Source organism: Motacilla alba, chromosome 2 (genome assembly GCF_015832195.1).
Source record: "Motacilla alba alba isolate MOTALB_02 chromosome 2, Motacilla_alba_V1.0_pri, whole genome shotgun sequence".
In the NCBI taxonomy this organism is placed as follows: Eukaryota; Metazoa; Chordata; class Aves; order Passeriformes; family Motacillidae; genus Motacilla; species Motacilla alba.
Window position 1 is genome coordinate 40,985,430 of NC_052017.1, and position 115,603 is coordinate 41,101,032.

General features: G+C 39.1%; 1 protein-coding gene across 2 annotated transcripts; it reads right to left on the reverse strand.

Moving 5' to 3' along the window:
- Positions 1 to 1,706: 1,706 nt before the first annotated feature.
- OSBPL10 (oxysterol binding protein like 10) lies at positions 1,707 to 115,157 on the reverse strand. Of its 2 annotated transcripts, none has more exons than XM_038129348.1 (12): positions 114,490 to 115,157; positions 83,773 to 83,954; positions 81,979 to 82,058; positions 71,388 to 71,579; positions 51,983 to 52,193; positions 42,784 to 42,944; positions 24,495 to 24,641; positions 17,467 to 17,950; positions 8,697 to 8,883; positions 7,114 to 7,296; positions 5,190 to 5,343; positions 1,707 to 4,469 (listed from the first exon to the last, which is right to left on the reverse strand). In XM_038129348.1, the coding sequence occupies exons 1-12, from the start codon at positions 115,140 to 115,142 to the stop codon at positions 4,425 to 4,427; spliced, it is 2,679 nt and encodes an 892-aa protein (XP_037985276.1). In that variant the 5' UTR covers positions 115,143 to 115,157; the 3' UTR covers positions 1,707 to 4,424. The 2 variants fall into 2 exon arrangements, with proteins under 2 accessions (XP_037985276.1, XP_037985277.1); XM_038129349.1 differs by lacking the exon at positions 114,490 to 115,157 and adding an exon at positions 84,885 to 85,114.
- Positions 115,158 to 115,603: the final 446 nt, after the last annotated feature.

Here is a 115,603-nt window from a genome sequence, read left to right on the forward strand (position 1 = left end):
AAGGGATCTAACCTTTGGAAGATCACCTGAAAGGCAGCAGGACAGAGGCTGCCAGTCAGTCTGTGGCTTGGCAGTAACTCAGCCTTGTTTTAAAAAAGGAAATACAAGATTGCCCTCCTCTCTTCAGGTACCTTTACATTTGGACAGACTGTCTTCAGCCTTAGGTAGCAGTGTTCCCTTTAACAGCAGAAACAAGTGAATCTAAGGCATGTGAAATAAAAATAGGCCAACTGCAGGGATCCCAGCCAACCTGGGCCTAAAGTTGCCTACTACTTACCTGAGCTTTATTTTTTTCCTAAATCTAACATGACTTCAAGGATTCTGTCAATGTTCTGCAGTTAAAATGAAATAAAAAGTTGGGAGTCATTGAGGCATCCACTTAGAAAAAGCAACTTTACAAAGAAGAACTAGCACTGTCCCAGCTTCCTTGGTTCCTCAGGAATCTGCACACCGGATCTTAGAATCAAACAGTTAAACTAACTCCTGCCTCTTTGGGAGAACTGCACAGCGCTTCTACCAGCAAAGACTATCAGCATCTTCCCTCTTCATCACACACACTTCCCAGACTAGTTTATTTCCTTAGATCCAGCCATCCTTTTTTACTTCTGTTGTTCCACTGTGTCAAATTTTGAAGCGTAATTGCCACAAAACAGTAAAAAAAACCAAAAAACACCAAAACAATTAGACCAAACACAGCAAAAGACACGTGAGCCAGGCTCAGGTCAGCAGTTGCTAAGGAACTAAAGCCACAAGTGTCTAGAACTCAATAATACTGCATAGGTTCTGTATCTCTTAATCATTACTGGTGGGAGCAGTGAGGCAGACAGTGCTGTTGGTAATCCCAGAAGAAATATTTTGACTTGCAGAAGTAATTTCATAACAAGGAGAAAAGTTGTTAATTAAATATCTTGATAGATTTACTCTTGAAAAAGCAGCTGAATGCTTTGACAGAGCCCCTGGTACATACCAGTCCCATCAGGAGTAAAAACTGAAAAAACAAGCGTATTTGGCTGTGACTAAAATGCCCTCACATCTTTAACCCAAGCGGATAAACTGCTCCAAGATGGGGCCTTGAAGCAATGCCACAGAAGGCAAGGACAGGGCTGGGTAATGTTTCCTGCTCTATTTACAGGCAGTGTTGTTTTCCGGTTTGCATAAAAACAAAGTGTTCCAGCAAGATTGTTTCCAGCGCTGTGGATGAATGTTTAAAGAATAGCAGAAGGGCATTACCTAACACTTGAAAAATGCTGACCACGATCTGTGTGATTCCTCTAAGAACATTTTTTTCTCCTTATGCAAGTGTCCAATGCTGCAATAATGTAGAGTTGAGTTTTAAGAGGTTCTAATCAAGAATCTCCGTTGATGATAAAGGTTAAATGAAATAGGACTTTCAGAAGCAAGGGTACACCTTTAGCCAGTTCCTTTTTACTTGCCAAAATGCAGCAGATGTTCTCCAGCCTTTCCTAAAGCTGTTGTTGCTGCCCAGCCCCATTTTCCCTGGGTAGAGCTATCCAATTTAAACAGAAAAACTTACCTTCAGAGTGGGAGAATAAGCAGGGTGGAAAAGCCTCACACCAAACCCGGATTAACCTAGCAAATCGCTTCCATGGGAACCGTGCTCGGGTGTCATACACAGCTCCTGGACAGTCAGTGACTGACACCACTGAACTAAGGCTTCCATGGAAAGAGAAAGGGCATCCCACTACTAAATGAAACAAATCTTTTATTCATGAGCATTCTCATTTTAAATTCACAAATTATGAAAGGAAGGCAAATCAGAAGAGACTGCCAGAGCATCTTTTAAATGATAAAGGTATAAATCTTCTTTCTGAACATTTCTAATTTAAGAAAGAAAAAGGTTGCATAGGCTTTCTACAGGTGTGCACAGAAAAAAAAAAAAAAATTGAAGTACATGGAAGTTTTTACATTACAATTCAGTGTACATCAGCTACTTGAAAAGGAAAGTATTTACTTGTAATTCCAAGACAGCTATTGGAACGACCTACGGAATAAGGCTTATGAATATTTACTTTTCAGTCCTGCAAAATATACTGAACACCTACTATCAGAAAAATAAAATGACACTTGTGAATCTTGTTCTGGAATCTCTCACTGATGGGATCTTTTCTGAAAGGACTTTTTACGTCCGTGTCTCCCAAGTTAATTTGGGAAAGAAGCAGTGATAATGGCATCAGGGGATTCTTCATAGCATCAGAACGGAACAAAACATTGGCCAGAGCACAAGTGGAATGTCCTCGGCATGCAGAAACAACCAACCATGCAGACAGAGAAAATCTTCAATAAATTACAAGCAGAAAATTATTCAAATTTCTCCTCAAAAGAACAGCTACAGCATCTCTGTAGCCTTGACAGTCACACCATCCCAGCTGAAAGAGGTCTACTCCTTCAGGGGCCCAGGCCTGCATGCCTGAGACACAGAGGTTTGCAATGGCTATTTAGTGAGTATGTGTCTTGTTCTTTGGTGTGTGAGAGAGTTCTGGGAGGATGTTCCATGTGTTTAACTCTGCTTTTTCCAGTGTTCTTTGTGATGATACTACAAACTGTAGGAATACTTTTAGGTACTTATCAGACTAATCTCTAGGACAAGAGTGGATCCATTATAAAGTGAATTCTTGCAGGTGATAAAGTACAAGTGTTCCTGATGATACTCAGTAGCAGTTCAGTGATTACTGCAACAGCATCGTTTTGGCTTTGTTACAGAAAACTGTTACATCAACTATTCCTAAAAAATAAGATTTTTTTTTTCCTCTTAAAAAAAAGTGTCAGTTACAAAACCAAGCTCGTACAATCCACTTTTTTTAAAAAATAGGATTTAAATCATTTAGAACATGAATCTTTCTAATGTGCAAAAGAAAAAAAAAAAGACAGAAAGACAGACAAGAGGACTAAATAGATTTAGGAGGAAAAGTAGCCACACCTTCATTAAATAGACACCTGAAGTGTTCAAATCCAAAGAACAACTACTGGAATGTTTCCTTGCGCACACACCTCCTCCGCTCAGCCTTCTAAGCTGCTCAAGAGATTTTAACATCTACCGAAAAAACAAAATGCAGGACGCACAAGGACAGATGTGAGCAGAGCTTTGACCTAGATATCTCTGTAATATAAGCATAAGTCAGTGTATGAACAAAGCAGACAAAAGGCACAAAATTACTCAGCTCTACAGACGGGCATCCATGCTAATGTGTGTTAGAAATACAGTGGTTCTGTTATGGGGCACTGTGGAATAAAGCCCTGAGCACATTTTACATGTGCCTTTTGCTGCCACCTCTCTCAAAAACATCTTCATTTCCAACAAACACAAACTAAAAAGCGACAAAGCCTTAACACACTTCTAGAATCCACTTTGTCAGTGTCACAGTGGGTACCTTACAAAGCAAGATCAAGCGACAGGATTTTTTAATTTTTCCTTTTAACACTAAAAAAAAAATTGTATCCCATTTCATTTGTTTCATTCGTGAATTTATCATCTCAGTGGAATAATTTACTAAATTGTTGCTTTTACATTGGGGAATCATTTATCTGGGAAGGCTAGTTATATCACCTCTACTCATCCAGATGTTTTATCAGAAGCCATCCCATTTAGTGGAACATGTAAGCCAGAAGTGTTGGCGTGCCAGCAGCCAGAGAACATTACACAGCAAGATCAAAGTTACCAGAGCAGCTGGCTCAGGGGTGGTGACCAGAGATCGACTGAACAGCTGGAGCATGAACAGACAAAGCAGTGAGGACATGACAGGTTAGTGTGAAGAACAACGTTCTGAAGGTATTGCTCTTTCTTAGAGGGTGGCGGAAATTCACACTCATCAGTGACAGGAAACACGCCCTGAGCTCAGCAACCCAGAGCGAGCACGGCCAGTGGATCATTCTTATGTCAAAGTGAGTTACTCGCTGACTGTTCAGACAGATCGACTGCCATTAAGAGACACGTCACGTTTTAAGTGCAAAACATTTTTGGCAAAAGTGAAAAATAGAAAAACCTTAACCAGTACTAATAAAAAAGTATTTTCTTAAATACTAGCACGGGGCCTGATCCTGCAAGCACACAACTCGGGGAAACCCGGCCGAGTGCAGCCAGGGTTCTGTGCCCTAACACTTGGAGGAAAAGGTCTTTGAGTCGCTATTGGTGTTGGTACTGTTTACATGTAGTGTAAATAACACACACAACACGTGCACACCGTGGGTACTTAGGGACGTGTGCCTGTGTGTCTGTGGATCTGCACACACAAAATGGCTCCTGAATAAACTCGAGCTCGTGGTTATTTTGAGATGCATCATTCACAGTACATAGCTTCCCGTGGGGATCTTCTGGGAACAGGACCTATCCAAGGACATCCTGAAGTTACATACTGTATCATTTTAATGCCTTTCAGGTAAAGTTACGAGGCAACTGCTCTCTCCTGTCAATGGGTCTTCCAGAGAGGATTCACGTACAGCCAACCGTCACCCTGTAAGAAAATTAGGCAGAGTTTACAAACAAGATCTATAAATGCCAGATCCGTGTATGTCCACACAAGAGCTAAAATAAGACTAAACAAGAAGCCAGCCCTGTCACCTGAAAATTCTGTGTTTAAAGAATTGACAAGCAATGTGGGCGGGAAGGAAAAAATTACGAGGGAAGAGATGCAGTGAGAAGAGATGCAAGAGATGCTGATTTTAATAGCAGCAAATGTAACAATTCCCTCAGTCAGTCTCATTTCCCCTCCACCTTTCCTCCAAGAAAGGGGAGAGATGAACTTGTTAAAATTCATTTTGTTTCACACAGATGAAACCCAAGACTGTGTTTAGGATGTCAGTGCTTACTTACACTGGATAAATCTCCCTAGATTGTGCTCATTTTAGTATGCTAAGATTATAGGGGAAGTGAGTATGCAGAATTTGAGAAGTAAGGGCAGGATTTTACAGAAAACACATCACTTCATTTGCCTAACATTAGGCACCAAAAATCTAGATCAAAATCAATCTAACTAACTGAAGTAAAGTGAACAAGTCCACAACAGACATGGAAAAGCCCACTGCTCTCGTTCGAGAGCCAGACTCTGTCAAAAAGAAAATTTAAGCAATCAGTCGTACATAATACCACCAGCCCATGACAAAATCCACTGACATTCACTCGTCCCCTGTGCAGGAACTTGCTAAAGATCTCTAAACCAAGAGACTCCGAGTACCTCTTTGGCAAAATATTTGGGTTTCCAGGGAGTTGTGAGCGCCGCTCGCTGCCTCTCCTCTGCTCGCTGTCTCTCTTCCAGGCGGTGCTTGTGCTCCGTGGCGGCATCGATGTTCCCCTCCTTCAGAGAGTTGGTGACGTGCTGCCACAGGCGCCTGCCCAGGGACAAGGAGCACAAGGGAGGGTAAGAGCAGCTCTGCCACAGCCCCCTGCTGCTGGACACCACACTGGTGGGCAGCAGGCGGAGGCCACAATATCCATGCCGGTTTTCCAAGTCCCACAGCTTGGGAACCATCAGTCTCCTAGGATATTCATCACATTTGTGGAGCAGATTTTCAGATTCACTCAGCTCCCAGTATTTTGCAGTGCAATTTTCTCAGCAGACTCTGTTTATGTTCTCTTCACCATCTGAGCTTTTTTTCTCAAAGCAGTGGATTTAATTCAGCCATTTCCAGTTCACATTCCTTACTGATGTTCCTCCACCCCCCAAATAACAGGCGTTTAATTCTGCATTTTTTTGCAGGTAAATTTTTGAGTTATAACGAACTGTCAGCCAAAACCCAAGAGTGCATTGAGACTGGTCCAACAAGGTCACTAGCAGAGGAACTGATTCTAGGGAGCCCCTCTAGGTCTGTGCTCTGTATTCCCAGTTAAAATATTTACCAGCACAGAGCTACACACTTCTCACACAGCTGACCACGCTCAGATACAGTGCCCTATATCAGCCTAGCAGAAGCTTGGCCAAGAAAAGCACTGAAAAAAATCCTCATCAAATGGTTTGGGTTGGAAGAGACCTTAAAGATCCTCTAGTTCCTCCCTCCCTGCCATGGGCAGGGACACCTCCCACTAGACCACTCTGCCCAGAGCCCCATCCAACCTGGCCTTGAACACTGCCAGGGATGGGGCATCCACACCTCCTGGGCAACCTGTTCCAGTACCTCACCACCCTTGCAGTAAAGAATTGCTTCCTAATATCTAATCCAAACTGCTGTCTGTCTGAAACCAACCATAGCTGTCACATATGTCCAGGGCTGTTTAAATGAGATTGTGTTCACAATGTGATAAACTGCAGATCCTGCAGAGCCACTGGATGGATGCAATTTGCTGACTAGTATCTAAAAAACACAATAAATACACTGAAAAGCTACTGGTTTCCTTATTTACTGCAATCTTTATGTTCCACACTACAGGGGAAAAATGAGTTGGTAGATAAGCAAGTGGTGTAGAAAGTAGACAAATTGTATGTGACTCCGCACAATGACTCAAGACACCTTTGTAAAATAAAAAGACATTTACAGATAATAAAATGCAGTTTAACTCATATTTTTAAATCCTTCAATAAAATGTTCCTAAATTCAATTAAAGTATTGGTTTTTCTGAAGATAAACATCAACAGTTATTGACAATGAATACAGAACAGGTTTTTTTCTAATGTACCTAGTCCGAGTCAGGCACATGATGTAGGTGCCAAGAGCCTCAAAACCACCTGTATGTGTGTCTTTACATCTCATACTGCCTCGCATGTTATATATGTTTATACAAATACATAAAACATGAAGTACCAGTTTCAATGATATGCAACATACAATCTATATACCAGTTGGAATTGCTTGCAACAAACTGACTGATTTGCCTACCATGTCGCAATCACTCCAAGAAGCAGGTGAAAACACTGCATTACCATTTTCCAGATGCTCATTAAAACAAATACAGGCCTTTCCCCCATCTATAAAATTTATGCACTCATCATTACAATGTAATTTATGCTCCAAGGAACCAATACACAGCCTCAGCTCTCTGTGCCCAGATTTCTGTGCTGTAGGAAGAAAGGAATTTTTGAACCTCAGAACGCAGAGCTGCAGCTGGCTTCCCTGCTTGGTTCCCACCCAAAGTTCAGGACAGCACTGCAAAGCTTCTGCCCTTACCTCGATTCCAGTGGCCCTTGGTTTGCTATGGGCCTGATCTTTTTCCTGATCACAGGCAGTTTGGTGGTGTCAATCACTTTGGTGTCTCCGTTGCTGTAAGTGAATTCCAGGGTGCCATTCCATTCTCCCTGTGCCTTGCACACAATGGTGTTCGTTGGATTGTGCTTCACTTCGGCTGTAACCCTGATTCAAGGGGGAAGGGAAAACAGACCACAGAAATAACTGGTACCATTTATTATCAGCACATGAAAGCACTACCTTGCTAAGGGTGCAAGCAGCTCCACAAATCAATTATTCAAGCAAAGTAGTGATGCTGCCTCCAAAAAAGAAAGACTCATCCCAGGAAAGCTCTTCTAACACAGCAACAGCTTTGGGATGACATACCAGCTAAGTACAGTAGTAACCCAACTTAAAATTCTGATACTCAGCCCAGACCAAATGGTTAGCTCAGCAGCCTGAAAAACAATCCCTGATATTCATGTGACATTTTCAATACATGATACTTTCACACCTGTACATAACGCTGTCAGAGACCCATGCCAAAAACTTTGGGTGTCTTTGTTTTCTTCTTTAGCTCTGCAAGTTCATGTCTCAGCTGCTGAGAGGAAATGATAAAAGCCACCTCAGCAGTCAAAGAACTGGTCTGAGAGTGAGCAAAATAGGTAGGACTGGAAAACTGAAATGCAGGGAGAAGTTTTGTGGATGCGTCCGTGAGCATGCACGCACGTGCTTTAGAAAGCTATGTAAAGTCATGTGTAAACTCAATTTTTTAATTACTAAAGTAATACAGCACAACTCACCCTGATGGCACCAATTATTGATCTACAACTTTTAAAGAAAAACCCTGTCAAAACAGCCCCATGTGGACATTTACCTGAACACAACATTGAAATGGTTGACACACATATGGAAGAATAGTTACACCATCTGAAATAAAACAGAGGTAACCATGCAAAGCACAGTCTCCTCTGGACACTGCAACAGTCCACAGCAGAACAAGAAAGGGATCTGATGTTAATAACTGGGACATCAACCTGAGCATGGAAGCTTGAGGCTGTCCTGCACAGTGCCTCTTTGCACCCTTACTAAAGAGGAACCAAAGAAGGTAAATAACATTTTCACCATCTGGAATTTCAGTGCAGAGCTGGGAGTCCCCAGTAGGGAGCTACCACTATGGACAGTGACACTTTTGCTTCTCTCCTCTTTTCGGGAGCTCCACCTGGAACACCAGTTCATCTACAAGACTCACACAGAAGCAGCAGCTGGGGTGGCAGAAATTTTGCCTTTTCCACATACCTTCTTCTGATCCTACACTTACAGCAACTTTTACAAGCAACAAAGCCTGAAGAGATACATTCACTTTATTTTAATGAGAGGAATACATCCAATTCAGTTAAACAACATAATATGTATTGCTACAATAAACTGCCCTAGAGCTTTATGTCATCTCCAGCACTAATCAGAAAAGAACTTCAGCTATCTGTCTATAAAGTATTGCAACAGAAGAACTGAACAGATGCCCCAGAGCCTTTCCCCTGAAATGCAGCAGCAGGTAAACAAGAGTAAGACAGTAATTGCTGTACCTGTGGACTTTCCCTCCATAGAAGGGCTTGGTGTGGAACGTGACCGTGGCAGAATAGCCCGTTCTGGCACAATTGATGTTGACTTTCCCTCCAAGCTCCACCCACGGGATGGTAAGGATTGAGCGAGCGTAGGCACTGGGCAGGGTGAAGACATACTCCTCTTCATGTTCCAGCAAGTGAAGGACACCTGTGCAGGAAGAGGAGAAAGCAAGGTGATAGAGAGTTCACTGATAAGACCTGATGGTCACTGACCAATTACCACCATCAAAATGCACATCCACAGAGAGCACGTGCAGCTCTCCTTGAAGGAGGGCACTGTCTGCTAAGAAACTCTGCTCTCTGGAACAAGTTTCCTCCAAAAAGCATTTTCAAAAGCATCCCACTCGACTGTACCCTGTGGTCCTGCATGCTACCAAACAACTTTTCAGAAAATCTGACTGGATTCCTTACTTCTTATTACTGTTAAAAGCTCAATAAACATAGAATGTCCACCTAAAAAGCCATACTGAAAATTCAGATGCTCTCTCAGTGTTGTATCATAATCTCCCTCCATAAAAAATATGGGCATGGCCAAAGAACTGTTCACTTCTCCATTCAGTTAGAAACTGCCATGTCCTCGACTAATTCCCTCTAGATGCTGTGAAAGGCTCTAAGTCTCTGGTACAACAAGAAAACATGGCACCTACAAATTTCCTATTAATTTTGCTCTTTAATTTCCAAATGGCTGGTTTCTCACACAGGCTTTGAAAAAATCTTGCATTATCAAAGAGGTGCCCAGCAGGGCCACTGCTCTACCAGCACCAAGTCCAGGCAGAGAAAATTACTGGCAATTCCATCTCTTTCTGTGAAGGTTCCTCCACCCTCAGCACTATGAGGCTGTAACTAAAAACAACACACAACAGCAGCAGTTTTTCAACATTACTTGGAAGTTGCACAAAGAAAGTTGCTTTCCTGATCAGACCTTTGCAATTTCCCCTGGGGCCAGGGATACAATTCTATCCCCATAAAAGCTGTAGTTTGGTCTTCAGGATAACAGGACATAAGACCAGGAAAAGAGCACCATAAACCTTGCACGCAGAATTAGATCATGCCAAATGTCTGCAGTGTATTTTTTACTACAGTTTTACAGTCTTTTGTGTCCCATTTACTAACTGCCTAAAGGCAAAAATGACAGCTTTGAAAATATTTTTTCACAACAGGGACTGAAAATAACCTATCACAGGAAGAACTCACAACCCAGAAATATTTGGAAAAAAAAAAAAGAAAGAAAGGAAAGTTATTTTGAAACAGTAATAGTATCTGTTTAGTAGCAAGATAAGCTTGAGCCCATGTGCCTTCTCCCTGGGGCAGGCAGGGGAAGAACACACTGTTAGTGGTATTGATTAATCTATCTGTTTAAGGGAATACTGACACTACTTTTTCAAAGTGATCTCACATTTAATGAAGAAAAAGCATTAAATAGAGCACAACACTACTGCTGCCAGTATGAAAATATGCCTTTAACACTGCATGGAAACACAAACTTCAATTAAAACACACTCAAAATTAAAAGCACAGAGCTCTAAGAGAGTCCTGATCTTGAATATTGGCTCCAGCTAACAAAACTAAATACAGGCACAGGAAACTCTGCAATTTGTCACTTCTGCCTTCTGAACTATTTCACAGGAAAACATTTGCAAACCAGACCAGCTTCATGCAGTTGTTCTCAGAACCTCTGCAACCTCAGCCTCTCAGCAGTGACACAGCTGGCATGTCCACTCCAGCAGGTCTGACACAAGGAGCTGGGAGGGCACAAACGCACAGAAAAGCCATGTCTTGAAAGGACCTTTAATCCTTTAGTCTTGGCAAGCTACAGGTTCCTCGTGTCACGTGCTGAGCCCTCAACAGCAGGGAAAGGCCAGGAGGACACAGCCAGGACACACAGACACGTTTTGCCTCAAGCTTCCCCGGCTTCACACCTGCACAGACACCCAAGCTGAACACACTGCAGGAAGGCTGAGCTACCCAACTCACCCTGGACATGCAGACAGGAATAACTTATACTCAAAAAACTACTCTGGTTATCAAACTCATTAAATGGATGCTATAATAGCATTAAGTTAACAAAGAACAATTGTAGAATCACAGAATGGCCTGGGTTGGAAGGGACCTTAAAGATCATTGAGTTTCAGCCCCCCTGCCATGGGCAGGGACACCTCCCACCAGACCAGGCTGCTCAGAGCCCCATCCAACCCGGCCTTGAACACTTCCAGGGATGAGGCCTCCACAATTTCTTTGGGGCAGCCTGTTCTAGTGTCTCAATACTCGCACAGAAAAGATTTTTTTTCCTAATATCTAACCTAAACCTACTTCCATTTTAAAGTCATTCCCCCTTTTCCTGTCATTACATGTCCTTGTAAAAAGTCTCCCTACCTCTCCCACTCTCTTCTGATCACCACTGTATGTGATGTTCCCCATGTGAGAGGAAACTGGTATGACAACACAATTTCCTTATGGGTCAGTATAGGTTTGCTTCTGTCCCCCTGATGGGATCAAGGGCTTTTTCTCCCTAGTCAGGTGGGAGGGGCTCTGAGCTGCAGTGCTGCCAAGCACATTTAAAGCAGAGAGCAAACAGCAGCAGTGACCTTCAATGTAAATATTTAACCACCACAGCAGGTTAGATATTAAAAACTGAACCCAGCTCTCTTGGCAGTATTTTTAGCACCCGGTCGCATATTTTCTGAATTCCTTGAACACCTGAATAAATACATTTTTTAACGAAGCTCTATCTCACTTGAAATATGACTCCAGCTCCAAAATTACAGTCTAAAAGAGATTAAAGGGCAGATCTGAAATACCCATGACTTGATAATACTTTTAGTATTAACCTGACTGTTTTCCATTCCATTGTTCACAGAGCCCACATGCAAAACCTCGTTTAAATGAAGCACCACAAACGCTGTGGCTGCACCACCACATCTGAACAGAGACCTGTGCTCTCTTAGGGGAGAAGAAGCTAAAAATTGCACTGAGATTCAACATTTGTAACAGGTACCACAACTTGAGGTAACTCCCCACCCTGCCAAGTGTCAATCTTGAGAAATTAAAAGCCAATTAACTGAAAGCTAACAGTTGCTTTGCAAGGTGTCCTTTTTACATCTGCTTATACTCATTTCATCACAACTGAACTTTAAAAACAACTGCTGGAAAATACGCAAGCTATTTTTCTTCCTTTGCTTCCCTGCTGTAAGGGATGATTCAAGGGACGATTTAGTTTGAAAATGGCTATAAGTAAATACACATGAAAAGCTGTAGAATATTCTCCCATTTTTAGTTTTTTCCTCTCATATCAAAGAGTTCTTTCAAAAACTTCCAATTCCTTAAAAAAAAAAAAAATTCTAAATTTATAGGCAACAATTACACAAGGAAGAATACACCAGACCAGTACTCTGGGAGGAACAGTGGATTTAGCAATCTGGTTTCTTAGGAAAAAAATGCTACAGAGAAGGGTGAATTGCAGGATATTGAAATTCCCCCTTGAAATGTCCTCAACACCCTTTACTCCTCCTTTTGACTACAGCAATGTATTCAGAGTCACACCCCTATCCATGACCCCTCAGCCTGCATTAAAGGAAGCGACGGGCCTGGCATATCACTCTCCCAGTTTGACTCTTACATGTCCCTCACTGATGCTGCAGCTTTGTCTATTGATTTCCCAGTAACACATATTGACAAAAAACCCCAGAGAAGGCTTTGGATCAATAAGCTGCAGAAGAGATGTGTGGGATTTAATGCTTCCCACTGCCTGCATGGAGATCAATCTGAACAACAAATGGCACGTGGGACACCAAGGGCCCGGGGCAGTTTCCCCATTTCAGCAGCTCTTTACCCTGTCTGTGTTTCTCATAACACACAAAGAGGAGCAAGTGATGTGTGGGGATGAGCCCCACATGGGTGTTGTGCATCACCAACTGCCCAGATCCCCACAGGAAAACAGGAAATGCCAGAACTGGGCTCTTTCTGTCTCAAACCTTCCAGGCAGCTGTGCTGAGCACTGCTCATTTTTTCAAAGGCTGGAACCATTTGCTAAATTAAGTAATGAGTGCCATGCTATATGAAAATGGTTCTAAAACACTGGGCTAAAAATATTAATGCAAAAATGAGTACTTAGGGAAATATTTAGGTAGCTCTAATTGCATGGAGCAATCAAGCTTTGGGACTGATAAATTTTAAGTCGCTCATTTCTCAGTACTAGAAATTATAGACCTGTACATCTATTAATACATACACATACATGTATTTGAACAGAAGGAAAAAAAAAAGAGAGCAAAAAACATCCATTGCTTTCTTTTAAATTTACCCTGGAAAGAGCACTGAACCTTGTACCCACCAATCAGATCTTTTCAAGTTGATTTTCAATTTAGAAAAAAAAATTTTTGGAAGCCATTACCTCACTACTTTTTAAAACATTTAAAATAGCAGAAGTGAAAACACCAGATGTAACTAGCCACTTGACAATACAGAGCAATCCATTTAAATGTGCTTTATGCTCTCTGCAAAATTAACCCATAAATCAAAGATGACACTTTCTGTTGGCTTTTGCTGCTCCAAACCAAAATCCAAGAGCAGAAAAGGAATGGGCACAGCTGACATTGAGGTGTGCTCACCACAGCACCTTTACCCCACAACCAGTATCCTTTTAAAGATTCTATGGACTACATAAAAACCATTAAATATTTATATTGACTTTCTCATCCTTTGCTAATTTAAATCTTAATGTGACCCTGTTCATTACAGCCTCATCTCCTCCCTCACTTTTTCATTAGTACATAATTAACACTAACCAGAATTAGGAACTGCACATGCAACCTAAGTTCTTTTATGCAAAATACCCTCTTTTCTATTCCAGGTGGCTTTCTCATGAGGAAACTCAGTGCTGACTACTCTGAAGAACGGGGGTTTTGTCATACAGCAAAGAAAAGTTGCAAGATTTCATTAGCAAGCCAGATTTAGACCACTCATAACCAGAGATGAAGAAAGGCTAGCATATAAAACAGCTCCCCACATGGATTTCCAGCAGTGCTCTCCCAATTGTTCCGCATCTCTGCAACTGATACTTACTTTGAATCAACAAACAAAAACCACAGACAGGAAAAAAATCTTAGTCACTTTGAGGTGCAACACACACAAAAAATCACACAACAGAGACACTGAGCTGTAGCCTTTGTGTGCCAAGACCATACCATCCTTAAAGCCCCTAATTCTTTAAATTCCTTTCTAAACCTTTGAACTTCCATGACATTCTATGTCAGCTTCTAATAAAAAGCCTAAAAAGCAATGTGCTCTTATACATCTAAGGACTTGCTATAAAAATATGACTCAAAGCCTCCACAGACACATTACCATTACCATATTCTTTACACACTACAGGTCCAAAAATTCGGTACTACTTTATTTCTGCAAATAGCCAACTGCAGTAGAAAAAGCTTCATTGAACTGTTGGAGGGACACACTGTGTTGTTCAGTAGAGAGCAAAGTTTCCAAACACACCACAGCTGCTTGTATTCAACATTAGGCTACAGTGAAGTTTCTGATCATCGCCACAGAATCACAGAATGGCCTGTGTTGGAAGGGACCTTAAATCATCTTGTTCCAAACCCTCTCCTATGGGCAGGGACACCTTCCACTAGACCAGGTTGCTCAGAGCCCCATCTAACCTGGCCTTGGAAACCTCCAAGGATGAGGCATCCACAACTTCTCTGGGCAACCTGGTCAAACAGAAGTGCTCTGATGCATATCTGACTAGAACAAGATGGTCACTCACTACCACTAAATTATCCAAAGCATTAATTACAGTTCTCTAACACTCTGTCTGGAAGGATGTTTTTCGCCTCTCACATATCAATTAGTACTGATTTAATCTGTAGTATAATGAACCTAATATTGAACCAACAGCAGAATTATTTAACCCCAGTCTCAAAATGGACACAGGTATGCTAGAGGCATCAAGGAAACTGTCTTTCAAGTAACATGATGCCACATCTAAAATCCTTTCTGGTCTTACAAAAGTGAAAGGCCCCCACATGTATGTAATTTAACTCCAGCAACAGGCAAAAAAAAAAAAAGGGGCTGAATGCTCAAAATGAGGGGAAATTCAAAAAAAAGGCGAAAAAAAGACAAAATCCCAACAATAGCACATGATTCGTTTGGTCATTCAATGCACAGTAGCAAAAACACCCCACAACAATCAAAACCCAGAGACTTTGATGATCCATGAGATGTTAATTTGTCTCTCATCAAAAGTAGGATCAGTAATACTTAATTCCCCAGAAACTCACTTTGTCTGCTTTTAAAAGATTAAAATAAGATTCTACAATCTTAGTAGCCAACCTTGGTGTGTGAAAGTTTCTCCAAGGAGCTAACTTTAGTTTCTACCCACCTTGAGTAGCTTCATGTGCCTTCTGACTATCAGCACCTTTCCACAGCCCAACTCACTAACTTTGCTAGACTAATTCACCCCATATGAAATGCTGCAACTCTAACATGTCCCTAAACACAAGGAAAAAATTTTCAAATTATATTTCACATGACAAAAATTATTAGGCCCTGCATTACTAGGCACATAAATATAGGCTTAGGTTTTCCACACTTTTAGTCCAAGAGCTCCTTTTTGTCGTTTCAGCAATCTATTCCCTGGTACTCACACTGACCTCAATCTACTACAGAATTTATACTTATGCAGCACATAAGAAAGAAGCATCTGCAGTAGATTCTAATTTTTGCACAGCTTGACAAATCCACACACCGACTTAATCAGGAAGACTTCCCTGGACCTAAAATAAATAAACAAAAAAAAAAATTAAAGAAAGTGCAGTTTCAAGTGAAGGAACTGCACTGCAAAGCTGGCATTTTAAACTGGGGCTGCCAGGCTTAGGCTTGCTGTTTTCAGGCAATAGAAAAGCCTCAGTGGTACAACTTCTTGCTGCCCATTGCCAGTCCTCAACACACAACAGAAATGCTTGGGCTGCACTGAAGTGTCTCCATCACTTCCCAGAAATGCTGTCACTGTGAATGTCCCTGCTCTTGCACTGCTTACATGAACAAAAAGATGAATAGTAACTATAAACTGGTGAACCCAGACTTCCTCCCAGCATGCACATCACAGAGACAGCAGCAAACCTTGAAATAAAAGAGTTTGCTACTGCAGATGTTCCCCAAAGCCCGCCTCCACTCCTGGGATGTCTCCAGGATCATGAAAAAAAGAAAGAGTACAGGGAAGAACTGATTCTTACAAGCACACATTAAACAATCCTTGGGGTGAGTAAGCGGTTAATTCTTAGACCCTTTCTCTCTCAAAACTGGGACACATCAGGACTTTGAAGTCTTAAATAATCCCCACAGTAGACACCCCCAATCCCAGGGAACTTGTGTGCGCTAGCAGCAAGAGAAAGAAATTTCCCTACTCCTACATAATCATAAGTGACTTTGTGTTTAATTTTATTTCCATTAAATAGTTCCCTTCACTGAGCAAAAGAGTACTAGAAATGAACATGTACCAGAAAAATGCAGAGCGTTAAGCCAGTGACTCAGGCTGGCAGTAGTACAGGCAGGGGACAGACAGACAGACCAATTTCCATTCCGACACTCCCTTCCCACCTTTCTTAACTCGTATTCAAAGCCAAATACCTAAGCCACAGGGAGAAGGAAACACACGAGCTAACATAGACTTTATCACAAGAGTATCAAAACCAGTAGTAAGGAGGTTTCATGCCTCTTCTATTAAAAAAAGGGAATATATTGCCATCAGGGAAGGAGCTACTGTAGTCCTTTCCACTGATCTTTAGTTTTAGATAGTGGAAATCACAGAATATACCCATATTTTTTCACCACAGTTATTTTGTTGCTATTACTAAGCAAAGCCAAACCACTGCATTTCCCACTCCACTTTTTTGCTGCTTTTAATACCATAGCATTTAACATAATGGTGGCAAAAAGAAGCAAGTTGTTCTCATCCTTCTGAGACTACAGTCCAAAAACTAGTTAAGGTACAACACTAAAATCCATACACAGCATCTTACCCTCAAACGGCCACAGAGAATAAATTGCTTAGAAACACACTTATCTCAATGCATTAACAGTCAGTGACAACACTGGTACAAGTGTGTGCATCAGTTCAGATCATCCATTAAGGATTTGTTATGACTCCCTGTGTTTCTGAACTCAAGCTGGGTTATCACACACATGCAGTCTGCATTATCACAACTCAGACTGCATGTGTATGATATAGAAAATCAGGATTCACACCTCTACTATGTGACTTTCTAGAAAGCTTATGAAAATACACTAACTTTGCAAACACTACAGAATCATGATTCTTTGCAGAAATTATGAAAAACTAAGGTTTATGCAAAAAACATGTTTATTCTCATTGCTTTGTTCCAATAGTGAACACCAAATCCCATATTACTTTAAAAGTGACCAAAAATGTTCTCACAGAATATGCTATAATTTGTCATTTGCTATAATAACTTAATTATTTCTCAAGTCTGGCCATATAAATAACAGAGTCTCATCAATATAAGCACAAATTTATATATGTAATGGGCATTTCACATTTTGTCTGGACAGCAAAAGGTTATATGAACCCTACAGTTTTAATTCCAAACTTCACAAAAGCAAACAGTCATAAGGTTCAAATAAAAGGTCAGAGCAAGTAGGAAAACATTTGGATTTCTGTTGACACCCAGAAATATTAGCTCAAAAAAAAGCAGAATAAAAGCACATTTCTTACCTTCACCTACCATAGAAACACCTATTGACATGCCCATGAACTTGCTTTTGGTCCATACGTGAGCGTTCACACACATTTTCTTCTCTTTGCACTCACAGTAAAAGCAAGATACTGGTGGATGATGAGACACTTGTTCAGCTACAAACCTCAGCTTGTAGCACGTGGACTGGTCCTGGCCAAGCTCCTTGGTTGAGTCCTTAGAAACCGTGGAGGCACCATTAGTTCTGAATGCTTTCACTTTATCTCTAGGCACATCCCACGAGCAGTGAAAGGTTTCACCAATTATAGGGTTATAGGGCTTCTTGGCAACTGCTCCCTTTCGGCCTTCGTGAAAAGCTGTTAGATAATACTCCACAAAGCAGATAATTCTTTCCTCGGGAGTGGCTCCAGCTGCAATTGACAAAAACAGGTCTGGATGGGCCATGAAATTTGCATACATCTCCAGCAGGGATCTTTTCTCCAAAATAAATGTTGGAAGCACTACCTGTATGCAAAGCAGACAAAGGCATATATGATTTCCCTGTGATCACACTACTGAGGGGAAAAGGGGAGAGGGAACAGTTAGGACAGCTGTAATTCTGACCCTGCCAAATTTTGGGATAGCATATTTCCCTCCCATGCCACAACAATTTAATTTTCTTTGCAGTATAAATAATGAGTGAAGGAAAAAGCAGTGGCCTTGATACCCATGCAGGCTGCTTCCTATTTCATAATGACTTTCAAGAGCAGCTCACACAACAGGGATGGGCTGTTCCACACACATGGAAATCCACCTTTTCCTCTCCTCTCAGTTAACAAACCAGCCATTGTTTTCTTTGTTTACAGGACACAAAAACATACTTTGATATAAACTAATGTACACCAAACGTCAACAAACGAAACTAATCATAACCCTCCAAAATGGGAGGGGCACACCCTCTCAAACCACCAGAAGATGAATATTTTATATGAACGTACTGATCTCCACCACTTAGAGGTTGGTGAATGTAAGGGGTACATCCATCCCTTCTGTCAAACATCTCTGTTCCATATTTCACTCCTGGGCCACTGACTACCCACTCTACATGGATTGGGTCTCTTCTAGCCTCTAACAAACCAACCCAAGGATATCCAACCACAACCAAATATCAAGTCTATTTCCCAGTATAAAACCATTCCAAGGAGCCTTCCAAGAGGCTGTAGGGAAGAAAGCACTCCCCATTTGCCCTAGAGTCTCATCATACGTCATACGTCCCCCCACAACTCCAAAGTCAAATCCCTTGCCATCCCTAAGATCTCCTGTCTCCATCAAGCCCATGGCACACCCCCTCTGTTTCAGATGGTACCATGTCACTGTGGTGGGCCCCTGCATGGCTTTACTTTATTTCAGACAAGTTGAAACAAAAACTGCACAAACCATTACATTCATATCATGGGAATAGAGAGGCTCCCATGGGTCCAGAAAAAAAAAAAAACAGAGGCTGAGCACTAGGCAGTCTGCCCTGGAGGGAGCCAGCCCCAAATGATTTGGATACAGTCTCAAGGGCCTTCTCTAGCAACACAGATGTTGCCAAGGTCACTCACTTCACAATAACACTTTGTTGGAAATTTCCAGTGAAACATCCTGGAGGGCACAGCAAGGCAAACAAGGGCTAAGGGACATAATTTATTTCTCTCCCTTCTTCCCCCCATGCTCCCCACTTTGTGCAGGTTTGTCACAGGGGAGCTCAATGGTTGCTCTCGCATGACCAAAAGGAACTTTTGGCACACACTAATTTATCTGCGAATCCAAGTGGCTCAATGACGCCAGATGCAAACCAACAGCTCTCCTCTATTACAGCAATTCTTCTGCTTTCCTCTTTAAATTTTCACTGCATTTTCACTTTAAATTTTTACTTTTTCCCTTTCCCAAAAGCAAGGGTTATTTACAGCAGGCAGGGAGCCACTGTTTGTCACAAACACATTTGCTTTCGCCCTGCTGGTCCAGCTTGCTATTCTAAATGGGACCAAAGCACAGATCAGCCTTTTTGGATCCCATGGATAATGAAATAGAAGCTTTCAAACTTTTATTAATCATTCAGCTCTTCTCAAAGAGAACTTGTAAACAGGAACAAGAATTCCAGTCACAGCAGCTCAAACAGAGTCTTTACAGCTACACAGCAAGTCACAGCACCTCCCTGCAAAAAGAGAGAACGGCTGTGTCTGGTAACTTATCTGCTTATTGGCTCTCTCCTTCTGTATTTTTTATTTACACACATACAATCCTTTATAGGCTAATAATTTTTACAAGTTTAGATATAAATCAAGCAGAGTTCCATCTATAATATTCCTCTGACTCTACTCTCTAAGCCTTGAGGACTCCACATGATTTCTGCTACCAACCTATTGAGGTCCTGAATGATGGAGGACCTTAATTTTACACTCTGTGTGGCAGACTGAGTGTTAAAGACAGCCTACAGTCCTGGTGGTGTGACAGTGGCAGGCTGAGGAGATTGCTTTTCAAAAGTGAAATCCAAAACTTTGAAGGCAAAGCAGAAAGCCAGTAGAGTTTGTTTGGGTTTTTTTATTATTATTATTTTTAGCTCTTTAAACAATTCCATCTTATTTGCAGCATCCTTATTCTGACCAGATATTCATTATCCAATATAATCTTTAAGAAAATGCAATTCAGCAGTTGAGATCCTCAATTCAGGATCTCATTTTAATATAAATTATACACTACAAGATCAGGTTACCAGAGGGGAAAGTGACAGCCAAACATACAAAAAATCTCCAGTAACTTCTGTCTAGAAATACTAGTAGTGCCTTTGTGAGTTCACTGCAGAGACTTGAAAGGGCAAACTCATTTGAATAAACAGCACTCTGCATATCACTGTGTCCAAGAGCCTCTCTCTAAAGACAGTGACCTTTATTAGCACAAACAGAGGAGACGAAAACTGCAGGCCATCCTTCAGATGATGCAGATTTTATGGTACAACACTAAGACTGCTGTGGTTTCATCTCATTGTCATGGTCATAGAGTCTTGGTACCTCCTCCCTTAAGTCCTAGATGTGTGCTTTGCTTAACACAGCTACACCAGCACTGCCACCAGATGAGATGTGATGAATCACTGGACTCTAACCATTGAGTTTCAAAAATCAATTTAAAATCTCAATAAGGCTTGAAGTCCAGCTTAAATGATCTCACTTTAAAAGCCCAACTAAGCTGGAAATTACATCCTTAATTGTGGCAGGAAAGAATCCACTGAATAACTGAATTGTTTCCACACAAGGAGGCAGAACTATGAAATAAAAATATTTGACTTTTAAAGCTTACACAACTGCAGTATTACAAAATATGCCTACAAAACATTGCCTTTTATAAAATAATCTCATAGCCTCAAAGTTTCAATATGCAACACCACCACACACTAGTGTAGCAGAAAAAAAAAAATCACACCAATCAATTTTTTTAATTGGCCCTATCTTGATTTCTGCAGAAATAAGAAAAATAGAAATAAACAAATTTGCAAGTGTACAGCATTCTTCTTGCCAGCACTGGGCTATTGTGCACTTGTGCTAGCACTCCAGCTTTTAAAGGAATGAGGTTTTCAACTCTTCTGCAGCCAGACAGAATGAAGTGTCCAGAAAAATACACTTAGGACCTATGTTCTTTATACTGGCTTTGGACAGGACTATGATTTTTTTTAATTGCATAAGAAGTCAAAACTGACTAATTTTTTCCTCTGAGAAAATGCCAGCATGACAACCACTTAGACAAAAGAAACACTCTACAATAAATACCAAGTTGATGAAGTCTGAAGCAAAAAAAATCACCTCACTGCATTCTAAAATGTTAGAACAATCTATTCTTACTCTCTCTCTCAGGCTTCAGATGAAAAGAAAGCAGTTTAAGAGGCATTCTTCTATTTTCATTGAGGTTAAAAAGAGAATACTGGTTGAAAACTTGATTATAACCTCCTAGGTTTGAATTCACTTAATTAGATCTGAATGCAACTGAGAAAAATGAGCAAAACATCTTAAGAATAGAGATGTTTATCCCCACTATTATTTACTGTGAGGAAAAACAGGGGTGTCAGCATCATTCCCTAATTTTTTCAGATATCCAGCCAAGGTACTTCATGCTGAGATATCCTTCTCTTAGAGGTGCAAAAGGTTTCTTTTCAGTGTCATCTGTGCCATTGTGGGAATAAGACAAGCTATTTTCATGCCACTTACATTTTAAAGTTGCAAGGTAAAAGAATATTGGCAAGCAAAGTAAAAACTTATGACATTGTGAACACACCACAACGTTAATTTACAACAGGTTGACATTCTGCAGAATTACTGGCAGCTCCTTTACAAAGAATGGCAACCTTTTATTTTTAGCACATATTAATTGTGTAAAGGAAGGTAAGGGAATGCAGGGGAGTGATCACCCATCTGTACAAGTTGTTAGCATTTACTGCAATCCATTAGATGCCATTTGCCAACAGAGCCTGTCAGTGGGTTTTGGCACTATTTTTCATTTTTTTAAAGTCTGAAGAACAAACAATTCAGAAACTTTTTTTTTTTTTTTCCCAGCAATTTTAGTTTTAAACGAGGCTGAAAGTCATATCCCAGTCTGAAGCACCAGTTGTGTACCACATTCTGCTGCTGTGGACTGCTCCCCACCCAACTCTCCAGCAGCTGTTCAAGCCTATTTGGCCACTGTGAAGTTCAGCCCGTTCTAGCAAATCCCCACACAGATCTGATATTTCACTGCAGGTGTTCTCCTTCACAGCAGTTTTTACTCCTTAACTCCTCACTAAAAGGCAAAGCAGTATGACACATTCCAGAAGTGATTCCAGAAGTGAAGCACCTCCACAACATTAAATGTAGCTGTCTTCACCGTGGGAAACTGCTGTCAGCACAGGCAAGGGCATGGCCAACATAAGGATAAGATGCTGTTTCCTGTGATATGGAATGCGAAGATAATGCTCATGCATCCAGAACCCAAAACCACCAAGGGCTCAGAAAAAGCTGTTTGTACATGTGAGTATCATGCAGCAGCCCACAGCTCTCAGAATGAACCAAAGACACAGCCCTAGGGAAGAAGGCGCAGGAAAATGGAAACATGTAAAAACATCCTCTGGTATTAGCAACTACTGTGCCACAACCACTTCCAGCAGAAGGTGATGAGCATCAAAGTGCTCTGAAATCTGACTTTCAGAAGAATAATGACAAATGGGAATAAGTGCAGCCAACAAACCCAGCTTCACTGTCACATGTCAGTGGCCCTAAGGGCCTCATGTCAGTAAGCAAAGTTGATAAAAAAAGCAGCCAGCTGTCCTGTATTTTTTTTTAATCCTCAAAATGGGCAGAAAAGTGATGTGCACATGTGGCATGTCTCATTAATACTTATCATATGTGTATTCATGCATCACACAGACTACAAACACATCTAACTCTGCCATATGCCTGTTCCTCTTCTCTTTGAACATTTATCACTATCTTTAAAAACTGTGCTCTAAGAACACTACGTAAGGAACAGGTTATCATATATGTATTTATTTGCCTTCATATTTTTCTTGTAAGTGTCTACTCTTCTCTTATTTACAGGAATTTCTCTTACTTACATTAACTGTATGTCTTTGGGTATTGCCTACTCTGCCATGACAAAAAAATGATGGTGAAAATCAGGAAAGAAAAATCTTGTCTTTGGCCAAAGACAAAATGTTTTGAAGATGCAAGGATCACAGATAAGAAATCTTAGCCTCATTTGAACATTATAGACTCAAGACAGCCTCAGAAAACCAACACAGAAAAGAGGAAGAGCTAAGAAAAAGTGAGAATGTAAGAAAACAAAACCAAAAATAAACTGTATATAACCCCAGACATACTAAAAAGTGACAGGTATAAATTATTCAAAATGAAATTATGAAACTTTTGTTTTATTTAGAATAAGACATTCATTTCTGTGCAGCTACTACCAACAGAACACAGGATTGCTCAGTCTTAATATTGTAATTATTCTAAAACACTGACAATTGTTCCAGAGGAAGCAGGAAAAACTATATTGAGAAAATTTTCTTTTGTAAAAAATTTATAGTTTTGGATTAACATGTTAAGAAAATAAAAGCAGATGAACTCTTCAGAATATCAAAACGCCCATGAGAATAATTTCCTCCAAAACTACTGCATGCGCCAGAGAAATTCTCTGGTCCTTCCAAACTTTGTATTACTTGTGGAGAGTGTCAGAATGAGCTCTTATTTGTGAAAAGTGGACAACAGGAGTTTTATTTGCAGGATTTTTTAAGTAGAAAACCCTTGTGCAAGGAAAGGATATTGCATATGTTTACAAAAATCTCCTTGATTATTTGTTAAGCCCCATGAGAAGGTTTTGCTGGAATACCATACTATTCAAAAAGAAGCACTCCTTGCTTTCTTAACATCCACCTCATTTCCAAAACTTCAAGGAGTTAAGGGAAAATTTCTTAGACACTGTGATTTCTTTGCTTGTATCAGTATGGATAAGCTTATGACAACACTGGTTCTAGGACCAGGAGAATGCACAGAAGGTTAAACTGGTCAGCTGCTCAACACTGACAAGAACTGATACGCTGAAGACTGTAATTTCTTTACCATCATGGGGTTTTTTTGAAGCTGACTTGCAATTAAATGGAATCCAATCCACAAAGCAGTTATGTGAACATGTATATCCTTCATCCATACAATTGCCATTATTGTTCCTCCAGCCCCCAGTGCACCCTGACATACTTGGGGGTTCCATACACAACATATGGTTACTCTGAAAGACTTGCAAAAAATAAGTAAGAGTTTTGGAGAATTTTTTTATTTCCCTCCCCCTCCATCTCCAAAATATCTGATGTGGTCACTTCATGTGAAAGCCTGCCTAGCAAGAGAGAGCACTCCACAGCTCTCTGGGACCACACTTTTATAAAGAGGAAAACTTTGCTGTCCACAGGGGCTAAACACACTCATAAGAACCGGCTGTGCACACAAACACACAGAAGGATGAGAAGAAAAAACAAGAGTGAACAAATAAAAAAGATAGAAAGTGTTCATACCCTGGTAAGGTCCATGCCAAGTTTGAGCTGAGAGATGAGATGGAGAATTACACTGCGTTGATCATCCATGACTCCTAAATCCTCCTCTTCATTATCTTCAGTATCTGTCATTTCATCTTCAACTAGGATCAACTCAGAAGCTGAATGCTGAAATGAAAAGAAGCGTCACCATCTGGACAAAAAAATTGAGAATGGGTATTTTCCCCCCACTATATATGTTTAAAAATGGAGCTGTGTTGATGGAACTGAAGATGGCCTCTCTCAAAGCCAAGAAAAGATACAAAATCAAATTAAATAAAAAATCCAGTGATGGGTTCATAAAGCATTTTGATCCTTTCCTCAGAATGAGAGTACTAAGTACAAGATGCTAATTTACACATTCTCTTCTCATATTTATACTGCAGTTATGTCAGAAAAAACTCACAGCATATTAAAGTAACAATTCATCTTTTCAGTAAATAGAAACGTGCAGTTGAAAATGAGTCTTCAAGTTTGTTTCATAAATCTCCCCAGCAAATATTCATGCCATACATAGATGCTGCATGACCCGATTTCACACGTTTTTTTCCTTTCTCTTTCCAATTTCAAAGTCAGATATTTAGGAAAGTCAAGATATTAACTAAAGAAGATAAAAAAACAACTATAATTAAAGAACACACCTCTGAAAAAAACCCCAAATACATTAGATGTTGGGAAGTGGAGCAGTGCCATAACTCTTTATAACTATTGCAACACTTCATCACCTCACAGCACAACGCCCGTGCTGCTGAGTTTCCAAAAATACAAGCTGAATATCAATAGACAGGCACCATGCCAGTCCCTCCAAGAGGAACTTTACAGCAAAAGGGATAATGACTTGTGATATTTTATTTTTCCTCAGGGTTTACAATGTATAACTAACAATAATCCAAACAGGTGGTAGTTACTTTGTTCAAGCCATTGAAACCACTCTGCAAGCCTTCCAGATATGTATTCAAGTAAGCTTTTTGTACTTCAAGGGGGGAAAAAAAACTGGGTTATGTAGATGAAAAATTACAGCCCAGCATGTCATTACTGCCCAAAGATTCCATGCTGTAAATGAGACAACACTTCCTGTAAAAGTTAGCATTCTTTCATGCTAAATTGCATTTCTGCAGGAACAGCTAGCTCATTACATAAAACAAGAAATTTTTCATCTCAGTGTGTAAGCCTACGCAACTGAAAAGTTTCGCTAAAACCAGCTAATATCCAGAATTAGGTTTCAAAGGAATATTTCTGAATGATCACATTAGAGACCCCTCAGGTGAACTGCAGCTTGTGTAAGGGGAGTTTCTTTGAAATTAAGTTACTATGAAGGTTTTCAAGATTTTAATAAAGTACTTTCTCTATTTTTTTTAATTACTTAAATGTTTAGGTAGCTATTCCTAAAATAACAGCTCTTTGGTGAAGCCCAATGACATCTGCAAGACACTTTACAGTCGCTTCATTTAGAAAGTAGAATATGTGGATTACATAAAACAGAATCTGGTGAGCTGTAACCTCAACAGCTTGGAGCTTTCCAAAAGGACAAAACCACACTTTCTTCTTCCCACTCCCTTGGAAAATAAAAGGAGAGAAGATAAGCCCTTTTCTCCCAAAATGCACAGCATTATTACCCAACCGATGCCTCACTGACAAGTTCAATTAACATAAAATCTGACAACCTCACACAAAATTATCAGTCGGGGAGGGATAAAGCACTGAAGCCTGGCAGAGTCGTACAGGCTATGATTTATTTGGAGGTAGCAGGGAAAAAGCAGTATCAGAACTTACAGGAGATGCTTCCACAGGAGGCTTCCCTTTGATCCAGCTTGACCTCATTGAGAGCACTGAGCTACCGAATAGGCTCTGCTGCTTCTGTTACTGCCATGAACCGAGCTTGCGGCAAACAAGCTCCAGCAGGAATTAACAGCGCTACAAAAAAAGCAAGGGAACCTCCCCTCCTCACTCCCACCCCCTCTTTTTTTTTCTCTTTCTTTTCTTTTTTTTTCTTTTTTTTTTTTTTTGCTATCTGAGGGGTTGGAGAGTGTGCACCGGATGGCAATCTGCTCCTTGCGTTTCAAGTCACATGGCATTGAGATCAGTGAGCTTAAATGCACACAGCTCCAACTGGGAAATGGTGCTGCTGTTCCCAGAGGATATCCTGATCGGCAGTTCTCCAGGAGGGAGGGGAAGGGGCACAAATTTGTGTGAGTGTGCACAAGCGGGAAACAGAAAGAGGACAGAAAGAGAACGTGCTAGCAGGTAATGTCCTCTTACATGAACATGTAACAGCTGTGTAGCCTTAAGTTGCTAACAGCACCAGAAAGCAAACAATTTACCCATTGCCAGTCTGCAGACTAAATTACATACTAAAAATTTTCTTTTCCTCCCAAAGATTGCACATTTACCCAGACCCAGAAAATCCTTCTTTCCTTCTGTCTTGACGAAATAGGTGTTAGGTTTTCCTTGCCTCCTAACTGTTAGTAAAAATATAGCAAGCAACTCAGAATATTCTGTGAAATTACCCCTCTCTGCTACCCTGCAAATCATCCACGGTCAGAGCAAGCCACCCTATGGACACTTGGGGTGCTCACTAAAGTAGCATTTACATTGTTGTAAATTAAAGCCTTTCTGCTCATCAGGGAGGATAAGCACAATGTAACATTAAGATCAATCGTGTTTAATGAGCACACTGTAAAGACTAAAATCTTAATTACCTTAGCTATCCCTATTCTAAGGACTTGTGCAAGGTCACCAAAAAAACCACAACTCTGCTATTACAGTCATCAACACACTAGTGACCTTCAGTGAATGACATGCAGACAACTGCTCTTTTCTCACTTTCCAAGGAAAATAATTTAAGGAAGCAGTTTACAATTTATGCTACAGGAACTGAAGAGCAGTCATCTTCAGAAAGCAATATCCTTTCTATATTTCCCTCTCTCCTCGTAGCTGTTCTACGTAACTATTAAATAGGTTTTTAGGAGCACATAAACTAACTTTAACTAACACATATTTCTTTAACACATTTTCTTAAACGTAAGCATGTAACAACCACACTATGTGAGTGGACACATGCAGTCACAAAATACAAAGCTAGTGCATCTTAAAAGTGTCATAAAAGTTCAAACATTCTTTAATTCTTTTTCTATCCATAAATATAGCATGCAGTTTAGTGGTATCCAATGCGTAAGCATTCAGCAGAATGCAAAGGATTATGTGGACTGATTATCCTTTAACGGCAGATTTTCTGAATTATCAGACACAGACTTTTTTTTTTTATCTCGTCCTGTAAAACGTAACTGCACGACTGACCTGGGAAAGCAGCGATCTGCTCCACCCCTGTGTGGTCAGAGCATAATGTAAAAGCTATTGAGCTGTGCACTGTCCAGCTGGGGAATGAACAGCACAGCCTGGCTTAGGTGCTGACCCTGAGAAATCCAATACTGAACCAGTTACAAACAACCACAAAAAAGGGGCTTATATGTAAAATCATGTAAATCAAAATCTGTTTCAAATACTGGGCTGAAGCACGAGCATTTTTCAGAAAAATCAGAAGAGGAAATAAAAGATAATTTCTAAAAATCCCAGGAAGAGATGCAATCCAAAGTTTAAATGCCAAAGACATGGAAATACACACCGGCAGAGAGCTATTTTAAACAGGTCACCTCATTAGAACCGAGATCGATTAATTTAGAGAGGTCATCTGCGGGGACACAAAATGGATGTTCTAGTCAGCAGTCTCCATCAGAAAACATGCTGATTCTTTTTTAACAGATGAAACCTGTAAGGGTAAGAAATTGTTTCTGAAGGAAACATTCTGCACTTGAAAAAAATGCTTTTAGGAAAAACATACAGACAAGCCTGGCACTGAATCACAGAGTCAAAAGCTATACTTCAGTGAAAGGGCAAATGTGCCTCTGTCCTTCTACAGCTTCTTCCACAAGTTAATTAACTGCTGTGCTGGAAATTAACCATTAGGTAATTAATACAGATATACAGCTCAGAGCTTCATTTTCCAACATACCTCACAAACCATACAATGCAACAATACATTCAAGAATGACCGGCGTCTCATCTTGGTTAGTTTTTTGAGGGGAAGAAAGGAACACACAGAATCAGAGTCTCATTTAGGTTAGAACAGACTTCTTGGTTTCTTCTTGTCCCTCGCCCTGCTCAAGCAGGTGCATGTAGAACCAGTTGCCCCGCTAAGTTTTGATTATCTCCAAGGATGGAGACTCCACAACTTCTCTGGGCAACCCATGGCAGTGCTCAATGCTCTCCACAGCAGAAGTGCATTTTCTGGTGTTCAGATTCACTTCCAAGTGCCCACTGCCTCTTGCTTTGTCACTGGGCACTATTGAGAAAAATCTGTCTCCCTGTTCTTCACTCCCATGAGGTATTTATGTACATTGATAAGAAATGCTTGAGCCTTCTCTTCTCCAGGCTGGACAGTCTCAGCTCCCTCAGACCCTCCTCAGGGGAACGATGCTCCAGATCCTTCCTCGTCTTTGGGGCTGTGCTGGACTTACCCCAGTAAGTCCATACCCCTCTTGCCCTGGGGAGCCCAGAACTGCACACAACACTGCAGATGTGGCCTCATCTCTGCCAAGCAGAGGGGAAGGATCTCGACCTGCTGGCAACTCTCTTCCTAATGCAGCCAAGGAAGCTGCTGGCCACAACAACATTTTGTTGGTTCATGGTCAGCTTGTTGTCCCCCAAGATCTCTGCAGAACTGATTTCCAATCAGATGGCCTCCAGCCTGTAGTAGTGTAAGAGTTTACTCTCAAATATCTCCAGATACAAGACCTGGCACTTCCCTGAGCTTATCTTTAAGAGACTCCTCTGTGTCCAGACTGCCAAGATATCTCCCTCTATGGCAGCACACAACCCCCGGCTCATCAGCCACTCCTCCCAGGTTTTTCATCACCGACAAACTTCTCAGGAGTGCACTCTGCATCATCATCCAGGTCATTAATGAAGATGTAGAACAGTGCTGGTCCCAGTATGGACCCCTGAGGACACCACTAGTGACTGGCCTCCAATTGGACCTTGTACCACTGATTACAACCCTCTGGGCTGAGTTGTTCTGTGAGGATGTTAGGGAAGACAGGGTCAAAAACCTTACCAACATTAAAGCAAACAACATCCACATCTCCCCATAAGCTAGTCACTACCATTGTGAGGGGTATCATGCTGGTTAAGCACAATTTTCCCTTTTTAAGTCCATTAAGACTACTTCTAATTGCCTTCTTGTCCTTTGTGTGTTTGGAGATACCATCCAGGGTTAGTTGTTCCACCACCTTCTCAGGGTCTGAGGAAAGGTTGCCAAACCTGCAGGTCCCCACATGTTACCAGAACACTGAGAGTTCATTCTTGTCCTTTTTAAAGAAAAAAAAATTAATGACATTCACTTCCCTCTAGTCTACACAAACCTCTCCCAAATTCCATAACCTGTTAGAGACCCTGGAGCTCTATAGGTGCAGCTTAAGTGCTGCCTAACCCGTTCCCCCTCCACCAAGGGTCAGTCTACCTCCAGACCTTCCTTCTGACATCAAAGTCTGCTACCAGTAAAGGCCAAGGTAAAGAAGGCATAGAGTAACTCAGCCTTATCTCCACCACGATAGCAAGCAGAGACTTATGTGTATATCCTGAGATATCAGGGACACACTGAGGACCTCATATTCTTCATATAATTACAAAAAAGCACTCTAAGAATCTTCATTCAGGCATGAAAACATTTTTATGTACTATAAAAAGGACTGTAGTCAGGAGCAAGAGGATGAACCTTAGGAATTTAAAACATCCAGATAAAAACATACCATTTTGTAATATTCCAAGGGAAGTATTCTTTAAGTCCTTCTATGTTCAAAAAAATGCAAAAGATTGTAAAAAAAAAACCCTATTTACAAAACATGTCTGCATCAAGAGAAAGACTAAGTTAGAAGAAATATTAAACAGAATTAACATTCTCAAACTAGACAAGGATTGTCGGATTTTCCACCTAGTCCTCTAATTATCTTTGGTCCCTATTAGTGCATATAAAAGTCAAAGGCCTCATTTTGGGGGGAAGGCAACCTATGCCTTCAATAACAGCATAGGTTTGCAAGCATCATTTACACTTCCATTTGTGTAACTCGAGAGCTTGCAAGCAGGTTTTCTGTGGGTGTAAGATTAAATATATCTCCATAAGGTCAGGGAGCTTTAGCACATTTACATTAATGCGAGAAATGGGCCCCGTAAGATTTTCACCAGTTTCAATACTAAAGTTAGAATTCTTTTTGTAAAGCACATACAGTAAGAACACCCCAAAGTAGCAGCATATAATGAGCTGTTAGCTTCTTGCAAAGCTTGTCACTGGATCAGAAGTGACATAACTGCACTAACTTGCATGTGCCACTTGTCTTCTTCCACTGGGCACCACACATTTAATTGCACTTACTGTAGCATGCACCTGGCAGAAAAACATGCAAGCTTGCTGTACCCATCCCTCATTAGCAGTGATCAAATGTAGCTTGTGCAGTAAGTTGAACTTATTAAAGTATTTTATATACAGACTAGCATATTGTCATGCTACCAGTTGTCGTGGGCTGTCCCTGGCTAGGAGCCAGATGCCCACCAAAAGCACTCTTTAACTCCCTTTCTCAGCTGAGCAGGAGAGAAAAAAATATAATGGAAGGTTCATGGATTGAGTTAAGGACAGGAAGAAATCATTCACCCATTACCTCATGGCTAACACAGACTTGACTTGGGGAAATTAGTTCAATTTATTACCAATCAAGTAAGAGTAGGGTAATGAGAAAATAAAAACAAATCTTGAACACCATCCTCCCACCACTTCTTCCTAGTTTTAACTTTACTACTTCCTGCCAACTTCCCCACAGTGGTGCAGGGGGACAGGGAATGGGAGTTGCAGCCAGTACTTCACACCTCGCCTGAGGGGAACTGTGATCCAGACTCTTCCCTTGCTCCAGCACAGACTCCCTCCCAAAAGGGACAGTCAGCCACAAACTTCACCATCGTGAGTCCTTCCCATGGGCTGCAGTTCTTCACAAACTGCACTTCCATGGGTCCCTCCCACAGGGTACAGTCCTTCAGGCACAGCCTGTTAGAGCCTGGGTCCCCCACAAGGCCACAAATCCTACCAGAAAACTGCTCTGGTAGGATTTGGCTTCTCCCTGAACAGATCCATAAATCCACATCCTACAAGGAATCTACTCCAGCATAAGCTTTCACAGGGTCCCTGCCCCAGCCAGCACAGGGTCCTCCAGGAGCTGTGGGTAGGTATCTGCTTCGCTGTGGTCCTCCATGGGCTGCAGAGGGAGAGCCTGACCCACCATGGTCTGCACCATGGGCTGCAGAAGAATGTTTGCTCTGGCAGCTGGACCATTTCATGTCCTTCCCCTCCTTCTTCACTGATCATGGTGTCTGCAGCTGCTTCTCTCACATCCTCACTCCTCTCTCTGCTGCTGCTCTGCAGGGTTCCCTTCTTTCTCCCTTTCAAAGTCAGTTATCCCAGAGGCACTACAGCCATCACTGATGGGCTCAGCCTCAGCCAGCAGCAGGTCCATCCTGGAGCCAGTGGGCATTGGAAAGAATGCACAAAGGAAGCTTCCAGCAGCTTCTCACAGAAACCACCCCTTTGGCCCTTCCACTATGAAAATCTTACCCCACAAACCCACTATAGGTTTTGAAAGGGGGAATCATTCCCATATAGAAAACTGAATTTAATAGAAACTAAATCTAAATCTTCAAACAAAACAAAGTCTGAAACACATTTACTACGTACTGTGAAGACTGATTCCTGAAATCATCCTTCTCCACTCACTTTTTCTCTAACTTCCAAATGCATTGTCATTTACAGATTATCAAAGCCTAATCTTAACTATAAGGTAGCAAACCTTTTTAATATCCAACAAACTCCTGATCTCTTTATATAAAATTTTCTACTCTTCAAGAACAGTTCAAATTAAAAAAATGAAAATACTATTCTCAATGTTTACCACCACACAATGTAAGCAGAGGAAGGTGAAAAATGGAGCTGGAAAAGTGGTGGTGAAGTCAGGTCATTGCTTGAGACCTGGCCTCCCTCCATCTTACTGTAGTCTCATTTATGCTTTGCTTCTGCTGGCATCTGTGACTGATCACTGCAAAGAATGAGTAGATCAAAGATAAGTTCTCAAACACACCAACATCCCATATGCCCACTGTAATGCTGGCACCTGGATTCCAAAGTTACAGTGACTTTCAAAGAGACTTAAGGCTGTTCAGTGTTCAGGTTTGATGTTTTCAAAGCCACATAATGAGCCCAGAAGCAAAGCAGATCTCAAACAGAGAATTTAGAGAGCAAAACTTATTACCTGTGCACACCTTCATTTCATCCCGAAAAAGGTTTCTTAAAGGTAACAAAATAGGCAGGTTCAGTTCAGCTGCATTTTTTAAAGTTTACTCAGAGTATTTCATAGAAGCTGTTTCCTTTAATGCAGAAAAAGTCTACCACCTCAAGGGGCAACCCACCCCCCTCAAACCCCAAATCACACACCCACAGTCACACTTCTAGCATCCTGTCATTAGAGTTTAGCTCTTAACAACGATGAACCAAAATTAAAGTTAACTTTCAAAATATTGAAGCAAGCAATAGAGGATGAGAATCAAATTAGAAGGATTTTACAATGAAAAAATGAATACACTATAACTTACTCACAACACCACCGTGGCAAGCAAAAATACCACTCTCTTTTTGTCATCTACATAGAGAACCAATCAGCAAGACAGTTACTTTCTCCTTCATATATCAAAGGAAAAATGGCATAATAGGCAGATTTTCTACTTACCCTAAGCTATGTATGCCAAGAAAAATAATCCAGGCATATCTATCTGAATAGTATCTGCTATTTACCAGTACCTATCTGGTAAGTAACTGCTGTATCTCAGTTTGTGTTCTGACAGTGTGGGGCCAAAGCATTTACGTAACCGTGGATGCATCATTCAGTACTAATAGGTCAAACCAGATTTTATTTGGTAGAAAAAGCTTACATCAGGAAAGAATGTCTACAGAGTCCCCAGAAATTAATTTCTTGCCAAATTTTTTATTAGTGTTTGGTATTTCAGGTCTCCAGAGAAAATAAAATTCTTCAAACTAGAACCAGCAATGATTAAAACATCTCTTTTTTGTGTGTATGGATAATTTGTATACATTTTATGGTTTGTTGCTTGGGGTTGTTTTTCATTGAATACGCTAAACACACTTGATGTTCAGAAAATCTCTCAGCTAGGGACAAGTGCAAGGATCAAAGTGTGGCAATCTGTCTATCACACAAGATTAATTGGATACAACATGTAATAGCAGAGACATCTACTGAACCAAGAAAAACCTATCCTTCTTCAGGAGACATACCCTCATTGCAAAGCAAGCAAGCAAAGCAGAAATGAATCTCGACACGAACACTGTACAGACAGGCTGACACACAGACAATGCAAGCAAAGAAAACTATCACAAAACCTCTACCTTAGGTGACAAATAGGTCTGCAATCTTTTTCCTTCTCAACAAAATCAATCTGCCAGGCATCTGCAGACAAGCACATTATCCAGATACTACCCACTTAGAGAACTGTACCAATGCCTTTTTGTTAATGCTTTGCAGGAGTCTCTCTGGGAACAGAAGACTTTCCAACATTAAAGAACAAGCTCAGAAAGCTTCCTTTTCCCACACTGCAGATGTGTTTTACTATGACCTCTGACTATATTTAGGGCTGAACATAATGTAGCAGTGATGAGGACCAAACAATAAGAGATTTCAGAAGAAAAAGGACTGGTTTTGTTTAAAGAATAGGAGCAAATGCATGTAGCGTGAAACAAAGAACATCTATGTTTACATTGCAGTATAGCCTGTGCAACCATTCAGAAACAAATACTCAAAGCTAACTCTGAAAGTGATTATGTTTAAAAATAAAGAATCTATCAGTAACTAAACATCCTGTTAAACAGAGTTCCTCATTTAGGTTACCTACAGCACTGTAATCCTGTTATACACCAAATAATGTTTATTGGACAACCTTTTCCCCACATGTTCATATTTTCTTCATAAGACAATACCTCTTGCAAAAATCTATTTTCATAAACCTAAGGTAGTCAGTTCTGAAAATAGGCTGAAAAGCAGCTAATTCCCAAGCACAGACTCCACAGGGAAATATTAAGTATCAGTACCAGTCCACACATGCTGGTGAGCACCTTTGATGAAATGAGGGCTACTGAAGTACAGAACTGTTTAATCTGAATCCTAAAATACAAGAGGACTTTGCAATATTGCATAAATTCAGTAAGAACTGGGAATAAACATATTTCATCACTGCTATCATCAGAAAGAAATAGTAACATGAGACTATGAAACAAAATGCACTAAGAGAAAAGCCCCACGGACTTGTCCTAAATTAAAGCAAAAAAAAACCTTGAAGGCTGGCATAAATCACAACTGTAAGATAGAGAGTATCACATCATAAACAGTTTTAACAAAACCTATACCTAATGCAATGTAGATATTAGTAAAGAACAATTTCCTCAAACGTTTCTGTTTTATTTTGCAAATTAATTTTTTTAGAAGCAAATGGCAACAAATGGAGTATCTAAAACTATCCAAACTATGTGTACAAGTCTACAAACCACAGAGTGCAGCAGGACAGATTCTAGTCAGTGCCAGGCAGCACTTCAAACACCACAAGGGGTCTGAAAGTCACATGGTTATAACTTTTGAGGTGCTGAAGACAAAAGACTGCACTGAGCTGCAGGTTGGTGCAGGAGAGTAGCATGGGGGGAAAGGCTGGCAGAAAGCTACACTTTAGACACTTCCCTGTACCACAAGGCATCCTCTCTAGAACGTGATCCTTGGGAAGAAACCTGAAGTAGTAAGTTCTTCAGGCCTCCTATTCTCATGAAGAAGGGGAGGACAAACACCTTTTGGTAAGGGCCCCAGCAGGGAGGTCCCTTTTAGCAGCCCACCAGGCAGTACAGCACATTGAGTATGATGCCTTTCCTTATCAAACAAGCCTTTGCTCCCATTGACAAAATCCCTAGAGAATTGCAAGATTTTCTTCAGAGAGGCTGTGGAACCCCCACTGTGGGAGGTGTTCAGGATTGGACAAGCTGACCTGATTAGCACTGCTCCCACAGTGTTGAGCTGCAGGACCTCTGGAGGTCTCTTTCAAGCCAGAGTACTCTGTGATTCCATTATGATTCTGCCTGCCATGCCCAGTAACTGAAAAGTTAGGAAGTAACACAGCTGAAGTCATTTAGCCAGCTGTAATTCTCTTTTATGTCGCTTTGTATGCTGGCTAAGCAAATTTACTGCAGGAAAATACTGCCACATTAGTCAATAATACACCACTCACATATGCAAAGAGGGCACAAAAAGATGGACAACTACAAATTTAACCTTTACCATCATCTGGTCCTGCAATACCAATCTATATGTAAATCCAGTTCTCACAGTGCTATTTCTTGTACGCACTATCAAGTCAGCATATTTGTAAAAGGACAGAAATGGTAAAGACATGTTAATCCAAGCAGTATTAACAGTCTTGCACCAAGACAACACATTTATTAAACCACCCTGACTCTTCCTGCAATTTCGTTGCTCATCCACCATACACATTCGCATTTTTGATAAACACACACAACTCAAAAAACCCCAAAAAAAATCCTTAAGTCTTAAAAAAGAAAACTGAATCATTATAAATCCTAGCAGGAGAACATTCAATGTGTATGTGAAACAAATTAGGCCTACAAGATTGTCTTCTTTTATATGTCTAATTTCTTGAGGCCAGTGGCCTCTAGAAGCTTGAAAAGCTCCTAAGAATTGTTCTCAGTCTGATGAATCAATCACTTGGTCCATCTCAAAATGAAAACTATTAATGTAGAAGAGCTCTGCCTTTTTCACCTGCTCCTTCCAACTCCTCCTCTGGGACAAATTTTAGAATTCAATTCTGTTATCACAGCTGGGATTTATTTCCACATTCTGGGCTTTTCAAATAAAGAACCACTACAGTTCATCACCACAAGCTGAAAACCCCAGGTTTTTTTCTAGCAAGACCAGACAGAACAGCTGAAGCCAGTCCAGATGATTCATTAAGCAAGATAAAGCAATGCCAACCTGAGACAAACTCTCCCTGTAAGAGAGTTGAGCTCAGCTTAGTACAGTCTAGTTAAGGAACTGACAGTCTTAATGAGATGGGTTAGATTTCTAACGGGCAGTATCACCAAGCCTACATATATACACATACTAAGAAATAAAACTGATAGCACAAAGCAAATTAACTGGCACATAACAAATCGGCACACAATCCTGAAATAAAATTAACATTGACTTTGGAGTTCCTTTAGCAAGGGGCACAGGTTTTATATTGAATACAGTATGCAATTGATCCACTTAAAGGTAATTTTTAAGCCTTACTGCAAGGGAACCCAAGTTATTTATACTCCAATGATTAGATTTCACCGACTTTTCACTAGTAATTATGGAATGCCACATGAATCAGAACCTCATGTTTATTCAAATTAGAAGAAGATTTGGAATGAGGGTTTTTTTTACACAGAGTATTACTCTCAATTATATGGATAGCAGCTGGAACACATGCATTTTGGAGGTGGAAATGATTCAATAATATGCAGTGGGTTTGGCTGGTGATAAAATTTGTATTAATTATTTGCATAAACAGTTTTACTGGAGGACTGCTTGCTGACACAGTAGCTATTCCAGAAAGCTAGCAAAAAAAAATCAAAACTGGCTAGATTATCTTAGTCATTGTCAGTGCTGCTGTAGCAGGCTTAGTCTAATTGTACTTTTAGTCTAATTGTACATTTAATCCTTAAATATACATTCCCTTGATTATCCTTAAATATACCTTCAATTGATTACCTCAGATTTCATTTTTTAGATGGTCTGCATAGTGAATGGATTAACTGGTACTATCTTTGCCTAGAGATTAATTTAGCTAAATCATTACAGCCCATTCACTGTGCTCTTCAGCCTGAAAAGCACTTAATCATGCAGAGGACAAAAAGCAGAGCACACTGAGAAACCCTGTAATGTCTGTACTAACAGTGAAAAGGAACCATCTGTAATACTGCAAACATTATTTTCCCCTCCTGATCTGTTGTTCTTCCATTACTGCACTTGTGGCTAGCACTGTATGTTCATGGCTAAGCTCATCTCCCAACATCAATTATACACATTTCTGTCAAGTACAAAAAGGAATTAGGAAACACTAGAAAAAAATTATACCAAGAAACAATCCACAGACCTGGGCACATCTGCTGACACACAGATAAATAAAGGTAATATTTTAATTAGAAATAATTTCTTTTATCCAGCTGAGTGTCAAAAATTGCATGAGCATTTTTTAAAATTATTTCTTAGCATCTCTAATACATTCTGTAATAGCTATAAAGTCTAAAGTCATGTTAGGATATACACTTACATACAGATAAAAAACAAATTACAGCTTGAAAGAAACTATCACCTGAAGAAATGGGAAAAAAATACATCAACTTATGACATTAAACAACTCAGTAACTCTTCCAAATAGAACAGTTCCCTGTTACAGTTGAAAACACCAAGGTTCAGATCATCCAGGGGACCAAAATATCTTTAATAACCTGGACTTGACTGCCCTTGCAATCACTATCACAATTAAAACCTGCTTTAGCAGTTAGATAATCAGAGCTAAAGGCTCAATCCTACAGAGCTCAAACTTCAATCCCATTAAAAAGACACTTCCATTTGAAGCAGGCGTACAGCTGCTCATGCTCACAGGCAAGGGAAAGTTAGAGACACAAAAGCAGAAAGACAGCACAGATACCAGATCCACAGGATGGGAAGAATCAGCTGGCATGGCATTTTAAAGCGTAAAAATCACAAGAAGAGAACTATATTGCAGATCTAGCTATAGAACAATTTTTAAAATAATTCTTAACAGAACTATTAGATCCAAAGAAAATTATTCCTTCCCTTGCAGACCCCACAAAAAAACCTCAGCCTGCTACTATTTGTATTTAGCTGTCAGGGGAAGCATTTGGCCTGCAGTCACTCTTTGTCAGCTCAGAGGAGGAATTCTGACACCCAAAATGACAATTAGTTGAACTGCAATAGTAGATCACCCATGAAAGTCATTCATACTTTTATTCTACTTTGGCACAGAGTTTATTACAACTGAATTTACAATTAGATTCAAACCAATTTATTTCAGTATTTCTTGAAAAGAATTTCAAAATTATTAAATCTTAAATGAAGAAAGCAGGGTCCCATCTATAGCAGACTGGACAGAGACCAAGTTCACACCAAGAAGAGTGAAGAAGAGTGTACCTCTGGCACATTTCACACCAGATTGCTTCTGTTCTGCTTTAAGGAAAAACCCTAAAAAATTACCTTGAAATTATAACAGAACTTACGCCAAAAAGTCCTTCACTAGGGGATGCACAGGAGCATTTTACACCAGCTATCATTAGATTGAGGATAGTTCTGTGCAGCTCAACCCTTATCCCTTCCATCTGATGTTTCAGGTGGACAGGGAAAAAAAAAGCTAACTAAAATTTAGAGTCTTATAAAACATTAAAAACAATATGGCAAATAATAGACAAAATTGCTTGATCTGGGAATTCACTCTCAGAGGCTATTTCTTTCAGTAAAGGTAATAGACTTTAACTTCATACTGTCCTATATCACAACTCTAAAAGAATAATAGGCAAGGAACACACAAGAATATAATCTCTGTCACAAAATCTTACATTTTCTGAACTAGTTTAAGCAGTATCTCAAATGATACCCCTGCATTTGGAAGCAGGAAACACCCTAAATAAACCAAAGCAAGTAAACACCAACATAATATCTAAAGAGGATAATCTTTAGCTTCTACCTTATTTCACCAGAGAAGAAACTCTGCATTCCTGAAATCCTGACAGTACAACAGACCAAAAAGAGAAGTTTTACTTTAATTACCTATGGTGTCAAAACTCAGCTCCAGAACTTTTTACATTCCTCAAGAATACTTAAGTACTCAAAGACAATTGCACTAGATGAAACTTGTTGTTCCAGAGAATTGTGAAGATCCACACATTTCTTCATAAACATAGAAAAACCTGTCCCTGGTATTTTAATGATGCTGCTTGTTGCACAGCTGCACAGTGTCTGAATGCTTTGCTGAGAATTAGCACAGTTATCACTAAACACACTCAGCCACTTGGTCATGCTGCCAGGAAACTGCTGCCACAGGAAGGCAGCTGCATGGGAGAGATTCCTCAGCAGTCACCCACAACCCCCTCTGCCCCAACACATCATCTCTGTTCTCAAAATCCCTGCTGATCCACATTCCTAAAATTACCTTTGCCTTATAAATAACACTCCATAATATAAGCAGCTGAGTCTGCTGCTCCTCAAGGTTAGCCATTTAATGGCATTTTCTATTTCAGACTAGAGGTCAATTCACAATTTTTTGGTTGGTCCATCTACTATACTATACAGAGTTAGTCAAAAAGCTCTTTCCCATTCCTTTGGGGTATAGCTTCTGACTAAGAGATAGAGGTTATACCATGAAATTAAAGATTTTTTAAAAATCAAAACCTAGACCAGTCAAAGAAGAGAGTGGAATTAGTTTTGATAGCACTGATACAGGAACCAGCACTCTCATCTCATAACTTCTGCGAAAGCAAGGCTTATTTCTTCTGGCAGGTGTATTTGGAAAGCTGAGCCCCATTAATACCCCAGCAGCTTCCTCAAGAAACCAAGATTATCTAGTGCCTAGTTGGGTTTTCTTAAAGAGAAAATCATTAAGAGAAGTAAGCTTCATTTGAATTACACTTGTGGATTCCTCTTTTCTTCTAAAAGAAGCTATCAGATAAATAAATAAAAAAGAAATCAGGGCATTCAGTGTCAACAACATGTCAACTAATGGCATCTAGAAGCATTTTCTCATTCTCTGCTAATGTCACCACTGGTCCTAACAACAAAGTATCTGGACTACAAACAAGTGATGATTTTCATTTCCTTTATTTATTATTATACATTCTAAGTAATTAGCACAGTCAGTGCTTTTATACGTTTGAAATTAAAGTGCCTACACAGTGCCAAATCTAGACTCTTGCCTCGGACACACAAGGCCACCACATATTTAAAAATATGATAACATCCTGCACACAGAACTGTTAAACTGTGTCAAATCAAACATATTTGTAACTTTGGGCAAGTCACACATCATCTCCTGGGTGACTACCCGGCTAAAATAACATTCTTACCAGGGTAACGGCTAAGTTTCCCAGAAAAAAATTCATCAAAATGATCAAAACTGAAAAGTGTATCAGCTACATTTTAAAAAAACCTTCAAATTCAGAGCCAACAGTATCAATCTCAGCATCACACACACAGACTCTGTGTAAGAGAAAATGCAGGTTTCCAAAGAACTTCCAGGAGTGAATCCTGGTTTAAGCCACTTCCTCAGAGCAAAACCAAATTCCTGCTCATTAACCTGTACTACTACATAACAAAAATTGCATGCCTGATCCAGCTGCTTCTTGTTGCTCCACCAATCCACACTTCTACTTACTGTTTCTACCAAAAACACCATCTTGAGCTGACCTTTTCGTAACCTAAAAATCTTATTTTCTTTCTGCCCCCACCTCTCTTTCTTTTTTAATAGCTAATGCCTCAGGGCCTCCAAATGCAGGTTGCTGACTTCAGGAAGATTGCTCACAAAGCACTGAGGATTCTGCACTAGAAACAGTGCTACACTTCCTTGTTTCTATTCCCCTCTTCAAGGGTACTCCCTTCTCAATAAATCATGAGTTCCACAAGCAAAGCAATACCTCAAGCCACACACACAACTCAGTGTCTCTCATCAGCAAATGAACAGGGAGGGGATTGGACTCATAAAAAAATACTGTCATTTAAAACATGTTATGAATGGCTCAAGTCAACTGCAAAATGATAACTTAATGTGAGTAAAATCAGCTGCTGCTCTTTATGTTCTTGCTGTAAACTTCATGCTTCTACATCCCATTTGGCTTTGGTGATCAAGCGGATGATCAAGAATAAAAAAGAATACCAACAAAAACTAAAAAAAATCCTAATGAAACAGATTTCAGTGGTTCATGTAAGTAGTAACTCCCAAAATAATACTTTTAAATACCCTCTTGTCTTAAAAACACACTGTAAAAAGAACACTTGGCTTATCTGAAAAAAGAAATTACACAACTTCCTAAAAGTAATAAAAAGTAATTATTTAAACATTATGGTAAATGGACACTACGACTAACAGAATTCAAAATTCTTTTCTAAGGACAGAGGACCAAAGCAACATGTTAAAAAAACCTGGTTTCTCTGTGAATTATTTTGAACTATATTCAATTCAACATACAACAAAAGAACTGGAAAAACAGCTTTATTGATATCTCCAGCCATTACATATTCTGTTAAAGTGATGTAATTTAATTTAAGCCATTCCAATTGCCCAGAGCATTCACTAGTTTCTTCAGTTCATTCAAAATCTTTGTTCCGGTTCTCCAAGTCTCACGTGCTCCAGGTGCCCTATAATCTCTAGGGTCTCAGAGTGAAGTGTTTTCCTTGTGGGCAGGACTGGTTACTGAAGCAGACACCAGAAGCTGGAGAAGTTTGTCATCATGAGAGGTTTTCAGGGCATGAGATGTCTGATACGCAGCTGTGAGTCTCCTCAAAGAGTAGATGCTTCAGAGCTGCCCTTTACTAAGCAAATGCCACAAAAGCACAAATCAGCTGGTTGATGCAGGATGATGTGAACAAGTTCTGCCCATAATCACTTAACAGGAAAGGGATCAGGAAATAACATCATTTTTCAAATCAAAGAACAGTCAGCTATATTCAAGAGATGCCCAAGAGGAAACAGCAACACGGAAGAGCAAGTAGCAAGTACTATCTCCTGTCTATCTCAGAATAAAAAATAAATAAATAGCTTTTATTTGCATCAGAGGATAGAAATGTGTACTGACAATCTGTTGATTGCTTTTAAGATTAGGAAAGAAACTGTACACTTGCCAAAGTTTGCTGACCCAAGCACCTCAGAGAAGTAAAAGCACAGAACGAGATCATCAACATATTTTTTAAATTTCTGGTGTGCACTTTTGCATGAAACTTATCATTTTCACAAGTAACTTCAAACAAAGAGTACAATATAAAGACAAAATACAATAATTTATCAATGAAAGTATCCACCATCACACATGGTCTGCGTCTAACCAACAGAGGTCTCTACAGAGACCAAGAACGCTTACCTCAGTGTTTGGCTGTAGTGCCTGTGCATCCTGGGCTGCAGATGGTACTATGGTACTTGCCCATGTAATGTTGGCACTAGCAGATGATAAGGAGCTGAGGGCACCGTTTTTCAGTTCCTCTGTGGAGTGTGACTTGGGCCCAGGCCATCCCAGGATACCATCTGAAGCAGAAAATAGGTATCAGCTTACGAGAGAAAGATTACAGATTTCCTCCATTCACCTCGCCATTCTACGGATCTAAATGAGTTGTATCTCTTCTCTGCTTCCATGCACAGCTTTACTTTAGTAAAAAATGATCTTGTGCTTTCTGAACTAGCTTATGCAGTACCTCAAATGATATTCCTACCTTTGGAAGCAAGAAACCCTAAATAACCAAAGTAAGCATCTTACAGGCAAACTTATCTGTGATTTTTTTTAAGTCAATGAATGTCAGCCCTACCACCTGACTGTATAATTCTATCTGGCATACCTTGGAAATTAAGCAAGAATTCTCTACCCACTATTTTCATAGCTATGAAGTTATCCAAGTAAACCCTCCATTTTTTCTGCCTGAAATCAAAGTTTAAAGCCTAGCAGCTGCATTTTATTTCTGCCTGTACTACTAAAAATTTTTTCTAAAATGCTTTACTGGTACCAAGACCACAGTTTAAAAGAGGTCTCATTAGAAAGATACACATTAAATATGAATCAAACAAAACTTGGCATCAGAACAGCCCTTATTTCTGGGGGCACTTGATTTCCTGGATGAGTCTGTATTTAAGGATGCCATGACAGAAAGCACGATCAGCTAAGGCAAGCGCACAGTTGTTCCTCCCCAAGTGCTCTAAAACATAGTCTCAACAGTCAAATCAGTAGCCCTCAGCACAGGACTTAAAATTTCAGCTATTAATTACACACTGCTGTAAAACATAGTGATATGGATAAGAAAATCACAGCTCTTCACCCATTACCATAATTTATATATGAATATACAATTAGTGCCACAGGGAGGATCTCCTCTCGGCACTGACAAATTTTTAAGATGATGCAGAGCAACACAGAGTACATTAAAGAACATGCACTTTCTCCTCTCCATATGACCAGGGTTACCAGAGATTGCCTCCTAAGTGAAGTAAACGGTTAGATCTGGAGAGGCTACGCTGCATAATGTTACAGCAGCACTTCCATTATTAAAAAATGGGCCACAAATCCCACATCTGACTGAACTCTCACCAAATGCTAGAGATGAAACAGTTACAGAACATTCCTCTCATCAAAAATGGCACTAACCTATGAAGACATGGCAGGAGTTCAGATCCACTTTGCTTAGGGTGCTTTTGTGGCGCCATCTTTTGCTGAAGAAATCATGAGGAAAGCATAAGCAAGTAGTTTAAAAAAATTATTTTCAAAGATCTGAGTAACCAACAGGGGAAAAAATCCAGCTTTTTTCTTTTTTAAAATGTGTATTTCATACAATTACATAAAATTCCTCTTGCCAAAGGAAGAGTATTTCTGTGGCTCTGCTGTTAAATTATTTCTCACTCTTCATTATTTTGCAATAACAGATCTCGATCTAGTTTTCTGGTTCTCTCTGTCAAAGAAGATGAATAATGGATCACTGTTGCTATTTTCCTATTACAGAGACCCTAAAAAAAATTTATCTGACTTCTCTTTATGCCAATCTTAAAAAATATGTCATCCCATCATTTCCTTGGGCTATCCATTTTCTCTCTGCACAAACAATCTATTTGGCCTTCACTGTAAACAGTTATTTTTGATTTTTTTTTTAATCTAGTTTATGTAAATAAGCACAATAAAAAACTCCCACATGAAGAAGTACCTCACTTCAGGGGAAATTTTTAAGTGTGAACATTTACTTCATCATCACAAACATATTTTAAAAAGCACTACACTAGTTTTTCTCTTCAGTGCAAACACATTGTAAAAAGACCTTTGTATTTCCCTGCACATTTTAGAGTCTCTAATAGAAAGAGAAACTGTTAGAACTAGGCAAGCATGCTTTCTCTCCAGTATCAAGGGCAACGCTACCCTCACAAAACAACAAATCTTGTCAGCCTAATCAAATTTTAAACAGATCTTAAAAATACATTATGACCAAGCCAACACCAACAGGATGCCAAGAGTTACAGTCCAAATGATATTAAAGCACATTCATTTCCTCAACACTTTTGCATATAAGAAAAATTGTTTCGTTACACTGTGCGTCTGGTGTCTAGAATTTGAGTACTTTGCCAAAGAAAAATATGCAGGGAAACATATTAAGTCACACAGCACAGAAATCTAAACAAATAGAGAGTATCTCTCTGAATAAATTGAAAAAAAATCCAGCCTTTCAAAGTGCCGTCAGGGAACCTGTGATGATCTTTAATCCACAAATCATACTCTGAGATATCAGCATTCTCATATCATCTCAAGGGACTTGCCATATATCTAATACAGCAGCTCACATTTCAGGCAAAAGCAATCCCTGATAAGAGAACTCATCAGAAACTATCTTAAAATCAACTCAGACTAGAATTCAATCTCTATGTAGAAAGTGAAAGGCCACAACCATATGGCTCCTACTTTACTCATATTATCAGTTTTCCAAAACTTTTCAGGACAGTTTTTCAGGGTTTTCTTCAGTTTTTCAGTACACCCAAAATGTTCTCATTGGCACTAGTACAAATTACTCTTATCACAAAATAGTACAGGTATAGCTGTTGTCTGTGCCATATCTAATCCAGTTGTTTTACTGGAATTTACTCTCCACAGATTGAGCTGCCATCTGTAAATCATTTGATCCACTCTAATGGAGCTGCCACATCTTTGCCACTTCATGGGACTCAAACATTTCTATCACTAGTTCAATCCCTGTTCTTAAAAAGACTTTAAATATATATATAATATATATATAAAAATATATATAAATTAAACATAATATGAGAAAGTTTATCTTCTGAGTTGGATAAGAATAGGAAGAAATTGCTGTCATTGGTTTGTTTTTTTTAAGCCAGATTCTTTTCTCTCTTCTCAGTCATAGCCAAATACAGCTGACAGAAAGGTAAATTCTAATATATTTTGGTACATTTCAGAGCTCTAAAGGAATTCTCCAGCAAAGGCATTCACAAATTATATAAAAGTATTGACAGCTACATTACTACTTGCTTTAAGACTATGCAAAGCACTACACTAATTAAAACATAACATCTGTTTCTCCAGGAAAAAGTAGAAAGGACGTACCAAATACACAACTAGTAAAATCAGCCAAATCTCTTCTACCTGCACTGTGTCAGTTCTGTAATTCCAGGAGTGAAAACACACGTCTGATTCCTCTAAAACTTCAGAGCATATGTATATACAAAAGAGGAGTTCTTCTAGAACATATCCAAAAATTAGCTTCCTTCCCTCTTCCCCTCAACAGCAGCTTCCCCTGTGATGAATGCATAACAGGCAAGTACAGCAAAGCACATGAGAACACTTGTACCTAAGCAAAGCACAGCATCCAGACACAACCTATTTATCCTTTCCCTACAGCAATGCTGAAGTTCACAAACATCTATTTTAGAGGGCACAATAGGTTGTATCACACAAATGCCCTCAAGAGAAACATCTTTCCCTTCTACAGGTGCACACTGCAGGAGTGAGGGGAGTTCTCTCCAAAGAGAAGGTTTACAGAAGACTTTTCAGTTAAGCAATGTTGATAATTTTCTTTTGTTGGTTTTGATTTTCTGGGTACCTGATGTACCTTCAAACTCACTTTTGCATGATAATTGATGCATGAAACATGCTTAACACCTATCTCAATTCCGTAATAAAAGTTTCTAATTTGAAGTCCTCTGGTCTTGCCTGGGAGACTACAAAAAAACACCCCACATTTTTTCCCTGGCACAATTGTAAACCAACATCTATTGATAACACTTTCAGGACATATTTTAAATATACTCTACCAAATATCCCCTGCAGTGGTAGGCCTTGAGGAGAAACCAATATTAGACCTGGATTCATTCCCCTGCCAGGGACAGATGTGACAGCTTGGTCTGTCTGCTGAATCCCTACAGCACACTGAACCAGCAACAGCAAACGGCAGCTGCATCTCTGCTTTTCACATGAGACTGTATTTGCTAATGTTGTGTGGGGACTAGAAAATAATGTTATCTTCCAATGAAAGAACAACATGTAAGGAATAATGTATCAGCCTTGAGACAGAACAGGAAATTGTTCTGGTTATTCTTGACAGAAGCAAGGCTGGGGAGGGTACAATTAATGGAGAACTGACTGATCAAGCTGATTTTAGTACTGTACACCAGTAACAAAGAATTTGTACTCCTGGTTTTTTTCCTCACTCTTCCCTCTCCACATGCACTTAAGCACAAACAAGGACTTACCTGTCTACTCATTTTTCTCTCTTGTCATCAGCTGCAAGAGAATTCCTAGCGGTCATTTGTCAACAAATTGAAAGCATCTAGATTTTGTCCTTCCTACCCATTTATTTTCTTCAAAAAGGAGACAACAGAGAATAAAAAGCTCAAGTATATCCTGCCCCCAACTCCAGAATAATCTCTGATCCATTTGTTTCCATGGGACTCAAAATCAGCAGTGTTTGCACATTAAAGTGAACTGCAGAAAATCCATAGTAAGGATGAGTTTGGTTTTTGTTTTTAAAAAATCTTAAGAAAAATGAAACATTGTACAGTTTGGAAAAGCAGGCGAGGGAGAGATAGAAAAACATAGGAGGGAATTCCTATTGGGAAGATGCTTTATTCAGTAAATGAATGGCCAAAGTGAAATGCAGATTAAAAGAACGGATTGATCCGTGCAGGCTGCTACTACAGGAGAGGATTCTGTCTACCAAAATACCAGAATAAAAAAAAACCAAAACCAGATCTAAAACACAACACACCCTGGGCAGAGCTACATTAAAACAAACATTAAAGTTTGCTCCGTTCGCAGTCTGGGAGAGAAGAATGTTAACAGTTGCAATCAACAGGCTCTGGAGATACTCTTCTGCCAAAGGCTGTATACAGAGCTGGAAAAAATAACACTAGAACTTCTAAAGTTAGAAATGAAGACAAAAGTTTCTTCTCCACATTTTTATTTTCCAAGTCTGCATGCCAAATAAACTCAAGCCTGTCAGAAGGCACTTTTGATGTACCTAAGTGGTGACATTCCCGGCCAAAAAGAAAGGTCTTGACATTTTCCACCATCTTACAAAAAAAAAAAAAAATGTAATTCCCAAACACAAAGAAGCTTGTAAAGATGCAATCTCTCATCCTCAACTCACACTATACATAACCAACCCTTTCAGCTAATAATACCCTTCTCTGGCACATTTTTCAATGAAAGAAAAAAAATTACAAAAATGTAGCCAGTGATCAATGCACATACCTTTAATAGACAGCTAGAAATTATTTTGACATTAATTTTACTTAAAAGTAGAAACACAGACAGGATTTTACTTCACGGTTCTTGTTGATTTACTTCCAAAACAGACAATCACAAAAACCCTTCCACAAAGCTTCAGACTAGAAATTTATAAAATCATTGACTAGCCTTCAAGACAAGATTGAAGACTTCAGTTTAATCTTCATGTCTGCTTGTAAGCTTGAGGTCTAAGACTGACAATTCGTGAGAAACATGAAATGGAAAAATCATGTCATCCTTAAACTATTCCATTAGAAAAGATGCCATAAAAATATTTTAAGTCATGACCTACATAATTGTAGATTCTGGACAAGATTCCACTAAAGTGAATGCTGATTTCTTTCTACTCTAATTACTGGAAAACAAAGCAACAAAAATATTTATGTCAAAAGAAAGAAGACACTTTTTTCCCTTGTCTAAAACAATAAATGTCAGTGTATGTTTAAAATAGTGACTATTTCATCATAACCTTCATGAGAGCATTCCATAAGTACTAGGTCAGTGTCGGAACCCAGGATTCTCCTCTGGGTGTCCTGGATGGCCAGAGCCGCTGGCAGGGGGCTCTGAGACCCTGGCATGCAGCCAAAGACACTCTTGGGGTTTTGATCTTAGCCTGTGGAGCAAATTACTAGCTCTGTATGAAGAATTATAATCCACACACACACAAGTTTAGATAGCATAGTAGAGATAATCACGAAGTGAAAGGAAGGATTTTTGAGTGCTGTACAGGGGGGTTTTAAGCCTTGTACACAGGGGTCCAAGTTTTGTACATGGGGGTCAGGAGATCTAAGATGGAGGGACTTGGGTGTGCCCTGTCCTCTTTCTTTCTCCTTCCTAACCTCCATGTCTTTGGTGATGTTGGCACTCACAGATTGGTTTAGAGTAGAAAGTCACCATTCAATATAGACAGTAGGTATTGGGGGAAAAGCATAAACATGTAGTACGTAATATATGATATAAAAGATGGCACCAGCCCCCTGGGAGGGCAGTGTGCCTTTGTCTGAGCTGCTGAACGGGCCACAGCAGTTCAGGAGAAGAATCTTTTAGATAACCAACAATAAACTACCTTGAGAACAGACAACAGAAGACTACTGAGTCTTTCTTCGAAGGCACGGGTTGGAGGAGGGACTTTTCCATCTTTCGGGATCACCCCAATCCGGGGGTGAAACCCCACAGGTCAGAAACTCTCAGCCACTTTCAAATCCTTGCTTTAGAGGCAGTAAGACTGCAAGGTCTCCAGGGAAGTCAGCAAAACTTTCACAATTGGGTAGAAAGACCCCAAGGAAACAAGGAAAGGTACAGATTAAGTAGATAGGTATCTACTTTTAAGGCAGTTCTCTCTCTTTATGACATAATAGTGAAAGCTTTGGATGCTGAAGGAAAGCATACTCAGGGGTAGGTTCAAGTTACCTAAGCTAAGCAACTGAGTATTTCTCACACTCTACACAAGGAAGACTGTTGCCTGCCTGGACTGGATTGCTGTCATGAACTGTGGGCTAGAAGCAAGAAAATAAATTATCAAATTCCTATCTTGTCTCTGTCTACGCATTCTGCCCCAGAATGCCCACTAGCATCTTTACACCACACAGTAGGTCATGAGACAGCACTGGGATGGAAGCATTCAGCAATAAATTGCACAGGACCGTGACATCTCACAAGCAAGGTGTTTGAGAATTCCTACCACAGGAGCACATGGTTTTTAAACTAACAAGAATAATTTTCACCTGACAGCAACAGAAAAGGTCGTCTTCTATTGTACCTGCTGGGTATAAAATTAAAAGAATCCACCTGGAGGACACAATCAAAATGAACTAGATCATCTCTCAGAATTAGTTTGCCAGGGGATTACTTAAAGGCTTTATTCTGAATAGGTATGAGCTTATGCAGCTTTGATGACTCTGAAACTCTACCAACTCAGCACAAACATTAAGTCTATCAAAGTACGCCTGGAAAAGATTAAGTGTATAGGAAAATCAGTAATCAAGACTTGTAGGCCAGGTTCTTTCAGGCAACTGTGTTGCATAACAAGGCCTAGGGAAAAAAAAAATCATTTCGGTGAGGGAGAAGAGACTAAATATTTCAGCAGCTTTTAGTTCCCTCTTAGTTCTTTTTTTATTTTTTTACTTCCATACCAATGAATAAACCCACAGACACACTGAAGAATTAACTGCTTGCATTCAAGTTCTCACAGTTACACCAAAGATGCTGATGCAAAGCAGTGCTACAGAATTTTGATTCCTGAAAGGATTCTCATGCAAGTTTACAGTCTTAGGAAGAACAAATAAAAACAATTATTAAATTTCATCATTCAGTATTTCATAGTTGTGACTTTCCTCTAAAAAAAAAGGTGATTCCCTTTAAGCAATTACTAATGCTTTGCTTGCTTTTCTCTCTTCCTGTACATAGATCCTCAAAAAACATTATCAAGTCAAAGCAAAGACTGATTTAACAGACGATTATGTGGACACAAAGTCAAGGACACATACACCTCAAGGCATCTATCTCAGGATAGTTCACTTAGATCACATCAAGATGAAAAACAACCTTCAGGGACCTTGAAACTAGAAAGTAATTTTTCTTCAAGGGATGCTTTTCGGTTTCGAGCCATTCTTTTCTGAAATAAAGTTATATCAATTTAAGCACTTTAGCATTACTATTTAGGTAAGTGCAAAGGAGGTTTGCATTTTCTACAAGAAAATTGCAATTTTTTACAAATCATGTTTCTTTATGAAACTGAACAGTATCTGGATATGGGAAAATCAGCACGCACCATAGGACAGGAGTCAAAAGGTTTAATATTGTGTTTTCCAGGAACCACTTTAGTATCATTTTCCTGCTTCCCAAGTAACCCTTTCACATTTCTATTCTCCTAACAATGGGAATGCCTTAGAGGCTGTCCCACTGTGCCATCTCAGCAGCCTTGAGGGCATGTGCTGCCCTCCAGTGAACCTACTGCAAGTAAGGGCAGGATCACGGGGATTGTTTCGGAAGCACCCAAAGAAAACACAAAAAGCCACCCTGTATCCAGAAGGGATATCCTGCTGCTGCTGCTTTTATTACATCAACACTTGCTCTTGTTCTTAATACTTGGCAGTGCAGTTTATGCATGGGAAAATGCTAACCACCCTTCCAGAAAGCTCAAGGTTCAACTTCTAGCAGTATGGACAGATCCAGAACTGGGTGAACTGGAAAAACTGAGGTACACAGGGACTGAGAGGCTTATGCCTGCAGAGCTCACTGTAGTATCACACTGACATTTTAGGCTCATGAAACTTGCCACTTTTTTTTTTTTTTAAAGCATGGAGAACTCTTTTCAGACTCAAAGAAAACCACAGACCAAAATAAATCCACCTCAGCAGCATCCTTCCATGCAGAAAACTAGAAATATTATTTGCACTGTAGCACTGCATAGCATTATTTTATCAAACAAATCTGTATCGAGATGGAAATCTATTAAAAAAAAAAAGGAGGGGGAGCAAACCAAAACAACCAAGCTGGTTCCACACTGCCACTAAGAATGCAGGTTTATATATACCTCTTCCCCGTGCCCCATTTTTTTGTGTAGCTATCTTCAGGAGCAATTTCTCTAAGAAAATCTCTTTTCCTCCTCTCTTCTGACTGCAATACATTTTGCACCTCTTTTTTTAGGCAAAGAATTACAGTGCTTGAGGCAGCAGAAGCTCACAAACAGCTCATCCCAACTTGCCTCTCTGAGAATGGTTAATTTTTCCTGCTTCATATCTTAATAAAACATCCCAAGACACATGGAATAATACCCAAGGGAGCCTCTGCTCACCTGATGACAGTGTCCTGTTATGCTGTTGGCCCACTTGATGCATGCTTTGCTGTAGTAGACTCAGGCATTCTCCAAGGCAGCTCAGGGTGGCAGCAGAGGTAGCTTTTAAAAGTAGCAAGTCCTGATCCAAGGCAGTAAGAGGTCCAGAATTTGGGAGAGATTCAATGGCTTGTACAAGATTCTTCTGTTGTCCTTCAGCTTGGCTCATGATCTGTAAATGTCCAAAAACATCTGCTGTCATAGGAAATATCATTATGTAGCTGTTAAGTTCTTATGGATTGAAATAGTGACTAAATGTGAAGAACTACCACAAATGGATGTTAATGTTCTGATCCAAACATACCATATACTCACCTACAAAAACGAAGGGCTTGAGACTACCAAAGGCCTGTAAAAATGTCAAGACTATGTTAGAGAATAGTCTCTTAAAATAGTAGGTTCACAGTAGGTTTAATAGTGACTCATACTTTCTGAAAGTCTTTGTAAGGAAAAGTATGAAAATTCTACTTCCTTCTCCATTATTAATTTAGGCTTAGATTTTCTTGCCTTTGTATGTGATCTGAGACGCCCAAGAAAGTTACACTGTCCCTCCTCTTTTCCTACATAAAGTATCTCATCACAGTTTAAGAATAGGCATTACCCATTTCTCAAACTAAGGAGCTGTTTTTACAAAATGCAGTCATTTTTAAGCTTACAGACATTAGCATAGGAAGCAACTAAGAGCACTTATTTCATATCCAATATGAATACCAGCTGTCAGGCAGAAAGTTAACTTCTTTCGAGGCCTGGACCATCCAGATGAACATGAAAGGGGTGCTTGTATAGCAGGTAAAAACAGTATTTGAGCAGGCTGCTCTTTAAGCAAATTGGCAAGCTTTCAAAACCCTAAAGCCAAAAGAAAAATATGTTCCAAATTTCTCTCTCAATTTTTGAAGCCTGTAGGAAAACATATATGCATATGACAAGCCTCTTACACTTACCTTGCAAAAAACTTGCTGCAAAAATTTACATGTCTACACTTGAGATACCCAAAGTTTTCAGAAAAATGTATCTGAAGACATCATAATAAACAAAGATTCAAGCTCCATTTGTCCACACTACTGTACTGTAAAAATGTATTACAAACTTCATGACTTTTTTATTACCATTATTATATTTTCAAGTACTGTGTGTTCCTGCAGCCTTCCTACATTACTGTAAATTGACTGATTAAAAATATATGTTGAGTGCACTGAAAAGCTAGAAAGGAAACTGAACTCAGAGATGAAATAACCACTTTTGCAAAAAAAGACTAGAATTACACAAGATGATGATGTTGCAGTTCGTAAATTTAGCCAAATGCCTTGCTGAAGGTTAACATGACATTTTATTAATCAACATTTGAAACAGAGGCCAAAACTTCAGTAAAAGCCACAGACAATTTTAATTCCCTCTGGCAGAAAACAAGACCTGTCAGAAGGTGGCACAGACCTCTCCAATGTGCAGCTTTAGGGAACCACAGAATCAATCCCAGGCAATGCAAGTATTCCTCCTTTATGCAAAGAGCACAAGGAGGCAAATAGAAGAACAGCCAGGAGAAAAAAGATGACCATCTCCCTGGAAGACTAAACAATATAATTGTATGGAAAACTGCTTCTCTCCTTTTCCCATCCTGCATAAGAGTGTGAAATTGAAAATCTGACTTTCTCATACTTCAAAGTGACAGAAATGTTATATTTTCATTTCCAAGTTTCCTACTTTTTTTCTTTTTCTTTTTTTTTTTTTTTTTGGGGGGGGGCGGGGGAACAGCTTACAAATCCAAGATTTGCTTCCATAAAAAATAAAATAAAAAATAAAAGCAAAAGGAAAACTTTTAAAACTTCAAACATATTAATTTTCCCCTCCCCCTTGATAAAGGATTCTATTCTTTCACAGATAAGACAGGAGCATAAGATAAACTGATCAGGGAGTTTAGAAAACATTTGGAAAATTAACTGAATGTTTGCAGCTATCACCCAGCCCAGAAATTTACAGGCTTTTGTCAGCTGTATTCTTCCTAGATTAGGAGAAATTTCAATAAATCAAAGATTTTTTTTTCTATTTTTATCCAAAACAAGGCATTGGTCCAAGTCTTACTGTTTTCTAGCTGACCTAAGACACCTTTACAGCAACCTTTTGATTCAGCTTTTACTTGCTACCTAGTTTCATGTTATAGTTGTGATACCAGCAGCTGATCTACAGACCTGACACAGCAGAAGACATCTGGAAATGCAACTTCTGTGCAGGATTCAAAGCACAAGAACTTGCTGAACATTTACTGCTCAAACACTGATCAAAAATACACTGTTTAAGGTGCTGAATCCCCAGAACAAAGATGAAGAACCTCCCCCATTGTAAAGTGACAGATCAACTCAATGGCAAAAAGCATAAGGAAATTACCTATATTATTGAAACAACTGACCTTTTTTAATATGTTTGCCAATTTTTTTAAGACCTTAACAAAAGATTTCAGAAGAGCTGAAGTGTAGTTGCACTACAGAGAATAAATCAAGGAGGAGCCAATACAAAACCACCAAACCATACAAGATGAAACTCATTAAATACATTAACTCTTAACAGGACAGCCACTAAGTCATGCAGTTATAGCAATATCCTCTGTCTTACTGGTGGGTCTGTTTTTTGCTTTTTCCCAGGAGATGAGAGGTAAAATGCTTGACTTACTAGCACTCTAAGCTTGTTCCAAAATCACAATGAAAAAGCTTCGACTTTGACAAAGGTAAGTTTCTAACTTTCTTTTTCCAAAGTAAAATAACTTGCCTAATTTTGAATGACTTTGCTTGCACATGTGGTTATTTTAGCACCTTAAAATTCTCCAACCTTCCCATTTGCAAATACAGACAGCTCAAAGCAGTAGTTCTCTATTTGTAACAACAACAAAGGGTATTCGCCCCGTCTCCCCACCAAATATTAACCTATTTCTCTTTCCACTTTTTTTTGGATTTGCCAATTCCTCTTCACCTATATATTCTTCTCATAATATCACAAAACAACTGCACATCCTCAGAAAAGCACTGAAACTTCAAACATACAACTTTATGATAGATGTACAATAAAAAAACTGAAAGAACCACCAGGACTATATGTATTAAAAAGAATTACATGTGTGCAAATATCTAGCATTATTAGGTCTGCATTTACTTTACTGCAAAATGTTCAGTAAGATGAAACCTCATCCTAGGAAGACACCAGCTCAAACGCATGGTTTGCTTCTTTCTCCATCTTTTGATTCAGGAGAACAAGCAGATGACAAATGTTCCAAATTAACAGCTGCTCCTGAAGCGTGAAAGAGATTCAGACCTTTCAGCCTGTCAGAAACTCTCAGGTATTGCCTGTGTTCTTGTAGGGGATTGACTTTGGCTGGATACCCAGTGCCCACTGCTTCTCCTCCTTGGCTGAATAACAAAAGGTTTGGGGGATCGAGATGAGGACAGGGAGGTCACCCAATTACCATCACAAGCAAAACAGACTGGACTCAGGGATGTCAGTGTCATTAGTACCAATCAGAGTAAGGCAATGAGAAAATAAAACCAAATCTTACTTTTCTTCCGCTTTCCCTTCTTCTCAGGCTTAACTTTATTCCCAGTTTCACTACCTCCTTCCCCAGAGCAGCACAGGGGCACAGTTATGGGGGTTACAGCCTGATCATGACACATTGTCTCTGCCACTCCATGCTCCTTGCTCTCTTCTCCTGATCCGGCATGGCAAACAGTCCTGCACAAACTGCTCCAGCTCAGGTCTTTCACAGGGTCACAAGTCCTGTCAGCAAATGCTTCAGCCTGTGCTTCCCCCAGGGTCACAGCCTCTTTCAGGCATCCATCTCTTCTGCCAGGGTCCTACACAGGCTGCAGGTGGATCTCCGCTCACCATGGGCCTCCATGGGCTGTAGGACATCCTGCTCCACCATGGGCTTCACCACAGGCTCCAGGGAAATCCCTGCTCCAGTACCTGGAGCACCACCTTCCCCTCCTTTGTCACTGGCCTTGGTGTCTGCAGTTGCTTCTCTCACATTTTCTCACTCCTCTCTTGTCTGACAGCAGTTTTTTCCTCCTTCTTAAATCTGTTATCCCAGAGGCTCTACCACTGTGGCCGATGGGCTTGGCCAACTGCAGGTCCATCTTGGAGCCAGCTGGCCTTGGCTCTGTCAGACATGGGCAAGCTTCTGGCAGCTTCTCACAGAAGCCATGTCTGTAGCCCTTCTCATGCCAAAGCCTTGCCATGCAAGCCAACAAATTCTCCTGAGTAACACTACTCTCCAAGAAACCTGCCATCCAATGACCCTCTCATGAATGTCAGAATGCAACAGGAAACATCTGTGATGCTCTCCTCTCTAGGTTATGCCCTCCCTACCACTTGTTCCAAAACAAGACAATCCACAGCTTTTGTTGCTGCCTGCTTCCTCCTCTTCAGGGCTGATCTTAACATCCTGTGCGATCGCTTTCCCTACTTAACCCAGCCCCAGCAACTGCTACCTATTCCTTCACAGCTGGAACTGCACCTCCTGTTCTGAACACACAGCCAACCACAATGCGAGAGACCAAACACTTATGTGATGAGAATCCAAACAAGTGGTAAGTAGAAATGACCTATTCTCAGGGTTATTTCCACAGTATGTCGATGATAAGCAGAAAAAAGACATGGGATACCCTAGGTTTGAAAAGAAATTTATTTCAGACATAATAAGATGAAAAAACATTCTTTAATGTGGTAAATAAGCTAAAATTAGTTACTAAAAATTAAATTAGGAAGTAAAAATGAAAAACTGAAGTGTTATTTTCCATGTTAAAAAAAATACTGGAATTCAACATTTTGTTAAAATACTAGATGATACATTATTCTTTCCCATGCAGAAAAATCATCTTAAAAAGTCTGAATGCCATTTTTTACTTAAGGCTTCAATTTGTTTCTGAAACTAGAAAGAGAGAGATTCCAAATTATTAAGTATAATAATAAATAATCTCTATTCAAGATTTTTCCTCCCATTTGACACCAAAAAATAAACAGAAACTTCAAACAAAGAAAACTGAATAGCCACACCTAAATGTAAGAGCATATGATTCCTTTTGACATGATTTTATTTTAAATGCTTTTGTCATCCAGACTCCAAGACTAACAGGCATAAGTCTGTTTGTCTAGGACAGATGCTTATTACCAGACATCTTTCTTTCTAGAATTATTGATCCTACAGGATTTTGCCCAATTAACACAGTGCATTGCAACAACCTAAAGTAAACACCAGCTTTATGCCATCTGTAAAACTTCTCAATCCACAGCTGCCACAGGGGCACCTCCCAAGACAGTGACTTCAGGTTCCTCAAAGGAAGAATGACATCAGCCATATGACCTCAGAGGGCAAGCAGACACTCTCCCTTTGTCACAGGGGCCACGTGGAGCTGGCTATGAAAACAAGTAGCATCACCAATCCTGTCTTTCTACATAATGATTTAAATGCTTCAGGTCATTCTACCCTCCTTCTAGAATATAAAACATGTGAGAGATTCTTCTGACTGTGCCAGCCACAATCTGATACACATATGAGCAATTTCAATTTTAGTTTAAATTTAGTTTAATTGTTGTTTAAATAGTGTTGATAACATAATTGAATCCTTTACAGTCAGTATTAAGATGTGCCTACCCATGCATGAGGAAAAATCTAAAACACTCCAGAGAAAAAAGAAAACATTCTTTCAGCCCTGAAAAGCTACAGAAATTATGTATCAAGCTCATCTGTGACATGCTAGAAATCATTCATGAAAGAGACTGCTCCATCAGTTAATAACTCTTTTTCTCTACTACAGTAATCTCTGCACACCATCACCAGCAGCACGTGGTCTGACAACTTATCTGTAGGCAATTCCTCTGAAAGATTTAATGCAGTCATTTTTATTTTTAAATCCTTTCCATTATTGACTGCATGCGAGTTGAAAGCAGTTATGAAAAACATGGGAAAATAAACAATAAAATAAAAAGTGCCTATACAAAAAATAGAGCATCTGTAAAAATAAACAGTTGTGTGGAAAAATCTTTAGACACTTTAATAGTAATAGAAATGCAACATGCATCACTTCCTTAAAACTCCAAGTCAAGCTGTCCTTGTGAGAAGTTTATTGCTTTTAAACACTGGGAAATAGCGAGCTTGCTGCTGCACTCGTTTTTGGCAGGATTTGATTGGTTGGTGCTTCATTTGGGGTAGGTTTTTCTAATATGAAAACAGTCTCTCTCTCTCTCTCTCTCTGACACATACACACCTTCTAGAAATACTAGTTTTTTGCTTTTTAGAAAATAGTACCAGAAAAATAACTTTTCAGAAAACACCGGGAAAGGACAGGAGGTGAGACCAGCTTTTCAAACTACTCTAGAATTAAGTCACAAGTGATGAGTGAGGACATTTAACCATTGTTAAACAAGCAGATTTCACAGGAGTTTGAATTTTTTCTTTTATTTCATAGAAAACACCTTTTTTCTTAAAAGCAAATGAAGAACAGAAGAGTCCACTCACAAGAAACAAAAACCTTTGAAGTCACTGTAAATGTGATATATTGTGTTGCCACATGAACCTAACACAGTCATCAATTCTGACCTTGAGCAAGGACGCCTCCTGCAATCTTGACTTGTATTTCATCAACACCACAAACTGTCATGCAAAAATCAAAAGTTAAAACCACCAATATAAGTAGAATATATGTGTATATATATACACATACATATATCAAGAATACATCAAAATGCAAGATACTGATACCTGGAACTCCTATGTCACTAAAGCAATCACACCAGTCACTAACAGGACACACTAGCTACCAATTCAGCTCACATTCACAAATCCAACACTATTTCCATTAAACCTGCCCACTTTCCACTATTTATTCTGAAAAAGGAAAGAGCATCAACACACATGCAAGACTACTGTAAATACTGTTAATCATCAGCTCAGAAAGTATACCTCACCAATTGAGATGTCTGGCAAATGAAGGTAACTCATACAAATACAGTAAAACTGGGTTTGGTTTTTTTTCAAATTTAATGCTCTGTTGTTTTGAGTTAAGCATAACCACAGCAGAGGAAGTGAACTTTTGCCATGACTTAAATTACTGAGACGAGTTTTCAGACTACTCAAGGTTACTTGCTATGTCCATCTTACTACTTGACATAAGAAATTTTCTGACGAGGATTTACAGACTTCACTCCTGTCTTCAGTAGAGTCACATAACAGATCTTGCAATGGGATTCCATCTATAGCATGCAAGCCAGGAAGACAAAATCACAGCTTAATATGTAACGAAGATGAAATAACTAAGAATAGAGAGTGCTGCTGGAAGTACTCCAATAGCTAACAGAAATCTCTTATCAAGATAATTTTGCAATTCAGCTTTTAAAGCGCCTAGTGTAGAAACAGGTACAAGACCAGATTACCACCAGTCACTGTATATCTGTACACTTGGCTTGCAATAAAACCTGACCTTCAGACCAAAAAGAACCTCCTTCAACTGTAAACAGGAAAGAATTCTACCCTCAACTATTCAATCTGGAGTAAAACCAGAGCAGCCTTTGAAAACATTACTATGCTTATGGCAAAAAATATTTTAAGGAAGGATCCTAGAACCCCAAGTGAGATACTTTGAAAGCGCCTTGGAAAGAAAGATGGAACCAGATAATGACATGCGTATCAGCTGTCCTTTCCTGATTACCGCTTCCCTCCCATTACTGGGAATAAGCACAAAATTCTCCATTATCATCACCTCAGGGTAGCAGCCAGCTTGACCTCAATTATTTTAACAAAGCAAACAATGAACATTAAAATTGGAATGACTTATTATATAATAGTTATTAAGGCTCAGACACATACATCCTATCAACAAAGCTTCAAAGGAGCAAGCTAATTTTCATTTGGCATGTAATTTGCAGACAGAGACACAAAAAGTGACAGAACAAACAGAACTATACCTCTGACAATCAGGATGGAAGCTAATCACCAAAGCACATTTCTTCTTCTCTTCAGTCCCTGCCTCTGCTTTCACCATTCAATTTTTTCCCTCAAAGGAGAACGAAAACAAGCGTTCTCCACCCCCATTTGTTATTTTGTTATCTTTTCCCTAACCAGGAACCCACAATCTCTGTTACGGGAAAAACTGAAAAGTCTGTCGCTACATATCTTCATTGTCTCAGCTAACAAAACATTATTTCCTTTGGGGTTTTGTTTTGTTTTTTGTGCTCAGCCTTCTCACCACACACTCCACAGGGTGGTTCCTTGTGAGGAAAACCTTACAGAGCAAACATCAAATGTCATCAGGACTGAGTCTAAAAGCCAGGTCTACAACATCCAGAAAAACAGGGAGTGGAGGAGGCAGGTTGGCTCAATTGTTTCCTTTCCTCAGCTACTCTTATGAATCTGCTGCTGTCCCACTGGTTGCCATCAGCACCCCCAGGGGCTATGAGCTCTCCACAGACCTCAGCACAGAGGTTTAGTTTCCTTTACTCTCCAGAGAGAAGCTCTTATTTACCTACATCTGTTAGGAAAATTTTGAATTGGCTAGTTAATATTTTCATGTACTAAACGTGAAACTCTGTTCCTTTTTTTACACATTAGATTCCTATTTTGTATCTTCAAATTCTACAACCTGGACACTTACTGCATATCCTTACAATATAATATAATTCTATTTTGCACAGACAACATTCATTAATCATTTGATGAACCACAGACGCCTTCTCATTGGCCTACTATCCAGTAGCTTATTAATCACACCTGCAAGCTCCCTTGTTATTTGTTGCACAGCTACAATAATAAGACTTCATATTTTGTAGGTCTAAATACTATTGCTTTAGTCCATGAAATTACCAGATTTGAGGGAGAGAGGAAAAGGGGGACACAGGTCTTTTTTGCTGAATGGTCTGGAAGCCTTAAACATTCCATGCAGTGGCAGAGGAGGAAAATTAATCTACCCCCCCCCCCCCAAGAAATTCTCAGTTGGTTGCAGCTCAGGTATATGAGAGAAAGCTCCTCCCTTCCTCCCTCTAAAATAGGCAGAAGCTCAGCAAGAAAGGGAGCTGACCTAACCTAACTACCTGTTTTACAAAAGCATCATTCTGTTCAGAAGAATAAAAGGATATATTTAACAGATCTATCTCCAAACACCAAAAAGTATATGATATCTGTAATTGTCAGTGTTCTCTGGGACTTCATGAAGACACTTAATTTGCATGCAAGACAATCGCAAGGACAACCTGAGTGTTCTGAGTTTCTAAAGAAGTCCACTTCTTAAATCTGGGAAGCAGAGAGACACCAGAGAGAGCTTCACAACCCTTGCAACACAAATGATTAGTAAAGGATCAAAGCAGTTCTGGCAGGATCCCTGAGAATGCCTCCAGAAATCTCAGCAAAACAGCCCACCTATGTCAGGCCAAAACAAATCAAATGCCTCCCTTTGCTACCTCCTTACCAGACATGACAACCCCAGAGACAAGGTTAAATGCACGCTTTCTGTATTCAATCTGTCCTGCTCACCTGAGAAATGAGCTACTGAATGACTGAAAGGCAACTGGGGGCAGGGGTGAGGAAAAGAACTTGTGTCCATGCAGACAGACTAGGACAAAGAGTTCAGATTTTGCCAGAGAATATTTAAGTAGACAGGCAATCTTGGATTTTCTAAACTAGAGGATGTTCTTAGCCTTAATCAATACTTGATATATATTCAGCTTTCCATGAGTGGCTTCATTATATGGGGGAAGAATGGGAGGGGAGGGAAGCGATTCCTGTCACTCTCCCAAAATCTTTTAATTATTCTGAGAATACCTTCTTGCTGCCTAAATCTGAAGGAGAATGCTTCTCCCTCACAAAATTTTCCCTATGGAAGAAGAAGATTTCCAAACAAACCAAAATACTAAAACACTAGAGAAAAATAAGATTCCTCTGATAGTGTCAGCTGTCTTGGAGCTCCATGGAATCACTCCACAAGTCTTTAGGTGAGAAGTGAAGTCTTTTTAGAAAGAGCTGGCTGCCATAAGAAATACACAAGTGAAAGCATGTGATTCAGACAAATTGTATCAATGACCACTGCATTTTCCCACAAACCAGAGTAAGCTATTTTTCTGCAAAATGACTGATCAGCATCAACCTAGCACTGGTCACTTTGCCACTGGAGGGAGGTGTCAGGACATCAGGGCCTGTTGCAGGAGACATGACAGTTTTCCTCTTTTGCCTGTTGTGTGAATACTCCATGTATCTGTGCAACACATGACATTTTGTACAAAAACAACTAATAAGTGCTGGGTTCCCTCACCGTGATCCTTTCTCTTGAGCGTTTTCTACAAACCATATCCTATTAAAAGCCATCTATTGAGACTTTGCATTGACTGTCAAACACAACTCAATGGGAGCAGAGAGTTGGGATCTTGAGCAAAAATCACAGGGAAGAGAAAACGTAGCTCCCAAGGTTGTTTCTCCCACCTCAAGTTGCTTTCAGCAATCCAGAACCAAAAAATTTGAGAAGAAAAAGGAAGGAGTGCACAAATTCAAGTAAATGTTGGATGGCAGCTGGCTGCCATCTAGCCAAGCAGGAAGCACACTGTTCTATTTTAAACCACAGAACACAGCACTGAGAGCAGTTTATAAAAATAACTTTGTGGAAATTTATTCTTATGCAACTTTACTATAACAATTACCTTGCAAAGTATTATTTTTGGTCATTAAATGTTACTCATAGGCAGATGCTATTCTGTGGGCTCTTCTGAGTAGCAGTTTTCCTTACGCTTCAGAAGCACCATTTTGCTGAAGTTAACAGCTACAGCCCTTATCCGGAAATCATATTTTGCTTATCAGGAATTTAGGCTCATTTGTGAAATTCAAGCATTCCAAAGAGCTCCAAAAATGTTGCTGCTAGCCATTAGGTCAACATAAGCAATCACAGGAAAATTCTATCTGTTACTGCAATATAGGACACAAATGATAAAAGGTGGGGTTTGGACTTTGAGTGAAATTAGTCTTCAGAAGAGAAAAGGCCATGCTGAACATAAACTACACATTTCAACATGAGTAGCTTCAAGGATGCGCAGGTTTCTGTCAGAACATCTGGTGCTGGGAAAAAGAACTCCAAATCTTTAACAATTATTATTATATTCTTAAATGCTACTTTAAAGCATATGTCAGATGGGCAGATGTAGTTCAGGTTTGCTTGTTGGATGAGGGTTTGCTAGCCATTGTCCTACTGGCCATTTTTTAAAAGCATATAAGCAGCTGCCCTTGTAGCAGTTTCCAAAGCATTCAACACCGGCAAGACAAGCACTACAGTAAGAACATGCAGCAAAAGCTGTCAGAGATCAGATCTTTGTTAAATAACTGAAGAGTTACAGTGCTTATTATCCACATTTGTTGTAAACTTGTTTCTTGTGTTTCTTAGAGTAGCATTCAGTACTTTAGGTGTTACACAAGGAGTTGAAGATTACAGTAAGCCCTCAATAAATGTGTATAATAAGGTAAACTTAATGCTATGCTTAAAATATATGAGCCATTTCTATGGTTACTTTCTTCTTGAGGGCATTTATAGAAGTACTTTCTGTACTTAGTATTTGAAACTTCACTAGCCACCTAATATTACATTGTCATATAATACCACTGAGAACATTCAAAAATACCTTCTACCTAATTCAATAAAAATAGCATGTAAGTGTGGGTTAACAAAATGGTCCATGTATCTTGGAGGCAGTAATTTGCATTACAGAGTTGCAGAAGGTGCCCCTTGTCACCCTTGTTCAGGGTTTGCTGTGAAAATCACTGCTGCATCAGCCAACCACCCAGAAACCTGCACTGAAAACAAAACCATGAGATGTGATACCCTCATCCAAGAAAAAATTTATTGAATTAAGTATTCTTTAAAGCTTCATTTTCAAACTGAGAACTCTGATTTTAAACTACTGCAGTATTTGTGCTATAGTTGTGAAAGAAAACAACCCTGTGGTTTTCAAAAAATGCCCGTTACGTGTATGATACACTATACTGTTTTATATGTGCACATAAAATGGTTGAATTTTGTACAAAAAGCAGAATTAAGTGGCAGTTTTGAAGGCACACAGAAACTGGAGACTGAATTCCCTTCACATGTAACTTCTCTCAGGATCCCTAGGGAACCTACCATTTACTTGAAATGTAATTAAATGTTTTAACAACTGTAAAGAATAATCTTGGCTTCTCTGCAACTTCTTAAGAAAATTAATGCTGCAGCAATCTCTGAATGTAGTTATCATATGTACTGTATTATCCCTAATTTATAAATTGCCATTTATTAAATGACGGGAAATTATCATCTTTGCACATGCTCAATTACTGCTAAACTATAGGCGGAAAAAATTATGAAAAGAAGCCATGTTTGTATAACTCATATTTTTCAGGTTTGAAGGGGGGCTGGTAGAAGGAAATATCAAAAATAATGAGCCAGGTTCATTCTTGACATAACCCACATGGACAAACAGTGTCATTTTAGTAGAACATTTGCTCTATGATTCCCATAGCAACCTTAATTCTCCCTGCCTGGGTATCTGGAACCCAGGATGACTCAACCTTCACATGAATACAAAATCAAATGCACAGAACCAAGTGTAGTTTAGGAAGATGCTACTTATATGCACTCTTAGTGACCTCAAACATATTGCAAACACAAGGTAAAGGTTCAGAGAGCAGAGAAGTACTCAGGTCATGTTTATGTAATGGTAACAGCTAGTTTATAGTATTAGAATAATTTCCATCTCCTCATCCCCAAAGTGAGACAGTTAATGCTACTTACTGAATAATTTTTATAAGCACATGTACATTTACTACTCTGGGAGGTACTAGACTGACACTGTCAGAGATTTAAGCATCCCATTTACTCCCCTAGGAAACATGTTTCTATCGATCTTAGCAGGACTAACCTGAGATAGAGTAAGCAGATACAGGAGAAGAGACATCTATAGACAAGACAATTGGCTTCCAAAGAAACTGCCACAGAAGACACCAAATAACTGCATCTGTTCTACATGCTCCCAATTCTGCTTTTCTCTCTGAGAAGATGAAGGGCAGGCAATCACACACACATTGCTGTACAGCCAGAAGAACATTTCTGTGTGCTCACACTGGTATTTTCACATTGTTCACGTATAGCAGGTTTCTAGAACAGGGGCCAACACAAATTCAGAAGAAAGTGCAGAGGTAACACCTGCAGCTGCCCCTTTTAGACCCCATGTTAGGTTTCAAACTGATTTATACTGTCACAGATTTAATGCCTCTAAACAAATTATACTGGCTCCTGTTAAAATCCAGCTGGAAGCAACCCTTTTGGTATCAACGAGCCCAGCTGCAACTGAGCTATTAAATGTACCAGTAACACAAATTTGGATTACAACACTTCTCAGTTCAAAAAGTGTGTCTAAGAACAGTTAAGCAGTAGTTGCTGTAATATAACTTACACTACCGTGTTCTGTGCCAGATAAATATGAATTTACTGAATTAGGGCTCAAGGCCTCATTCACTTTGTATTGACTTCAATGGACACAAAACTGACACAAAGGTTTTCTGCTGTCTTTTCTTCTGCTTCACTTGTCTTCAAGCCATTGCTTTCTGAGAAGTAGCTGGTTTTGGTTTGAGTTCTTTTCCAAGCACTTTTACATTACCTGTTTCAGAGTGGAGACATTCTCCTGTTTTTCCCACTCAGATAATTAAAGTGAAAATTTTCTGACAGTGAGTTTGTAGACAAATGGAAGTGTATTACATACAATCCATATAAAGTATAGATGCAGTGTTAGGAGGATGTAACCTCTTCAGTAATACATCTCATTTCCTGATTAGCATCCATCTATAGTTAAAGACTACTTATCTTGTATATGATGCACTTGATAGAAGATGATCAATAGGATGAGCCTTTACTAATTTCTTATGTATAGCAGGGGATTGGAGGAAGATATTTTAAATACAAGTCCAGGAAAAACTGGAGAGCTGTAACTAACAAAGGCTACTCCTCTGTGTTCTCTCCCTTCCTTTTCCAAAATTGCTACTCACTGTACCACCATATTATTTCCTAAAATGAACAGAATACAGGACACTTGGATTTCAAAACTGAAACAGTATAAACACTTTCTACAGTATCTATGAGAGATGAAATGCCCTGGTCAGTCCAACTGAGAAATCTGTCCAGAGTGTATTTACTACACTAGTTTTGAAACGCAAGAAGCCTCTAGTTGAAAGAATCAGCCACAAACTGCCACAAAGAAAACATCACAAAGTACTTTTTAAACTGAAACATATTTAGAAAGAAAAATGGACATGATTTTAGGTAACTAGTTTTATACCTGACTAGCAAAGGCCCAGCAACACAGACCTGAGCAGTGCTACTGTAGCTGCAGTCCACGGTTATCAGCTCTCCTCCAATAAAGCACTCACATTACTTGGCCAGAAAGATTGAAGTTAGCACAGTTTAGCAGCCCATCCTACCTCCATACCTTACGTGAACATGAGATCATTTCATCTCCTAAAAGCAAATATTGGATTTATTGTTCATGTACCTCTAAAGGTCATCTTTGTTAAAAAGCTAGCTCTCATCTTCCTGCACTCCAAAATCAAGGTGAGAACTGCCAGTGAAAGCAATGATCTAATATACAGCATTTCTCCCCACTTAACACAAAGTAATTTTACACAAAATTAGGCACATACTTTCAAAAACACTTAAATTGTTAAAAGGTTTTTTTAAATGGTCTTTAGAGACCATTTAAAGACAGACTTCACACTGTCTAAGCATGATGTCCTGTTCAAGGAACTGAATCCATTATTTTTTTCCCTGTGTGCCCTTATTGCACAACCCCACAGAGCCCCAACACCCAACACTATGCCAAAAATCTAGAGCTACAGCATTCTTTGTGCTAGGACTCTCATTATTCCTTACCCACCGACCTTTCCAAGTACATGCTTTCAGAGGAAAAAAAAAAGGAGAACAAAAAAACAAAAATTGAAATAAAAAGCAAAACTTGACTTTTTCAAAGCTGCAAAGTAAAATTTGTTATAGGTCAAAAACCATCAAGATTTCCCCCACTACCAGCTTAAGCATTTACTACAAAGCTTTAACATCAACACACAGCTTCGTGTAGTCTTCACATAAAGTTCTCCCCTGTGAAAGTCCCGCAAGTCTTAATGCTTCCCCAAGTGGTTTAAGTATCCCATCTCCTTTGTCACCTACAATGCTGCCTGTGCAGCGCTGTAATTCTGTGACACAACAAACACTTCTCCACACACAACAGCATCCTTTTTTGCTAACAGTAGCAAGTCACAGCTCCTAACTTTGTTATCCCAATATTACAGCAACCTGAAGACATTGATTTCTCACTTGAAAAATCTTCAAAAATGTTTTAGAATCATCTCTTTTTCCCAATAACCACATAAAATTGTTGCCTCACAAAATTGCTGTTAAACCTCACTCCATGAAGCCCTAGGTGCAAGTCCTAGATTTCCCCATCTAGTAAAGAAAGAAGCAAAGAACTATCACTTAGCTCCACAATTTCTGCAGGAATCAAACAGTAACTGTTTATATATGGAAAAGGATGTGCAAGAAGCAGCAGGACTGTCATCTTATCAAAAAGCAGTCCTTTCCAAGTTTTAGGACTGCCAACTGGCACACGGAAGAGATGTTACACTGGTAGAGGCCCTGTGAAATCTGGATCTCTCGGTACCAAATGTTCAGAAACCCATGCTGATGACTAGTCAGGATATCAGAAGTTGTAACAAACACATTTCAAAGTGATCAGAAAATCCTTCATTGGCTTTTTTAAATTGTGGGAAGAAATATTTATCTGGACTTCTTTTAGTTTTATTTCTCTAAATGTCTGCATATAATTAAAATCAATTACTACAAAATCTTCACACACGTGGTTGTTTAACAACAATTATAACACTGGCAGAAATTGTACAAGAGTCAGACACTCTCAGCCAAAATAAACACCTTTGACCATTCTGTCACTATTATTTAGTTCAGTGACAGCTAAAATTTAATATGAAGTGTGATGTGGCCACTAAGCTTAACCTTCCAGTTGATTTTAACCACCAACAGTAAAGAAATCTGAAAGCATAACTCTAATCATAAATTTCTAACAGGATAATAATATACACAGTTTTAAAAACAGAATTAAATTTGAAGACCACAGAGACTTAGTTTGTCATAAAATCACTTACTAAAAAATTAGCTCAAAGTAGCACTTTAATGCTAAGTTATGGTCCAAATAAAGAGGTAGGATCTCTAATAATTCTGCATGAAGTACAACATAATGCAGATCATTTCTCACAAGTTAATGCATGGTTAATTTTAGTTTTGATGTAACATTCCATAAATCAGTGTGGACTGCACCATTAACACCAAGTTAATGTAAGCAAAAATCTGATTTAAGATATATTAAACAGAATAAAAAAGTACATTATGATGAAAAGTAAAGCTCCTGAGCTCCTTTTCAATTCAACACTATACAAAAGTAGGGCAAGTATTAAAATATAAATTTTTAATAGCAGTCAAAAGCTCCATACTTATACTCAATTTTACTTACCAAAATTTGGAAAATTGGTGAAATTCCAATTTCACAGTGGAAATACTTATTTCATGTGTAATTTTGCAGACCTAGACAGTTGTATCTACTACATTTATTCAAATTTGCTTATCAGTTTGGTGCTAAATAGACCTCTTTGCTACAATTGGTTTCATGCTAAAATTCTCTAGCCTATTAAAAATCAAACTAAATCAACCAGAACAAACCACAGAAGGAAACATTGTTGTTTATTCTTACTGTTTTGTTTATTCTTATTATGAAGCAAAAAGAGGGGGGGAAGAACAATCAAGTATTACCAAACATCTTGCATTATATAAAATACAGGAGTATATTCTGCCCTACTTGCAACATGGAGGTACACCTCATTTTTTCCAGATAATATGACCGATCAAGAAAGTTCAGAATTGAGAAGCAACTTCGAGTTCAACGCTTTCTCGGGAACATTGTCCCAGCTATCAAACACCACATGTGCCAAGTGAAGGATGCCCCTTTTTGCAGCCACTACTGTTTTTCAAAGATCTCACACATAACAGGGTAGCACTACCATAGCATAACATTGTTGTGAAATTTAAAACACACATGCTTCCTCTCATTTTCCAGAAGCAGATCAACATTTTACATTGACTCAACTACTGTATTTATAAGGTGCAAAATTAGTTAATGCAGTCCTAGTCATAGAACAATTTTAAAAAACTTATTTGCATGTCAAAGCTTCAATGGCATCATTCAATCAGGGGAACACTAACATTGATCTATAATCCTTTTGCACTTTCTTCCCTTCATCCAGATCATACCAAACAAATGTCAGATAAAAAGCAAAGATTTGGGCATTGAGGAAAGGATTAACTCTCTCTCTCTCTCTCATTGTACTTTTAGTGCCTATTTTTCATTGTTTCAGATTAAAAAATGGGACTAGAACAGATTAGGGCGCACTTTTGTGAGGGGCTCTGGACGTATCTCTTCATTGATAAATTTCACAAAGGAGGGTGGATCTAACAGTCACTGCTTGACTCACACATGGAACAAAGATATTTCCCGAAAATACAGGTATCATATACCCAAGTCTATTTCGTTCACTCTGGAAAATGGGGAAGAAGGAAGTGCACAGAGCACACTGTTGAAATAAAATCTCCTTCCTTAATCTGGAAAAAACACACTTATCCTTTCACAAGATGGAAACAACATCAGTTAAGCAGCCACTTTTTACACAACTCTGGGAAAGAGGGCAGAAGTCCGATTTCTCCACTGTTATGCTGTTCTTTAGGAAGCAGCACACACACACAAAATATCCAACACATAAAAAGGTAAACTTCACACATCATCTTATGAAATTTGCTTATGCATCATTCATCTTAGTACCATTTTCTCTCCCTGAAAAGCACTCATTTCTTTCAGCCATTACTGTATCTTCAGTGTCTGAGGGGTTTTTTTCATTATTATTGCAGCCCTCTAAAAGGAACTGGTGCTGAAGCTGAGGTAGCATTTACATGAAGCAAAACCAAATAATTACCTTCCATCATTGCACACTGAAGTCCTGTAATAGTTACCTTTTTTGGAATCACATTGCAATGCACCGTAAACAACTGAGTCAGGAATTCACTGGCCTTTTCTGCAGGGATGATACCTGACCTCTTATTCATTGTTTCACTGTAGGTTAGTATTTATTTCTTCCAGGTGTATTCTTTGCAACTGATGGCTTTTTCTCTTCCCAGCTTATTATGATCAGCACATACACTAATACTCTCTTTCAAGTAGCTTTCAGCATTATTCAGCTTCATTTGACAAAATTGCAACCACTCCCACTGTTGATTTTTTTAATATGTTTAAGGTGCACTCTCAATTCAACCTATGAGAGCAAATACATTTAGCATGCTAGCAGCGACCTGGGGGAGATGACTGGTTGACAAAGACAGGATGTTTTTATAAAAAATAGACAGAAGTATGTTTTCTCTAATGTAAAGAAAATGTGGGTGATATTCAGACAGCCAGTTCCTCACGTCTAATGTTATCTAGAAGAAAAACAAGCATTACTCCTCAGGATGTACAATTTAAACCTTCATTCAGAGCACATCCCAAGAATTTATTCAAATTCTTAACATGAAAGACAAAGCAAAAAAGAGTAAGAAATGAAAGATGAAAGTGTGTTCTGTGAAAATCTGCCATACTATTTAAGCTTAAAACTCTGTACTATTTTTGTTGTCCAAAAGACAGATTAAAATCAGTATGAGTTAAATTTCTTAAACACTGGAACAAAAAGGCTTTAAAAAAACAAGCTTTCTTCTTTGGTTTTCACGTGCTTGATACAGATGAACCATTTTTCCTCTTTAAGGCCAGCAATATAAACTTGACACAAAGTTAAGACAACAGCAGCATAGCAACAAACTGCTGAGTGTGGGGAGCTACGCCTTCATTCACACATCAGACTTCATCAGACTTATTCAAGAAGGTTTTTTCCAGCTGTATTTAAACACTTCAGGGCCCACTTTCCAATCTGAAAGGTATTGCTGCATGCAGCTTCAAAGAGATTTTCCTCCAGTCCTGCAACACCACTGCAAAGCCTGGGAGCTGTTGCCTATCTACTTCACTTTCAAGCATGTGCACGCACCAATTTTAACATCAGCATAAAAAAATCTGTATACACCTGACCTGAAGCTGAACCAGAACTAAAGCCCACCTCTTGCTCAGCAAGGGGATCGAAACAAAGCAGTCATAAAGTAGGAAACAAAAAGAATCATTAACTTTTCAGACTCAATTGCTTATTCTGAAGCAAAATAAGCACTTCCAAGCTATGGCAAAACAGCAGATGTTTCTCTCTTACCTCTCGGACTTCATGGAGTTGACCAGATCGCTGGCTCTTCGCTCTTCGAGCAGCTGCAGGTGATTTGTGATGTGTGATGGTTACAACAGTTGGACCACTTTGATTCGTGTGTTTCTGGCCACTGGGAGATGCAGAATTAGCTGTCCCAGGTGGCAGCAGAGATGAGCTTCTACTTCGTGAGGATGAGATGCTCTAGAAGAAGCAATAGGATTGTGATATTAGCAACCTTTACACAAGCAAAAATTTACAATTCAGGCTACACATTTGTATTGTTCTACGTTTCTCACAAACCTAAATCTGGAGGTGACTGATATATTGCCTCTGAACCATAAGCATGGCTTAGGAGATATTCTTGGAAACATTAGAGCTATTGCCTTTGTTTCTTGGCATGCCTGAAATTGGTCTTTGCAAATATCTCCACAAATTCTTACATAATAATATGCTGCTTAGTTCTTACAATCCTACTTTTTAGGAAAGCTTAGGAAGGACTTTGCAGACAGAATAACAACAAATATTTTTCCTGAAACCATTGACCTACAATTCACCAAACTGGTGTGAACAGCAAAGAAGAAAAACATCCTAATGCTTTCATTTGATGAACTTCTGAAACAGTGTAGTATTGTTCTCAACATCAGAGGAGGTTCAATTTTGGCAAGGCCAATCCACACACTAATTAAATATTAACATTTGAAACAAAACTTGTCTTAAAGAAATCAATGCATTTTGGAGTAAGCTTGGGATCAACCCACTATATAAAAAAAAGGCAGAAATAAATCTCCAATGGTACCTGCAGTATGAATACTTTTAACATACAACCTACAAAATCAGGACACTTGGTTTTTATCTAACCATCTCTCAGTGTTGCTATCTCAGTTTGCTCTCCACAGACCTCAAACACAAGTTATCATGGAGGTCTATAGGACACCAATTCTCAGTCAAGCTCAAATAGGCACCAGATCACCATGGGACATCTTATATTAAAATGCAATATAAAAAAGTTTTTCCCTTCTACTTGAACTGTTGATTGCATCTGTAAAGTTAAAACTGAAACAGAGAAACTTTTACCTCATGAAACACAAACCAATTCAGAGAGTAACATTAAATAGCACTTCAAGACAGTGAAGAAAATACACAGCCCCATGACTAAAACACCTTTCCACCTCTCCTTCAAAACCTGCACGAATAACAAGGGCAACCTACAACATTGCTAAGACAGTCACCATCAACATCAGGTGCTTCTCTTGAGCCTGCTACACAAAAGCATTCCTATACAAAAATATTTCTTGGGTATAATCTCTCTTCCATGTCACTTTTTGCAATTCTACGGTAATCTTCAAACCAAGGTGAACAGGTTCCAACTAGCACTGCAATTGAAGTCAGGCCTCATGTTACCACCACACTGACTGTAAAGGACAAGGCAGATTATTTGGCACTGCCAAGGAGGAGGAGTGAAACAAGTAACACAATTCCTTTGCCACCGCCACACAAAACTAGACTTCAGACTTTTTGAAGGTTTAAAAAAATGGGTTATCACATTGCCAGTGTGCAAAGAGCTACTAATCTCATAGAAATAATTATTATTCCATTGGTCTGGATTTAACATTTACAAATGCATCCAAGAATGATGGTCTGACTGCTTTTGAAATGAATATATTCTTTGCTACCATGGCCAATAAGATTACAATAATAAGCATATTTTAAAAAATTATCTACCCTGGCTGATAAATCACAATTGCATTAAAACTGGATTTGACTCTGAGGCAAAAAAGCAGCACGAGGTGTAATTTGTCAGAAGGGCACAGAAGGTTGCCAGGTTTATAATTCGTCTTCCATTTGAAAGAGCTTAGACATAACTACAATTAAAGTAAGAGACAGAGTAAAAGGTATTTGGGAGAAAAAAGGGGATGAGGGAAACTGAATTTCCTTTTTCAAACATATATTCCACAGAAAAAGGGTGTTCTGAGTATATGAAGCATACTGAAGTATACTTTATATAACTGAAGTATACTTCACTAATGTTTGCTCTTCAAACTGACTAGTATCAGAATACCATCTAAACTAAATTTAGGGTGTAGAGGTAGAACAAGATAATCTTATTTTTTTAATTGAAAAATCAACTTCTCTTTTAGATTAATAACAGTTGATTTTGTTTTAGAATTAAATCTTTTGCGATTCACTGGCATTTTAGTATCATACAATCACAATAATAAAAATACATAGCTGCTACTTTCATATAGCTAAACAGATCCTAACATTTACTATGTTCTCATTTTCTTGAGGGAGAGCTATAGATCTGCACGTAAAAAAAGTTGACAAAAAATATATATGGAAAAATCCATGCACTGGATCAGACTGTGGGACCACAGTGCATTTAAGATGGCTTTTCCTAAGTTTTGCCAAGGTATGTAGCAGCTCACTGCAACTTCTGGTGAACTGTCATTTAGGGCATGGAGTTTGGGGATCGGTGGAGCAGGAGAGAAAAATCAGAAAACACAGCCCATCTCTAGTTTCAGTAGTGGGTGGTGCTCAAGAAGGCTGTCCTGCTATAGGGACTCTAGGTAAACCCAAATCTCTACATACACAAGCACACAGCCTGGCAAGGGCTGCCCATGGATCCACTGCCTGGTGTGCCTGACACTCAGCTCTGTTGTAGGGCAAGGCATGGAGCTTTGTGATCTCCAGAGAGAGACCACGTCTGCCACTGAGTCTCCTAGAGCCCTCTGCTTCCCCTTGCAGCACAGAAGAGTCACCAGTCCTACAGAGCTCATCCAGTCAAGGAGACTGGCAATGTGGAATTCACACATACATGGTCTGTGCAAAGTATCAGAGCTAAATAAATTGGTCCATGATCAGCTTCTACAGGTCTATAAGCAAGCTCTCCTCACCTCTTTGTTTTCTGCCCCTTTACATCCTTCATCCATCTAAAGCGATCCAACATTTGCAAACAACATGCCAGAAAAGTTCACCAGCCCACAACACAAATACTCCAGCACCTAAATTTGGCATTATTCTTTAGAGGGCATCTGTAACATAGAAACTTTAAATGAGCTCAGCACCAGGACCTCCAGCTGCCCAGGAAGCTGTCTCTAGGCAATGCTCCGTGACAAACACAAAAATATGCAACTTAAAACTTGCAAAATCAGTCACAGCCAGTATGCATGTGAACGTCTGCAGGAGGCAGTTTTTGGAACCACTCAAAACCTTTTCAAGTTTTGACTCCCCTCCTCCACTGTCACAGAGAACAGCAGCAGAGTACTGTGCCTGCTGCAACCAAGAAAATGGGGGAAGCATCCAATTTCTTCTGACAGCTTCTTCCTGTCACTGCCAGAAGAGGACTCTCCAGGAACTGCACACTCAGCCCCTCAGGCACTTTTGAATTTTACAGCACATTGTCAACACCTATGTCCCAGCCAAATACTTGACTCCTCTTTTGCAGAATTTCTTGAGATTCAACACTGGGAATGACAAGCATCCTTTTTGCATTGACACACAGCTGTGCAAAAATTCAAATTTAACATTTCGGTGAAAACGTGAAAATCTATGTGAAGTTTTCCACTGCTAAAAGCACTCTAATTATAAATCATACTACAACAGCCATTAAAGTCACTCTCACAGGAAATCAAAGCAATGACAGTAACTGATGGGCCTTTATGCCTAATCCCCTGCTCTTTCCCCAGCACTGCTCGTATGACTGATCTGCCCCTCTAATTTTTATCATATCTAATTTTCTTGGGTCTCGCTGCTTTCTGGCTTGCAACTAAATAAATAAAAAGAGAGCGAAAAGTCTGATGAAAGGAAAATGTAAGCTCTCCAACATTAGCAATGCACAGTGCCAATAATGAGTCAAGAAATCCACAGGCTGAAGCATCCCAGAAGGACTGCAAATTTTCTTTCCTGAGGCTACACCTTACCAATGCACCAACATTTCACCTGCTAACAAAATGAAACCAATAAAAGAATAATAAAGAAGCTAATAAAAGATTAATTTGTAACTTGCATTCATATGGGTTTTATGACCTAAAGCTAGTTAAAGTATGCTTAGCTAAACCAGATTTGGGTTAAGATTTTTATTTTAATAGCCTGTCCATCCCCAAGATAAAAAAGTAGTATAATGAATGCTTCCATTTGGATATCAAAAATCCTAACAATTAAAATAATGGAATTGCAGAACAGTAAGTTCGAACTATACTAATGTTTTCATGACTCATTCTCCCAGGAGATTGCCCTTCCTGCTCACAAAGAAGCTGAAGTGTTTTTCACCATTTACCAGAAGCAAACAATTTTGTTTATTTTTGAAAGTAAATGCAATTTTCCAGAGATCAATAAAATAATTTCTGAAGTGAATTGTCATATCTGCTTATGGTTGATAATCATCACTTTCACAAGCATTGTGCCACAGATGTTTTTCTCTGAATAATAATTACCAAAATGACACTCCTTTACTCCCCTGCACATATACAGCACAGAAAACCAATCCCTGCATGCAGCTTGAGAGTTATGGGAAGTCACACACTATCAGAAAGTAATTACAATTTTGAGACACCACCATTCAGTGTTTTAATTCCCATCTACTTCTTTCCCAATGCATCCTAAGTAAACAAACACTGATAAAAGATAAACCGAGACACAGTTCTGCTTCATTTACATTATAATCATTCACAAATATTAAAATGCAAATGACAGAATCTACATAACATCCAAACTTCAGCACTACATAGGGACCAGCTTATGATGTTTTGCACATTCCTGTCAAGCACCACTCTATAGTACTAACTTCTCTGATAGAATATCGTAGTGTTTCATCATCTTCAGTAAGGCAATATATGTCTTTTTTTATGCAAGAGACTATGATAATCATTCTATCATAAAATCTTTTCTTCATCAAGAATCATTTGAGCATGTTCAATCCTAAATTGATTTTCTTCCATTTCTGTAGAAAGATTTTAGAAGCAGTGAAGAACTCTCATCTTATGAAGCTTCCAAAGGGAGGAAAAATATGTCAAACACACAACTATCAACAGCCAAGCACCGCTTCCCTATCAGCCTTACTGCTGTAAGGATTTTAGTGCATGTTTTAATTAGAAGTGCCATTCTTTAGTTGACTTCCATAGGTCAGGGATGAGAAGAGGAAGCAGACAAGCATACCAACAGAGGGAACACTTGAAGCTCAAAAGGCAAAGTAATTTGACGCGCACAGAAGAACCAAAACAACACTAAAAAGGACTTGAAATTTTCACCAATTTAGCTTTATGAAAAGTTATCATGCACATGCTGAAAATACTCAGCCAGTGATCCACTTAAAAATGTAAAGGTATCTCTGTGGCCATTCATTACTAAAGCAAAAAGAAACCTGATAAAACCAAAGATCCATCAAAGTCATTGTTCCAGCTGTGGAGAATAATTACACCTCTGCCTCGTAACGATTTGATAGAAGTGTTAAGTCTGAGGCATTACTGCAGGTGCTATTTCACATTATAGCCAAACTGCTACTACAGTTGATACTTGACAGGGGCAGGTTTGGACATTTTTTTTTCCCCACCATTATTCCAGGGAGGTAAGCCAGCAGATAACCAGAGACAGAGGCACACAGTCCTCAGAGAGGTGGTCAGAGAGCTAAGCTCTTTTTAGTAGGATGCCATTTTTTCTTCTTTTGATGCCCAGGTTAATACAGAACTGGAAACATGACAAAACCCACACAAAAGGTGGCAGCAGAAGGAAGGGAATTGGATTGCAATTTACAGCTGCAAGAAATCAGCAAATGAGCTCAGCTTAAAGATAAATCCACACCATCCAATTTTAAGCAGCTAGCTCACTGTGCAGCTCAAAACCAAAAAAGCTAAAACAATGGAGAGTCTGTCTCCTTATTCTAACACAGACCTAAGCTAAAAGTTACCATCTGAGCACAGAAGTGACTTCAGACGATAAAGGTTGTGTTCCCTGTCACACTCCTGATACAGACACACTGAGATATACAAGGGTTATATGCAAATCCAGCAACCAGTCCCCACACTGGCATTAAGAGCTCGTTTAAAAACCTGTGTTTGTTTTCTGTAGCGCTTTTACAGCCACCATCATTAAACAGTCAAGAAAAAAGGAGGATGAAACAGAAGAACTAAAAAGCTTGTGACAATTTCTGGGTACAAAATTATTCTTGGAAGTTACCACAAAATTTACGCATAAGCCTACTCCTTCTTGAAAGCACTTTATATCACTGAATGCAAATTTGATTAATGTTTTAATTAAAGCTTGTATAAAATATTCACTTAGAATAGTCTAAAAGAACCAGCAATGCTATCCAGACATAGAAGATTTCTTCCAGTACAGTTGATTTGGCACTTATGGAGGTTGAACAATCTGTAATTAAGTGAAATGAGACTTGTATGGGAATACCAAGAACATTAAGACTATGTGACAGCATGGGAATTATTTGCCAGTGAACACTTTACTTTTACTGCTTTTTTCTTTTTTATCATTACCATGTAAAATTTAATTAAAACCAAGTCAGGGATTTAGCTTGTGTTACATTCACTCATTAACTGTACCACTCACCTTTGGATCATTCATTAGGACACAACTAAATTTAGTGTTTCGTATACAACCTTTTCTTTCTTTTTTCAATCCCTTCTCTATTTAATTTCCTACACCACTCCAATCCCCAGCTGAAGCTTTAAAAACAGTCATGACAGCAAGTCATTCAGTAGCATTTTGAAGCAGGCAGTAGCTGAGAAAAAGAATGGAAACTAATGCTGATCTAGATCCAGTGCAGCCAGAAGGAATGCTCTTCTCTGAGTATTTCACAAAAACAGTGACACAGCTTCAGCTTTGAAAAACATGCTCCAAATTATCATGTTTTTCTACAAATTCCCTTCCAATAATATCTATTCAAGATTTTTAAAATGTGTTCTCTCTCCAGTATGAATAACCTGTCTCTAAGTTACTTTGCTGATATTCTTGTGAACCCTCCCACTGCTTGCCTGGTTATCCCATTATTGGCTTTTTTCACATTTAAACTATATCCCACATGCATAACATAAAATACACCACTCACTGCATATTTTTCTCTTCACATTCCACCTCATTCAAGTGTATGACTCCTAAAGAACAGCTAGAAATTTCTGCATCTCAGTATTCCTATGAAAAAGGTGAATTTAGGCTGCAGAAGAAGTTGGGAGTAAACACTCAGACTCCAATTTTCCAGATGCTATTCCCAGCAGAAACAGAGCTTGGATTCTGTTCAAACTCCAGAAGCTCAGAACACATGAGTATCTGCCTGTTCATAACAGCATGATGAGAGACAGACAACTGACAGTTTCCACTTACAACAGAGTATAAAGCATACAGAGAGGGAGGAATAAAGAGATCCAACCTTGCAGACAGTAGAATAACAAACCACATCATGACAGTCCTATCAATGGTAGAGTTATTTTAACAAAACCCAAAAATACAGATTTTTGTGAAGTTCTTGATTATGCAAAAGTAAGTCAAACATATACCAATCTCTGTGTCATTACAGACCTTTCTATGTAAATCCAGACCCTAAGCTGAAACAGTAAGGTGGCTAAAAATAGCAGAAGGCTATTTTATGTAAATTTAAAACACTTTAAAGAGCATGTTTCCACTCCCATGCTAATAATCATTTAGTATAAAGTACCATCATCTACAAGAGAAAGAAAAAAAATAACATCACAATGAAATGAAACAGTTCTCGCTTATCTTATCTCCTACCAGGAAGTAAGAAACTTTGAGGAAAAGAAAAAAAAAGAAAATATAAAGAATATAAGTGCTGGATTGTTTTTTTTTCCCCTAGTTTCTGGAATTTCTGTGAAGAATTGCTACCTTGCAAATGATATCTGATCTCCAAAGTCTAATTATTGTAGGATTCAAGCGTTTGATCCTTTCCTTTTATAAAGAAAAGCAGAGAGAAATTTAAAATCTTACTTGTAGATGAAATTCAAGGTAGCACTATATGTAATGCTAAAGCCAGGTAAAATATTATTCTCAGTTAATACGCTAATACTGAGAAGATAGAAGACGGAAAAGGAAAAAAGCATATTAAAAACAAGAGATAAATCTTGTCACAAGGAAAGTTTCTAGGAATAGGTAAGCACAAAATTGCTTCAAGTACAGTCCACTTCTTGAATAAGAAGCAGAGTCATCAGTGGTGTCATCTGAAGCACATAAATTCTGAACATTTTATTTTCTGGACTGTTAAGTTTAAAAATACATAAGATAGATATTCTCTATTTGCTCTGTGGCTTACAAAAGCAGAGAATTAGCAGTGCTTCACTAACAAACATTTCAAGTGAAAAATGACCTAGCCTGATCTGTAACATAGAACTAAGAAGTATAGTTTTCTTCAGCATTTCTGCTTTATACTCAACAGATTCAAGCTAATTAAAACAGATCTATTCCAAAATACATCTATACTCCAATTTCCTATGCCAAGTTTCTGTAACTCACCAGTCTTAAAGAAAAATGCAAGAACCCTCTTCCTACTATCTGAAATACTCTTTCATTTAGTTCCTCTGCTACATATTTTCACCATCCCTCACTTAAGGAAATACTTTTCTTGCACAATGAGCATAGGAACAAGGAGGAAACCACAGCATTGTTGGTCACTATGCAAGAATACAATAGTCCAGTGAGATGCTCCCCATTCTGAAGCCTTCCTGTTTCCAAAAGTTGTGCCTTAGATCTTCTGTGGCAGAAACTGGCTTTGTGTTTACTAGCTTCCCACTCATTTAGTCAAGACTTTCTAATAAAATTCTGCTTTTCAAATGCTTTTCAAATCCCTAAACACTTCTGGCATCTAAAGCACCCCAACATATTCTCCACTTTCTATTCAAGTCCTTTTGATGCCTTTTTTTTTTTTTTTTTTTTTTTGTTGTTGTTGTTGTTGTTTTTTGTTGTTTTTTTTTTTTTTGGTTTTTTGTTTTGCCCATTGTCAACTCCTTTTCCTTGAGGCTCCCCATACCAATATTATTATTAACAGCTAAGCAAATACTTCCTATTCAGCCACTGCAGAGCACTTACTATATACTGATTTGCCCTTTCCATTCTCATCACCAGAAAAAAAAAAAGACTACAATGAAGTCAAATTCCATCACACAGAGTTCATCCTGTACAGAAGAATAACAAATATGATGAAAAGTACTTCATTATTCCCACTCCAATTTTTCATTTCAGAAATGGAACGGGACTGATAGAAGTATTCATTACAAGTATTTCACAGAGTTAGAGCAATCTAAGTATTAAGCCCTTCTTTTTCCTGATAATTTCTAAAATTTTGTTTGCTTTCTTCGGACTTCTACTAATTGCTGTTTACTTTCACTGTTGTAACACTAAGATTTTTCTCTTGACACACTAATTAATTCAGAACTAAATATGCAGATACTACTCCTGTAGAAGGAGCTCAAAATGAAAGATAGTCTGAACAGAAATTACTACTAAGTGTAACAGTTTTTACCTAAAGAGGAAATATGATCCCAACTTCAGTTCCACAAAGATCAGTTTCAACTAAATTACTGCTCTTCTAAATGACATTTTGCTATTAAAATAGAATAATTTATCACAAGCAGGAAAAGCATAAAAATAAAATCAGTATTAAGAAATATAATGAAAATTAATAGAGTGCAGAAGCATAAGAATCAGTATGCCATTGCACAAGTCTCCAATATCATATAGACTGAACAGCAGTTTTACCACCTCATCACAGTTAAATTATAGATGCTAAACATCTAAATGCATTTAAGAAGCGACCAGAAAACATACTGAGGAATAATTCCTTGCTGGCAATTGAGTATAAAACGTTGGCATCATTATCTGGCACAGGAACTGCAAATCAACAGCAACTGTAAGAGTACCCTGATCAAGTAGAGTTGCACCTTCCTGAGTAGTACTGGGCCACATCCATATAAAAACTATATTGAATTCCAATGTGTAAGAATGTTTAAAGTACTGAAATATTCCAGCTACTTAATTCTCCTTCAAAAAGGGTTTTTTGTACCACAATTCATACAATTTTTACTTGGAGGTTGGAAACAGCCTCAATCCATCATTTTGCTATCTTTCAAGTCTACACAGTTGGTATTTTTACCTGCCCAAAATATTTAGCTGTTTGAAGACAAAAATTGTGGACAATTAGCTCCAAAGAGAAGTAAATAACATACTCTTCATATGATGAGCTCTTTCCAATTTAGTAAAGAAGATGAAGACTGATTGCTGCTAACATCTATCTGAAGCTTCCTACAATAAAAGTCACTAAGTTGCATAGAATTAAATAAAACTGCATTAGTTAACTTTTAAATACTAATCAGGACATCATACAGTATTTATTAATAAATGGTTGATTCAGCCACTCAATTAACTATGCATTTCACTAATTTGTCATGAACAGGAAAATGTTTATTTATTAGGATCGCCCAAACTGACTTATCCTGCTCCAGTTGGTGACAAATGATAACTTGGTGCTTTTACTCAAAACCCTCTGAACACCAATCCACTAATTACAGCAGCCAATCATCCAGGCTATGCTGTTCTTCACCTACTCCACTTAAAATAGAATAGTTACTTCTCACTCTTAATTATTTACCTTAGAATCACTTTCTTTGTGATGTTTGGCACAGGATCGAAGCTGAGTTATCCAGTACTGTTTCTCCTTTGCATCAGCAGCTAGAACAGAAACAAGAAAATGCAGGCAATCACACATAAATCAATACTCTTTTGCACAAGAGGTGACAGAGCAGGGCAGAGGGGGGAAGATTAACTATTGATTAGGATTCAGTATAAATCCTAATTTATGCTACATAAATACACTTGAGTTTTTCAGTGCAACACATCTAAACCTGTACTTAAGAGGCCAGTTGGAAGAAATAAGCTTATCAGTCTTCTTCATAGTTATCTCCTCCACATGTTAGCAAAGGCAGAACTACCTACCTCAAGAAGACATTTTTGTTAAACATTTTTCATCCATTTTTGTCTTTGAGAAGGACAAGCGCCACACCATAGCATTTAAACCCAAAAAAGCTCTACACTTAGGTTGTCAATCAGCTACCAGACAAGCTACCGGTTCCCCAGATACTTAAGTGCTTCTCTTTTAATGGAGTTCAACTAAATCTCTCTCTAAACCCTTGTCATTCACATGCAACTGAAAGACATAGCAATTTCCCCCAAACATCTTTAAAAACCAGCTTTAAAAATTATTGAAGAGTTTGACTGCTCTCAGATAGCTTCTGTGTAATATAATAAGTCTGTTTAGGAGGGAGGCTTTTCTTTATTTCTTAAACTACCACTACAGGAATCCTCATTAAGAATGGCAATACAGAGTTGATAATTTCAGTAAATATTTCCTCTTATTTCCTCTGCTATTGAGTATCTTAATAGTTATTGACTCAGCATAAAAATTGTTTACTGATTTTAATCAAATTCACAGACATCATTAAACTAAAAGCAGCATATTGTAAGCATTTCATAATTTCAAGTGATTGGAAAAGCATAATGAAACAACAAATGCTCATGATTCCTAGCTGTGCTACTTTCAAAGCATTTTAACAGAAATTCTCCCTGGTTGTTTCTGAATTTAGTTCTATGTATGAAAGACCAACACACTACCACAGGAGAGTCCTGCATGCTCAGTCCTGCTGTACAACTGATAAACTGTGGTCAGAATAAAACTAAGAATACTTCTGTTACACTGCATAATGTATCTTGGTTTTTTAAATAACAGTTTATTTTTTATAAATTAGTTTGATTTGGAAGCATCATGATTGATCAACCACACTGAAAATACCTTAAGATCAGAACACTGCCTTTTTTTTTCTTTGTTTTTTGTAAATATTCCAAGGTACCTCCTATATACCCTGTATTGTTTGTCCTTTACTTGGGAACAAGGGAAGAGAAAATTTTATATCATAGGAGCATTCAATTACTCCAAGACCAGTAAGAACATATTATCTCGGCAGCCTCTCACTGGCATATTTTTCCCTTCTCTGACCCATCATCAGATTCATTACTGCACATTATCTGCAGGATGGTGGCAGGGAAGAACAGTACTAGAAAACAAATGTTACGCTGTGGACAGCAATGAAAGCACCTTTTTCTTCCTTTGAAGGCAAATAAGATACAGCATTCAACGAAAATGCCACAGTAACAGATTACAGAAGCCACCTTGAGGTACCTTCCAGTCCTGAAAGTCTATACATTTTAAAATCACATGTACTTAACTCTGGATTACTCCTCCATCATGTTTTTAATATACTACGTAATAACAGAGCTGTATAGCCACTACTTTCTGACAGCACAGGGAAATGAGACATGAGAGAAGAGATGCAGAAGTGGGAGTGGAAGAGAAGAACAATTCAGCAAGGCACCGTGAGCAGCACTGTACCTCTCAACTTGTACATCTCTCCATTAGCAGAGTAGACCACCATCATATGTGGCACTTCATCACTGGGCGATATTATAGCTCCAGCTAAAGACAAGGCTCCTCGTGGCTTTGGGCTCTGGTTTTTAGTTTGTTCATTCATGAAATACTGAAGAATCCCCGTCTCAAAGTCCAGCACAAAGTACCTGTTGAAAGGAATTACAAACATACAGTATTTCCACATAAGTTTTTCATGCATTTACCCAACAAAGGGCACACATTGATCTTAAATCAGTATCATAAATATACAAAGGAGGTTAAACTAATTTTTGTAATTACAATTTTAAAAGGTACTGTTATTAGGCTTGGTTTTTCAGGGGTAGATGATCTATTCCTTTATTTGTAACACAAGCCATTCACCATAAACCAACACCTAGGACTCAAAGATCATACAAACAAAAAATAAACTAACTGGGGTGCCCAAGCGCACTAAATGAAAGTGAAGGTATTTCAAAGTTGGTGTGTCAGCCTCAAGAGTTGGAAACATTTTTTTTTCCACAAATAAACCCATCTTTCACAACAGCACAGATCCTAAATTTCATTTCCCTCTGGAAATCTTCTATGCTATCACACAGAACAATTATTTAACACTAACCCTCGACCAAGAGGGGACAGCCAGCAACCTCCTGGCTCACATGAAGGTCACTCTACTACAGCCCTCAACAGACTAGAACAAAGATCACATAAATGCAGGTTACCCCCCTCAGCTGCTTCTTAAAAACCACCCCAAACAATCTGATTAATCCCACTAACATGAGCACTTGTAATACACACTATTTGTGACTGTTCCTTTAAGATAAGATTACCACAGGTCATATGAATTTGCCTACAATATTCCAGAAATTGTGGTTATTCAGACTTCTGTCACTTTGTCTATCCCAAATTTGCTCAAGTTACCACATTTTGTCTTGGCTCTTTCACAACATCCCCATATGCAGAACATCTCTAACTAAACTTCCCAATCACAGAACATTTCCAGGATTATCTTCGCAGCCTATTGGTGGTGGTCTGCTCTTCTCTTTATTCACGCTAAATAAGCCTGAACATGATGCAAGCAGTTGTTGCCTAAGACTTACAGAGTTTCAGACATTTTGCTTGGGACGCCTTCCTTTGCTGCAGCTATGCTTTAACTCTCTACTGCCACTGCCTTCACATCTGAGCAAAGATCAAATTCTCTTTCAATTGTTACAGATTAACAACCCTGTCCCAAAGAATTTTAAGCCAGTGCACCCTTTTGTAATAATGTAGCAGAACATGACTTCACCTTCCCTCTGCAGGTTATCTTCAACACAAAGAAGGACTAGAGGAATGGAAGCTAAATGACAATCACATTTGCAATAGTAGCATGAGAAATAAGGATGCTCCAAAAGGAAACTGCCAAAATTTCAGATTACCTTGCTGACTTGTATTGCACCAGTTCATAACTTTCCTGTCGTGTTTGACTTTTAAATGATTTTACAATACTACTCCTCCACTTACAAAGCATTGTTTCTCTTCAGGTTGCTTAGTAGGAGAAAACTATGCACTTAACTGCAGGGGAAACCAGCAGAATTGGAAAACATTGTTTTTAAAAGTCAGACTTGCATATTTCATAGTAAATTTTAATTTTGCTCATTCTCATTTTTCCAGATATTTTGGGAACATCTGTTACATACTCAAGAGAAAAAGCAGAGCACTAGACAGAAGTGATGCCACACCCCTGAGAAAATTACACAGTAGCTTGACCCTAGAGCTAATGCTTCTCCCCATCATCTCTGAGCTCAACAAACAAGTCTAGACTTTATATGCAGAGATATTCATTCCGAGCCTGTGCCATCCTCATTATAATTTCATTGTCCCTTTATTGTTCAGGTACAAATTATACAAATAATTTATTTCAGCCCTTGTTATTTGGCCATTTTTTAATTGATTACTACCTTGGAAATCACCATTGTGGTTACTAAAGTGCAGCTCTACAATTAACAAAAGGAGGAAAAACAGCTAGAGAAGAAAAAAAAAAGGAAAGAAAAAGAGAGGCAAGAAAAAGTCTCTCCTTCTCCTATTAAGACCAAAGGATTTGGAGAAAAAAGTTCCTCTGAGTCTATTAGAACAGAATCTATTAAGTTACATAAACACTACAAGCACCTCAGCTCAGAAACTTCTGCATGCTAGACCAGCAAAGCACTCCCAGAATGACTGTAAGCGCCACAAAAATGGGCTTTGCATTGGCTTAAAGCTACCCCAGGGAAGGAAACCAGCCATTCGAGTACAGAATAATACCTTTACCAGCATAATGACATCAGACAGCAGCAACTTCTGCAAATTCCCAAACGCAGAGACGGTATCCTTCCACATCCTTGTTACCTCTGCTACAGCAGTGGTGTTAACTGGATTTCTAGCCAACCACAACCTATTTTATGTACAGTCTCAGAAAAACAGAACAACATCACTGGCCTTGTACCTTAGGTTTTTTGTGATGTTGTCTTAAAAGCCTGTAAAAGCAAGCAATTTAGAAATCAAGCAGTAATTTTAAGAAAGAAAAAGATAACCAGTTTTCACAAGCCCTCACATCACCCTTAAGTATCCTGCCTTCTTTATTGTGCCAAAAGAATCAGGAACTTTTCACAAGCATTTTGGCCACGACACTGTTCACATCACACAGAATCAAGCATTTCCTTTCCAAAGATTATGGTTTGATGTGTAACTCCCCTCTTCACCTTTCACACAGTGGAATCACAGAAAGAGACAAGAATAAACTGCACAGACAACTACAGCCTCACATAGAAGCAGGGAGATAACACACTTTGAAAACTGCTAAAAGGATAGAAAAAGCCAGGAGAAGGAATAAGGAATTAAATGTCAAATCAAGCAGTGCAAGGCTTCATACAAAGGCGGTGGAGGAGGGAGGAATACAAAGAAATAGGAAAAACAGGAGCAGTTTCAAAAACATTTTCTCACATCACAGACCAAATGATGACCCAGTTCAGACCATCACAAAAACAGAGAAGAAATGAAGACCAGAGTCTTTCATTAACTGAGGATGGAAAAGCATTGCACATATAAAGCAGAAGAGAAGGGTACATGTCCCATTTTAGAAGCACTGTGCAGCTGAATCAAAAAGACAGAGATCTCTTTTAACTTCTAAAAGTCATTTGTTCTGCCTACCAGGGAAATAACAGCACTAACCTCTCTACAACTGATTCATCTTGCCACCTCATCCTTATTGCTCTACTGGCCTTGCTCACATTTACCCATGACATCATATTTCTGTAATTAAATCTCAGATACCAGTGATGAAAACAAACGTACTCTTTAGACAACAGTCAGGCAGAAGGTGGCAGAGCCCAGTTACGTCATACTTCTGACACAAAAAATTAGTGCTACAGAGAAACTGTGAAACAACTGTTACTGAAAGACACTTCCAAAAGACAGCTGGATTTTTCTGTTATTCCAAAACCAGAATAACTTTTTTTAAAATTAACAGTCTTTAAAAGAGGCCATCTAGAGGTAAGGTAGAAAATCACCACTTAAGCATATTTTAAGCAGGTTTAACTGCTTAAGCACAGTTCAAAATGGACATGCAAAATTACAGGCAAGAAAATGCAGGCTACTTCACAAATGAAGAGCCAATGGATTTCTCACTTCAGATTCAAATCCATTCAGAAACTAAAAAGTTCCTGATCCTCTGGCCCAGCTTCCCTTAAGCTCCTGAGATCCATCAGGATACTCCCCCTATGCCAATCAAACCGAATGCAGAGTCATTACCAACTGACATGAATTACAAGAGAAAACATTCACCACACTCTGCAAAGCTTAAGTCTGACACCACTAGAATTGCTACATTTTAAGTCACCCAGGAGTTTGTCAATATGGCCTGATGACAATTTCTTTCTCTTTTACTTCCCATATTTTAAAATTATTGCCCTCTCTGCATAAATCCTAAGTCTTATAAATTCTACAACTGCATTAATTAAACATTTGTGTTTCACCATGCCCTTCAGCCATTCACTCATTCATTTATAGCCATTTTAAAAAAATTTAAAATGTCAAGCAGAACAAGTATGATATGCCAGGAAGTGTAACATTGCCTTCTGAATTCTTAGAAGAGAAGGGTCAAACACTGTACTAATAAAGTATTTCAACTGGGTTTGCTTCCATTAATAAGAGCATTTATTAGAGTAATAATTTAACATGTTCATATAATTATGTAGTATTACAATAATTTATTATTAGTTCCCTATTCTAGAAGACTTGAGAAAAAGCAGCGACGATGCTTTAAAGAGTGATAAAATGCTAGTAGTATAGCAGGACATGAAAGACTAGAGCTTGTCAATAAAGAACAGCAACTTAACAGGTCTTCCATGAGAAAACCTGACATTTCACCAGTATAACAGATTTGAGGCAATAAAGAACTTTTTTTTTTTAATTTTAAAAGCCCCACATAATTATCAGAAGCATATGATATGAACATTTTCCACATAATTTACTCACCTCACTGGATTAAAGAATTTTAATTTTCCTATTTCAAGGCAAATTAATCACTTCCATATTCTCCAGTGGAAATGAATACTTTAGTAAGTAAATCATAAAAACCAAATCGCATTTCTATGTATTTCATCATTCAATTACACATCATAATATGGTGCACTGCTCCTTGAAGCTGTCACTTGGATGCAAACCTGCAACGCACCCAAAACTATGCTCCCAACAGAAAAAGCACCTCAAAAGAAGTTTCTCCTTTTCTTCCCTCATTCTGAACACTTCTCACAAACCAACTATCTGAATCCATGTTTTCACTACTTTGTAATCCAAATAAATTTTCAGTGTAGGTTTGCTAAATCTTTCCATTGTGTAATGCATTCCTAGCAATTTGAATATTCCTAACACCCTTCTTAACCACTTAAGTCAGTTTTCTGGACCAGATTTTGTACAACTTCCAGTTTGAATCCATTATGTGACAGAGGTTTTTTAGAGACATTTACAGCTGGACAACTACAGTCCCAGTCAAATCTTCAATTTCTGACATAATCTGGAACAATCTCAACTCTTTTGGAAAACAGCTTTGTATTAATCATGTCCTTGGGTTCACAGAGGTAGCCTATGCTGGACTCCATGCATCAGAGCTGGACTCTGTCTAATCCCAGGCTTTATGTTTAAAATTGGTATGGATGTCCAAATACTGCACACTAGCACAGACAAATCCTGCTGACTGAAGATGAAAATCTTCCAATTTTCCATAATTTCCAAAATTAAATTGTTTTCATTATATTATGACCTAACACAGTAAGTACTTCTGGAGGGAGAGGGATGCTGGGTTGTTTCTGCAGCAGGCTAATTTTGTTTCACCTTTTTGAAGATTTTTTTCCTCAGTTTCTTAACTCACTGATACATAGAGGAACTTTTCTTTCTAAAACACCACTTTAGGTCTTCTGCAGACATCTTTTCTCCTAAACCAATCTCACAATACATACTTTATGATCTGCTTTTTATTTTGCTTTAGCCATAAAAATGCAAATTGTTTCAATAAAATACATTTATTTGAAACAGGACAGTATTGACTCAGACTTAAAAGACCCTGACAGGCAGCATCACCTTCCCTACCACACTGGAAGAGTAACAATTCATGCATTTTCCCTTCTCAGACTGCTGAACTCATCATTCCAGACAATGTGGCAAATACTATCTGCTACTCCATACTTCAGCACGAAATTAACTCAAGAACAGAAACAGCTCACAACAGAAGAATTTCACTACCTTCTTCTTCAACCACTGTTCTCAACATTTCTGAGTTCACAAATATCTTTTCCTTTCACTCCATTCCAACCTCCCTCCCAGTCACTGCCAGCACATATCCTTCACTGATTCCATAACCCTCCAAAGGAAGATTTTCAAGAATAAGAAATCAAACTATTCTGCAATTTTCTTCCTTTTTTTTTTTTTTGGAAGTAGTTTAAAAATATATAAGAACTGTAGGGGAGAAAGTAAATTACTGTGTCAAACAAAAGCGAACTTTATGGCTCCAGTAACTGAATAACATGTCACACAGAAATGTTTCATTTTTAGGAAACTGTATCTTATTAGGACATCCTGAACACCACATTCATACAACTGCTTCTTTTTTTTTCCTCCTTTTTACCTTGATCCATAAAATTAATGGAATTATTCAAACCAATAAAGATAAAGCATACCAAGCACACATTCCACAGCCAAGGACTTTATTATTAAAAATTATCTCCAAAGTTGTCATTTAAAGACTGATGATACGGAGAACTTGCTTACATTTCAGTAGTTCTACCACCCTGTCTGCACTGAGGTTCCTCAATTTATCATTTTTTAACTTAAAAAAGTGTAAGAATCACAGTATTCATTAAAACCTTTACTGACTTTGAGCATCTCCGTACGAAAACTGAATTTTTAGAACAGTAATTTCTTGGCATTATTGGAATTCAGTCAAGATGAACTGCAATTTGATGGATACTTTTAGAGGTGTTCTGCATCTAAAATACAGTTAAGAAACAGAGGAAGTATTATCCACAGCTCACAGATGAACAGCTTGTTTTTGCTGATCAACCCCTTCATCATTTTAACATCTGCAGAATTCTCACACAAATAAAATATTAAAGAGAAATCTCCTTTCCTGTCTTGTCAAGTCCCAGCAAGCCCTCTTTATGAACCAGAATGTCACTTCTTTCTGAGTGAAGAAACAATTGCTGCTGACCAGCTCATCAACCTCTGCTTACAATGCCAATTATTTTCAACTGTCTGAACTTCCCTGCAGTGACGAATGGATATGTTGTCCAGATTTTACAGAAAAAAGAGACTACACTGAGGATAAACATTAAAAATTGCTTAGGGGTTGCTTTTTAGGAAAGAGGAAGGAAGAATAGGCCTAAAAATAACACATCCATTTGTACCCATCAGGCTTTGAATTCATAGAGAATTGTGGAGAAGTACATTCATTATACTAATCTCTGCTTCAGTACAACATGGCCATGCTGAGGGATTGCAACTGCAATTTTGGGACAAACATAAACAAAAGGTACACAGTTGAGTCTGATACCATTAACAGCACCTACTGCTCACAGCCCATCACACTGGCTGGCTACCAGTAATCCTTGCCACTTTCCTTTTCCTTATTCCGAATCCACCAATAAACAATTAAGCAGACTGAAATTTTCGTACTGCAGGTCAAGAGAAAAGGGATATAACTGGGGGAATAAACGGGCTGCTGTAATTTTAATTCTGGAAATGTTATTACCCAGCTTGATTCAGGTCACAGATTAAAAACAGAGCTTCCAGGCATGAAAATATGCTTTTCTCCACCAGAAAAACAATGAAGACCTAAAACAAAACAAGAACCAAGTATTTCCATGTCACTTGTATGATCTGCATGTAATGAAAGGATGGTAACCTTTAGAAAGACACAATTCTATGAGATTCTAAAACAAGATCAAGAAAACACACATGAGAAAATTAGTTGTACACACACCAAATTCATTCCCCATCTGAGGGGAAGGCAGTGCTCTGCATGACACAAAGCTCAGCAGCTAAATTGGTTCTCATTTAAGCCAAGCCCACAGGAGCTGTTTGCAATCATCTGGACACCAAAAGGAAGGAAGCTGTCTGGTCCATCTTCTCCCAGTCCCACCTTTCCACTTTATCCAGGAGCAAGGCTTTGCTCCTTTGAGAAAGTAAAATTACAGACGCCTACTTTGCAGCCTGTATGGACAATGCTTCTCTGCCCCAAGTCTAAGTGTAGTATTGTTCTGTCCCAACTAGCAATAGAAACCCTACCAATAAACAAGGCAGCTATCACAAATCAAGTGCTTCACTTTCTTCTGTATTCCCTACATCTAGCTAAATTGGGCTTTACATTCATATGTTTAGCTTTCACCTAGTCATCCTCAAAAGGATGCAAAGAAGTAGAATGTATGTAGATAGTCAAGGAATATTCTAGTTGCAAAGTACATTAAGAATACCCAGAGAAACAACTGTTAGAAGACCTTATTACCAAACTTGGTGAGAGTCAGTAAAACAAAAAACAAAAAGTAATTTGCTTTCGTTTTTGTAACAAATCACTAAGAAAATCCAAAAGCACAAAAAGCCCGCCAAACCTAAATACTGTGGGAAAGGGGGACACATACACTACAAATCAGGAAAAAAAAATAATCTGAGTTTCTTCCCCAAAATAAACAAAAATATGTATATGCAATGAGACACTCAATTATACCTAGCTTGCGAAAGAAGCTTTTACATACTAATATTTGTAAATCCCTCTACTCCCATTAGCAGTTATCAAAACTGCTGCTGAGCAAACAGCTGCATTACCACACAGCTCCAAACACCTTCCAAAATTACACCAGCTGTGGAAGGAATCTTATTGCCTATTCTTTTCTGTAACACAAAACCCCACCAATATTTGCAAGCGATACAGAAATATTCGACCTTCTGAAAAAACATGTCACTTTTTTGCTTGACACTTTCTGTAATAATGTTTCAAAAGATCTGACAGGTTTGGCAAGTACACTTCACATCAAAAATCGCCTGCTGCCTAGCATCCATTCATCTTTCATTAAATACCTATAAAAAATACAGAATTAAATAAACAGCTTAGAAGGTGGCCTGACATACCAAAAAACACAATTCTCCAACAAACTAAATTCCAAATCTGAAGGAAAGTAATCAAAAAGAAGGCAGCACTGAAGGCAGCCACTGGGAAGGCAGCTGCTTAGAGCACTAATGAGTCCAACAGTGACTGACACTACTATGTATTATTCTTTCAACATTCTCTTCTTTAAGTAGAGATATGCCCACAAACAGAGAACACACTTCCAAGATGGCAATATATGAAGACAAATCAATAATGAAGCAATATTTGACCAAGGGCAGTATTTTATGGAGATTTCTGTCTGCTACCTGTCACATCCTGGAGGAGACTTCAAGGATTGACTAGAGAAGATGTGACCTTTGCTTGGTCTTTCTGCTACTTGCTATTACAACATCCACAAACAAATCAAATATATTCATTTGACAGCCTGGTTCTCATGAAATATAATGAGAGACTTGCAGCAAATTCAACATAACGTCCCCATAACACACAGTCTCAGAGCCTGGAATTTCAGGTTTTGTATCAGCATTACCATGCAACAGAGTTTAAAGAAAACCACATCCCACCAAATTGGTGTGAGTCAGCCAGGTCCAAATCACAGTTCTATCTCAAAACACTATAATCTGTAATCCAAATTCTCTGCAATTTGCAGCTACTGAATTTTAGCAACCCCAAACACAAACACCCATGAAAAAGGCTGTTGAACAAAAAACCTATATTCAGTTGAAATATACCCACAACCCTCTCCTTCACCTCAGCAACTAGAGCTTGCCCTCTGAACTACTTTACTAGCAGGTCATAAAACATATGAAGGAAGCAGTAAACCCTCACAGAGTCACACACCCTGTGTCTAATACACACTATCTTCCACTGGCCACATCCTAAGCTTTATTATCACTTCCCTCTTATGACGTACCAGTGATGAATTGAACCCTTATTTGCAGAGGTAAAGTTGGTTTATGTTCCCCTGACTTGTACCTCCCAGCTTTTCTCCTCTCTTCTCCAACAACTACTGTTATTGAATATTATGTCCCATCTAGGAGAAGCACCTTCATATATCTGTAGATTTTTGGAGTTCTCTTCTGCTGCCAAGAATTACAGACTGTATACAGAAAAGCACTCAGCTATGAGAAAACCAGTATGACCCCAAGGTTTTATGCCAAACCCGATGTTAGGATTTCACCTGGAGATAAAATACTTTCAGGGACTGAAATATTTATGAAACAAACAACAAAGGCACAGGAAGTGACCCTGGACAACAGCACAAATGCTGACACTGAGAAGGAGACAAGGACTGGATGACAAACCAGGAGATGGCCTAACACCTTCAGGCATGAATATCAGGCAAACTATTCGGGTAATCAGACCACAAAACAGACAGCAAACACTGCAAATAGAAGTAGCTCAAATTACAAGACTACTCAAGCTTCAATTAGAGTAGCTGTAGAGTAGCTCAGCTACTTTCTAGTACTGCTTCTTGTTCAATTTAACAATGAGAATACAGAAATTAGGAGTATCATTCAAGTCGTGTCTTAAGCCAACTACAGAGACAAAAGGAGTCTGTTATCTCAGCCCAAACTATTTGGCCTCAGTGTCTCCACGCTAAAAGCCAGGGAAAATATCTATGTAGGTAAACTCTAAATGTTCCTCACAGGTGAATATAGTCCCATATTCAACAGTAACAGCCTGTAAAGCTAAGTCAGGAATCTTCAGGGAGTTGACCTGCACATAAATAAGAAGGAGTAAATGTCAATGTAAGCAAAATGGCCATTGGCATTCTTTCAAATTCATTTTTACTGCTTACTGGAAACCAAGGTTGCTTTAAGACACAATGCAAAAACCTCAGAGGAAAGACATGCAACTCTACTAAAAATTCTATTCTAACAACTGCACTATTTCATACATAGTAATTATTGAACTAAATAGCTAAATCATTGAACTATCTTCACTACTACTTCTCTCTTCCCTATTTTTTTATTTTTGAACATGAAAGATAAGGTTTAGATAGGATTCATTAACCGTTTTAATAAAAAGATGTCACCAACCTACAAGTTTTCAATAGAAACATGTTGTTGAAAATTAACCACAACAGTCACATGTCACGATTTATTGAGACAGAACATCAGTTTTACTACAACCACTCTGCTGCCAACAAGCAAGACACAATCTAGAGAGGAAATGAAGTGGAGGGATGAAGGAGCAGACAAGCGGAACAGTTTGGCAATGGCATGTGCCAAAAGGTTTTCATTAAATCTACCTAAAACTAAATAAACCGAAGACTAAAGAATCATTTGACACTGCAGTATAAAAAAGCACTTTAATAGCTAGACTTCCAACCACCATTCAGAGCAAAACACTCTTCTGCACCAGATTATATGTACATTAAGCTAATTACTAGGTTAGTGAAAATTGAGGGGTTTTGCTACTTCCCACCCATTTCAGAGATATTTAATTCTGTTCAAGTTACTGATATGAAATTCTAAAGAATGCGACAGTCTCCTGGAAACTAAAACCCTTTCAAAAACTATATTTAATCTTATTTACATTTTCTATAATCTCCATGGATGAAGACTTAGGAAATCAGCACAGACATCCTCTTATTATTGCTTCCATTCTATGTGAACAATTCCATTCCAAAACTACTTTACTGAAGAAAATACGTAGAGTAGATTTGGTATTTCTCAATATACAATCAGTTAACTAAAATGAAGGGTGAAAAAGAAGGTTAAATTTAAGATATGAGTCCAAATTATATCTCCAAACTGCAATCACTTAATTTAGGCCGAAACATGTTTACACCACAGTCCACAGCAATGGTGCAAAATAAACAGCAACTGTTCCCCCAAAATCTCAGTGAAGTGTTATATCACATAATTGGGCAAAGTGAAAAAGGCAGCCCTTAAAAAGCACAAGTGAAATCAGTTGAAAATTCTCTCCCTCCTGAAGGAAAAATTACTGGCTTGCTCTTTAAAAACCTAGTTGAGCTGAACCAGCCTCCCCTATTTGATGTCATGCAGAGCTCCTGCCCTGTCACCTTCCCTGCTCTGTCCCCATCACTGCCCAGCAGCAGCACACAGCAACACATCCCAGTACAGCACCAATCCAGGAATGAGAGCTGGATTCAGAATCAGCCAGGTCAGTCTTTGGGTAGAAGGGAAACTTTGCAGAATCATGCATACAGCAGAAAAAAAAAAAAAAAAAAAAAAAAAAAAAAAAAAAAAAAGGCAAAAAAACCAACAAAAATTTCCTCTGCAACTACAAACATCACACGGAAACCACTGCATTGTCAGTATTTTCAGCTGTAGGTCTGTGTGGATACTTGACCCCAGGCCCCAGGCCATAATTTGGTACAGGCTGACTAAGAAGCCACAGGTCTCATACCCTGTGGTGAATCTGTGAGCTGGAAAGCCCCTGGCTCAGGTATAAGTGAGTGAAGGTGCCTCAGGAAAAATATTTCTAAAGGTGTTTCAAAACCCAAAAATGCAAGGAATCAAAGTACAAGATAACAGCTAAAATGAAGACATCCATCTGGTTTACACTATTGCCAAGCAGCCAGCTACCCCACTGCATGAATATTCCTATCAGGATGGATCCAACTAGAGATCTTCCTGAACTGCAGCTGAACTGCCAGGTGACTCTTTCCTTGAGCAGGAATGCCTCTCAAGGTTTAAGATTCCTTATTTGACCAAGACATCCTTCCTTACACAAAGCAGAGAGATCCCTTACGTGTGACAGATTCTTGGAGACAGAATGGCAGCATGCTGAGTTAACTCTAATGAAACATTGCCAAGTCACATAGCTGCTTAATATTATTATAGATATTGTACATATAATTCCATTACAGATCATTTTTTGTCCAAGTCTGAGACTAAGATTGGATCCAGCTCCATGTATTCTCCATAAGGAAATAAGAAAGCAAGGGGGTTCCCTCTGAATGTTGTGACATAATGTGAGGGTCCTCCTTTCTCTTCTCATCTCTGGTCTAGCTGTGAATCATTTTAACTCGATTCTATTTCAACTTTCCTGTGTATATTTCTTCCATTCAGTAATTAATACTGTGAACCTTGCCATCAAGTTTATTGAACCTTGTCAAACCATTGCTAAACCTTTTTTAATTCCATCAAATTCATTTAACTCTGTCAATTTATTATTTTGCTTTAGTTAAACGTATTGCTGCTTCTCTCTTTTGAATGAGGTGCATATTCTACTCACCCAAAACAAGGTTACATGCATTTGTGATTGTACATAGCAGTCCTGACTTGACAGCACAGAGAAACTCACTTGTTGCCCCATTACCAACTTTCAACTACCCAAAATTCTTGGCAAGAAAGCTTTTACTCAATTACGTGCAACTACTTTCTCCCAGGCTGAAAACACAGCCTGCCCCACAATAACAACAACTTCACAAATAAGAATCTTAGATAGTCAGAAAAACCTGATAGTAAGAACAATTTGCACCACTCAGCACTAGCAGTCCTGCCAAAATAATTTCTGCTGTGCTCACATTTCAAAATTACAAAACTCCTTTTTTCAGAAGCCTCCTACATTACACTACACATGTTTCTGTCAAATCTCTTGTTGCATTTTACTGAATGACTGAGAAGAGTCATAGTGGCTGATCAGCTGGCAGGTTCTTTCAAATAAAATTTTATGCCATTCTTAATACAAAAGCAATCTTCTGCAAAGGTCAAACTCACTAGTAACTTTTTTAAAGCTTAACAATTTCTGCTGTCATTCCTATGGTTACAATCACGCTACTATTAAAAACAATTTGGGAATTTCTGATCTAATCCACACTCCCACACAAAAATAACTCCTTTGTCATAACTGAAACTATGAACTTTTGAGCTATGAACAGCTATGAAACAAAAGCTTCAAAAGGAAAGTTTAAATTCTTCCCTTTTGAAATAAAATAGTACATGGGTATTGAAGAAATTAGGCCACTAATGACAATATTGCAGCAAAATCAAATTATTTTAAACATGCCGACAATGTCTCTGCTTATCAATGGCATAAAGCAGAATGAACTGCCTGGAAAAGATAAACTTATGGAACAATGAACTAACTTAATGAGACAAATAAAACATCTCTTAGAGTCTGCATCTAGTTCAACTTCAGGAGTTTATAGTCTCTCAGGTCAGGCTTGTGCTCTCCCCTTTAGGTAAAGGTAAAAACCTTGCTTAAATATAGCAAAACTGCAGGCTTTTTTCCTCGTGATAGGAAGTAACATCAAGTTGTGAGATATTTATTAGACTTAAGTTTAATGGTTCTAGTAACAGCTGAAACCCCAGATCTTACTTTTAGTGCCTGAACATTTAGGCTACATTTCAAACTTTTTCATGAAACTCCACAATTATAATAATGAAATGCTACAGGGAGATTTGGAAGAAGGAAAGTTATTATAGCATAACCATTTCCTCAACTAGCAGACATAAGCAGTATGTTTTCCTTCAGTTACCAGAAGTCCACAGCTTTAAAAAACAGAAGTAAAATTACTCAACCACACTAAGTTCTCTTCAGTAAAGACCTAGAATTTATTTCAATGTCTTTCCTGCAAGTGTAGTTTAAAGACTTCTTCTAGCTTTTTTCCTTGTCCCTAATTATGATTAAAAAAATCAATGGAGTGCTAAGTACTTCTCTACTTCTCCACTTGTCTGTAGCCTTTTTTTAGTTTATCAAATGTTATCAACTGTTTGCAAACAGTCTTAATAGATGCTGCTCCTTAGCTGATAGTTTTTCTTACCTGACACCACAAACAGACAACATACAATTTATTTCCACTTCTTACTTCCCCAAAAAAATAATTACTCTTGCTCACTGTATCTGAGACATCCAGATTACAATCAGAAATGCTCAAGTGAAAAAACAGAGGGTAGGGAAAAGTCCAAAAAGAAATATCCCAACTGAAAATCTGAACTACAGAGAGATGTATTTTTTTTAACAGCCATTTCAAAACACTTACTATTTCTCAAAATAAAACACTGTAAAGCAGTAGTTTTCACTTTATGGAGCACAAACTGTTAAATCACTTTCCTAACAGAGATTTGACATTTGAAGGTCACCCCTGTTCTGCGGTGCACTTTGGTACCCAACTACCTGCCTTCATCACACTCCTCGGTACTCACACCAGTCCTGCCCTGCAGCATTTGACAAGGCACCCTTCTCTGCTTTTCATTTCATTTTGAACACTGAGAAGCAGACAGCATGATAAAAGAACAGTAAAACAAACAAACAAACAAACAAAAACCCACAAACAAACAAACACCAGAAAAAACACAAATTATTTGGAGGATAAACTTCTTTAACAGCAGACTAAAACACCAGCAACAATTTTAGGCATATTCTCAAACTCCTCTAAGAGTAAATCCCATGCTTACTGTTAGAACTGCAGTAGCCAGTTTGCCTACTATGCAGTCTCTGAAAGAATGAAAAAGCAGATAACAATGCACAAAGAGATTTTCAGGAAAAAAATCTATAGCAGAGATTTCAAGAAGCTGAACATTTTCCTGTGAAGGAAAAGACAAAAGGTAGTTTGATTTTGCCTTCAGCAGTATAAACATGACACAATTTAAGTGAACCTTTGAACCCACTGCTGGCACACGTGGACAGAAAGGAGGTGCAAGGGGACTGCATTAACCAACACACAAGTGTAAAATACTCCTTCAAACAGAAGAGATCCATCCAAGAATCCAAGTACCTAACAGAAGATAACACCACCAACAAACCAAAAATATAAGCACAAAACAAATGGAGGCAATAAATAAATAAAAAGCCAGAGCAGAAATAGTTTTCACGTTTCCACAACCAAGTTAATTTCATAATTCTATTAATTTTCTGTTAAGAAGCAGGCAATTCAGCATTCTAATAATTAAATCCAGTTGAGAGAATTATTCAATGAAAATTAAAATGCGACGTGAGAGCTCAGAGTAGGTATTTTCAGTCTCTCAGACATCTGTTCTTGATGTCCTGACACCAACACAAGTAAAAAATATCTGTGAGAAACTGCACTATATTTTTGCCTATACCAGCTGCTTTCTCTATTACTAGAGACAGTTCCACTAAGCTTTCTAGCTCCCTCAGCTGAGACACCTATTTCCGCCTCTTGTGCTCAATCTGTTCAAGTGCCACTTTTGAAAAATCAATTTTTAAGCTCAAGGGGAATAAAACCTACAAAAAGCATCATGTCATTAGCCTCCTCTCTGGAACCTAAGGTCACAGCTCATCTACCTCTAATTTTTAGCAACTGTAATATTTTCATATCTGATCTCCTTACTTTCAAATGTTTTCTTCTCCTCAGTCCATCTCCTACAGCACTACTCCCCCCTATACCTGCTATCACAGCATCAAAAAGCAAGATCAAATAAACGGGAAAGAGAGAGAACCTTAGAACATGGAAAGGAGGACAGACAGACTCATATCATTTATCTGATCCTGCAGAAAAGCTTAATATTGCACTGCCAACCTGTTCGTTCAGCTCAAGGAGCAAGACTACAGCTGGCAGCTGCTCAGCTCTTCTCCTCAAGGCTTTAATTCCTCCATTTAAAAACTAGCATAGAGAAAAGATAAGAACCTAAGTGACGAGCAGTTGTAAGCTGCTCCAGTGTGTTTAGACAGTCCAGCTATTTTCTGCAGCTCATTCCTCAACTCGGGGATTCCCACTAGAAACCCATGCCCAAGGAGCAGCCACCTCAGCCTCCCACCAGTTTTCACAGTCATCTGAAACCCTCTAAAAAAGGTCAAAGCACAGGGAGACACTTCCAATACTTCTCCCTCACAGACAGGAGCACAGTGTGCTACAGGAAACCCTGAGATACATTTGAATAATCTGCCAGCCTTTCGGTTCACAGCACAGCAAAATTACAGTATCTGTCACAGGATTTCCTTTGGCCAACAGCATTTAAAGCACTGAATGAAGCAAGCCATGCCATGCCTGCCATCTATCCTTTGGGCCCAGGGGCTGTGATTCAGCTCAGTACAGATGAAAGCTCTCACCAGTGAGCTCAGAGGCGCAGATGAACCCCAGGCCATGCAGTGCTGAGCGCAAGAAAGCAGCACTGACGGCAGCCAGCACAAACCACCATGGCAAACCGAGCGTGGGGAATGTGGGCATCACCTGCCCACACCCCCTAAGCAGCACGGGGATTGCCAGGACATAAAGGCTGAAAGAAAGCACTGCATTACCTGCAGAAGCAAACTAGCAGTTTGAACCCCTGACCCCCTGGCAAGGACAGAGCAGCTGAACATGGCTGTCACAACCCACAGGTTATCAACTGCTCACTGCAACCCATTCTCACATTTGTGAGCTCTGCTTTAAGATACTGGCTGTTCTCACAGCTTCTTATGACTATCAAGTCTAAATTAGTATCTTAATTAGAAAAGAAGGATAACTGTAGCAGTGCTTTTCCCAGTATAATTACATTTTCACTAGGGTTTTTACTATCAACGTGTAACAACTTGGGGGGAAAATTAGCAATCCTATTAGCAAGATATTTAATGACAGAAGAAAAACAAGGAATTAGAACTTTCTGGTGTTCCAGTCTCTGGCTGTGTTTTTCTCATCCAGGAGCAAAGAGACCCAGCTAGACAGAACTACTCCCAGATCAGGTGCCCCAGCTTTCACTTCTGGGGAAAATTATCAATTTTCCCCTAACCAGTGCAATTTGGGACTTGGGAGGAGAAAAGATAATTCTGAAATAAGCCTCAATAGCATGTTTGGATTAAAGCGGCCTCCCAGAGAGAAACAGAGAGAAAAGAAGGAATAGAAAAGAAAAATACGAACTACACATTTTATCAGCAGCCTCCAGATCCCTTGTACTATCTCCCTGATGATGACTTCACTTGGGATAGTAAAATGCATTCCATATTGGGTGTGGAACAATTGCAGATATACTGCATGATGCCTGGTAAGTATTAAATGCATACACAAACTTAACTGGACAGGACTTGCATCAGCATCCATTATAACTGTAGTTTTTACAAACAGAATATGGAATCACAAAAATGCCTTAGGATATTCAAAATAGCTTGAGGAAAAAAAAAAAAAAAAAGAGAAGAGGTACCAGCAACAGAACGGTAGACAGGAAAGTACAGCATGATTACATAGTTATTTTTTTTAATTGAATTTTACACAGTGATCTACAAAAGGAAGAAACTGTATTAATAAAGATTGCTGTACTATGTAAGATTATTTTTCTTTTTTTTTTTTCTCAGTACATGTTATGTTAAGGACTGGTAAGCATTTCATTGATGTTTTTAAAATGACAGAAAAGGTTTCAAATATATTCAAGACTACTCCTAGTTTGTTTTTAGATCCATTAGATTTCAAGTTGACATCTTTTCAACATTCAGAAGCTACTTTGTTGAAGTCAACTTTTTAAGAACAAGAACCTGTCAAAGAAAGATACTGACCGTACTGCATTACAATAATGCAACGCAATGAGGTTCAAAGCATAACCACATCCTATCCATGGATATTATTGCATAAATTTTCAATTAGCTGCCTTGAGTCAGCAGAGTTCTACTGAGGTTGTATCACAGTTCACCGACTTCTTTGCCAGACCTTCAGAGTTCATCCTTGTTTTGCAATGCCCTGTCCTCAGCAAGAATCATTGCCAGGAGATAGAAACTCCTCACTGTTACTTTCTAGACTGCAGCTAAAAACATCAAGGAATAAAAGACCTTAAGAAATAATAACCTTCCTGTAAACTGAAAAATTTATGTTTAGATTTGAAAATCATCTCGCAATCAATCAATGAGAGTCATTTTTAGACCTCACCATTACACCGAGAAAAGAAAGACAATATATATTTATAATCTAGCAATCATTTAACGAGGAAAGATGTGGTCACTTGGAGATCCAGCCTCTCTTACTCTAACCTCAGAAATGTTAAGCATCACATCTGATGTTTCAAACTTTGTGAAGTACCTGTGGTGTTTTCAGATGAAAGAGAAAAGCTTTAAAAAAAACACTTTCGGTTTTTTTAAAAAAACACTATCACCCCAAAATATGGTGTTAAAAGTTTAAACAATAGAACAGCTGAGCTATAAACCAGTTTTAGTAAGTGTTTTATTTTTATTGAGTAATGCACTGCAATACCCACAAAAACGTAAGCTCACAGGTGCAAGTTTTTTTTTCCTTTACCATTTCTAACAAAACAGAAAGTGAAATAGTTTGAAACACCTTTTATCAGAATCTAGGCCACCAGAGTTATAATGCCTATACAAAGCTTCTGTTTACAAGAATCTGGCTTTCTGATACCTGCCTCATATTAATTTAGCTATTTTTGGCTTGCAGACATATCTACATTATTCATGTAATTTATGTGGAAGATACTCATAGTAATAAAATCTGATTGCCACCAGGAAAAGGGAAACACAAATTTTAGAGGTCACTTCCAGGAGAAAAAGATACATACATGATGCCAGGAGACACTAGTCCTCAAGCCAATTCTTCACTCCTCCATTCCTCTCTGTACTTCTTATATAATTAATTGAGGGTATATTCTCTATAGCTGTTCTAGATACAAAGTATATATGATATATTCTAAGCAAATACATGAAATACCAGATACTTTCTAGCAGGAAAACTCCTTCTGAATATATCTATTTCAACAATAATTTTTGTGCAAGTGGATGGAATAAAACATCTGGTTTTAAATTTGTTCTGTGTTTTTTTACTACAATGGTTATAGGAGCTGTTATTTTCACTTTCAAATGCAGATATAATTTATCACCTAGAGTCTCAAACTTGAACCACATGAATGTTGGCATTTCTCCCAACAAATATTATTTCACTTGCAAAACCTGTTGAACGAGAAATATTCATTTCACTGCCATATACAAGGGGCTGAGAACTCACCTATGTTATATTAATGCCATTTTTGTGAACTGCATATACTTCTTATATATAGGGAGAGAACACATAGAAGGAAAAAAGAAGCAAAGGCAAGTTAAGGTCTTACTTTGGCAATTTATTAAGTCCTCAATTTTATGTCTTCCCTTCTGTTCATTCTTCCTAGCATTTGAAATGTTTCTTTTTATCCACAATGTAAAAAGTTCTCACTTGGGAAGAATGAACATATTCGATGCAGTATTTTCTTTACACATCATATGGGAGAAAATACAATATACAAAGTAAGAATCTTGATAACAAGATCAGCATGCTAGTTTCCTTCCAGCTCTTCTGCACCCAGCTTGTTCAAACAAAGCTTTCTTACATCATCTCAGAATAGCTGGAACTTTTCAACTTTCTATGCCAATACTTCACAATCCAATAGTGTTTTCCTTGCCTTTACTCTTAGGATTATTAATACATTGACTGAAATGAGAAGTTTAAGTTTCCATGTTTGGTCTTTATCCTGTCAGCTGATATGCAGCCATCTTTAACAAGTATCTTGTCAACATTGTCTCTTAGAAACATATACACAGAGTCCACAGAATCCATAAGAGGATGGTTTCATCAACATGTTGGGAGACATGCAGAACATTAGCCTTGATCCTTCTGAAGAAAGAGTATTTAGATTGGTGAAGACCTTTATAAATTAGTCTGCTGCCTTGTACACATATAAATATATTTCTAGAAATACTGTTCTACAAAAATCCAGATCATCAGTGTTCCGATCAAAGATGAAAAAGCAATACTTATCACCTTTACCAAGAAAATAGTTCAATCATCACAGATGCCTGAATTCCCATATAAACAATACTGTGTTTAAAAGGGCAAAGGTAAGTCTGGCATGTTAATATATACCCAGGTGGATACTGTCAGTAGCTTCCTCTGACTGCTACTCACATCAGTCCTCTACTTGCCTGAAATTAGCTCTGCTATAGAAGGTGGCAAAGGGAAAAAAGTAAAACCAGAAAAAATCCTCACTACACATTCTGCAATTTAAAAAACACTACTTTCCTCACTACTTCCTGTGTGCCATTCTTAATGGCAGTATTAAAATGTATAAATTAGAGTAAATTCTCTCACTTGGGTTTCCAAGACTTCATTCTGAATTCATGTTACACAACTTCCAAACTTTTTTTTTAAAGAAGTAAAGGTCTAGCCTTGTGCTGTCCTCAGCTGAGCATCTACTTCTGTCTCACCCCTGTTTCTTCCCTTACACAGAATCACAGAATGGTTTGGGTTGGAAGGAACTTTAAAGATCATCCAGTTTCAACCCCCCTGCCATTGTCGGGGACACCTTTCACTAGAGCAAGTTGTTCAAAGCCCCATCCAGCCAAGCTTTGAACACTTCCAGGGCTGGGGCACCCACAGCTTCTCTGGGTAACCTGTGCCAGTGCCTTGTCACTCTCACAGTAAAGGATTTCTTCCCAATATCTCATCTAAACCTACTCTCTTTCAGTGTGAAACTATTCCCTCTCGTCCTGTCACTACAGTGTGCTTTGCCTTCATCAGTCCGTCTTCCAGATGCTTTAACCTCTTTTCTAGAACTCTCCAGCCATTCTACACTCTTCTTTCCTCCCTTGTTCTACTGCCAAGCTATCCCTTCCTTCTACCTGCATGATAAAAATAGGATGAATTTTGATACGCCAACACAATGCAAAACAAAGCTCACTAAGCTGGTAAGATAAAACAGGAGAAAAGCAGAGCAGCGAAGAGAGTAGAGACAAAACCCACACTACACTTTATGATGTGGAAGGCAAACCTTTCAGCTAAAAAACACCAAAATAAAAACACAAAAACAAATTACCCACCCAAGTAAAAATGCCAAATGCTTGATGCGTGCAGCAGTGAATAACCCGTTTTGCTCCTCCACTGTGCTGGTTTGGGCTGGGATAGTTAATTTGTCTTCACCTTCTTCGTGATTAAGTTCATTATTTTCCTTCTATCACCATGATAAAAGCACTATACAGAAACTTGACACAACTCCAAATAATGGCAACAGACAAGAAATCGGCCTTTTCCTCTCTTTTTTCCTCCTCTTTTTTTTTTCATTTCATAAATTCAAGCACACAAATAGCAGAATGCCTGGTCTTGCCTGCATTTGCTTAAACAAGTCTCCTTTTACTAAGAAGATTTTCTTCCTCTTCCAAGGCTGGAAAAACGCACACACCTTTCTCCAGCTGAGGGTAAACACAGTTTACCCTGACTGCAGTGTGCAGATTTTCTCACAGTGTGTGCGCCCCACCTCAATGAAAGATGTAGCAACGAACAGGGCTGTAAGTGGAGTGTGGTTCACAATTCTGTATATAAGGTAAACACTGAAGCCTTATCAGCACACAGCCCCACCTTACATTTATGTACTTCCTGTCTCACCACTATTCTTGACTGTGGTCCAAGTCCATTCTCAAGCAAACCAACAAACATCAACTTACTTTATAAAAAAATCTTGTAAACCTGACTAGAGGCACACTATATAAGGCACAGCTCTTAACCCTGGAACTGATAACCCCTGAAAGGCTGTGCAGCTGAAAAAAGCCATTTCCTCAGTTACTGAGAAATATGCACTTGATGCATGAACTTGTAGTAGTAACTTACTCAAAAGCACAATAAAAATAGTAATTTAGGGATTTCAACTTAGAACCACCCAACTGACAGCCTAAGATCTTTTCAGTCATGTACCTCTTCAGGCACCTACAAATGCTGATACCCAACAGCAACCACATTCAGACTGCAGGAAGGTCCTAAACTCCTAAACAAGCACCAAGCATTTAGCAATTAGTACTACATATCAGTGTACCCCTGTCTTTTATTTTGAAGACTCATACTCCACATTTCACTGCACATTTCACTTCACATTTTAACAAAAAAATACCACCAACAAAATTGTTAGGTTACATCACGCATATACTGAATGACAAAAAAAGGTTAAAGTTCATCAATACTTGGTGCATTCAGCTCCTCTTCATCAAAAACAATGGGCAAGCACCCAAACCACAGAAAATTACACATTAAATGCATGGAAAAACAGTTAAAAGATGGAGCTAGCTTCAAAATATAACTAAAGGAGGTTATTTGAGTGAATGTACTTCTAATAGGGTATTCTAATAGGGTATTCTGGCAATCAGTACTTGGCTTTTGAGTGCTTAGCAATGACCTACATGGGAGAAAAAATTTCCATAAAGATTGCTGATGATATGAAAATAGGCTATCATCAGCCAACATCATGCTTTCCAATACTGTCAAAATAAAATTATATATCTAGTGACAAAAAAGTCATAATTACAAGATACAGGATTCACCTGGAAAAGAAATGACTCACAAAAATTTCAGGGTAAGGAAAACCTACTGATTATTTTGGTCAAATAATTCTTCCAACTAATAATAACTTTCCTCAACTATATTTTAAAATTATTGTCTTCCTAAACAAATAATTAACTGCTATTTTTCCCCCCTCAAAAACCAGGGCCTGCATGCACCACGAGAAAGCCCAAGAAAGATCACTGGGGATATGCAAAAACATGCTAACTGTGGATAGAGCAGTCTGCAGGTTGACAGCTCCCACAGCAATCCTTCCCAACACCTTCCCAGACAAACAAAAAAAGGGTAGTGAAGTGCTACCCTTCATTTTGACGCTCCTGGCACTCACATATGTTCCTGGATCAAGTAATATACTGGATACCAGGAGAAATTGGCATAACAAGCAGAAGGATGCTGCGGCTTAAGTAAATAGAAAATAACAAGAGTGTGGGTATGGAGATGCCTGTCTGGAGAATCCAAGCAGCACCAGGGAACATGAGGTCTCAGTGTTGCCTGTAATCACACTAACAATTAAACTTACGAGGCAAAACTAACAACCTAATTTTTAAAAAATAATCAACAAAGACCAAAAAAGCTAATGGTCCTTGAACTTTTTAAGCGGGGAATGAATATTGAGTTGGAGCAAACAGAATGCATTATCTTTCTATTTGATCCCACGTGCAGCTACAACTGAATGCATACACAGTTCTGGTGTCCCATGTAAATAAAAACTTTGAAACACTTTGAAACCATCAGGACTATCATAAATTACTAAAGTTACTGGGAAAGCTGACTTGCAGCAAGAAAACTCCATTGGTCTAGATAGTCCAAACATAGAGAAAAGATAACCACTTAGCCTGCCCAAAAATAATGAACATAGGGCCCAAATGTGATATGAAGTATCTTCAGTCCAGCATCATGAGATTCAGTGAAGAGTTAAAGGCTGATACACACTAATTACAACAGGCAGTTTTTTAAGTAGTGATTAACTCTGGGCAAATTGTTCCCATGGCTATGATGAAGAATCCTCTATCACCAGAAGATAAATCCTCAGATCAATATCCAAAGAGAAACACAAGCCTAGACACAACTGAAACTATGGCAAATACTATGGCTTGTGCTATACAGCTGAGTAGTAAAGAATCTCCACCCTTCAGCTTTAAATTACCTACAAATTAAATGCCATCTTGAAAAGTGAAGTGCAGGAGCATTAAGACAACATTTACAGCAACGTTTTTTATATGCAACAGTTCAGTACTAAGCAAATTTGTCTCTCTTGGATTACCTTCCAAAAAGTAATCAAACATCTCAGGAAGATATCCACAAAAGCCTCCAAGATCTAAAGCACAATGTCGAGATACTTGGTTAATTGAAAAATGCAGTTTGTTTCTACAAGTTCACTACTTTTTTTTTGCATCATTCATTATAATACATATTTAACAAAAACAGTTATACATTAAATAGTCATTGTTACAGCAATTTTTAGTAACCTTTTCACTTAGAAAGTTCAGTCTTTTAAATATATCATAAAGAACAAAGAGTATTAGGTGAAGCTAAAGACCAAATAGATTCTTACTGAACAATTGGTTTCAAATATAAAATGACTGGAGAAAATTTTTGAATACTTATATACTCATAAAATCATTCCAGGCACATTACTTAGTTTAACAACCTACTGCCACTTCTCCTACATTAACAAAATCCATATTCATAAATTGGTGGGGCTTTTGAAATGAGCCAGCAAGTGCATGTGTGCTCCCTCTAACCACGCTTATCATTGCCTTGCTAAGCACAGAAATCACCGTCGAAAAAAGCTAGCAGCAAAAAGAGCCAGTAATAACAAAACCCAGAGAAGGGCAAGCGCCTGTTTCAGTGCTAGTGCCAACTGCCACTTCTCTGCACTGCCTGAGAGCTAAGTGTGACATCTGGGTGAAAGGAAGACCACACTCTATTTTGACTGTCACTCCCTCTGGTAGAAGACTGCTGCTCAGCTCTGAAGAGCACTCGCAAATCCCAAATATACTGCCTGAGTGAAAATGCCCGAGTCTCATCTGTTTCAAACAGATTCTTCCTACATTATCATCAAGCACCTTCTGCATTAGGTTTTTATCCATTATATGAATTTATCCTCTGCATAGGCATAAGCAGTCCCAACACCATGTGACACAAGCAGCTGAGGAACAAAGAGCTGGGGTTACCTGCCTGGGGACAAGAGAAATGTCCATGGCAGTTCTCCAACCAGAATCCACACCCCCACAATGCAAACCAATTCCTTAACCACAAGACCTTCCTTTTCAATTTTAGCCTGAGGTTCAAAGTTATCTTCTTCCAAATGTTTCCTGCAAGCACTACTGAAGGGCAGAGAATGATGGATTTCTCATCTAGAATTTTAACAAGGTAAGAGAGAGGCTTTCTCTGACTTTGCTGTTGGAAATGCCTTCTCCATTCTCCCAACAGAGATGGTTTAGAGGCAACAGCAAAAGCTATTCAAACTAATCAACCAGCCTGTCATTAAACCAGTTAGGTTTAATCAGCCACTAACTAAGCAAAGAGAAGGCACACCTTAACTTAAATCTTCCTACAAAGAAACTAGGGATATACATTTAAAAATTGATTTATTTCTTTTTAATTTAATTTGTTTTTTAAGTGAACATTAATGATACTTAAGGGGGAAAAATTTCAACAGCAAAAACTGAAAGAAGGAGAGGAAGAAAAAAGAAAGCTTATATTTTAATGTGATTATTTTTGCTACATAGATTTTAGGATTAAGAAAACAGATTAGTGCCTTAATCCAAAACAGAACTTACTAATAACTGACTTTTTGGCATTTTAAATTCCAAGTTTATTAAAGACTAATGACATACATCTTGTTTTAAATAATGTAAAATATGCAGCTACTGAGTGTTTAGCACAGGAAACATCATTTGCTCCAGAGAACTAAAATAAGTTTGGTTTAAGTAGATTTCTTCCCTCTCACATTGCCTCTTACTACAAAGAGAGCCTACAAGTGAAGGGACAACATAGTCTTCTGTAAAATCTATTTTGCAAGTAAAATTGTTAATAAAATGTTAGCACTATAGTATAAAAACACCTTGACATTTTAAGGTTTACACAATTCCTAACAAATTATAAGCAAGGCTCCAAAACTCAAGCAGGAGATGCAGAACAACAGAAGAAACAGAATATATTGTATCTCCAGCTCCTTAAAAGGGAGTCTCCCTGTTCACAGACTCTGCAAATAAATCCTGAAGGGTGTTACAACACTACACAAAGCCCTGGATAGACATGCCACAGAATCACACTAAGATGAAAAAATACGCAGTGGAGGAGCTGGTGTTAATCTAATTCCCATAAGAACACAAAAAATTCCCATTTCAGCAAACTTCACAGACATTAAATTAAATGTGTGGTTATTCTCTCCTTCTCAGTCTACTGTTAGGCTATTTAATATGGCTAATAGGGCTTATTACGAGTGTGTCTTATTTTTATACTAAAAAACCCCAGTTTATTTCTCTAGGACAGATTTCCCCCTCAGCAGCTATACCGCAGTCATATAGTTGGTTCAGTATTTTTTTATACTGCAAAAATGCCCCAATTCATTGCTCGAACAACTTGACTGGTACCATTGAAGAATACTATATATAGTATTATATATAGTATATACTACATTGAAGAATACTAAGAATACTAGCAAGTACCAGAGGTGCTAACTACCCCAAAACTCCAGAAGCAGATGTGTCAATCACAAAACTCTGTGAAAGACTAGTTAGCTGATTCAGAAAGAGGGAGAGGGAGGTTATTACTGTGTTTGAAGGTATCTTCGTCAATTCTTCTAGGAGGTCACAATCTGTTTCTCCAGAATATACATATAATTTTTTAAATAATGATAATAAAAATGTAACACAGATTTTTGTGCTACAGCACAATACACTGTTGACACATTTTGTCAGTATACACAGAAAGCCTTCCTGTAACAGTTGCGGTAAGAGCAGCACAAGCTCTGGGAGCCAGTGAAATCAGCTCCTAAAGCGGCACTAAAATCTGATAGCTACCTGCTGCTTGGGACACTGGTAATAAGAAAGGGTCTTTCTCTTGTGGCAGGAGTCAGACTGCAACTGCTTTGTGCAACTACACAGGAAAAGATATTATACCACAGCATTGGAGAGCCCGATAAAGATTCTGAGTGCAAAAAATCCCCAGACTGCCCCAAAGTACAATTTTTGTTGACCTACAGGGAATGCAGCTAATCCCCAAAAGAAGTCTGGTGGTGCCCAAGCACAAGAAGTCGGGCATGATTCATGCAGGCTGGTAACACAATACATTTCCCACTTAAGAGAGGAAACAGGAGTAGGCCAAAATAATGTTTAAAAAAACACCTGGACTACAGAATGACTTACGCAGAGCACTTCAGCTCAGAAAAGCAGCAACATCCATCAGCCAGGGCTCCATTTATTGTTGTTACAAACCCAGATTTAAGTCCTAGCTCAAATGCAGATGATCCAGGACTTTATACACGCTTTCAGGATAAAACCCTACAAGTGTAAGCACTAAGTATTTTCAGGGAAAAAGCGGAGAGCGGGATGCAGACATGGTGAATTTCCCATTACCTTGGGCAAATGGGGGTTTTAAGATTTTTTTACAACATTTTGCCAGTCTACTCAAAAGACAGGATAGTAACATCACAGGCAATAAGCATTTCAATAATTTCAAATTAATTAATGAAAAATAGGTCTTGCATGACATGAGGTGACACTACAGAGACATATTTGTCCATCAAATCCACATAACTCCTCCTTAAAATACAAGCTCTACCCTCCCATACACATGTAACAAGTAAATCCCAATAGAAATTATTTGTAACAGTACTTCAATTGAGAACAAAATTACTTGTAATTTCGCAGTAAAGACAGCCAGATGCCCAAATGTCTCAGGCCAGACACAAGTGTTCTTATGTCAAAGAGTCTGTTTCAGATTAAGCTCCACTCTCTGTACCCGTACCTGAATAAATCCACAGAAAAGTTACAGACTCAAGTGGAGACACTGCAAATGCCCAGGCCCCTTGACACCTTTCTCACACAACAAACTGCCTCAAAACAATGAAACAAAAAAAACCACTGTTTCCTTCTGCCTGTCATAAAGGTGAGGAATCACTTCACTCATTTCCAGATCAGGTTGTTCCTCATCCGCTAGAGCAGAACAAATGGATTTCTTTAGTAACAAACAATAAACACTTGGAAATTGTCAAAATAAGAAGTAATGCAGCTATCCAGATTGACTGATTTTGAGGCCTACAATTACTTCAGTTAATGCTTATAAATGAAGTGTTATACTTCAGTAATCATATTCAGTTCCTTCATCCACAATCAGACTATCTCGCATATGCCTGCTAAAGGAACATTTATTCAGAAGTGACACTACTTTATTATAATACAAATTACAGTAATTGCTTCAGACTTGTAAAGGCTACTCTGCACACTAAGTGTTGGATAAGCTAGGAAAGCCTTTCAACTTCAATACCACACGGCAAGGGCTAACATTAACAACATTTAAATTATGCAGGCTAATGGATAAGGAGCTTTAAAGAAGAACATTCCAAATCCATGATAAGTGAACTCTGTCAGTTTTCACTTTATTTTTCCATTTTATTTATATTCATGCCATCTGGTCGTATTGATCATGCAGTTGAACAATCTTGTGTTTTTTCAAATGAAGTAAATGCAAAACTGATTTGTCTGCTAACAAACACGCTGCAAGTGCCAGCTACTAAGTCACTTACAGACTGTTACAGAATGAGCTCCAATTCACAGTAAACACATTCCATAACACATGGAATAACAGAAGGCCAAACGGACAACTATGCTCCAACCCATGGATCACTACTCATTTATTGAACATTATATAGTAAGATCAACTTCGGTGAGCCTCAAGTTTCAAGTGATCTGTTTAGAACTTGTATCAGATTCCACATCCCAAACCACAGCTATGTGTATCAACAGAATAGACTAAGTGAGCAAACTAAAAAAGTTACTTATCCTAAAAGCTGTCTCATGATAAACCACTTGCTCAAAAAGCCAGACTTACAGAAAATAAAACTGGCAATTGACAAAGCACAATAAAGCAGCGTTAAAAAAGACTGCTGGAAGTAAACCAACATTAATTTCCAAGTGCTGTGGTAGAACTGTTTAAGTGACATTTGTTGTTTTTCCATCATGTTTTCAGGTAAAATCTCTTGGACGTGCCCTGATTACGCACACTATTTCCAGCTGTTAGCCTTATCAAATATTTAATGTTTCCAAATACAAAAAATAGGCAGCTTTAGATCCAAAGATGTATAAGCAATTACCTCTCTTTTAAAACTTCAGATTACAACCCTTAAAATCACACACAGTAAAAGAAGCTACTGTGTCTATAAAAAGAGATGGAGGTGTCAGGGGAAAAGAAGGGGGTAAGGGGGCTTTTAATTTTTAGTCATGGATTTCAGTCCTTCATTGTAGGTATCAAAATGTGTTTGTTTCTTAAACAAAACTACAGGAGGACTATATAAACCAACAAATAGATAAAAGTCTAATGTGCATCTAGAACAGAACTACAGTAAATGACAGCAAAAAGGCCTTCTCTATGTCTCTGCTGAAGCAGTCAAGCTTAATGGAGATGTGTGTCTCCAGTTCATACCAAACTTTTTAATTTATAGCTGGTACACCTACACATGGCCTCCAGTGTATGGAATTAGACCAGCTCCTGAAATTCTCCAGGAAGTACTGCTACAGCAGCCCTAGCGCTGATTTAGCCACACACGATTCAGCACCAGAGCATCACTGACATTTATGCAACTCTGTCACTTATAAATGCTTTAAATTTACTGTCAGAACATCAAGATCCCAGCCATTCCCACGTTCTTATTGCTTTTGATCACCTAATATAAGTAACAGCAGGTTTTACTCTTTTTGTTTGTTTTGTTAAAGGTCTGTACAGAGCTTTATAACTAGTCCTGTACTTGTTCCCTCTATAGCATCTTCTTCTCTTAAAAATCACCACAGTGTTGCTTTATATTGAGAAGTTGCATTTTGGACACATATCTTGGTCCATCCATTAAGACAACAAAGTTAAACAACAAAAAGTGAAACATCACAGGAAATCTCTTTTGCTTTCAACAGATCCCAACACAGCACTATTAACTCCACAGCCTGGCTCCAACTCTGTAAAAATTTTACACTACAACTAGACCAAAACCAAACCTTCTTCGGGACTTCCAGAGATGCAAGTCAGCCTGTCCCCACCCAACAAATTGCAGGACCTGGGCCTGTCACTGTATCAGCATAAATTACGGCTTGTCAAACAGGTAGGACATAGCAACATAAGTTATTTTACTGAACACAAAGGTAACTGTTTCCGCTGTCCCACCTCAGAGTGAAAAAAATAATAGTAACAATCACAAGCATGACTTCCCCCCCCCCCCCCCCCCCCCCCCCTTTATTTTGGGAGGCTCTCAGTTTTTCATTCTTTAGTTATCCAAGCTAACTTCACAGGAGACGGATACTAACGTGATAGAAAAAAGAGCTTAAAAGCGGAGCCCTGTCATGCAGGGACAGCAGTATGTGCAGCCTCAGCCCTCCCCTGCCCCCGCCCGCACCTGCGGCGGCCGCGCCGGGGGACACCGCTCCGACCCTGCGCCGGGCCACCTCCCCGCCCGCCCTTATGCCAAACTCGGCTGGAAAAATAAACAAGTCCAACAAAAGGAAGGAGAGCGGGCGCAGAGGGGAACGGAGCCGGGCCTCGGGAGGCGGCGGCCGGCGAGGGTTGGGGTCGGGTCGGGCGGCAGCGCCGGTTGCCCGGGCACCATCTTGGGGGCTGCCGGGGGCGAGGACGCGGCCCCGCAGCGCCGCCGGGGGCCGGCCCGGCGCTTTACCTGCTCTGCCAGCCCTGCAGGAGGTTGGTGTATTTGCTGAGCGTCCCTTCCAGCACCGGCTCCCGCCGCCTGCCGCCGCCGGGCGCCTGCGCGCCCCCCGGGCTGGCCGCCGCCGAGCCGGGGCTGCTGCTGCCGCCGCCCCCGCCTCCATCCAGCCTGCCCGCGGCCGCCGCCCGGCCCGGGAGCCCGCGGCTGGCGGAGGAGGACGAGGGGGACGAGCCCGCCGACGTGGGGCGGCTGCTGCTGCGGCTGCTGCTGTTGCTGCCGCCGCCTTCGCCCGCCGCTTTCTCCATGGAGCCCCGCGGCGGAGGCTGCCCGTCCGCTCCGGCCCCGGCTGCCGCCCGTGCCCGGCAAAGCCCTGACTCACAGGCGGCGCGGAGAGGGGCGGCGCCCGGGGGAGAAGGGGCTGGGCCGCGGCGGGCGAGTGAACCGCCGCGCCGCCTCCTCCTCGCCGGGCGTTGCGGGGAGCTGGGCGGCGGTCGGTGCCCCGAGGCTCCGCGGGGTCCCGCCCGCCGCCCCCCCGGGCGCCCCGCCCGCCCGAGCCAGGGGCAGGGCGCTGCTGCGGCGGGGGCCGCGCAGGAGCGGGGGCCGCACACGCACACGCGGAGGCACAGGGCGAACGGGGAGAGGCACAGCACGCACACGGACTGCATGGTGCCCGCGGCCGGCACATACACGCACCGCCGTGCGACACGGGGAGTGACCCCGAAGGACACGGTGGCCGGCTGTGGGGCGGGCGTGCAGACCCACGCGTGTGGCGGGGGCAGAGCGCACACCGAGACCGCCTCCGGCCCCGGCGGCCGCACCGCGCCCCCCGTGACGCGCCCGCCACATGACAGGCACTCACCCGAGCAGCGGCGGGATGTGCGCCGGGACAGCGGCGGACAGCGGGCCGCCCGAGCCACAAAGAGTGTGGCTGACGCTTGCACAAGCTGTGCCCCATCACCACCGAGGAGGTGACTGGCCGGGGTACGCTACATCGGCACCAGCCGCACTCGTGAGCTGGTCGCTGTGCCCTGCATTCTGGAACACAATATTCCTGCTCAATCCGCAGCAGGTAGTGTGTATCAACACACCACATCAGTCATGTAGACTTTACAAAAAAATACTATTG

Coding starts and splice junctions, on each gene's coding strand:
- OSBPL10 (XM_038129348.1), bottom strand. CDS start 115,142: ATGCAGTCCGTGTGCGTGCTGTGCCTCTCCCCGTTCGCCCTGTGCCTC. Junction 52,194..71,387: donor AACTCCATGAAGTCCGAGAG/GTAAGAGAGAAA, acceptor GGACATTTACAG/ATCATGAGCCAAGCTGAAGG. Junction 42,945..51,982: donor TAACAGGACACTGTCATCAG/GTGAGCAGAGGC, acceptor TTTCTGCTTCAG/ATGGTATCCTGGGATGGCCT.